Source organism: Bubalus kerabau, chromosome 10 (genome assembly GCF_029407905.1).
Source record: "Bubalus kerabau isolate K-KA32 ecotype Philippines breed swamp buffalo chromosome 10, PCC_UOA_SB_1v2, whole genome shotgun sequence".
Lineage (NCBI taxonomy): Eukaryota > Metazoa > Chordata > Mammalia > Artiodactyla > Bovidae > Bubalus > Bubalus kerabau.
The window spans coordinates 9,399,422-9,543,600 of record NC_073633.1 but is presented as its reverse complement, the minus strand read 5'-3'; the positions used below and the strand labels follow the sequence as shown (position 1 = coordinate 9,543,600).

The following is a 144,179-nucleotide window of genomic DNA, read 5'->3' as shown; positions in this document are numbered from 1 at the left end:
AGCATTCTGAACGAAGTTTTATCTGCCTCCAGAGCCATGATTCTTTCCACTAAGCCATACAGTCTCACAAACAGACATTTTTTTTTAACCAAAATTGTACTTCTTTGGCTCATTTTAAAAATATACAGTTTTCCCCCAAGATAATATTTATTTAGCTTTTGATTTTCAATATTTTGACCATGATTAAGATTAAAGTAGGAAAATACTAATAGTATGCTGTTAAGTAAAAAAAAATCAAAATTGTATCTACTATATGATAAAATACATATATAGAAAGACTATATTAAAATATATTAGAATGTTTAATGATACTGACTTATGGACCTATAGTTTATTATTAATCTTCTCTATCTATTAGGCTTCCCTCATAGCTCAGTTGGTAAAGAATCTGCCTGCAATGCAGGAGACCCTGGGTCAGGAAGATCTGCTGGAGAAGGGATAGGCTACCCACTCTAGTATTCTTGGGCTTCCCTTGTGACTCAGCTGGTAAAGAATCCACCTGCAATACGGGAGACCCTGGGTTGGGAAGATGCCCTGGAGAAGGGAAGGGCTACCCACTCCAGTATTCTGGCCTGGAAAATTCTATGGACTGTATAGTCCATGGGGTCACAAAGAGTTGGACACGACTGAGCGACTTTCACTTCACTTTTATATCTATCAGCATATCAAAATATTCTACAAAGAGCAAATATTACTTCTGTTACCTAAAGTAACACATGAAGACATGCTTACTGAATAAAATTCACATGAGAATAAGATATTATACTTACCTTTCATTCTCCATTCTACTTCATTCTCCTAATGTATTGTTTGATGTATATTTTTCAAGAACTTTTCCTATATACTTAGTTTTAGTATTATTTGGTCTATGTTAGAACACATCATATGCACTGATTTGCTATTTGCTATTTGCTCTTCTCCTTTAGCTGTATGATTTGCAGACCTTACACTTCAATACATATAACTCTTCCTCATTCTTTTGGTGTCCTCACAGGATGTACTATAACTTATTTACCTATTACTATTCTAATGATAACTTAGACTATCTCCTATTTATGCTATTCATCAAGGTTGAAATTGATATTCATTTATTCTACTTCTCTGAGAATCTTATTTTTGTCTCTTAACCTCAGTTATAGGGAAAAAATCATATACAAAATGGTATTATGCTGAACTATTTAGAAAAAGTAATGCATCCATATTTGATATATTCCTGAAGGGTTGTATGTAAATTAAATTACATTTTACATGTAGTAGGTGAAGTAGATAATTAAAAGAAACTTGCACAAATATGGCATGACCTGGTGCTAAAAGCATACACTGAAATAAGCTTTCTACAAGGCGGTTTGTGTAAAGTGAAAGTGTCAGTTGCTCAGCCATGTCTGATTCTTTGTTTGGTCCTCTACAAAATGTGACTACCTCTCAATCTAGGAGTTCAGTGATTTATCCAAAGGATGATAACATAATTAAAAATAACTTCATAAAGGATAATCATCACTATGTTCTTGTATGCAAAGAGGAACAGGTCAGAGAGCAGCAGGAATGCATTCTTATGTCACATGAACACAGGGTTATATAATGAATCTAGATGGCTGGACAGTACTCACCACAATGGTACTCTTAACAGTAGCTAACATTTACCTTTGTATTTTTTTTAATTGAGATAAAATTCACGTATCATAAATTTGAAATATTTTTCTGTGTTCTTTCTTTTTCAATATTGCTTTGGCTATAATGGGTTCCTTGCATTTCCATATAAATTTTAAAATCCACTTGTCAATTTTTGCAAGAAAAAAAAAGAGAGAGAGGTAGTTAGGATTTTGATAGGGATTGCATTGAATCTGTATAGATCAATTTGACGAGCACGGCCATCTTAAAAATATGAAGTCTTACAAATCTATGGATACAAGATGTCTTTCCTTTTATTTGGTATGTTAATTTCTTTTAAAAATGTTTTGTAGCTTCCAGTGTACAAGTCTTACACTTTTTTTATTTTTTATTTTATTTATTCCCAAGTATTTTATTATTTTTGATGCTACTGGTAAATAGAATTGTTTTCATTTTTGGATTGTTCATTGCTTGCATATAGAAATAGAACTGATTTTTGTTTCTTAGTATCCTGCAACCTTTGCTGAATTACTCGATGCCTTAGGATTTCCTATATAAAAGATTGTATCATCTGCAGGTGGTGCTAGTGGTAAAGACCTCTCTTGCCAGTGTAGCAGCGTTAAGAAATGTGGATTTGATCCCTAGGTGGAGAAGATCCCCTGGAGGAGAGCATGGCAACTCACTCCAGTATTCTTGCCTAGAGAAATCTATGGGCAGTGAAGCCTGGTGGACTTCATCCATAGGGTCACAAAGAGCTGGAAGCAACTTAGCACACATGCACACAAATAATTTTATTTTTTCCTTTCCAATCTGGATTTTTTTTTATTACATTCTTGCCTTATTGGTCTGGCTAAAATTTCCAGTGCAGTGTTGAATAGAACAAACATCCTTATCCTGTTCCTGATCTTAGAGGAAAAGCTCTCCATCTTCCACCATACAGTATGATATTACTTATGGGCTAGGAAAATTACCTTCTATTCCTAGTTTATTGTCTTTATTTTAAAAGGGTATTGAATTTTATCAAAAGCTTTAACTGAAGTTATTGATATAATCATGTGGATTTTCTCCCTTATTCTATTACAATGTATTGCAGCCATGAAATTAAAAGACGCTTACTCCTTGGAAGGAAAGTTATGACCAACCTAGATAGCATATTCAAAACCAGAAACATTACTTTGCCAACAAAGGTCCGTCTAGTCTAGGCTATGGTTTTTCCAGTGGTCATGTATGGATGGATGTGAGAGTTGGACTGTGAAGAAAGCTGAGCACTGAAGAATTGATGCCTTTGAACTGTGGTGTTGGAGAAGACTCTTGAGAGTCCCTTGGACTGCAAGGAGATCCAACCAGTCCATTCTAAAGGAGATCAGTCCTGGGTGTTCTTTGGAAGGAATGATGCTAAAGCTGAAACTCCAGTACTTTGGCCACCTCATCTGAAGAGTTGACTCATTGGAAAAGACTCATGCTGGGAGGGATTGGGGGCAGGAGGAGAAGGGGACGACAGAGGATGAGATGGCTGGATGGCATCACCAACTCGATGGACCTGAGTTTGAGTGAACTCTGGGAGTTGGTGATGAACAGGGAGGCCTGGCGTGCTGAGATTTATGGGGTCGCAAAGAGTCGGACACGACTGAGCGACTGAACTGAACTGAACTGAACTGAATACACATTGATTGATTTTCATATGTGGAACAAACCTTGCATTCCTCAGGTAAATCCTATTTAGTCTTGGTGTACAATCTTTCTACATGCTACTGTATTTAGTTTGCTAGTATTTTGCTGAGCATTTTTGTATTCAGAGTCATAATACATATTGGTCTATAGTTTTCTTATGCCGTTTGTCTCTGACTTTGGCAACAGGGTAATACTAGTCTCTTGGAAAGAGCTGGGAGATATCCCTCTGTTTCCATTTTTTTTTGGAGTAATTTATGAAGAATTGATTTTAACTCTTCTTCAAATGTTTGGTAGAAATCTCTAGTGAAGCTATATGGTCCTAGGTATCTCTTTGTGAAAAGGTTTTGATAACTAATTCAGTATCTTTTGTTGTCACAGATCTAGTCAGGTTTTTTATTTCTTCAAGTTAATTTTGGTAATTTGTGTATTTCTAGGAATTTGTCCATTTTATCTACATAATCTAACTTTTTGGCATATAGCTGTTCATAGCATTCCCTTATAATTCTTTTCATTTATAATGTTGGTGGTAATGTCCCTACTCTTATTCCTGATTTTAATAACTCGAATATTCCCTGTTTTACATTTGGTCAGTCTAGCTAATAGCTAGCCAATTTTGCTGAAGATTTTTGGTGTTCCTTGATTTACTCTACTGTTTTTCTACTATTTCATTTACTCCTACTCTGTTCATTAATATTTCCTTCCTTCTGCTTGCTTTGGGTTTAGTGTACTCTTATTCCAGTTATTTAAAATAGAAGATTAAGTTATTAATTTGAGTTCTTTCTTCTTTTCAACATGAAAACCCACAGCCATGAGTTCATCTCTAAACAATAGGTTGTATGTATGTGTGTGCTCAGTTGTGTTTGACTCTTTGCAACCCTATGTGAATTTTTCAGGCAAGAATACTGGAGTGGGTTGTCATTTCGTACTCTAGGGGATCTTCCTGACCCAGGGATCAAACTCACACCTCTTGCATCTCCTGCACTGCAGGCAGATTCTTTACCACTGTGCCACCTGGGAAGCGGAAAACAATGGGTTAGCTGAAACCCAACAGTAGTTCATTCTAAATAAGAGAATGTCAACTTTTTTACTTTCTCTTATTCTTTTGTATAATTTGAAATTGTTTAAGGGTATGATATTTCCAAAAACAATAGAATCACATTTAAAAATAAGTCTGAGGGAATTTCTGTTGTAATATGAATACTCTTCTCCATTTTTCCATTTTCAAGTTCTGCTTTGTTTTTTGGGGGAGCACTATTAAAAGCAAAGCAAAATTATTTTGGTAATTCATGACAAATATATTTAAGTCCCCTGGTGCTCAGATGGTACAAAATCTGCCTGCAACACAGGAGACCCGGGTTTGATCCCTGGGTTGGGAAGATCCCCTGGAGAATGGAGTGGCTACCCACTCCAGTATTCTTGCCTGGAGAATTCCATGGACAAAGAAGCCATGGGTTTGCAAAGAGTTGGACATGACTAAGCGACTAACACATTTTATATATTAAAAAAGAACAAGAAATGCACATTATTACAGCTAGTCTCTAGGTGATGACACCACAGGTTACTCTTCTTTCTTTCACCTACTTTCTGTATTTAAAATTTTTGTTTATAATGAAAAAATTGGGGAACTTCCCTGGTTAAGAGTCCACATCTGCAATGCAGAGGCCCCAGGTTTGGTCCCTGGTCAGGAAACTGGATTCCAGACTCCACAACTAAGAGTTTGCATGCCACAACTAAAGATCCCACATGGGAATGTACATTGATATAGCCACTATGGAAGACAGTATGGAGAGTCCTTAAAAACCTAGGAATAAAACCACCATATGACTCAGCAATACCACTTCTGGGCATATACCCTGAAGAAACCAAAACTGAAAAAGACGCATGTACCCCAGTGTTCACCACAGCACTATTTACAATAGCTAGGACATGGAAGCAACCTAGATGTCCACTGACAGATGAATGGATAAAGAAGTTGCAGCATACATATACAATGGAATACTACTCAGCCATAAAAAGGAACACATCTGAGTCAGTTCTGACGAGGTGGATGAACCTAGAGCCTATTATACAGAGTGAAGTAAGTTGGAAAGAAAAAAAAACAAATATTGTATATTAACACATATATATGGAATCTAGAAGGATGGTACTGATGAATCTGTTTGCAGAGCAGCATTGGAGACACACATATAGAGAACAGACTTATAGACAAGGGTAGGGGAGAAGAGGGAGAGGGCGAAATAAATGGAGAAAGTAGCATGGATGCATATACACTAACATATGTAAATACATAGCCAATGGGAATTTGCTGTATGACTCAGGGGACTCAAACTGGGCTCTCTAATAACTCAGAGGGGTAGGAATAGGGGGTAGGTGGGAGGGAGATTCAAGAGGGAGGGGACATATGTATATATATGGTTAATTCATGTCAATGTATGACAGAAATCAAACCAATATTGTAAAGCAATCATCAATCAACTAAAAATAAATAAATATTAAAAAAAATAAAGATCCCACATGCCACAATAAAGCAAAAAATCCCACATGTCAAAAAAGATTAAAGATCCTGTGTGCTGCAACTAAGACCCAGTGCAAAAAATAAGTAGTTTTTATGGAAAATTTTTAATTTACTAAAATGTAAAATATTTTTACAAAGAATTTTCCTTGTGACTTGCCACTTTCTTTTCAAACCTTTTGCTCCCTTGTTACCTGTCAGTGATTGTCATGACACAAACAAACTTGTCTTAAGGAGGTAAATTCATTTATGCTAATACTGGTGAAGTAGCAATGTGCAGAGATTAAAAACATATGATATTCAAGAAGTTCTGCTGGCTGAAGATGAAAGATATGATTCTCACTATGGAAATGGGGGTTTTAGTTACCTGTCTCTACTTATGCAGTGTCAATAAAATGATCCTCTAATATTGAAGCTAGCATCTGCCTATGATTGCTAAAACTGAGGGTCCTCACAGACCAATGAGGTTATAATATAGGATAGAAAGAGAATTTCCCATGTGTAAAGAATAAGGGAAGGGCACAATTTCACCCAGGATGAAATAAAACTATCCAATAAGGAAAGTAGTAGCAGAATAGCTTACCTGGAAAAAGCAATTGCACCAAACTAACTCATCCATACCCTCAATGCTGACCAAAGCACCTGCACTTCAGGAAACAAAGTACTTCTCCATGGGTCAAACCTGATATGGACACAGTTAGAAGGATGAGCACACAGGCTTGAGCTCTGGGTGGCTGAGAAACAAGATAGTGGTAAGTGGACTGGAATACTAAGAAGATAATAAGAGAACCTGAAGAAAACCAAAGTAAAACAATACAACAAATATCCAAAACTAATTCAAGAAAGCCTTCCTGAAATTAAAAAAACCATTTCAAGACACATACTGAAAGAATACATCATATAACTGTGTGGATCACAATAAACTGTGGAAAATTCTGAAAGAAATGGGAATACCAGACCACCTGACCTGCCTCTTGAGAAATCTGTATGCAGGTCAGGAAACAACAGTTAGAACTGGACATGGAACAACAGACTGGTTCCAAATAGGAAAAGGAGTACATCAAGGCTGTATCTTGTCACCCTGCTTATTTAACTTCTAGGCAGAGTACATCATGAGAAACTCTGGGCTGGATGAAACACAAGCTGGAATCAAGATTGCCGGGAGAAATATCAATAACCTCAGATATGCAGATGACACCACCCTTATGACAGAAAGTGAAGAGGAACTAAAGAGCCTCTTGATGAAAGTGAAAGAGGAGAGTGAAAAAGTTGGCTTAAAGCTTAACATTCAGAAAACTAAGATCATGGCATCTGGTCTCATCACTTCATGGGAAATAGATGGGGAAACAGTGGGAACAGTGGCTGACTTTATTTTTCTGAACTCAAAATCACTGCAGATGGTGATTGCAGCCATGAAATTAAAAGATGCTTACTCCTTGGAAGGAAAGTTATGACCAACCTAGACAGCATATTAAAAAGCAGAGACATCACTTTGTCAACAAAGGTCCGTCTAGTCAAGGCTATGGTTTTTCCAGTGGTCATGTATGGACGAGACAGTTGGACTACAAAAGAAAGCTGAGTGCTGAAGAATTGATGCTTTTGAACTGTAGTGTTGGAGAAGACTCTTGAGAGTCCCTTGGACTGCAAGGAGATCCAAGGAGTCCATCCTAAAGGAGATCAGTCCTGGGTGTTCATTGGTAGGACTGATGTTAAAGCTGAAATTCCAATACTTTGGCCACCTGATGCGAAGAGCTGACTCATTTGGAAAGACCCTGATGCTGGGAAAGATTGAGGGCAAGAGGAGAAGGGGACGACAGAGGATGAGATGGTTGGATGGCATCACCGACTCAATGGACATGGGTTTGGGTAGACTCTGGGAGTTGGTGATGAACAGGGAGGCCTGGTGTGCTGCAGTTCATGGGGTCGCAAAGAGTCAGACACGACTGAGTGACTGAACTGAACTGAACTGAACCTGAAAATCTGAACCCAGAACAACCAATATCAAGGCATATACTATAACAAATTACTGGAAAAAGTCTCTGGGCATCTACACAAAAAGCTGATGTTTCTTGAAGGAAAATAAGTTAAAAATCATCAGTCTTTTTGAAAGCCACACTTTATGCCACATATCTGTACAGATAAAAAAGGGGGAAAACATTTAAGATAAACAAAATAGAAAATTCAAGTGAAGGGTTTTTATATCCAGCAAGACTAAATTTCAAGTGTAAAGGACACAAATCAACTTTATTAGTAATAAGCAAGAAGTCAGGGAATATTATTTGCATGAGCACTTCCTAAGGAATATTATCTGGAGCTTAATTTGTGCTTCAATAAGAATAGTAATTAGAATACAGTGAAACATATCAAATATGTCTAAGGACATAAAGTCACAATAATATTTTTTTTAAAACTAACCACATTTTGAGGTAAAGGATAGAAAATTTCTTGTTTTAAGAACTGGTAAGCAAAGGAAAAAAATCAAACATTTGTCCAACCTTTTGAAAAGAAATGAATCACTAAGTAACCATATAAAGGTAAATATCTCTTTACAAAAACATTTCAACAAATAAATTAAAAAGAAATAATAGAATTAGAATAGCACTATTTTGCAATCACAAATTAATATCCTCAGCAATGAGCACCAACAGCTGCAAGCAACACACACACAGAAAAAAAAGGGACAGTCAGACATTACAAGACTCTGATGAAAGCATACAACATCTACAGTTTGCCAAGGGCATTAAAACTAAATCTGATCAAGCCTCTAGATACAACAGCCAATGTGCAGGAAGAATATAAGATAGAGGAGCATGCCCAGTTGTATCAAAAGTACGGAATCGGCAAATTTCAGACTTGGAGAATCTCTATGAGTCATGGGAATACTATTTTCCATGAGTCATGGGTTTTCAAAGGATAAATTGTAAGAGAAATGAAGTGATAAGAGAACCTGTTAATTAAAAGAAGCCAATTTTAAGGACTTCCTTGGCAGTTGAGTGGTTAAGACTCCACACTTACACAGCATGAAATGTGAGTTCAATCCCAGGTCAGGGAACTAAGATTCCACATGCCACACTGCACAACCAAAAAAAAAAAAAAAAAAATTAAAAGGAGTTGATTTTACTATCCTGGGGAAAAGATCAGAGCGCTCTCCTTCAAAGGTTCATTCTAGAGGATCCTGTTCAGTGGAGGGAACTGTCAGTTAAGGATCACAATTTTGATTCCTTCACATTTACCTACAAATTCCCCTTTAGTCCTTACAACAAAAGGACTAAAACCCTTTTTTTTTTTTTTTTGAGGAAGCAGAGGCATTTATTCCTTCCTGCCTCCCCCATGGGAAGCTGAGGTCCACCAGGAGAGCACTCCTGGGTGCTCAATGTCTGCCAATATCTGCCTGCAAGTCTTGGCAGTAGCTCCGGGGCAGCCTGTAGTGGACTAGGGTCTTCTCCACGGCCCTGGCTGCCAGCAGCACTGCCCACATAGACGCATAGTGGCCCTGGCCAGGGCTGTGTTCCATTGTGACCGTGGCCTGGGGGGAGGCTGCCAGCAGCTGGATCATGACTCCAGCGGGACTCTGGCCCAGAGGCCCAACCTGCAGCTGGAAGGACATGGGTTGCCAGAGGCCCTGGCACAGCTCCAGCATATCTGTGAGCAGCTGTTCCCTATAGCCACTGCCCAGTACTTCCTCGGGCCAGCCTGGTGCCACTGTCACATGGGGGAACACCTCGGCCACAGCTCCCTGCCAGTCACAGAGCCAGGGACCATGAAACTCCCATGGGAGACTGTGGCCCCAAGCCCCACAGGCCTAGACAGGTGGCCAAGGGCGCACAGGGTGGCCAGTGTGGCCAGGGATGGCTGCAGAGTGGTGGGCTCTGTTATGTGCAAATGCAGGCCCCAGCGTCCAGGGCGCATGGCCAGCTGCTGCAGGCAGGACTTAAGCATCAGGGCATGGCCATCTGGGGTGTGGACGATGGGCATGGGATCCCCAGCTGCAGGCTCCTGAAGGCCCACGTCCAGCAGGATCATGCCTTCTCAGTCTGGGAGCTGGACTGTTGCTGTGCTTCCATTGCCCTGGATGTCAGGAACCAGTCACTCCATGCTCAGACCCTGGTCTCCAGGGTTTGGAGAGCAGGAATCAGGCTACCCCTGGTGTAGTACCTTTGCTTCCATGAGGTACGGCAAGCTGCTTGAATTGAGACAGGAGAGACTCAAAGAAGTCATAGCAGACTTGGTGGGTGGTGGTGTTGTCCTGGATATAGAGGAGGTCATCCACTGTCATGGGGTCCGAGGTAGACTGCCTCATTGTCAGGCTGCACCTGTCAGACTGGCCCAGCAGCCAGCTGAAGTGGGGCCAGGCGGCCCTGGCCATGACAATCCACATGGAGAAGGTCACCTTCTGTGGCACTGCTCCCACCAGCTCCTGCATCTTCTCCACCATGGTCTGGGTGTATGTCCCATTTGGGAACAAGGGCAGGTAGACGGTAGTCCAGCCTGGAGACAGGGTTGTCTCAAGATACTTCTCCTGGACCAAGGCCAGGAACTGTGGGGGCATTGACCTCTGTTTGACCATGTTGGGACCCCTCAGGATGTTGGCATTGATCCACACAGGCCTTCGAACTTTCCCCTCCTCTGTCAGCTGCCTCAGGAGGTCCAGGGCGGGGCCCACAGCCTTGATGCTCTTGAAGTCCAGTTTGATGCCCTTCTCGGAAGAGGCCAGCACAGCCTCCAGCCACTGCTCTCAGGTGTTGTCACTGTAGATGGCTGGGGGGTGCACCGTGATGGGGACCCCTGTCTCGTTGACTGTGTCAAGCCCTTCTATTGTGACGTCTGAGTCCAGGACCATGATGCTGTTGCTGAGGGCAGCCTTCATCTGCTCTTTGCTGTTGGCAGCATGGTACCAGGTGACCAGCAGGCCGTCCTTTGGATGATCTGACCCAAACTTAGCAGGCAGCCCAGCATGTCTGTGTCAGAGCAGCAGGTCCCATCCTGTTCATGGCCTGGCAGGATGGTGTGCTTCTGCAGTGAGAAGCCCATGATCATTGCAATGGCAAACACTAGAACTGTACTGATACCGCCAACAATGGCCCACTTCCAGCACCCTTTCTTGTTGGCCATAGTGACCCTATGAGGGGAATACCCTCAAAGGGCAGAGTCTCCTGAGGCTCTGAGAGCTGGGATCCAGAGCAACTAAAATACATTTTAACCCCATTTCATAGATAGCAATATGGAAGATAAGAGAGACTAACCAAAGTGTAAAATCTCTTAAGTAGAAGGGCAAAAATGTGTAATGAGGTTTGACCTGAAAACCACTTATCTTATCTTCTGCATCAACATAGGCTTCCCAGGTGGTTCAAGTGGCAGTTCCTCAAAAAATTAAAAATAGTGTACTACATGACACAGCAATTCCACTTGTGGGTATATATCCAGAAGAACTGAAAGCAGGGTCCCCAGAAGATATTTTTACACCCATGTTCATAGCAGCACAAACTCAGGTGTCCATCAGTGAGTGAACAGATAAGCACAATGTAGTATATAGTAAGTAAGTGAAGTCGCTCAGTCGTGTTCGACTCTTTGCGACCCCATGGACTGTAGCTTACCAGGCTCCTCTGTCCATGGGACTTTCCAGGCAATATAGTACTGGAGTGGATTGTCTTTTCCTTCTCCAGCCGATCTTTCCAACCCAGGGATCGAACCCAGGTCTCCCGAATTGTAGACAGACGCTTTACCGTCTGGGCCACCAGGGAAGTCTTTATATACATGCAATGGAATATGATTTCAAAAAGGAAGGCCCAGGAGCTACTGAGCTATGGTTCTGGCTCAGCCTCCCACAAGACTACAGTCAGGACACCAGGCAGGCTGTGGTCCTCTGCAGAGTGTACAGGACAGGAGGACCCCCTTCCAGGCTGGGAGGACCCCCTTCCTGGCTGGGAGGACCCCCCTCCAGGATGGGAGGACCCCCCTTCCAGGCCAGGAGGACCCCATTCCAGGACGGGACAACCCCCTTGCAGGCTGGGAGGACCCCAATCCAGGACGGGAGGAACCCCTCCCAGCAGGGCCCCTTCACAGCTGGGTTCCACAGAGCAAACAACCCAGGACAGAGCAGTTGAAGCTACACTGTGACCCAGTCTTGGAAGTCAAATACCACCACTTCTGGCACATTCTATTCATCAGCAGCAAGTCAGGTAGTACAACCTACACTTAAGGGTAGGGGAATAAGACTCTGCATTTTGAAGGAGGTAGATTAAAGAATTTGTACCCACATTTTAAAACGGCCACAGAAGTCAGATTTACTGAGTGAGCACCATTTCTGTAGAGTATAGAGGGGTAATGCAGTAAATGGCAAGGCCTTCTGACTTAGAATAGTCAAAAGTTTAAGCAGTATAGAATAAATATGGAGCAGAAAATCTAACTGATTTTAAAAGTGGAGCATTATCCAGAAGTGTTGAGGGTTGATACGATGTTGTTAATGACATTAATCTGCTGGAATGATAAGGAAATCTTTGGAAAATGGAAAGCAAATGGTATCAGGTTGAAAGAGAACATTCAGTTCAGTTCAGTCACTCAGTCGTATCTGACTCTTTGTGACCCCATGGACTATACACCAGGATTCCCTGTCCATCATCAACTCCCGGAGTGTGCACAAACTCATGTCCATCGAGTCAGTGATGCCATCCAACCATCTCATCCTCTATCATCCCCTTTTCCTCCTGCCCTCAATCTTTCCCAGCAACAGGTCTTTTCTAATGAGTTGACTCTTTGCATCAGGTGGCCAAAGTATTGGAGTTTCAGCTTCAGCATCAGTCCTTCCAATGAATATGTAGGACTGATTTCCTTTAGGATGGACTGGTTGGATCTCCTTGCAGTCCAAGGGACTCTCAAGAGTCTTCTCCAACACCACAGTTCAAAAACATCAATTCTTAGGTGCTCAGCTTTCTTTATAGTCCAATTCTCACATCCATACATGACTACTGGGAAGATAACATTATAACCTAAAATATTCAGAGGAAAAAACTGAAGCAAATGTGGACAGCAACTTGAAGGTTCTCCAACCTCAGAGATGGAGAATACAGGGAAATAGGAATGAGATTTTGCTGAGGCAACTACTAAAATAATCTTCCCCAGATTTTGCAAAGCAACTAGCAGTAGAGACCTTGGCTTCCGGTAAGGGGAGTGAGTGTAAGTAACTAAGCCACAGAGGCAGGGCACTGCATTGCCTATGGCAGTAATGTGGTCGTCCCTGGTCCCAGAAGACTGGACACTAATATAGTCCATCCAGGCTGGTTTCCATAGTGTAGAGTTTATCATATCTGCCTCACTAATACGTCCAGCAGCAAATTCAAACTCTCCTGAAATTCCTGGCAAGAAGATGAGATACACAGATCTAGCGCTCACATGTGGACTAACAGGGAACTTCAAAGATCAAAATGAACACCTAACCCAAGAATTACAAAACATTTGAGAAACATTCTAACATCAAAACTGATAAACACTACATCTCACAACAGACAGACATTAACACGTAAAGGAACAGAACTAATAGGCAAACAGAACAGGACATGTCTCTTCTCTCCGATAACTGAAGGTAAAGAGACTGGCTCTGAACGTCCTATAGCTATACCCGAGCCTCAGCCTGGAACTTCAGTAGCCAAGAATTTGCCTTTCTTTTACTCTGAGTCTATTGTGACAATCTCCCTTATGGCAAAGGATGACTAAGGGTTTAGTCATTTAAATGGAAAAACAGTTACATACTGGATAAAAACACACGGCTTTAAATATCAAAATATTTTCCCAGCATACCAAACAAAGACTGTGTTATGTATGTTGCAACGTTAATGTAACAAATGGTAGAATTCAAGATGAAAAGCACTAAAAGGGACAAACAGTAATATTTCATGTCAATACAAGAACAATTAACAAAGAACAAAGTAGCATTGAATTTTTATTTATCTCACATTAGACCTTGTAAAAATATAAAACAAAATCTAATAGAAACATTAGACTTCTCAGTTACGATGATAAATTTTCTCTTTCAGTACCTAATGCAACAAGCAATAAATGGTATACACACACAAACACACATACACACTTACACACACACTCCATCAACACTGGCCAAATAAGATTGATGGCCAAGAAAATAACCAGAATTGTCTGCAGCAAATAGAGAAGTCCAACTTAGCTGAGGTCCTACTTTCAACCTCATGTCTCAGCAGCCTTACTGATGAGTTACTAAGATCCTGAAAATTCTTGCTAATGCCATCAAGCCTGGAATGATCCAACCTGAGTAAGAATCCTTGTCTTTTGCCCCTTCTGACTAAGAAGTAGTACATACAGCTCCTAGAGTTATCAATGGGACTGACTCAAAAACAAAAGGGAAAATTTCAGAACTACCCACTAAACTGGGAAAGTGTCCCAGAGAAGAGGAAATTCAAACGGACGATAAACTTTGCAAAGATTGTTTCTTTAAAACAATCTGACCAAAGACCTTCAGGAACATGTGCTGCACTGTGGTTAGTCGCTCAGTCATGTCCAACTCTTCGACACCCCATGGACTATAGCCCGCCAGGTTCCTCTGTCCATGGGGATTCTCCAGGCAAGAATACTGGAGTGGGCTGCCACCATGCCCTCCGCCAGGGAATCTTCCCAACCCAGGGATCGAACCCAGGTCTCCCACATTGCAGGTGGATTGTTTACCATCATATCCGTAGTTAAAAAAGAAAAGGTTTCTTTACCTTGCTGCCACAAGGGAGAAAGTTCTCCAGAGGAACTATAGGCCTCAACAAGAGGATTGGAAGGGGCTTCTCACAGAACTTGCACTTGTGCTGGGTTATTCCAAGAAAGTTAAAGAAGTGGAGACCAGTTATGGATTGAAGGTTGGCAAGAAACTGGGGCAATTTAGCAGCTGGATAGATTCATAATTTTTATCTAGAAAGTAGCATTAAAGCAAGGCTACAGTGGTCGTTGGTAAAAGAGCAGCTGCCACTCAGGCTAGGCAGCGTGGGGGGATGTTTTATTGTTTCTATGGTTGCAAAGTGGTCTTGTCTCTCTCGTTCCAGATATGTCAGAGTGGCCTTGTGTACAGCTTATTTAGATTCTAGAAAGTATTATGTAAGTTCCTTTGGGAACACCATGGCCTAGATGCTAACTGCCAGTGAGGAAGATTTACACTCTCTCAAGATGGTAAACCTCATTAACAATAAAGGAAATGCAAATTACAGCAACTAACATCTTTTTTTCACACATCAGATTTTCAAAAATAGAAAGCAGTCATGCTCAGTTTTAAGGGAAATGTATGGAAATAAGTTTTCCCACTAGATATAGTATGACTTGTTAATTTTTTGAAAATTATTATTGTGGAGAATTTCAAACATATAAAAAAGAAGATCATGATATAATAAACTCCCATTATACTAGCTTCAACAACTATCAAGTCACGACAACTCTTATTTCATCCATCCTTTCATTCATTTCTCTCCCTCCAGCAATTTTCTGAAGTATTTCATCCATGAATATTTCATTTTGTATCTATACCATTATCAAATCTAAAAAATAACAAAAATTCCTCAATTTAATGAAATATCTAGTCAGTGTTTGAATTTCCAATTGTCTTACAAATGTCATACTTATTTTCATAGTTTGTGTGAATTGAGATCCAAATAAGGTCCACACACAGCTTTTTAAAGTAATGTGCCCTTATATATTAAAAACAAAAATATACATATCCTTTGATCTAATAGTTCCAGTTCTAACCATCTAAGGATGAACCTATGAGAATATCTATTGTGGCATTATTTATAATGACAAAAAACTTGAAAACAACTTTAATTTCCACCAGTGGAAGAAGAGTAAGTTAATGTATCCATGTGGAGTATGGATAACTATGTTGCTATTTTAAAAATCAAGTTGAATCTACAGCTCCTATTCTGGCAGACTACCCTGATAAATTAAGTAAGAAAGGATATAACTAAGAAATATATATGGTTTATGATTTTATTATCTCACTTTTGTAAAACCAAATGATAAACTCACAATCTTCCATATATTTTATGTATTTATTTGTACATATCTATATCTATATTAGATGTTTACATGGTTATGGAGAAAAATGTGTGGGCTCATATACCTGGGCAAATGACATAAGTTACATGATGATTGTCAAGAAAGAGTTCATAGGCAAAAGAAAATAAGAATAAAATCAGATTAAAACATGGAAAACTATAGTACATGTTAAATGAAATGTAGAAATCATAATTCTAGTAATAATAACATTACAAATGAGTATGTAAAACTGAATGTAGTGGTAATGAGGACAAAGGAAAACTTAAATGACGTCATAGATTTTCATCTTGGAGTTTTTGTCAAGTAAGTAACACTGGAAAAAAGAAAAACAGATTGTTTTATATGTATGTATGTGCATATTGAAAAGCAGAGACATTACTTTGCCAACAAAGGTCCGTCTAGTCAAGGCTATGGTTTTTCCAGTGGTCATGTATGGATGTGAGAGTTGGACTGTGAAGAAGGCTGAGCGCCGAAGAATTGATGCTTTTGAACTGTGGTGTTGGAGAAGACTCTTGAGAGTCCCTTGGACTGCAAGGAGATCCAACCAGTCCATTCTGAAAGAGATCAGCCCTGGGATTTCTTTGGAAGGAATGATGCTAAAGCTGAAACACTGGTACTTTGGCCACCTCATGCGAAGAGTTGACTCATTGGAAAAGACCCTGATGCTGGGAGGGATTGGGGGCAGGAGGAGAAGGGGACGACAGAGGATGAGATGGCTGGATGGCATCACTGACTCGATGGACATGAGTCTGAGTGAACTCCAGGAGTTGGTGATGGACAGGGAGGCCTGACGTGCTGTGATTCATGGGGCTGCAAAGAGTCGGACATGACTGAGCGACTGAATTGAACTGAACTGAGTTTCTTCATTCTATATTTTCTACCACACTTATCATTAATTAACATGTTAGGTACAAAGACAGGATTTAAGTAATTCATCCTCCACCAAACAGTCTCCTGCATTCTTCTAATTTAATGGGTTGCTTTGTGCAGTTTCTTTTGAACTCTGCTTCCTCAGGAGTCCACTAGTGCCATAGGTAATGGACTTAACTCTCCCACTACTTCTCTCTATTCAGTTTAAATCCATGAACTACCACAATGTTAAATGTTCCTTCAAACAGTATGTACCAACTCAGACAATTGTAAACAGAAATCTAAGGCCAACATAAAAACTGCATGGACATAAAATGATTCAGAATGTGCTTACAATTTTTGAACACTATTATTCAATTTAAAGTTGCAAAGCTATTATAGCTTTTTTCTTTTTTTCTCCATAGGATTTATAGACTCCCAGGAGGTCTGTAAATAGAGAAACACAAACAGAGAAGGAGATATGGGATTTTTTAGAAGCTTACTAATGAAAGCAATGAGGATGATAACATCATCAATTAGACTAACAGTTCAACTCTCATTTACAGCTAATTAGCCTTACACTTAGGAGAAACTATTTCATTCCTCATCTTTTCTCCTGTGTGCACCTTTCCCCCATCAAACAATGGTGTTTTGATATTTTTGACAAATAGTTTGGCTGTAAATAAGGAATTCCATTTCTAAAAATTTAACTTAAAGGGATATTTGGTACAGATAAGTATGTCAGTATAAGAATACTCGAAACTGCAGTATAATGTTGTAAATGCCCTAAGTGTTCATTATTAGGTAGTTGAATAAATTATAAAATAATGTAATGTTTTGCCTTAGATATTCATACAAATTCTACTGGTAAGTATTATATATATATATATATATATATATTAGCAGCATTTCTTTTTTTATTTATTTTAATTGAAGGCTAATTACTTTACAATATTGTAAAGTACTGTACTTTAAACTGTACTTAAAAGTACTGTAAACTGTACTTTACAATATTGTGGGTTTTGCCATACATTGACATGAATCAGCCATGAGTGTACATGTGCTCCCCATACTGAACTCCCCCTCCCACCTTCCTCCCCATCCCATCCCTCTGGGTCATCCCAGTGCACCAGCCCTGAGCACCCTGTCTCATGCATTGAACCTGGACTGGTGATCTGTTTCACATATGATAATATACAGGTTTCAATGCTATTCTCTCAAATCATCCCACCCTTGCCTTTTCCCACGGAATCCAAAAGTCTTTTCTTTACATCTGTGTCTCTTTTGCTGTCTCACATATAGGGTCATTGTTACCATCTTTATAAACTCCATATATATGCATTAGTATACTGTATTGGTGTTTTTCTTTCTGACTTACTTCACTCTGAATAATAAGCTCCAGTTTCATCCCCCTCATTAGAACTGATTCAAATGTATTCTTTTTAATGGCTGAGTAATACTCCATTGTGTATATGTACCACAGCTTTCTTATCCATTCATCTGCTGATGGACACCTAGGTTGCTTCCATGTCCTGGCTATTATAAACAGTGCTGCGATGAACACTGGGGTACACATGTCTCTTTCAATTCTGGTTTCCTCAGTGTGTATGCCCAGCAGTGGGATTGCTGGGTCATATGGCAGTTCTATTTCTAGTTTTTAAAGGAATCTCTACACTGTTCTCCATAGTGGCTGTACTAGTTTGCATTCCCACCAACAGTGTAAGCGGGTTCCCTTTTCTCCACACCCTCTCCAGCATTTATTGCTTGTAGACTTTTGGATAGCAGCCATTCTCACTGGTGTGAGATGGTACCTCATTGTGATTTTGATTTCCATTTCTCTGATAACGAGTGATGTTGAGCATCTTTTCATGTGTTTGTTAGCCATCTCTATGTATTCCTTGGAGAAATGTCTGTTTAGTTCTTTGGCCCATTTTTTGATTGGGTCATTTATTTTTCTGGAATTGAGCTGCAGGAGTTGCTTATATATTTTTGAGATTAATTCTTTGTCAGTTGCTTCATTTGCTATTATTTTCTCCCATTCTAAAGGCTATCTTTTCACCTTGCTATAGTTTCCTTCGTTGTGCAAAAGCTTTTAAGTTTAAGTAGATCCCATTTGTTTATTTTTGCTTTTATTTCCATTACTCTGGGGGTGGGTCATAGAGGATCCTGCTGTGACTTATGTCAGAGAGTGTTTTGCCTTTGTTTTCCTCTAGGAGTTTTATAGTTTCTGGTCTTATGTTTAGATCTTTAATCCATTCTGAGTTTATTTTTGTGTATGGTGTTAGAAAGTGTTCTATTCATTCTTTTACAGGTGGTTGACCAGTTTTCCCAGCACCACTTCTTAAAGAGATTGTCTTTTCTCCATTGTATATTCTTGCCTCCTTTGTCAAAGATAAGATGTTCAAAGATAAGGTGCGTAGATTTATCTCTGGGCTTTCTATTTTGTTCCATTGATCTATATTTCTTTGTGCCAGTACCATACTGTCTTGATGACTGTAACTTTGTACTATAGCCTGAAGTCAGGCAGGTTGATTCCTCCAGTTCCATTTTTCTTTCTCAAGATTGCTTTAGCTGTTCTAGGTTTTTTGTATTTCCATACAAATTGTGAAATTATTTGTTCTAGTTCTGTGAAAAATACCGTTGGTGGCTTGATAGGGATTGCATTGAATCTATAGATTGCTTTGGGTAATATACTCATTTTCACTATATTGATTCTTCCAATCCATGAACATGATATATTTCTCCATCTGTTTGTGTCCTCTTTGATTTCTTTCATCAGTGTTTTATAGTTTTCTATATATAGGTCTTTTGTTCTTTAGGTAGATATATTCTTAAGTATTTTATTCTTTTCATTGCAATGGTGAATGGAATTGTTTCCTTAATTTCTCTTTCTGTTTTCTCATTGTTAGTATATGGGAATGCAAGGGATTTCTGTGTGTTGATTTTATATCCTGCAATTTTACTATATTCATTGATTAGCTCTAGCAATTTTCTGGTGGAGTCTTTAGGGTTTTTTATGTAGAGGATCATGTCATCTGCAAACAGTGAGAGTTTTATTTCTTCCTTTCCAATCTGGATTCCTTTTATTTCTTTTTCTTCTCTGATTGATGTGGCTAAAACTTTCAAAACTATGTTGAATAGTAGTGGTGAGAGTGGGCACCCTTATCTTGTTCCTGACTTTAGGGGAAATGCTTTCAATTTTTCACCATTGAGGATAATGTTTGCTGTGGGTTTGTCATATATAGCTTTTATTATGTTGAGGTATGTTCCTTCTATTACTGCTTTCTGGAGGGTTTTTTTTTTTTATCATAAATGGATGTCGAATTTTGTCAAAGGCTTTCTCTGCATCTGTTGAGATAATCATATGGTTTTTATCATTCAATTTGTTAATGTGGTGTATTACACTGATTGACTGGCAGATATTGAAGAATCCTTGCATCCCTGGGATAAAGCCCACTTGGTCATGATGTATAATCTTTTTAATATGTTGTTGGATTCTGTTTGCTAGAATTTGTTAAGGATTTTTGCATCTATGTTCATCAGTGATATTGGCCTGTAGTTTTCTTTTTTTGTGGCGTCTTTGTCAGGTTTTGGTATTAGGGTGATGGTGGCCTCATAGAATGAGTTTAGAAGTTTACCTTCCTCTGCAATTTTCTGGAAGAGTTTGAGTAGGATAGGTGTTAGCTCTTCTCTAAATTTTTGGTAGAATTCAGCTGTGAAACCGTCTGGTCCTGGACTTTTGCTTGCTGGAAGATTTCTGATTACAGCTTCGATTTCCGTGCTTGTGATGGGTCTGTTAAGATGTTCTACTTCTTGGTTCAGTTTTCAAAAGTTATACTTTTCTAAGAATTTGCCCATTTCTTCCAAGTTGTCCATTTTATTGGCGTATAGTTGCTGATAGTAGTCTCTTATGATCCTTTGTATTTCTGTGTTGTCTGTTGTGATTTCTCCATTTTCATTTCTAATTTTGTTGATTTGATTTTTCTCCCTTTGTTTCTTATGAGTCTGGCTAATGGTTCGTCAATTTTATTTATCTTCTCAAAGAACCAGCTTTTAGCTTTGCTGCTTTTTGCTATGGTCTCTTTTGTTTCTTTTGCATTTATTTCTGCCCTAATTTTTAAGATTTCTTTCCTTCTACTAACCCTGGGGTTCTTCATTTCTTCCTTTTCTAGTTGCTTTGGTGTAGAGTTAGGTTACTTACTTGACTTCTCTTATTTCTTGAGGTAAGCCTGTATTTGTATGAGCCTTCCCCTTAGCACTGCTTTTACAGTGTCCCACAGGTTTTGAGTTGTTGTGTTTTCGTTTTCATTCATTTCTATGCATATTTTGATTTTTTAAAAATTTCTTCTTTGATTTGTTGGCTATTCAGAAGCGTGTTGTTTAGCCTCCATGTGTTGGAATTTTTAATAGTTTTTTTTTTTTTTCCCCCTGTAATTGACATCTAATCTTACTGCATTGTGGTCAGAAAAGATACTTGGAATTATTTCAATTTTTTTGAATTTACCAAGGCTAGATTTATGGCCCAGGATGTGATCTATCCTGGAGAAGGTTCCATGTGCACTTGAGAAAAAGGTGAAATTCATTATTTTGGGGTGAAATGTCCTATAGATATCAATTAGGTCTAACTGGTCCATTATATCATTTAAAGTTTGTGTTTCCTTGTGGATTTTCTGTTTAGTTGATCTATCCATAGGTGTGAGTGGGGTATTAAAGTCTCCCACTATTATTGTGTTATTGTTAATTTCCCCTTTCATACTTGTTAGCAGTTGCCTTACATATTGCGGTGCTCCTATGTTGGGTGCATATATCATTGTTATATCTTCTTGGATTGATCCTTTGATCATTATGTAGTGTCCTTCTTTGTCTCTTTTCACAGCCTTTGTTTCAAAGTCTATTTTATCTGATATGACTATTGCTACTCCTGCTTTCTTTTGGTCTCCACTTGTGTGAAATATCTTTTTCCAGCCCTTCACTTTCAGTCTGTATGTGTCCCTTGTTTTGAGGTGGGTCTCTTCTAGACAGCATATATAGGGGTCTTATTTTTGTATGCATTCAGCCAGTCTTTGTCTTTTGGTTGGGGCATTCAACCCATTTACATTTAAGGTAATTATTGATAAGTATGATCCCGTTGCCATTTACTTTGTTGTTTGGGGTCAGAGTTTACACCCTTTCTGTGTTTCCTGTCTAGAGAAGATCCTTTAGCATTTTTTGAAGAGCTGGTTTGGTGATGCTAAATTCTCTCAGCTCTTGCTTGTCTGTACAGCTTTTGATTTCTCCTTCATATTTGAATGAGATCCTTGCTGGGTACAGTAATCTGGTTTTAGGTTTTTCTCTTTCATCACTTTAAGTATGTCCTGCCATTCCCTTCTGGCTTGAAGACTTTCAATTGAAAGATCAGCTGTTATCATTATGGGAATCCCATTGTGTGTTGTTGTTTTTCCCTTGCTGCTTTGAATATTTGTTCTTTGTGTTTGATCTTTGTTAATTTGATTAATATGTGTCTTGGGGTATTTTGCCTTGGGTTTATCCTGTTTGGGACTCTCTGGGTTTCTTGGACTTGGGTGACTATTTCCTTCCCCACTTTAGGAAAGTTTTCAACTATTATATCCTCAAGTATTTTCTCATGGCCTTTCTTTTTGTCTTCTTCTGGGACTCTTATGATTCGAATGTTTGGGCATTTAACATTGTCCCAGAGGTCTCTGAGGTTGTCCTCATTTCTTTCAATTCTTTTTTCTTTTTCCCTCTCTGCTTCATTTATTTCTACCATTCTATCTTCTACCTCACTTATCCTATCTTCTGCCTCCATTATCCTACTGTTGATTCCCTCCAGAATGTTTTTTATCTCAGTTATTGCATTATTCATTATTGATTGGCTCTTTTTTATTTCTTCAAGGTCTTTGTTAAACATTTCTTGCATCTTCTCAACCCTTGTCTCCAGGCTATTTATCTGTAACTCCATTTTGTTTTCAAGATTTTGGATCATTTTTACTATCATTATTCTGAATTCTTTTTCAGGCAGACTCCCTATTTCCTCCTCTTTTGTTTGGTTTGGTGGGCATTTACTCAGCTGCCGAGTATTTCTCTGCCTTTTCATCTTGTTTAGATCGCTGTGTTTGGGGTGGCCTTTCTATATTCTGGCAGTTTGTGGTTCCTCTTTATTGTGGAGGTTCCTCTTTATTGTGGAGGTTCCTCCCCATGAATGGGATTGGACAAGTGGCTTGTCAAGGTTTCCTGGTTAGGGAAGCTTGCGTCAGTGTTCTGGTGGGTGCAGCTATATTTCTTCACTCTGGAGTGCAATGAAGTGTCCAGTAGTGAGTTTTGAGATGTCTATGGGTTTGGTGTGACTTTCGGCAGCCTGTATGTTGAAGTTCAGGTCTATGTTCCTGCGCTGCTGGAGAATTTGCATGGCATGTCTTGTTCTGGAACTTGTTGGCCCTTGGGTGGTGCTTGGTTTCAGTATAGGTATGGAGGCTTTTGGATGAGCTCCTGTTGATTAATGTTCCCTGGAGTCAGGAGTTCTCTGGTGTTCTCAGGATTTGGACTTAAGCCTCCTGCTTCTGGTTTTCAGTCTTATTCTTACAGTAGCCTCAAGACTTCTCCATCTATACAGCACCAATGATAAAACATCTAGGTTAATGATGAAAAGTTTCTCCACAGTGAGGGACACCCAGAGAGGTGTCCCTCTATTTAGAAATAGGAGAGTCAAAGGGGGGAGAGAGTAATTAAGCCAGTAATCACACTCTAAAGTAAAGATAGGTATTGAAGATTGAATTATTAAAGGTACAAAATTGATAACAAATACCAAAAAGCAAAGATTAAAAATCTAGAGTAGAGGTTAGACTCTCAAAAATACAATATTAAAAAAAAATCACAAAAATTATAAAAAATATATATGAAGTTTGCTTTAAAAATAGGGTCTTTTTTTTGCAAGGTAATGGTAGGTTATAAAAATGAAAATTAAAGGAGTAATAGAGGGCTTAAAATTAAAAAAAAATTTTTTAATTTAAAAAATGATAATAGTAAAAATCTACCTAGGAATTTCTCTGGAGCTGTTGTGGGCAGTGTGGGGTCAGTTCAGTTTCAGATAGTTCCTTGTTCCAGCTTATACTTCTCAAGATCTATAGGCCCCTTCCAATGTAGTTGGTGCTAACTACAGGGTTTTAATCTGTTGCACCTGTCACTTCCAAAGTGGTTCCCTCTATTTTGGCTTCTGTTTGCAAGTCCCTTCAGTGTCTAATTTCTGCCCTGACACAAGGGGGTGAAGGTGGTCATTTATTTAGGCTCACTTGTTCAGTCGTGCTGTGGGGAGGGAGGAACACTGCAAACAAATATCACTGGCGTGTGTGGGGAGTGCTCCCAGTGTCTGGGCCACACTGGGTTTGCCCCTGTTCACAGCGTGTGTGCTTTCCCAGTCTACACTGCTCAGGCTCCAGGCTGCTCTGCAGGGGAACTGTCTAAAGTGGGCCCTGGGTGCGTGTACTTCCCAGGTCTAAGCTGCTCAGGTTCAGGTTCTGAGGTACTCCACAAAGGCACAGACTTGGCTGGGCCTGCATTTTGTGCCCTTCCCATGTCCGAGCAGCTCAGGTGACCAGGTGCTTGGCAAGCACACTCTCCCCGGGTGGGGCGGTGCATCTTATCACCTCTCCTGTCCCAGCCGCTTGGTTTCCTGGGTGCGTAGCAGGAGCGTCGTCTCAGGTGTGCCATCTGTCTCCTCTGGTGCGCTGATCTCTGGCTGCAACCCTCCCAGCGGATGTCAAGAGTCCAGAATCCCAGGAAGTCTTTGTTAGCAACTGGGAGCCTGCTCACAGTTTGGTAGAGGATGCCGTCTCAGGGGCGAGATTGCCCCTTTCCGGCTCTGGCTGCCTCCCACCTGCCTGCCTACCTGCCTCCCTGCCTCCAGTGGGGGATGAGCCGGTCTGCAGCCGGCTAACTCTCCTCTGGTATTCACTCAGTCCTTTGTTCTGTGAGCCACCGGCAGTGCCTTAGATTAGAGATTTTCATGGAAAAGTTCTGTCTCTCTCTTTCCTCTTTTTTTTTTTTTTTCTCTCTCTCTCTGGCTATCCCACAGTTTGGGTTGCTGTCTCACGTTAGCTCCCTCAGATTGAACCTCAGGGCATTCAGCCCTGGTCCTTACCCTAAGCAACTGCAGCCCGCGCCTCCCTGTTCAGCCCCCACTTGCTGGTGGTGGATGCGAGCGTCTGGGCTACTTTCTCTGCTGGGAGTTGCTGTTAGGCACATAATCTGTGGGTTTTATTTATATATTTATTTTTCCTCCCAGTTATGTGGCCCTCTGAGATTCCAAAACTCCCCACAGACCCGCCGGTGAGAGAGTTTCCTGGTGTTTGGAAACTTCTCTTTTAAGACTCCCCTCCCAGGACGGGTCTCTGTCCCTAATTCTTTTGTCTCTCTTTTCATCTTTTATATTTTGTCCTAACTCCTTTGGAAGACAATGGACTGACATTCTGGGTGCCTGATGTCCTCTGCCAGCGTTCAGAAGTTGTTTTGTGGAATTTGCTCAGCATTCAAATGTTCTTTAGATGAATTTGGGGGGGAGAAAGTGGTCTCCCCATCCTATTCTTCCACCATCTTCTACTGGTAACTATTGAAAAAGATGAACAGCCCAGGAGAAAAACACAATGAATAAACATTTCAAGGAAAAAAACTACAAATGACCAATGAACATTTTTAAAGTATCCCAACTTCATTCATAATATAATAAATGCAAATCAGAACAAGATACTAATTTTAATGTATTTGATTGGCAACAACTAAAACTTTTGATAATCAGTGCTTGTGGAATTTTAGAAAACAAGTCCTCAGACACTTTTATTGGCATAATATGTACAAGCTTTCTGGAAAATAATTTGGTAATTTCATTCAAAATGTAAGACACATATATCCTTTAACCCAGTCCTCACTGCTTAGGATTCTCTCTGTGGATATGCTGGCAAGACTTCTTAACATAAATGTTGACGAGAAGAACCAATTCTGACTTTGTGTTGTAATCATTTCTTTGACTTGCTTTTCATTGTGAATGCAAAAAAGTCACATACTTTGCCTTAGCACCTCATCTCCGATTCATTGGCCTGTTGTGTGGCCAGCAAAACAAGCCTGGACTCGGTAACATAAGTACATAGGTATTCTTGTAATATTATTTGTAACAGTAAAATCAAAACCTACAATAAACAAACAAGGAAAACTCTAGCAACAGTCAAAATTACCATGATAGGAAACTGATTAAATAAATTGTGGCATATTCTAACAAATGACATTTTTAGCAGCCCAGAAATATATTTATTATATATTATATTATAGGCTTCCCAGGTGGCAGCAGTGGTAAAGAACCCACCTGCAAATATAGGAGACATAAGAGATGCAGGTTTGATCCCTGGGTCAGGAAGGTCTGGAGGAAGGCATGGCAACCCACTCCAGTATTCTTGCCTGGAGAATCCCATGGACAGAGGAGCCTGGCAGGCTACAGTTCATACGGTTGCAGAGTTGGACACAACTGAAGTGACATAGCATGCATGCATATTATATTACACTATATGATATTTTATATCTTCCTTTTAGGGAACTAACCCCATAATATATTAAACGTAAAAGCAAAGTAAGTAACTGTATACTATGATCTTTTGTGTTAAAAACAGACAAAAAAGAGACAGAAATAAGTATATGTAAATAATTTTGTATGTTTTGAAGGATTCACAAGAAACTAAGAAAGGCATTTTAGCCTTGGGTAAATGAACTAAGAAAAGGAGGGTGGCTCTCAACATTCACTTTTTATTTTATAACTTTTTGAAAGTGAAAGTTGCTCAGTAGTGTCCGACTCTTTGCAACCCCATGGACTGGATAGTCCATGGAATTCGCCAGGCCAGAATACTGGAGTGGGTAGCCTTTCCCTTCTCCAGGAGATCTTCCCAACCCAGGGATCAAACACAGGTTTCCTGTGTTGCAGGTGGACTCTTTACCAGCTGAACCACAAGGGAAGCCACCCCCCAAAAAAGGGAACTTTTTGTAGCATGAATTTTCTAATTTCATAGATGTGTTTCTTTTAATTTAACAAACTGTTCCATGTAGACATTCAAGGTTGGGAGAATGTTTGCTTCTTTGTGCTTTTCTATAGAATAAGAGCAAGTCCCATTCTATTTTTAAAAATATTGTGGTGAGTCAAAAATGGGTTTGTATATCTATATCCACTGACAGAAAACTATACATATTTCCTTTTTTAATTTAAAAAAACAAATTGCAATACAATGTGCATAGTATGATCCTACTTATGTAAAATTATGTGTTGGCACCTGTGGGTAATTACATTAAGAAATGTCTGGAAAGATTATCAAAGTGCATATACATTCTGCTTTGCAACCATTCTAAATTGCCTTAATTTTCTCAGAATGAGGATGTATCATCTTTGAACACAGAAGATAACAATTTTTTAATATAAATTCTGACATCTACTTGATATTTCTGCAAACTAGAAGCTGTAGTAGAAATGGGAAAAGGAAAAGAAAATGATTTAAATAAAGTTATGCACACTGAGAGACTGCCTACTAAAGCAGCCCTGTGCAAAAGAGAGCAGTGACCCTGAACTGGGAGTCTATACCTGGAATTCAGCAAGGAGAACAAAGTGTTCCCTAGGGCAGGAGTGAAACCTGAGCTGGCCAGCTTTAGCATAAACAAAAGTGGGTCTGCAGGCACTAACCCTGCCACAACAACAAAAAAAAGAAAACTGGGAAAAAAAAAAAACTTTTAAAGATGTACATCCATCAAAAAAAAAAAAAAAAAAAAAGAACCCTCCATTAATAAGCCAGGTAACCTTGCTGCTTAGAACATTTTCACTGCAAACCATGGATTCACATCTCCATACTAAAGCAGGTATGTTTTTTGGATAAAGCTGAAAATACATAGCATTTTGGTAAGTACATATGAATACAGATAAATATTAAAAAAAAAAAAAACTCTAGAAAAGTAAGCACAGAAGCATTGAACAGGGGTGACTAGAATCAGGATGAAGAAAGGGGTCAACGAGGGCTCTTACCTTGTCTATAATGTTTCAATTTTCTAGTAAAAGGAAAGTATTCACATGTTGTGATTAAAATACACATAAAATTCACATTATAGCCATTTTTAAATGCATAATTCAGTAGTATATTCAAGTCACAGTATTACACAAACTTCACCACTCTTCATTTCTAGAACTTTTTCATCATCCGAAATAGAAACTCTGCACCCATTAAATAACTCCCCATTTCCCTCTCCCTACCTCTGATAACCAATATTTTTCTGTCTCTATGAATTTACCTATTAAAGGTAACTCATATTAGTAGAATCATAAAATATTTGTTCCTTTTAACAGGCTTATTATATTTAGCATAGGTTTCTCAACTTTCATCCATGGTATAGCATATGTCATATTTTCCACCCTTTTTAAGGCTGAGTAGAATTCCATTATGTGGATATGCCACATTTTGTTTATCCATTTATCTGTTGATGAACACTTGATTTCTACTTTTGGCTATTATGAATAATACTATGAAGATTGGTGGATAAGTATCTGTTTGAGTTTCTGCTTTCAATGCTTTTGGGAAAATATCTAGGAGTAGAATTGCTGGTTCATATGGTAAGTCTACCTTTTTGAGGAACTGCCAAACTGTTCTCCACAGCAGCTACATCATTTTAAATTCCCATGATTGAGGGTTCCAATTTCTCCACATCCTTGCCAAAACTTGTTTCCCACCCCCACTTCTTTCCTAAAATAATAAGTCACTGTAATGGGTGTGAAATGGTATCTCACTGTGATTTTGATTTGCATTTTTACATATTATTTTTTCATGTACTATAAATTTTTAATTAAAAATTATTTCAGAAAAGAAAGTAAGGGATCAGGATTTCTTTTCTTCATTCATAGACAAGAGATACTTTTTCTTCATTGCTAAACTCTGTGGCAATGCTTGCTCCTTGGAATAAAAGCTATGACAAACCTAGACAATGTATTAAAAAGCAGAGACATTACTTTGCCAACAAAGGTCTGTCTAGTCAAAGCTATGGTTTTTCCAGTAGTCATGTATGGGTGTGAGAGTTGGACCATAAAGAAGGCTGAGCACCAAAGAACTGATGCTTTTGAACTGCAGTGTTGGAGAAGACTCTTGAGAGTCCTTTGGACTGCAAGGAGATCAAACCAGTCAATCCTAAAGGAAATTAGTTCTAAATATTCATTGGAAGGACTGATGCTGAAATTGAAACTCCAGTACTTTGGCTGCTTGATGTGAAGAGTTGAATCATTAGAAAATACCTTGATGTTGGGAAAGACTGAAGGCAGGAGGAAAAGGGGATGACAGAGGATGAGATGGTTGGATGGTATCACCAACGTAACACACATGAGTTTGAGCAAGCTCCAAGAGATGGTGAAGGACAGGGACGCCTGGCGTGCTGCAGTCCATGGGGTTCCAAAGATCTGGATTCAGCTGAGTGACTGAATAACAACAAAACACTGTGGAGATTGAGACCAGGGCTGTCTTGCTCACTGTTGCATTCCTAACCCCTAACAAGGTGCCTGGCACCTAGTGGGAACTCATTTATTAGAGTATACACTTGAGGAATAAATGGCTGCATTATCCTCCCAATTTATGTATGATAGAGGGGAATAAGTCATGAAGAAGTGTCACCTTGAAAAACAGACACACAAATATTATTCAACCATAAAAAAAAAAGAAAATCCTACCATTTGGGACCATATGGATAGATCTTGAGGGCACTATGCTAAGTGAAATAGTTGTACAAAGGAAGATAAATACTCTATGATCTCACTTACACATGAAATCTAAAAACACCAAACTTACAGAAAATAAGAGTAGAATGGGGGCTGCTGATGTCTGGGGTCTGGGAAGATGTTGGTTAAAATTACAACCTTTCAATTATAAGATAAATAAGTTCCAGGGATCTAATGCATAGCATGATGACTACAGATAGCAATACTGTATAATATACTTGAACATTTCTTTACTGTTCTCACCATAAAAACAAAAACAAAATGGTTATTATGTGACGTAAAAGACGTGCTGTGCTATGTGTTAAAAAAAAAAGTCAGTTGTCCCTGACTCTTTGTGACTCATTGGACCATAGACTGCCAGCCTCCTCTCTCCATGGGTTTCTTCAAGCAAGAATACATGGAGTGGGGCATGGAGTAGATTTGCCATGCCCTCCTCCAGGGAATCTTCCTGACCCAGAGGTTGAACCCAAATCTCTTACGTCTCCTGCACTGGCAAGTGGATTCTTTATCACTAGTGCTACCTGGGAAAAGATGTGTTAACTAACCTTATTGTGGCAAACACTTCTCAACATATACATACAACAAAACATCACACATTTAAAACTTACACAATGTTTTATGTCAATTGTATCTCATTAAATCTGGAAAAAAGAAGTCACCCAGAAGAAAAAGAAAAATACACATAACATACTAATTTCTGAAAAAGACATCATCATACATTTGGAAGTCTTGAGTAAACAGCCTACTTCAAGAAAGATCCAGGATGGCCAAGAAAACATAAGTGACACTATTTATGGTTTTAAGAAAGGCAACTTCAGGGCCAGTATTCATCCATTTAGGTTGCCAGCTAAGGACAAGGAACTTTGCATGTGTGCTCACATTACATTCCCAGGGATTCTATATTTCTTGAGTTTCAGGCAGGATGGCTGATGAGAAAGATACATACAATCAGAAAACTGCTGTACCCCGAAAGTCTTATCACTATTTATATGCTTGAAAGTCAGCTACTATTAATCACTTTATCATATTTTCTGCAACAGAGGTAGATATTTGAATTTTTTCCAATTAGTTCATATATCCATGAATGAACATCACTTATTGTAGATAGCAACCATCCATTTGCTTTTCCCTAGCTAAAGAAGATGCAAGCCATTCATCTTGTTCTCAAATCCCTTCGCACAAGTTTAAAATGCAATAAACTACTCTCTCTACTCCCCAAGATAAGCCCTTGTCTCAAAGTCACTGAACTATTGCCTCCACAAGCCCCTGATAACCTTTGTGGTGAAGGAAGGAGGGAGAGAGCTAGTTGATGCTGACAGAAGGGCACCAAGATGGGAGTCGCCTGCATTCCTTTCCTCGAGTTACCCATGTAAATTCTCCATGCACGAGTCAATTGTAGAGCACGGTAGATGGCCGAGACTTCAGTCCCTTGCTATCGCTCCCCAAAAAGCTCCTCTAGACAAGGATCTCCCAACAACAAAAGGCTGTATGTTAGACTACCCCTGGCAGGGACTGATGGGGATGTCCTGGGAGAAAGAGTTGAGACTGACCCCTCCTACATTAGAGAGTGCACAGGGGAGGCTTCAGAAAGCAAGGATGTTCCCAGTCCAAGTAAGAGAGCTGGCATCTGGACTTCTGACACATTGGGAGAACTGTTACTAAAGTAGCAAAAACCAGAAGAAAATGAGCACACAACTCTTCATACACAGTCTTGCAGAGAACATTCTTTCTCCCTTCTCATCCTTACTTAGCAGGAGCAAGAGCTAAGGCGAGAAACCTAAAGATGCAAGTGAGTGCAAGAATTATTTAGGGGGTAAAAGAGACAGGATTTATTGAGAGCATAAAGCTCAGATTTCTGACTTGAGCAATTACTGGCTGGTCACTGAAGGAGGGAACACAGAGAAGAAACAGGCTTTATTTCTGGAGAACAGGGTAGGGGACACGTATTTTTGAGTTCACTTTTGGGCAGACTCAACTTGAGATGCCGGTGGGCTTCAACAGACATTTGGATATATACATCTGGAACTCTGAAGACAGGGCTGGGCTGAAGATAAACCTATGGGAGCCACCACCATAAAAAGTGTCATTAAAGCATGGAAATGGTTGAGATTGTGTAGGGAGAGTATGCGAAGGTCATGAGGAACTCTATGATTTAAGGAGTAAGTTAGAGGACTTACTAAGTAAGTCAGCTAAGGAGAATGAAAAGAAGTCGTAACAGAGGTGCGAGTCACAGAAACCCAGAAAAGAAGTTAAACTAAATGTTTGATGGCATTTGGTGAAGATAAAAAACTTAATGAATCCCTTCACAAGGATGATTTCAAACATACCACCAGAACATCCGAAATCTGTTGGCCACTGACCTGTGGGTTTTCGATGCAGTGGACCCCACAATAGCAGCATTGACATCACCTAGGAGCTCGTTAAAAATGAATTTGGGCGGCCCCACCTCATACCTACTAAATCAGAAAGTCTGGGGTGGGGTCCAGGAGTCTGTTTTAACAGGCCTCTTGGGTGATTCTGATCCTCACTAAGGTTTGAGAATCGCTGCTCTAGAAGGTGCTTAGATAGCACCTGATAGCCATTCCTTTAGGAACCAATCCCCTTTCTGATAAACTCATTTTCCTTTGGATCTGTTAATACCATGTTGCCAAACTGCTAGAGCCTGAGCAGCAAGACTGGGTCAATAGTCCACATTTATTGTAACACAATTCCTATCCTATACCAACTATGGACCACTTCATCACAACTAACTATTCACAATGTCTGCTCCTTCACTGCTTCTCTTTGTGCATTTTTTTACAATCTCTGATCCTGCTATCAACTGAACAAATCTCTAAATCTCAGTTTAAAATCCTGAATGACATGGATTGTTGGTGAAACCCGCAAATTGGTACAGCTTAGTATTCTGCCTCACTTATCGAAACAACAGCAAAAGCGCCTTCGACTCAGTATTTCCACTTCTGGGAAGTGATCCTAGAGAGGGGCCTGCACGTGTGCACAAAGAAAGGGGCCTTTCTCCCCCTACTCAACCAAAGTCACTCCCCCCTACCTAACCACACCCCGCCAGTCCAAGCCTGGGTCCCATCCTCAAAGGGCCTCTCCGGGTGAGTCCGTTGAAGCCCTTTACGGTGGTCAGAAAGGCCTATTCACACCTCACTTCACACTCGAGTCAGTTGGAAGCAGCGGGGAAAGCCCTCACAGCCTCAGCGTCCCGCACGACCGGCCCCAACACCAGCCCAAGCCGGCTGCGACTTGATCTTTTCCCCTTCTCCGTTTTCTCCTCGGGAAGGAGGACCAGGGCCACTGCCAAGTACCGTGACGGCGGCCATCCGCCCGCCGCCCGCCGCCCGCCGCCAGGGGGCGGGCCCCCGGAGGGCAGGGGGCGGGGCCGGAGGGGAGGGAAGGGGCGGGGCTGGTGGGCTGATAGCTCCGGTTGTCGTCGGCCCTTACCTCAGCAGCAGGAACCGAAGTCGCTGCCGCTTGCCTCACTGGTCGCCCGCGCGCTGTCTCGGCCGGTCCCGCAGCCATGGAGGACTTCATTGTGATCTCGGACGACAGCGGCTCCGAGAGCTCCGGGGGGACCCGCCCGGGCCGGGCGCGGAGGCTCCGCCGGGCCCTGTCCCGGACCCCCGGCGCGCTGCCCCGCCGGACTGTGGTGAGTGAGCGAGCCGCCGCTCGCCGAGCCCTGCTGCGGCCGTAGCCGTCCGCCGCTCGTACATCCCTCGGCCCAGCCCGCTGCTTTCCGGGGCTCCGCCGCCCGCCCCCGGGCGCCTTACAGCTGCAGCCGCTTCCCGCCTTCCCGATGTGTCTAGCCCCGAGGAGCGCGGCGGGCCCCGGGTTGAGACGCTGGGCCTCCCGGGCTCCGCGCTCAAGCCCGAGAGCGGCTGAGGCTGGAGAGTGGCCGCCGGGCACATGGACGAGGTCCTGGCGCGCCAGGTGCGGGGGTCGCTGGAGCCCACAGCCGCGGCGGTCCTCAGGCCAGGCCGCGGGCTGCCCTGAGCCTTGGGCGGGGGCCAGGGACACACGGGGTTCTCTGGAGAGACCCGGACCTCGAGGAGGGCGTGCGGGAGCGCGTAATTGTTTGGCCTGTGGTGTGTACAGATGTGTGCAGGGAGGTAACAGGAGCCCGGGCGGGGAGGGAGGGAAGCTGGGGCCTGGGCCCGACGGTGGCCAAGCTCCAGGGCCTGGCAGTCGAGCGAGGGGCCGGATTTTGGAGTTGTGCGGGAGGGCGGTTTATGGCGCTTCGCAAACATTTACCAAGTTAAAGGAATAGGGAGGGAAACATCCACTATTTCTTTACCCCTTGGGCTCGTTAGTCTTTGTCCTTCTGCCTAAAGTGGTGAATAAAACATCTATGGTTCCTGCCTTTCTAGAATCCTCCACAGATATTTATTGAGCCCCTACTATGGGCCAGGTGTACTAAGAGCTGGGGATACGATGAAGAACACAACATTCCTGGCTTGTCATAGAAGGTGATAGAATCAACAAGTAGTTATAGAATACTCAAAGGATGGAAGGTGGGCGGGGCTTTTTCGGTATCAGGAGACTCTCAACATCAGACTTCCAACAATCTTCCTAGCTTCCTAATTAGCCACACCCCAGAAATAACAGAATTGTTATTTGTAATGTTATTTGTAAACGCCTTTCTTCCTATGTGAGTTCTTAATCAAGACAAGTTCAGCTTCTGCTCTTCCAGTCCCCTTCGCAGCGTTTTTAGTCCCTAAGCCTCCACTGTGAGCCACTTCTGTGTCTCAGGTATAGTGTTAAATCTAGGAGGTCACTATAAGAATGAATGGCATGCAAAACCAATTAACTTATACTGCTGTTGCCATGGTTCAAGCAAGAGGAATTCCCTATAACTTTCAGTAAAGAATTTAGAAGAGATGGACAGACAAGAGATTTGCAAGGTAAAAGTGACTGGCTGTCCCTAGTACAGTGTGGGGGACATACTAGATATATTTGTTGGATGAAAGAATGGTTGACGGAATGGGGAAGAGAGCAGTTCAGACAGTCGTTTGATGGTGAGAGTGAATATAACAGAAGCAGACTTGAGGTGGCAGAAAAGCTGCATTCAGTTTGGACCTCAGAGGACTTGAACTCTGGAGAACAGTCAGGGTTGGAGGGATTTGGTAATCATCTAAATAGAAAGAAGCACTGAAGGTCTAATTAAGATTGAGATAATCAAGGGAAAGAATGTAGAAAGAAAAAAGGTGGAAGAAAAAAGTACTGCAGAATAACCCTCAACTGCCTCTCCTAGTTTTTCCTCTTCCCTCCTCCTCCTTCTCTCAGTCCCCCTTTAACTTTGTACTTCCTACCAACTTTGCTTTTTCCTCCCAAGGGGTGTCCACCTCCCGTCATCCTGAGCCAGCTTCCTTCTTCAAGTGTCCAAATGTCATCCTTAGCCAAGTCTGTGGTATGTGCTATAACCCTTCTTGCACATACATAGGGGTGCTCACAAAATTCCCCTCCTCCTCTGTGACCACTCAATCAAGCATTTTGAGTTGGAGCCGTTTAGAACTGAAGAGAAGCGAAAGGCATGTTCCAGAGTAGCACCCAATGTAAATCTCGCTTCTCCACATATTTACTCCAGCTTTCTCAGAACTCCTGGCTGGTTCTCCTTTTATCCTTCTTGCAAGTTATAAGGGTGGTAGGATAACCACACAAAATATCAGAGGCATTAAGAGACTCTCAAGCACCTTTGTCCAGCTTTTCCTCAAGGCCCTGAGGTCAGAGAAACCTCTGTTTGAATCAAGAACTCCCCTAACTCTACTTCCCAATCCACCCAACAGCTCTAGGAGCTTTGGCAAGTTCTGTTGTCTCTTTCAGCTTCTGCATTTGAGAACATTAATACCCACCTGGCAGGACCATTAGAAGGTTTTTAATGAAACAATGCAAGGATAGTGCCCAGCATAAATGATAGGTTTTGCTACACTTTATGCTGTTTTCTCAAGCTTGGCAAGCAATGAAATAAAAGAAACAAGTTTTGTGATTTTTTTTTTTTCCTTTTTTGCAAATATTAACTGAGGGGAAACAACTTGCTTGAATTTAGGAAATCAAAAAGCCACCTCCTATGCTGAAGTTGATGTTTCTGAACTTCTGGCTCTTAACCTGGGCTTTAGACTTCAGTAAGTTGATGAAATGTGTCTGTGTTTTTTATATTTATTGCTTCCCCCTCTCCCCCCACACACGCACTTATAAAAGCAGAACATGTTCAGCTAATTTTGGTTGGCCTAATTACAAAGGTTGAGAAATGTATACAAAAGAAAATTTAAATTGCCGTTAATCTCACCACGCAAAGATAACCAATGCTAACATTTTGAAGTATGCCTGCTTAAACATTTCTTTGTGAGTGCCAGTGTGCGCTCATACATACCCATGTGTCTCCCACTGATACATGGGAGACACGTGTTTTTGCAAAAATGAAATCTTGCTATACTTTTTTTTGTTTGCCTTTTTGTCTTAATATACTTTTCTACATCAACAAATATACATTTTCACCAGTATTTATAATGTATTCCATTGTACAGATTTATAATTACATGTACCTTTTCCTATAAATGGGTATTATGCTGCCATTTCTAAATTTTCTCTATTATAAAACAAGTCAGAAATTTCCTCATAAATAATCTTTGTACCTTTGTTCATTTGTTTGTTTAGAATAAGTTCCTCTTAGAAGTGAGATTGCTGAGTCTAAAGGTATGCCCTCTTCAGGAACTTTTGATATATATTGTCAAATTTCCTATGGAAATTGTACACCAATTATATTCTCACCGTACCCCTTTCTCTACTACTTACTCACCCCTGCTGCTGCTACTGCTGCTAAGTCGCTTCAGTCGTGTCCGACTCTGTGCAACCCCATAGACGGCAGTCCACCAGGCTCCTCCATCCCTGGGATTCTCCAGGCAAGAACAGTGGAGTGGGTTGCCATTTCCTTCTCCAATGCATGAAAGTGACAAGTGAAAGTGAAGTCGCTCAGTCATGTCCAACTCCTAGCGACCCCATGGACTGCAGCCTACCAGGCCCCTCCGTCCATGGGATTTTCCGGGCAAGAGTACTGGAGTGGGGTGCCATTGCCTTAGACACCGTCAATTTACCGAATATGTAAATAATTATGGAACACTTAGTATATGCCAGACACTCTTGTTGGCATACAATTGCTAAGAATACAGCTAAAAATACAAAACCAAGTCCCTGTTTTTGTGGAGATTTCATTTTAGTCAGAGGGAGACAAAGAATAAACAATCACATAGGTGTCCTGTCAGATGATACACAGAGTTTTAGAAAGAAAAGTAACACATTTTTGGTTTTTCAGTATTTGCTGGTTTGATAGCTAGATTCTGTGAACTGTCATGGTTTTAATTTTTTTTCTTTGATTGTAGGTAGTGATTCATTCTCTCATTAAATACTTTTTGAGCACATGCTCTGCCCCTGGGTACCCAAGGTGAACAAGGTGACAGTGAATCTGTGTTCTAGTGGGGAAATAGCAATAAACTAAGAAGTAAGTGAACAAGATAATAGAGAACAACTTGGGTGGGTTTGGGAACGTTAGATTGTGTCTTCAAAGAAGGCCTCTCTGAAGAATTAATATTTGATCTGAGAACAAAATGACAGATTTGTTATGAGAAGATCTTGGGGAATAAAGTAACAGCAAAGGGCAAAGATTAGAAATAAGAAGGAGCATGACTACCTGGAGGAATCAGAAGGCCAGTGGGGCTAGAATGTAAGAGACGGACAAAGTTGGAAGTGATGAGAAGTAGGTGGACTAGACTATATAAAGCCTGTATGTAGATCACGATAAGGAATTTGGATTTTACTCTTATGTAACAAGAAATCTTTGAAGGGTCTTAAGCAGGGGAATAACATGATCTAATTTACATTTTTAAAAAGTGACTTTAGCTACTGTGAGAAGAAAAGACTGTAAGGTAGGGTGACCATATAATTTATCATCCAGATGGGGATCCTTTTGCAAATGAAAGAGGTTGCTAACTGGACAGGGTGTCAAACAACAGGTAAAAGCTGAAACTGTCCCATACAAACCAGTTTCACCTTACTGTAAGGGGACAAAAGTGGAATCAAAAAGATTTGTCTTGGAGGTTGCAGCAGTAGTCCAGACCAGAGATCATCGTAGCTTTGTAGGTGGTGCGACTAGATAACTGGAGGGTTATGGAAGGTACCAATGAAGTAAAATCAACTGGTCATAAAACAGCAGGACCCTGTGGTCATTGCCTTGTACATCCTCTGCCTGCCTTTTGTCTGTGGAAAAACTCTAGCTACATAGTAAGTTTAATCAGAGAAGTGAGAACATGCAGAAACAAAGGAAAGCAGTCAAGGAGACCAAGTAATAATAATTTAGTCCGTAAACAAAGTCAAGGACCTTTCCTTCCTTCACAGGCACTATAGATAATATTCTGAGCCAAATCCTGTGAGCTGTCTTATGGTTACTGAAACCCCAACCAGGTAGAAGTTAACCACATAATGACCAGATTGTAACCATGACATAAGCTGCCACAATTCCAAGAATTGGCTTCAAAGAAGTGAGAACAAACCAACACTGGAACTGAAGACTAACTGTATTTAAAATAATCAAGGTGACACTGATCAGACCACTGATGACCAATTTCAAGAAGATTGTCAGAGCTGACTGTACAGTTTCTGCATGTACCCCTTCCCTCAGCCTATAAAAGCTCTTGTCCACGGATTTTCAGGGGGCGGAGTTGGCCTTTGGACAGGTGTCCACCCTCTACACCCCCCATACCTAGCTGCTGGCATCCAAAATAAAGCAAACTTTCCTTTCCAACAACATTGCCCCTTTATTGACTTTTTGAACGACAAGCAGCCAGACCCTGCTTTTGGTTACAGTCCTGATCCTTGGTTGTGGTTAATGAGGGGAAGGGGGGATTCCTGAATGATGCCTTGGTTTGTCCCTAGCAACTGGATGCAGGTTGGTGTCAGTCACTGACATGAGGATGTCTTGAGGAGGAACAGGGTTAGAGGAAGGATTCATGAATTCTTAAATGTAGTGTGCTGTGAATGTGTGTGTGTGTGTGTATAGTTTATGTGAGTTAATTGCCTGTTCTTGTCCTGGTGGATTTTTTGTGGATTTTTTTGTTTTTGTTTTTACTAATTTGTCAGTTTTACTTGGACTTCTCAGGTGGCATTAGTGGTAAAGAGACAAAAGAGACATGGGTTCAGTCCCTGGGTTGGGAAGATCCCTGGAGAAGAAAATAGCAACCCACTCCCATATTCTTGTCTGGAGAATCCCATGGACAGAGGAGCCTGGCAGGCTGCAATCAGTAGAGTCAGATATGACTGAAGCAACTTAGCATAGTTTTACTTACATAGTAAAGACTTTTTATAGATTGGATTGGGTCCTCCAAAAAGATGTGTTGAAGCCCCCGCTGCCACTACAGAATGTGACTTTATTTGAAAATCAAGTCATTGCAGATGTAATCAGTGAAGATGAGATCATAGAAAGTAGGGTGGGCCCTTAGTCTGATATAAGTAATATCTTTATAAGATGTGAAGACAGAGGAAGAACACTGTGAGACTATGGGAGTTATGCAATTGCAAATCAATGAACACCAGAAGGTAAGAGAAGGGCACAGAACAGTTTCTCTCGACAGCATTTAAGAGAGCGTTTCCTGCAGATACCTTAATTTTGAACTTCTGAGCCTCCAGAACTGTGAAAAACAACAAAAAGACCAGGAACAAGTCAAGGACATCCTCTCTCACCAATGCTTTTCAGCATTGTACTGGAAGTCCTTGCTGATGTTATTAGGCAAGAAAAAGTATACACATTAAGAAAGAAGAAATAAAATTTTTACTCAAAGATGTCATTAGTGCCTATGTAGAAAAAATCCAAAAGAATTAGCAACCAAAAGAAAAATTACTAATAAGTAATAATAGCAACATTGTAGGATGCAAGGTCACTTTACAAAAGTCATCACTTTCCCGTATACCAGCAATGAACAAGGGGAATTTGAAATTAAAAACATACTACCATTTACATCAAAACTGTAAAAATGAAATGCAAATCTCATAAAACATCTACAAGAGAGATCTATATGAGGAGAATTATAAAACTGATAAAATATATCAAAGAAGAAATAAATAAACAGATATATTCCATGTTCTAAAAAAACATCTGCTTTATTGACTATGCCAAAGCCTTTGACTGGATCACAACAAACTGGAAAATTCTGAAAGAGATGGGAATACCAGACCACCTGACCTGCCTCCTGAGAAATCTGTATGCAGGTCAAGAAGCAACAGTTAGAACTGGACATGGAACAACAGACTGGTTCCAGATTGGGAAAGGAGTACGTCAAGGCTGTATATTGTCATCCTGCTTATTTAACTTATATGCAGAGTACATCATGTGAAATGCTGGGCTGGATGAAGCACAAGCTGGAATCAAGATTGCTGGGAGAAATATCAATAACCTCAGATATGCAGATGACACCACCCTTATACAGAAAGCAAAGAGGAACTGAAGAGCCTCTTGATGAAAGTGAAAGAGGAGAGTGATGCTTAAAACTCAACATTCAGAAAACTAAGATCATTGCATCCAGTCCCATCACTTCATAGCAGATAGATGGGGAAACAATGGAAACAGTGACAGACTTTCTTTTCTTGGGCTCCAAAATCACTGCAGATGGTGACTGCAGCCAAGAAATTAAAAGACTCTTGCTCCTTGGAAGAAAAGCTATGACCAACCTAGACAGCATACTAAAAAGCAGAAACATTACTTTGCCGACAAAGATCTATTTTGTCAAATCTATGGTTTTTCCAGTAGTCATATATGGATGTGAGAGTTGGATCGTAAAGAAAGCTGAGTGCTGAAGAATTGATGCTTTTGAACTGTGGTGTTGGAAAAGACTCTTGAAAGTCCCCTGGACTGCAAGGAGATCAAACCAGTCAATCCTAAAAGAAATCAGTCCTGAATATTCATTGGAAGGACTGATGCTGAAGCTAAAACTCCCAATACTTTGGCCACCTGATGAGAAGAACTGACTCACTGGAAAAGACTCTGGTGCTGGGAAAGATTGCAGGCAGGAAGAGAAGGAGACAGCAGAGGATAAGATGGTTGGATGCATCACCAACTTGATGGACGTGAGTTTGAGCTAGCTCTGGGAGTTGGTGATGGACAAGAAAGCCTGGTGTGCTGCAGTTCATGGGGTTGCAAAGAGTCAGACACGACTAAGTGACTGAACGGAACTGATTCCATGTTCATGGAAAGGAAAACAGTATTGTTAAATGTCAGTTCTTATGAACCTTATCTATAGATTCAATGCAATCCTGATCAAAATTCTAGCAAGTTATTTTGTAGGTATCAGTAAACTGATTAATGTTTATATGGAGAGGCCAGAGAAGGCAATGGCACCCCACTCCAGTACTTTTGCCTGGAAAATCCCATGGATGGAGGAGCCTGGTAGGCTGCAGTCCATGGGGTCGCTAAGAGTCGGACAGGACTGAGCAATTTCACTTTCACTTTTCACTTTCATGCATTGGAGAAGGAAATGGCAACCCACTCCAGTGTTCTTGCCTAGAGAATCCCCGGGACGGGAGACCCTGGTGGCTGCCGTCTATGGGGTCACACACAGTCGGACACGACTGAAGTGACTGCTTAGCATAGCATAGCATGGAGAGGCAATTTGTTGTTGTTCAGTCACTTAGTCATGTCTGACTCTTTGAGACTCCATGGCCTGCAGCACGCCAGGCTTCCCTGTCCTTCATTATCTCCTTGAATATGCTCGAACTCATGTCCATTGAGTTGGTAATGCTCTCCAACCATCTCACCCTCTGCTGCCCCCTCCTCCTCCTGCACTCAATCATTCCCAGCATCAGAGTCTTTTCCAGTGAGTTGGCTCTTCGCATCAGATGGACAAAGTGTTGGAGCTTCAGCTTCAGCATCAGTTCTTCCAATGAATATTCAGGGTTGATTTCCTTTAGGATTGACTGATTTGATCTCCTTACTGTCCAAGGGACTCCCAAATCTTCTCCAGCTCCACAATTTGAAAGCATTCCTTCAGCACTCAGCCTTCTTTATGGCCCAACTTTCACATCCATACATGACTACTGGAAAAACCATAGTTTTGAGTATATGGACCTTTGTTAGCAAAGTGATGCCTGTGCTTTTTAGTATGCTGTCTAGGTTTGTCATAGCTTTCCTTCCAGGGAGCAAGCATCTTAATTTCATGGCTACAGTCACAATCCACCATGATTTTGGAGCCCAAGAAAATAAAATCTGCCACTGTTTCCACTTTTTCCCCTTCTATTTGCCATGAAGTGATGGGACCAGATACCACAATCTTAGTTTTTTGAATGTTGAGTTTTAAGCCAGCTTTTTCACTCTGTTCTTTTCAGCCTCATCAAGAGGCTCTTTAATTCTTCTTCACTTTATGCCATTGGAATGGTATCATCTGCACATCTGAGGTTTAGGTAATCTATTTATTTATTTTGAAGGATAATTGCTTTACAGAAATTTTGTTGTTTTCTGTCAAACATCAGCATGAATCAGCCATAGGTATACATATATCCCTTCCCTCTTGAACCTCCCTCTCATCTCCCTCCCCATCCCACCCCTGTAAGTTGATACAGAGCCCCTGTTTGAGTTCCATGAGACATAATGCAAATTCCCATTGGCTATCTATTTTTCATATGGTAATGTAAGTTTCCATGTTACTTTCTCCATTCATCTAATCCTTTCATCCCCTCTGCCTGTGTCCATAAGTCGGTTCTCTATGTCTGTGTCTCCATTGCTGCCTTGCAAATCAATTCATTGGTACCATCTTTCTAGATTCCATAAATATGCTTTAGTATACAGTATTTATCTTTCTCTTTATGACTTACTTCACTCTGTATAATAGGCTCTAGGTTTATCCACCTCATTAGACTGGACTCAAATGCGTTCCTCTTTATGGCTAAGTAAAAACCATTATGTGTATGTACCACAATTTCTTTATCCATTCATCTGTTGATAGACATCTAGGTTGCTTCCATTTTCTAGGTATTGTAAATAGTGCTGTAGTGAACATTGTCCCCCAGTAATCTTGGTTCCAGTTGTGATTCATTCAGCCCAGCATTTCACACGATGTACTCTTCATATAAGTTAAACAAACAGCATGACGATATTACAGCCTTGATGTGGTCCTTTCCCAATTTTGAACCAGTCCATTGTTCCATGTCTGGTTCTAACTGTTGCTTCTTGATGCACAGACAGGTTTCTCAGGAGACAGGTAAGGTGGTCTGGTATTCCCTTTCTCTTTGCTGCTGCTGCTGCTAAGTCGCTTCAGTCGTGTCCGACTCTGTGCGACCCCATAGACGGCAGCCCACCAGGCTCCTCTGTCCCTGGGATTCTCCAGGCAAGAACACTGGAGTGGGTTGCCATTTCCTTCTCCAGTGCATGAAAGTGAAAAGTGAAAGTGAAGTTGCGCAGTCGTGTCTGACTGTTCGCGATCCCATAGACTGCAGCCTACCAGGCCCCTCCGTCCATGGGATTTTCCAGGCAAGAGTACTGGAGTGGGGTGCCATTGCCTTCTCCGCCGTTTCTCTTTAAGAAGATGCAATAACCAACTGAATATTGGAGAAGAGCAAAGTCAGAGGTCTGCCACTTTTGACTTCAAAACTTATTACAAACCACAGTAATCAAAACAATATGGAATTGGTAAAAGAATAGACAAAATAGATCAGTGGAACACCATAGAAAGCCCAGAAATAGACCCAAATTACTCTAGTCAACTAATCTTTGACAGTGGAGCTAAAGTAATAGAATGGAACAAAGATAGTCTTTTAAATACATGGTGCTGGAGCAACTGGAGAGTCACAGGCAAAGAAATGAATCTAGATACAGACCTTACAACTTTCATAAAAATCAACTCAAAACCTGGATCATAGACCTGAACCTAGGATGCAAAACTATGAAATTCCTAGAAGATAGGAGAAAACCTAGATCAATTGGATTTGGCGATGATGTTTTAGATATAGCATTAAGAACATAATCCATGGAAGAAATAATTGCTAAACTGAACTTCACTACTACTAAAAACTTCTCTGTGAAAGACAATAGAATGAGAAGATAAGCCACAGACTGGAAGAAAATATTTATGAAAGACACATCTGATAAAGGACTGTTACTGAAAATATGCAAATAACTCCTAAAATCAACAATAAGGAAACAAGCAACCTGATTAAAAAATGGGCAAAAGACATAAACAGACACATCATAAAGAAGGCATACAGATGGCAAATAAGGGTATGAAGAGATGTTCAACATCATACACCATTAGGGAATTGCTAATTAAAACAACAGTGAGCTATTATTACATTTGGATTTTAGAATAGGCAAAATCCAAAACACAACAACATATGCTGGTGAGGATGTGGAATAATAGAATTCTCATTAATACTGGTGGGAAAGCAAAATGGTACAGCAAATTTGGAAAAAAGTTTGGCAGTTTTTTACAAAACTAATGTCTTCTTATAGTACGGACCAACAATTGTGCTCCCTGGTGTTTGCCGAAATGAATTGAAACTTAAATCCACACAAAAAAAACTGAATATAGATGTTTATATATCAGCTTCATGCATAATTGCCCAAACTTGGAAGGCCACTAAAATGTCCTCCAGTAAGTAAATGGATGAGTAAACTGTTACTTCCAGACACTGAAATATTATTCAGCACTAGAAAGAAATGATCTATCAAACCAAGAAAATACTTGGAGGAAACTTAAATGGCTTTTTTCACTTAGTAATATGCAGTCTGAAAAGACTATACTGTGTGATTCCAACAATATGACATTCTGGAAAAGTAAAAACTAAGGGGACAGTGAAAAGATTACTGGTTTTCAGGGGTTAGTGGAGAGAAAGTACTGAATAAACAGAGCACAGGATTTTTCAGGCAGTGCAACTGTTCTGTATGATACTACAATGGTAGATACATGTTTTTACATATTTGTCAAAACCCATAAAATGTACAAGGGTAAACCCTAATATCAACTATGGGCTTTGGATATTGATAATGTGCCAATGTAGGTTTATCAGTTGTAACTAATACACCACTGTGATGCTGGATACTGATACTTGGGAAGTTGTACATATGTGGGGAATTGGACTATATGACAACATTCCATATTTCTGTTCAATTTTGCCACGAACCAAAAACTGCTCTAAAAAGTAAAGTTTATCAATTAAAAAAATGTACCAGTCCAAAAAATTCAAATACTAGAGAATGGTATGCAGTGAAAATTAGGGTGGTATCGGTCCCCAGCTCATTATTTTCCACAGTTTTTTCTAGGTTTTCTCACATTTCTCTTGTTTTATGTTATTTATTTAAAATGTTTGCTTTGTTGATTTATAATTGACAAAACTAAGATATTTTAAGTATATATCATGGTGATTGAACTAATAAAGTTTAATAAAGTTTTTATGTTTAAATCAAAGTTTCACACATTATAAATTAAATTTAGTGTCATGTCCCACTTTCCAAAAATCATTCACTTTTTTATTGACATATAGCATTATATTAGTTTCAGGTATACATCATAATGCTTCAGTATTTATACACACTGCAAAAATGACATCCATAATAAGTCTGTCTACATCATTTATCATACATCAATATATTGTAAAACATTATTGATAGAAAGTTTATACCTCTTGACCCCTTTAACCGACTTTGCTTACCCTCCCAACCCTCCTGGCAACCACCATTATAATCTTCGTACCTGTGAATTTCATATTGTATGTTTTTGTTTTTAGATTCCACATGTAAGTGAAATCATATGGTATTTGTCTTTTGCTGTCTGACTTATTTTACTTAGCATAATACCCTCAAGTTCCATCCATGTTGTCACAAATGGCAAAATTTCATACTTTTTATGGCTGAGTAGTATTCTGTTGTGTGTGTGTATGTGTTGCTTGGTCATGTCCAACTCTTTGTGACCCCATGGACTGTAGCCCACCAGCCTCCTCTGTTCATGAAATTCTTCTGGTGAGAATACTAGAGTGGGTAGCCATTCCCTTCTCCAGGGGATCTTCCCAACCCAGGGATCGAGCCCAGGTCTCCTGCATTGTGGGCAGATGCTTTACAGTCTGAGACACTAGGGAAGCCCAACGTGTGTGCGCATATATATACATATATGGACTACATGTTTATTCAGTCATCAGCAGACACTTCTGTTGTTTCCATTTCTTGGCTATTTAACTAATGCTTCAGTGAATGTAGGGGTGCATATATCTTTTCAAATTATGTTTTCATTTTCTTCAGATAAATAACCAGAAGTAGAATTGCTAGATGGATCACATGTTGATTCTATTTTTAATTTGAGGGGAAATTTCTATACTGTTTTCCATAGCACTGTGCTAAACATTAACTGCACTAACAGCGCACAAGGGTGTCCTTTTCTCGACATCCTTACCAACCCTTGCTATTGCCTGTCTTTTTAATAAGAGCCGATTTGGGAGAATGGTGTTGAAACATGTATAATATCATGTATGAAACGAGTCGCCAGTCCAGGTTCGATGCACGATACTGGATGCTTGGGGCTGGTGCACCGGGACGACCCAGAGGGATGGTATGGGGAGGGAGGAGGGAGGAGGGTTCAGGATGGGGAACATGTGTATACCTGTGGTGGATTCATGTTGATATATGGCAAAACCAATACAATATTGTAAAGTTAAAAAAAAATAAGAGCCACTGTTACTGGAATGAAGGGATATTTCATTGTGGTTTTGATTTTTATTTCCCTCATGATTAGTGATGTTGAGCATCTTTTCTTGTGTCTGCTGGCCATCTATAAATGTCTATTTAAGTCCTATGTCCATTCCATATTCCGATTTTTGGCTTTTTGTTATTGAGTTGTATGAGTTCTTTATGTATTTGGTATATTAATCTTTTATCAGATACATGATTTGCTAACATTTTCTCTCACTTAGGAGGTTGTCTTTTCATTTTGTTGATGGTGTTCTTTGCTGTACAGAAGCTTTAGTTTGATGTAATCCCATTTGTTTGTTTTTGCTTTTGTTGGCTTTGCTTTTGGAATCAGATACAAAATAATCACCAAAACTAATGTCCTCCAGCTTACTGCCTCTATTTTCTTCTAGGAGTTCGGTGGTTTCAAGTCTCTAAGTCTCTTGAGTTAATTTTTGTGTATGGTATAAGATAGTAGTCTAGTTTCATTCTTTGGCATGTGGCTTTCCAGTTTTCCTCGCACCATTTATTAGAGAGTGTCCATTGTATAATCTTAACCTCCTTTGTCATAAATTAATTGACCATGTATGCATGGGATTTGTTTCTGGGCTATTTTTCTTAAAATTGATCCACATGTCTGCTTTTATGCCAGAATTATATTGCGTTTGAAATCAATGAGTGCAGTGTCTTCAGCTTTGTTCATCTTTCTCAAGACTGTTTTGGCTATTTGGGGTCTTTTGTGGTTCCATATAAATTTTAAGATTGTTCTATTTCTGTGAAATGTGCCATTGGGATTTTGAAGGGGATTACATTGAATCCGTAGATTGTTTTGGCTAATATGGGCATTTTAACAATATTAATTCATCCAAACCATGAGCACAAAACATCTTTCCATTGTGTTTTCAGTTTCTTTCATTAGTGTCTTATAGTTTTCAATATACAGGTCTTTTATCTCCTTGGTTAAATTTGCTCATGGGTATTTTATTCTTTTTGATACTATTGTACATGGGGTTGTTTTCCCAACTTCTTTTTTAACAGTTCATTGTTAGTGTGTAGATATACAGCAGATTTTTGTATGTTTAGTTTGTACTGTGCAACTTTTTTGAATTTATTTATTAGTTCTTATAGTTTTTTTGATGTGGTTATTAGCATTTTATATATTGTCCACAAATAGTGAAAATTTTACTTCTTCCTTTCCAGTTTGGATGCCATTTATTTCTGCATCTTGCCTTATTGATCTGGCTAGGACTTCCAATACCATGTTGAATAAAAGTGACAAGAGTGGACATCCTTGTCTTGTTCCTGATCTTAGAGGAAAAGCTTTCAGCTTTCACCATTGAATATGATGTTAACAGTGGGTTTGTCACATATAGCCTTTATATGTTGAGGTGTGTTTCCTTCTCTACCCACTTTTTTGAGAGTTTTTGTCATAAATGAATGTTGAATTTTGTCGAATGCTTATTCTGCAATTGTTGCTATAATCTTGATTTTTATCCTTCATTTTGTTCATGTATATCTTGTTAATTGATTTGTGGGTGGTGAACCATCCTTGCATTCCTAGAATAAATTGTTGGGTTTGGTTTGTTATTATTTTGTTGAAGATTTCTGTATCTATGTACATCAGTGATATTGGCCTGTACTTTTCTTTTGCTATTCTTGTTTGGTTTGGAAGCATTCCTTCCTCTTCAGTTTTTTGGAAGAGTTTGAGAAGGATAGGTATTAAATCTTATTTAAATATTTTGTAGAATTCACCAGTGAAACCATGGTCCTGGACTTTTATTGGGGGATGGGCAGTTTTTGATTACTGATTCAATCTCATTATTATTAGTAATCTGTCTGTTCACATTTTCTATTTTTTCATGATTCAGGCTTATCCTTCCTTCTACGAACTCTAGGCTTCACTTCTTTTTCTAGTTCCTTTAGTTGTAAAGTTAAATTATTTATTTGCGATTTGTCTTGTTTCTTGAAGTAGGACTGTATCACTGTCAAGTTTCCTCTTAAAACTGATTTTGCTGCATCCTGTAGATTTTGGTAAGTTGATTTCCATTTGCATTTGTCTCAAGGTATTTTTTTTAACTTCTCTTTTTCTTAAATTTATTGGGACTTTTTTTTGTTAAATAGGATCTATCCTGGAGAGTGTTGCATGTGCACATAAGAAGAATGTATAATATCTTGCTTTTGGCTGGAATGTTCTATATATATTAAATTAATCTGCCTAGTGTGTCTTTTAAGACCAGTGTTTCCTTATTAATCTTCTGTCTGAATGATCTGTCCATTAATGTAAATGGGGTATTAAAGTGTATCACATTTTTATTGCTGTCAGTTTCTCCCATTACATCTATTAATATTTGCTTTATATATTTAGGCGGAGAAGGCAATGGCACCCCACTCCAGTACTTTTGCCTAGAAAATCCCATGGACGGAGGAGCCTGGTAGGCTACAGTCCATGGGGTTGCTAGAGTCGGACACGACTGAGTGACTTCACTTTCACTTTTCACTTTCATGCATTGGAGAAGGAAATGGCAGCCCACTCCAGTGTTCTTGCCTGGAGAATCCCAGGGACGGGGAAGCCTGGTGGGCTGCTGTCTATGGGGTCGCACAGAGTCGGACACGACTGAAGTGACTTAGTAGCAGTATATAGTTAGGTGCTATGTTGAGTACGTAAATATTTACAAATATTATATCCTGTGGTTGGATTGACCCCTTTATCATTATGTAATGCCCTTCTTTGTCTTTTACTACAGTCTTTATTTTAATGTTTATTTTGTCTGATATAAGTATAGTTACCCAATCTTTCTTTTGGTTTCCATTTGCATGGAACATCTTTTTCTATCCCTTCACTTTTAGTCAGATTGTGTCCTAACATCTGAAGTAAATCTAACAGGCAGTATATGTTTGTTTTTTCAATGTCTTGTTTTTTTTAATCCACCTAGCCACTCTATGTCTTTTGAATGGAGAATTTAGTCTGCTTACATTTAAAGTAATTATTGATAGGTATGTAATTGCTGATAGATATGTACTTACTGCCATTTTGTTAATTGTTTTCTGGTGGTTTTCTGGTTTGTTTCTGTTCTGCTTTCTTACCTTGTGATTTGATGAGTTTCTGTAGTGTTATGCATACATTCCTTTCACATTATCTTTTATGTTCATATTAGAGAGTTTTGCTTTGTGGTTACCATGAAGTTCACATATAGGTTCTGGTTCAAGACAGCAGAGTAGAAGGATGTACGCTCATGCCCTCCTGTGAGAACACCAAAATTGCAACTAGCTTTTGAACAATCCTTGACAAGAGAACACTGGAACCCACCAAAACAAGATACCCCACATCCAATGACAAGCCACAATGAGACAGCAGGAGGGGTACAATCATGATAAATATGACAAAGGAACTGGGAATCCCTAGGGAATCTGGCCTTCAAGGCCAATGGGCTTTGATTATAGGACTTCCACAGGACTGGGGAAAATAGAAACTCCAGTCTTGGAGGGTACAAACAACATTTTGTGTGCACCAAGGCCCAGAGGAAAGGAGCAGTGACCCCATAGGTTACTGAACCAAAACTACTTGCTAGTGTTGGAGGGTCTCCGGTGGAGGCATGGGTTGGCAGGGGCTCACCACAGGGACAGGCACACTGGCAGCATCAGGCAACAAAGGTCCCTCTTGGTGTAAACCCTCTTGGAGTTCACCATTAACCTTATCATAGCCCATAGATGCCAGGGCAGGGTTGCCTCAGGCCAAACAACTACCAAGGATGGAGTACAACCCCACCCATCAGCAAATCATTGGATTAAAGCTTACTGAGCAAGACCCTGCCCACCAGAGCAAGACCCAGTTTTTCCCATTGCCAGTCACTCCCATCAGGAAGCTTCAGTTCAGTTCAGTCGCTCAGTCCTGTCCGACTCTTTGCGACCCCATGAATCGCAGCACTCCAGGCCTCCCTGTCCATCACTAACTCCCGGAGTTCACTCAAACTCATGTTTGTTGGTGATAGCATCCAGCCATCTCATCCTCTGTTGTCCCCTTCTCCTCCTGCCTCCAATCCCTCCCAGCATCAGGGCCTCTTCCAATGAGTCAACTCTTCGCATGAGGTGGCCAAAGTATTGGATTTCAGCTTTAGCATCATTCCTTCCAATGAACACCCAGGACTGATCTCCTTTAGGATGGACTGGTTTGATCTCCTTGCAGTCCAAGGGACTTTTAAGAGTCTTCTCCAGCACCACAGTTCAAAAGCATTAGTTCTTCTGCACTCAGCTTTCTTTATAGTCCAAGTCTCACATCCATACATGACTACTAGAAAAACAATAACTTTGACTAGACAGATCTTTGTTGGTAAAGTAATGTCTGCTTTTTAACATACTGTCTAGGATGGTCATAGCTTTTCTTCCAAGGAGTAAGCATCTTTTAATTTCATGGCTGCAGTCACCATCTGCAGTGATTTTGGAGCCCCCCAAAACAGTCTGTCATTGTTTCCATTGTTTCCTCATCTATTTGACTTGAAGTGATGGGAGCAGATGCCATGATCTTAGTTTCTTGAATACTGAGTTTTAAGCCTTTTTTTTTTTCACTCTCCTCTTTCACTTTCATCAAGAGTCTCTTTAATTCTTCGCTTTCTTCCATAAGGGTGGTGTTATCTGCATATCTGAGGTTACTGATATTTCTTCCGGCAATCTTGATTTCAGCCTGTGCTTCATCCAGCCTGGCATTTCGCATGATGTACTCTGCATAGAAGTTAAATAAGCAGGGTGACAATATACAGCCTTAACATACTTCTTTCCAAGTTTGGAAGCAGTCTGTTGTTCCATGTCCAGTTCTAACTTTTGCATCTTGACCTGCATACAAATTTCTCAGGAGGCAGATCATGTAGTCTGATATTCCCATCTCTTTAAGCATTTTCCAGTTTGTTGTGATCCATGCAGTCAAAGGCTTTGGCGTAGTCAATAAAGCAAAAGTAGATTTTTTTCTCGAACTCTCTTGCTTTCTTGATGATCCAACAGATCTTGTTTATTTGATCTCTGATTCCTCTGCCTTTTCTAAATCCAGCTTGAACATCTGAAAGTTCATGGTTCACATAGTGTTGAAACCTCACTTGGAGAAGTTTGGCATTACTTTGCTAGCATGTGAGATGAGTGCAATTGTGGGGTAGTTTGAGCATTCTTTGGCATTGCCTTTCTTTGGAATTGGAATAAAACTGACCTTTTCCAGTCCTGTGGCCACTGCTGAGTTTTCCAAATTTGCTGGCATATTGAGTGCAGCACTTTCACAGCATCATCTTTCAGGATTTGAAATAGCTCAACTGGAGTTCCATCACCTCCACTAGCTTTGTTTGTAGTGATGCTTTCTAAGGGCCCACTTGACTTCGCATTCCAGGATGTCTGGCTCTAGGTGAGTGATCACACCATTGTGGTTATCTTGGTCATGAAGATCATTTTTGTATAGTTCTTCTGTATATTCTTGCCACCTGTTCTTAATATCTTCTGCTTCTGTTAGATCAGTACAATTTCTGTCCTTTATTGTGCCCATCTTTTCATGAAATGTTCCCTTGGTATCTCAAATTTTCTTGAAGAGATCTCTAGTCTTTCCCATTCTACTGTTTTCCTTTATTTCTTTTCACTGATCACTGAGCAAGGCTTACAGACTGATAATTACCTAAAATGTAAATGGATCAAATGTACCAACCACAAGACATAGACTGACTAGGCAGATGAAAACATGTGCATGTATACACTTCCACTTACCACATCACTCTTTCTGACCCCCCTAGATTGTATGTAATTATTTTCTATTGTTAAGTGAATCATATTCTTATTATGGCTTGCAGTTATACTTGTTTTTTTCCTGGCTATTCATTTTGAAAACTGATAAACATCTTTCACTATGGTGACTGTGTAACTATTAGTCACTTAGTACCATTGTATCATGATTTGTCAACAGAGAAATAATAGAATTCTATATCACCAAAACCATAATTTAATAGAAAAACCTGTAATCACTTTTTAAAATCCAGATGCATATCAGAGTTATCCTGAAATTTTTTGAAAAATACAAATACTCATGTATTGCTTTTTTTATCTCCAGAGTTCAGATAGGTTTCTAATAAGCAGTCATGTTTAAAAACAACTGGACTATATGATGATCTTTTACTTTTATCTAGTTTGTTTCACTTTTTCTATTTAAAATTCAGTGCTTTCTTTTCATTTAGTTTGTTTTCCAATTTCTCCATCTCTTTTTTTTTCTGGTGTTCTTTCTCAAGCCTTTATCAAGTTTAATAGAAAAGCTTTTGTATGCATATATATAACATGTGTAATATATATTTTTTAGAAAACTTACCAATTTTTGCCTAAAAATTTATGAAACTTTTATTCCACTTGTTTGACTTAGTATGAGTAGAGTGCTAGATTTCTAATTAAAAAAACAGATATGCAACAAGCAACAAAGGTTTACTATATAGCACAGGGAACTATAGTCAATATCTTCTAGTAACCTATAATGGAAAATAATTTCAAAAATAATATTTGTATGTAAGTATGACTGAATCACCTTGCTGTGCACCTGAAACAGTGTAAGTCAATTATACTTCAATAAAATATGTATATTAATAAAAAAGAAGTCAGACATAAAAGGCCACATAATTATGATTCCATTTATATGAAATATTAGGATGGGCAAATTCATAGAGACAGGAAAAGGATATATAGGTCAGATAGATGGAGATTGATGTAATAGCTATGTTACTAGTGCTTAATTAGAATAAGCCTCATGGATCTGTAGCTCCATTTGGCTCCCCAAAACTATAATTAAACTTAATGCTCCTTTGTCCCCTTCCTCGGAGAAGGCAATGGCACCCCACTCCAGTACTCTTGGCTGGAAAATCCTACGGACGGAGGAGCCTGGTGGGCTGTAGTCCATGGGGTCGCTAAGAGTCAGACACAACTGAGCGACTTCACTTTCACTTTTCACTTTCATGCATTGGAGAAGGAAATGGCAACCCACTCCAGTGTTCTTGCCTGGAGAATCCCAGGGACGGGGGAACCTGGTGGGCTGCCGTCTATGGGGTCGCACAGAGCTGGACACGACTGAATCGACTTAGCAGCAGCAGCAGTCCCCTTCATACTTAACAAGTTTCAAGTTAAAAGCCTGCAGGGTAACCTTACTATGGAAAAAGCTGATAGGATCTTTAGGGAAGAAGGCTTAAAACAAAGAAAGGGAACTCTGAGTTCAGCCCTTGGTTCTAGTTTCACCAAATAATGAAGCCATTCCATTTACCTTGTTGGAAAAGAGTGTATCTCTATTATTTTCAGTCTTGTTGAATGGAAGGTCCATATGTGAGGTATGAAAGATGAGCTTTCCCCCTGAAAATTTTTTTTTTAGATTCAGTTGATGTTTCTTGAGCACTTTTGCCATTTTCCAAAAGATGCTGTGCCAGTCATTATGGCATTATACTCAGTCCTAGTGGGAAAGATAAGCAACTGATATTGGAATATTGTAAAAAGACCTGGACCTAGGAACTTCTTCCTTCAGCAATATGACTGACTGACTTTAAAGGGATCTCTGCTAAAACAACAACTAGATTCTGAAAGAAACTTATTTTTCCTGCTTGCTGGGTTGGCAGGAATTAACAGAAATCTCGAAGGAGAAAAGTAAAACCAAAATCTTGAGATAACCTGGAGTGGTGAAGAGCAAATCCCATTATCAGCACCATAATCAGGAAGTAAGTCTTGGACCAGCCCCTTGAAGCTGTAAATAAATGAGACTTCTCATTTAAACAGATCCAGAAACCTAAAAGTAGTTTGCTTTCTGGGTTTTAATTTTTATAGCTAGAAAATATGAATAATATTCACCTCACAGGGTTGTTGTAAGGCATCTGGGTCAGAAAATAGGGTTATTGGGGTAGACAAGGGCTTTATGGGCTTATTGCTGTGTTTCATTCTGCAGATGCAAACTGTTAGAGGGCCTTCTTGTTGTTTAGTTGCTATGTCACGTCCAACTCTTCCGTGACCCCATGGACTATAGCCTGCCAGGCTCCTATGTCCATGGGATTTCCCAGGCAGGAATACTGGAGTGAGTTGACATTTCCTTCTCCAGGGAATCTTTCTAACTCAGGGACTGAACCTGAGTCTCCTGCATTGGCAGGCGGATTTTTTTACCACTAAGCCACCAGGGAAGCCCATTGGAGAGTCTTAGTCATCTGTATTTCCATCTGATGACAAAATTATTAAAACTAGAAAGAAAATTTGTTATCCCTGAAAACTTAGAGTAATATGTGATAAAATGCAAATTACTTAATTAGGAGTTAGGACTATCAGAGGACAATGAGATGAGAGGGTAAACAAACAATTGTCATTAGATTAAATTTATTCATTTATCTAATGAGTTAATAAATACTATGAGTTGAGTCTAAAACACTATGTAAGGGTACAGGATACAAGAATAAGTTACTGTCTAATGAGGGGAAGGATATGGAAGTGTTCTGTGATATGCACTAAAGTGATATTGGTATGTACAGAGTGCTTTGAGTAATCAAAAAGGGAAGCAATAAGCTCTCCAAGGTTGAGCAATGCAGTTGAATTGTGCTTGCAATCTGTGAAACTCTTTGACCTGCCAAAATACTCTCTGCTGCCGCTACTGCTAAGTCACTTTAGTCGTGTCCGACTCTGTGCAACCCCATAGATGGCAGCCCACCAGGCTCCCCCGTCCCTGGGATTCTCCAGGCAAGAACAGTGGAGTGGATTGCCATTTCCTTCTCCAATGCATGAAAGTGAAAAGTGAAAGTGAAGTTGCTCAGTCGTGTCTGACTCCTAGCGACCCCATAGACTGTAGCCTACCAGGCTCCTCCGCCCATGGGATTTTCCAGGCAAGAGTACTGGAGTGGGGTAGTTAAAAATCAGGCAGATTTTTAACTAGTGTCAGGGAGACACTAGTGAGAAATCGACTGAAAGATAGCTGCATAGGGCAATATCTATGAATTTGCTGCTCTTTTAACAGACTGCATTCCCTAATCACTTGCCACTTAAGTGACAAAGCTGAAATGTTTATGGTTTTGAAATGTCAGGAGATAGAGGTAAAGGATAGCAGAGCAGCAAAGAATTAGGGCTGCAATCCCTAATCTCTTGAAGCAAGAAAATCACAGGAAGGGCAAACCCCAAAATTAAAGTAAAATCTCTGCCCAAATGAGAACCACCCTGTCCCTCACCACCAAAAGGTCAGGTTAAAAGGGTAGCAGCTGGAAAGCATAAGAACAAAGATACCAGCACCTACATTGTGTGAAGGAGATGAAGCTTGCAGTTTGACTTCAGGCAGACTAACTACTAGAGCAACAACAACAATGAAGGACAATTTTTGGAAGAAAACGATCAAATCATTACATGTATCTATAAAACTCAATTTTCAACCAAGAATTACTAGACATTCAAAAAAACAGAAGTGTGACTCATTCTCGGGGAGGAAACAAAAGGAGGCAGTCAATGGAATCTGACAGAAATGAGCTTAAGTGTTGGATTTAACAAAAACTTCAAAATAATTACTATAAGTACATTTATTCGGTTAAAGAAAATAATGACATCAGTGAGTGAATAGATAGAAAATCTCAGCAGAGAAATGAAAGCTATAAAAAGCAGAAATTCAGTTTATAAAAACAGAAAATTTGGATATAGAGAGACATCCACAGGGAAGGCAGTGTGAAGACACACAGGGAGAAGATGGCCATGTGATGGGAGTGCTGCATCTGCAAGCCAAGGAGTGTCGCAGACTGCTGATGAGCAGAAGCTAGATGAGCCCAGGAAGTCACCTCCCCTACAGCCGTTAGAGCATGGCCCTGCTGACACCTTGATTTTGGACTTCAGAGCTGTGAGACAATAAAATTCTGTAATTTTTAGAAAAGAAAAGTTCAGGAGTTTAAAAATACAGTAACTAAATTTTTAAAATAACTAGATGGGCTCAATGGCAAATTAGGAAAGAAAGCAGGTGATGGCAGGTGGGGAGGGACAGAGATGTTTGAGATAGAACAGTAGAAACCACCCAAGTTTAAGAATAGAGTACAGTAAAAGATGGAAAAAATTGAACAGAACATCAGAGATCTGCAAGGAAATGCCAAGTAATTAAAAAAATAGAGTCTTTTAAGGAGGGGTGGGTATAACTGTAAAAAAATTTTTTTTTAAATAATGGCTGAAATTTTCTCAAATTTGGTGAGGAAAAAAATGAGTTATACATCCTAGAAGCAGAGCAGACTCAAGATGAACACAAAGAAAACCACTACTTTACTGTCCAGAAAAAAATATGTTATATAGGGACTTCCTTGGTGGTCCACTGATTAGGAATCCACCTGCCAAATGTGGAGGACACAGGTTTGATCCCCTGTCCAGGAAGATCCTGTGGCAACTAAAAACCCATGCACCACAGCTACTGAGCCCGCACTCTAGAACTCGAGAGCCACAGCTAGTGAAGCCTTTGTGCTCCAGCGCCAGTGTTCCACAACACGAGAAGCCACTGCAACGAGAACTCCGTGCATCTCAACTAGAGAGTAGCCCCCACTTGCTGAAACGAGAGAAAAGTCTGCATGGCAATGGAGAACCAACACAGCCAAAAATAAATAAAATTATTAAAAAAAAATAAGGACAAAATAGTGACAGTTTCAGATAGAATGAGAGAATTTACCATTAGCACTCTTGTACTACAAGATATTTTAGCTGAAGGGAAGTTACACCAAATGGCACGTTGGATCTACACAAATGAAGGAACTAGGAATTGTAAATGTGTATAAAGGAAAGTATTTTCTTCTATTAATTTCCTTAAAAATGAATAACTGAAAGTAAATACTTATACTATATATATATAAGTATAATATATATGACAACAAAAATAAAGAATGGGGCACAAAGCAAGAAATATTTTGTAAGATTTCTACTTTTTTATCTTGAGTATTTTAATATTTTTCCTAAGTACACTGGAATAAATTGAATCTGTATACTGTAACCACATGAAAAGTGTAAAAGTGTTAGTCACTCAGTTGTGTCCAACTCTTTGGGACCCCATGGACTATAGCCCTCCAGGCTCCGGTGTTCATGGAATTTTCCAGGGAAGAACACTGGAGTAGGTAGCCATTCCCTTCTGCAGGGAATCTTCCCAAGCCACGATCGAACCCAGGTCTGCTACATTGCAGGCTGATTCTTTACTATCTGAGCCACAGGTAACCACATCAGTCATGTCCAACTCTTTTCGACCCTTTGGACTGTAGCTCACTAGGCTCCTCTGTCCATGAGATTCTCCAGGTGAGAATACTGGAGTGGGTTGCCAAGCCCTCCTCCAGGGGATCTTCCAACCCAGGGATTGAATCCATGTCTTTTACATCTCCTGCATTGGCAAGTGGGTTCTTTACTTCTAGCAGTACCTGGAAAGCCCAAATAAGAGCTGAAGAGAGGAGTTAGACTGTAGCCCACCATGCTCCTCTGTCCATGGAATTCTCCAGGCAAGAATGAACACTGGATTGAGTTGCCATTCCCTTCTCCAGGGGATTTTCCTGACCCAGGGATCAAACCCAGGTCTCCTGCATTGCAGGCAGATTCTATACCATCTGGGCAACTAGAGAAGCCCTTGAGTAACCATTAAAAATATAATTAAAAAATAAATAGCTAGAACCCCAACAGAGGAATTAAAATGGAATTCCAAAATATATATGATTAACTCAAAGGAGAGTGGGATAGGAGGAACAGAGGAAGAGTTAACAGATAGGACAAATAAGAAATAAATATATGGATGTAGATATAAAAGCAAATATATCAACAGTTAAGTGTAAATGAACCAAAAACTAATCAAAAGGCAGAGGTGGTTAGATTGGACCAAAAAAGCAATAACAACTATTAGCTATTTATATGTGGTGCACTTTAAATACAAAGACACAAATACGTATGTGGAGAATACAAAGATAGAAATACACTAGGCAAACAGTATGCCTAAGAAGGGTCTCTATTATTTACCAGAAAAAATAGACATCAGTACAAGGAAGATTGCTGGAGACTTGAGAGGATAAATGTTGTTTAAATAATGATAAATGGATTAATACATTAAGAAGGTAGAATAATTTTAAGTATATTATTACACTTAATAAACAGAATTTCAAAATATGTGAAGCAAAAACTAACCAAACACAAGGGGAAAATGGTCAAACCCACAATCTTAGTTGGACACTTTAATACACTCTAATTAATAGCACAACTGCATTGCTTCAAAGGTGAAGAAAGTCAAAGATCCAAAAGTTGTCAACAGCCATGACCTAATTGACATTTATAGCCAACAATTGCAGAATGCACATTTTTTCCCCCAAATATACAAGGAACATTCAGCAAGTAGGCCATGTGTTAGGGCATAAAACAAGCCTCAGTGTAGTTCAAAAGATTGAAATCTTACAGGGTTTTGTTTTCCGACCATAGTGAAGGTAAGCTTGAACTGCATGATAATAAAATGACTTTGTATTAAAAATTGTGGGATGAAGCTACAGCAGTACTTACGGGAAAATTTTTAGCTTTAACTGCTAATGTTAGAAAAGAAAGATTTCAAAAATCAAGTTATCTAAGTTTCCAGAGATGGGAATACCAGACCACCTGATCTGCCTCTTGAGAAATTTGTATGCAGGTCAGGAAGCAACAGTTAGAACTGGACATGGAACAACAGACTGGTTCCAAATAGGAAAAGGAGTACGTCAAGGCTGTATATTGTCACCCTGCTTATTTAACTTATATGCAGAGTACATCTTGAGAAATGCTGGGCTGGAAGAAGCACAAGCTGGAATCAAGATTGCTGAGAGAAATATCAATAACCTCAGATATGCAGATGACACCACCCTTATGGCAGAAAGTGAAGAGGAACGAAAAGTCCTCTTGATGAAGGTCAAAGAGGAGAGTGAAAAAGTTGGCTTAAAACTCAACACTCAGAAAACGAAGATCATGGCATCTGGTCCCATCACTTCATGGGAAATAGATGGAGAAACAGTGGAAACAGTGTCAGACTTTATTTTTCTGGGCTCCAAAATCACTGCAGATGGTGACTGCAGCCATGAAATTAAAAGACGCTTACTCCTTGGAAGAAAAGTTATGATCAACCTAGATAGCATATTGAAAAGCAGAGACATTACTTTGCCAATAGAGGTTCGTCTAGTCAAGGCTATGGTTTTTCCAGTGGTCATGTATGGATGTGAGAGTTGGACTGTGAAGAAGGCTGAGTGCTGAAGAATTGATACTTTTGAATTGTGGTGTTGGAGAAGACTCTTGAGAGTCCCTTGGACTGCAAGGAGATCCAACCAGTCCATTCTGAAGGAGATCAGCCCTGGGATTTCTTTGGAAGGAATGATGCTAAAGCTGAAACACCAGTACTTTGGCCACCTCATGCGAAGAATTGACTCATTGGAAAAGACTCTGATGCTGGGAGGGATTGGGGGCAGGAGGAGAAGGGGACGACAGAGGATGAGCTGGCTGGATGGCATCACTGACTCGATGGACGTGAGTCTGAGTGAACTCCGGGAGTTGGTGATGGACAGGGAGGCCTGGCGTGCTGTGATTGATGGGGTCGCAAAGAGTCGGACACAACTGAGCGACTGAACTGAACTGAACTGAAGCTTCCACATTAAGAAAGTAGAAGAACTTCCCTGGTGGTACAGTGGATGAGAATCTACCTGCCAATGCAGGGGACACAGATTCCATCTTGTCCAGGAAGATTCCACGTGCTGTGGAGCAGTGAAGCCCAAGCACCACAACTACTGAGCCCACACACCTAGAGTCTGTGCTCCAGGACAGGAGAAGTCACCACAATGAGAACCCATGCACTGCAATGAAGAGTAGCCCCTCAGCACAGCAGTGAAGACCCAGCACAACCAAAGATAAATACAAGATGAATACATTTTTAAAAAAAAATTAGAAAAAGAAGACAAATTCAAACCCACAGTAAATAGAATGAAGGAAATGATAATGATAACAATAGAAATAAAGGAAATAGATGAAAAACCTGGTCCTTTGTAAATATCAGTAAAATTGATAAACTTCTAGCTAGGCTGATCAGGGGGAAAAATGCAAAGGACATAAGTTACCAATATTGAGCATAAAAAAGAAAATTGGGGATAAATCTATATGGAGTTTAGAATTTAAAAGGTATTAAACACATTTTGAATGACTTTATGCTAATAAATTTGACAATGTAGATGAAACAGACCAGTTTCACAAGTCACAAAATTAACACGAGATGTAGAAAATGTTAATAGCCTTATGTCTTCCAAATTTTAACTACAAAGCAAATTCTAGGCCCAGATAGCTTCACTTCTGTAAACACTGAAGAAAGATGTGGTACCAATCCAACACAGCCTGAATAGAGGGGGTGAGAATAGTTCCCGAGTCACTTCAAGAAGCCAATTTTATTTTGATAGCAAAACCAGTAAAGGACTATAAGAATAGAAAACTACAAACTAAGGGGAAGGGGACGACAGAGGATGAGACGGTTGGATGGCATCACCGACTCAGTGGACATGACTTTGAATAAACTCTGGGAGTTGGTGATGAACAAGGAGGCCTGGAATGCTGCAGTCCGTGGGGTCACAAAGAGCTGGACACGACTGAGGGACTGAACTGAACTGAATATACCTCAAGAATATGTAAAGATTCTTAACAAAATATTGATATGTTAAACCAAACTGTTGAAAAAGAGTAATACATTATAACCAAGTGGAGTTTTCCCCAGGACTAATTTAACATTAGAAAATCAATGAATATAATTTTTGATATTAATAGTACAAGGGAAAATCATAAAATAACAGGTACAGAAAAATCATTTGACTAATGACCATTCCCAATTAAAACTCTCAGAAAACAAAATAAGGAAACTTTCTCAACATGATATGGGGCATCTATGAAAACAACACAGCTAACATGGTACTTAATGATTATATGTCTGCTTTCAGCACTTTTATTGAGAATTGTACTGAATGCCTTAGCCACTGCAATGGTGACGAAAGGAAATAAAAGGCATGCAGATCGAAAAGGAAGAAGTAAAACTCTTTTATTTACAGACATGATTTCTTATATGGAAAACCTTAAGGAATGTATATAAAAAAGTTACTTGAACTAGTAAGTGAATTTAGCTAAATCAAAGGACACAGGGATAATACACATGCATAAATCAATAGTATTGCTTTATACTAGCAATGAATAATTGGAAAATGAAAAAAAATTTTCCATTTTCAATATTATTTAAAAGCATCAAGTTCTTTGGGATCAAAAGAAAAGTTTTGGGGACTTCCCTGGTGGTTTAGTGGATAAAACTCCATGCTCCCAATACAGGAGGCCTGGCTTTAATCCCTGATCAGGGAACTAGATCCTACATGCTGCAAATACAACACGGTGCAACCAAATAAATAAATATATTTTTTAAGTGTTTCTTCAAGAGAGAGATATATGTGTAATTATAGCTGATTTGCATTGCTGTATGGTAGAAACCAACACAATATTGCAAAGCAATTTTCCCCCAATAAAAATAAATTTTTAAAAAAGTGTTTACTATTTAAAAAGAAAAAGGTTTGTACAGATGCAGTGGGGATATAAGGAAGGAAACAAATACTTTGAGACCAGAAGTGATCTGGAAGAATTTTCAGACACAGTGATATCTGTGCTGAGTCTTGAAAGACAAGTAACTTTCAAACAATCAAACAGATAATAGTCATTTCAGGCGAAAGAAAGAACCATAAGCAAACATAAAGATAGAAATACTGAGAAAGCATGGCATATTTAAGGATCTGAAGTATTTATATGTGATTTGCTCAAATGAGGAAGAGAAATCAGGAAGACACTAAATTATGAAGGACTCTAGCTCAGCTAAAGGGCTTCCCTGATGGTTCAGAGGTTAAAGAGTCTGCCTGCAATGTGGGAGACCTGGGTTCAATCCCTGGGTTGGGAAGATCCCCTGGAGAAGGAAATGGTAACCCACTCCAGAATTCTTGCCTGGAGAATCTCATGGAGGGAGGAGCCTGGTAGGCTATAGCCCACGGGGTCGAAAAGAGTCGGACACGACTGAGCTACTTCACTTTCACTTTCTAGCTCAGCTGGTAAAGAATCCGCCTGCAATACAGGAGACCCCAGTTCGATTCCTGTTGTCTGGAAGATCCCCTGGAGAAGGGATAGGCTACCCACTCCAGTATTCATGGGCTTCCGTGGTGGCTCAGACAGTAAAGAAACAGCCTGCAATGTGGGAGACCTGGGTTTGAACCCTGGGTTGGGAAGATCCCCTGGAGAAGGGAATGGCTACCCACTCCAGTATTCTTGCCTGGAGAATTCCATGGACAGAGGAGCCTGGCAGGCTATATAGTCCATGGGGTTACAAAGAGTGGGATACGACTGAGGGGCTTCAACTTTTTCATGAGTCTTACTAAGGCCTTTGTCCTTTATCCTGTACCTCATATGGTGGGTTTTAAGTGAAAGAGACATGATAATATTGTGTTTTAGGAGTTGGCCGTGGCAGAGGAATTAAATTCAGACCCTTATAGCTATTTATGTTGAGTTCAGCTAGCAGTAGAGAGGCAGTGATACTCTATGGCTGCTTCTTAGGAATGAGGCATTTGGTTTCATCAAGCAATCCCTATTCCAGGATGAGATGCATGCCAACTTCTCACTTGACTCACTCAGAATCCTGTGTCCAGCTTTGGTACTGTTGACAGTGGTAACCATCACATTTGCTAAAAGAAATAGCGTGGAAACTGTGGTAGCAGCAATAGCATTGGTAGCCCAGCAGTTGCTACCTAATATACCAGTGGCAGTGGTACCCAACCAAGTGAAGACACACCTGGAAGAGAGAGCAATATTATTCCTGGCTCCTGACACAGAGGTTGTTTAAGTACCTCAACTAGCATCATTAGGCTTTATGAACTGCTTTGGTAGTGAAGATAGAAGATATTTTTGTAATTAATGTAGGCTTAAACTTACACTGGTTAGGTTTATAACTCTTATTGTATTATCCTCCATATCTGACTATAAGCTGATTATACATTGAATGAGGTTGTACATTCTTAGGGCCTAACAGGAAAAGAAAGAAACAGGCCTGGGTGTGAGTGTCTTTCTCTGCTTCATAGCTAAATAATTCGTAACCCTCTGAACTCTAGTTTCCCAATCTGTATAATGGAGATGATAATGCCTTCCTGATGATAAAATGCCTTCCTGATAGGGTAACTGTGAAAATTAAAGATGTATAGAAGTACTCACCGTGTTCTTAGCACAAAGTAGATTCTCTTGTACTAGCTTCCCTTCTTTCGCTTCTATTGTAGGTTATCCTATGTATTTGCTTTTCCAAACAAAGGTTGCTTTTCACTTTGACTTAAGGTTGAAATCTTCCCTACTACTCCCCAGTCTACCGTGGATCATAAAACATTTCCCTCTGTGCCCTCTGTTATGTGCTTATGGTCTTTGGATACTTTAAGAAGGTATGGAAGTTGGCAGCTTTGACAATACTGAAATTTTGACCAAAGGAAATAAACTAATACTTACGTTATACAAGATACTTAAATTGTCAATGAAATGAAAAGGTAAAATAGGTTTAGCCTTAAAAGCTAAGCTTTAAGTCCTCTTAGAAAAAGCTAAGACACCCCATCCCCCACTTAACCTCTTATCTTCTCACAATCCTTCAACAGGACTTCATTGACTTAACTAGAGAAACCAGACCAAGGGCAAAGGATCGCAGTGGACTCTGTGTGATTGATCTGACAGGATCTGAGGAAGAAAATAGACCTATTGCCACTCTTGACTTGACTCTAGAACCTGTTGCTCCTTCCCAGAAAGAGCCAGCCAGTCTTCAAGCATGTGCTAGCCTCTGCAGCAAAGAGATAACGGAAGGGTGGGTGGACAGAAGCTCTAGGCCTGCAGCACAGAGAATCATCAACAGTGATCCTGTGGTTTTGGACCTTTTGGAAGAAACAGCATTCGAAGGTCCCCAGCCACCCATGTCTATCAGTGGGGACTTTGTTTACCCAGTAGAGCCGAACTGTAGCTCAGCCGTATTCAAAGGTGACCTCAGCTTCTTGGCAAGCCTACAACCCTCTTCAAATATTCACTCCCTCCCCCAAACCAGCAATAATAGTAGCAGTAGCAATCAAAGGATACCCTTGCCATGCCCACAGCAAGATGTGCCATACCCACCACAAGCCTTGCCATGCCCACTGCAAGCCTCGCCATGCCCACTGCAAGCCTCGCCATGTCCACCTCGAGCCTCCTCATGCCCACCGCGAGCCTTGTCTTGCCCATCACAAACCATGCAGTACCAGCTACAAACTTTGTCTCGCCTGCCTCAAGAAGAGCTGTGTCCTCCTCAAGACACGCCCTGCCCTCAGAATGTGCCAGGCCCCCAGCAGGGTATGCCGAGTCCACCTCATGGTTCATCATGGCATCCTCAGCGCTCACTAAGCCCACCTCAACACTCACTGGGCCCACCTCAAGATGCACCAGCTCCACCTCAGAAGATATCATATCTGGAAGATGTGGCCCATCTACAGGATGTGCCACAGTCCCTGGGAGACATGCCACAGTCGTCAGGAGATATGCCATTGTCACCGGCCAGCATACCACAGTCACCGAGAGACATGCCAGTGTCTCTGGTCAGCATGCCACAGCCACCAGCAGATGTGCCACAGTCACCGGTCAGCGCTCCTCCATCACCAGGACATGCGCCGCCGTCACCAGCAAGTGTACCGCATTCATCTAGAGAAGTCTCATACTTATCAGGAGATGCCCTTCATTCACCTGGGGACATGTCACGCTCATTGGTAGACATGCCACCCACAGTTGGACACTTGGCTCATTTACCAAAAATCAGGCCTGCCTCTCCCCAGAATGACATACAGAACCATGACACCCCTATGGATGTCTCAGCTCCATCCTCTCCAAGCTCCTCTCCCAGCCCACAGTCCCCAGAGTTTGAGACTTCCTTAGAGAAAGTTCCTTGGCTCTCTGTCACAGAAAATCCAGCCAGAAAAGAGAGATCACTGTCAGAGCCTGTCAACCCCGGGTGTGCCCTGATACAGACACAGATACCACAAGGTGGGCTGTACAACAGACCGTGCCTACATAGACTGAAGTACTTCTTACGGCCTCCGGTGCATCACCTCTTCTTCCAGACACTAATACCAGATAAAGACACAAGAGAGGTGAGCTAACATGCCTTCCTTGGGGATCAAGTGTCCTTTGTACAGGCCTTGTATATGCACACATGAGAGAACAGGACCAGTTGAGTTTCACATTTTTAGAAATGTGCACTAAAGAACTGATGCCATCCCATGTAGAATCAGGTCTGGGTTCAAATTCAGCCTCACACTTAGAAACCAGCATTGGAGACATCACTTTGTTGTAGTTCAGTCGCTAAGTCATGTCTGACTCTTTGTGACCCGATTGACTGCAGCGTGCCAGGCTCCTCTGTCCTCCACTATCTCCCAAAGTTTATTCTGATTCATGTTCATTGAGTAGGTGATGCTATCTAACCATCTCATCCTCTGGTGCCCCCTTCACCTTTTGCCTTCAATCTTTCCCAGCATCAGGGTCTTTTCCAATGAGTCGACTCTTTGCATCAGGTGGCCAAAGCATTGGAGTTTCAGCTTCAGCATCAGTTCTTCCAATGAATATTCAGGACTGATTTCCTTTAGAATTGACTGGTTTGATCTCCTTGCAGTCCAAGGGACTTTCAATAATCTTCTCCAACACCACAGTTCAAAAGCATCAGTTCTTTAGTGCTCAGCTTTCTTTGTGATCCAACTCTCACATCCATCCACAACTACTGGAAAAACCATAGCCTTGACTAGAACTAATATCCCACATGCCATGGGGCAACTAAGCCCATGTGCTGCAACTCCTGAGCCCATATGCTGTAGAGCCCACATACCACAACTAGAGAGAAGCCCATGTGTTGCAACTAGAGAAGCTCATGCACTGCAACTAATAGGGGTTTCTATATAGAAGCCCCTAAAAGCCGGTTTCTAAGCTATATAGTAAATTCGCCCAGTAACTTCTTAGCCAGGCTCTATGCTGCCACTTCATTCCTTAATTAAGGACCTTAATTCCTCTGAGTCTTTCTCTTTAGCTCTAGAATGGGTCATAACACCTGTATTATGTCATTGTTTGGCTTAAAGGTAAACACATAGACACATGAAGCAACCTCTCAGGGTTTATAGGAATGTTATATGAATAGTAGTTCCCCTTAAGGATAAGGGCATTAGAACAATTTATAAACTTTATCTAAAATTTGTAGAGCTCCCCATTTGTAGGCAAGATCAGTCCTGGGTGTTCTTTGGAAGGACTGATGCTAAGGCTGAAACTCCAGTACTTTGGCCACCTCATGCAAAGAGTCGACTCATTGGAAAAGACCCTGATGCTGGGAGGGATTGGGGGCAGGAGGAGAAGGGGACGACAGAGGATGAGATGGCTGGATGAATCACCGACTCGATGGATATGAGTTTGAGTGAACTCTGGGAGTTGGTGATGGACAGGGAGGCCTGGCGTGCTGTGATTCGTGGGGTCGCAAAGAGTCGGACACTACTGAGTGACTGAACTGAACTGAATGAATAATACACTTTCAAGATCATAAAGTACATCACACATAAAATAGTCACCAAAGCAAGATTTTTGTTCTTCTCTTGCTTTTAATTCTTGTTACATGCTATTTACAGTGTTGGTTTCTCATTAGTGAGATCAGAGGAGTTACACTCAGGTGGCTTGAGACATAAGAAAGCTAGCTAGACTTCTTTCCTCCAAAATGCTAATTGCCCTCTCCCTAGAAGGGCAATTCTGCTGCTGCTGCTGCTGCTAAGTCATTTCAGTCGTGTCTGACCCTGTGCGACCCCATAGATGGCAGCCCACCAGGCTCCCCCGTCCCTGGGATTCTCCGGGCAAGAACACTGGAGTGGGTTGCCATTTCCTTCTCCAGTGCATGAAAGTGAAAAGTCAAAGTGAAGTCGCTCAGTCGTGTTTGACTTTTCGCGACCCCATGGACTGCAGCCTACCAGGCTTCTCCATCCATGGGATTTTCCAGGCAAGAGTGCTGGAGTGGGGTGCCATCGCCTTCTCCGAGAAGGGCAATTCTAGCCATCACTATTTTACTGTTACACATAAACTGTCAAAATTTTGTCTGGTGTTTCAAAATTAATGCTTATTCTCAGATTTTGAAATGCTTGCTTGCTTAGTATAAAACATTTTAAAGTATATAATATTAAAAAATAATTACCCACATGATGTTATCAATCAGTATTTATTAATATTAATAGTTGGGTATATTTCCTTCCTTTTGGCCTTTTTGTAGGCACTTTAAATTTTTTAATAACTGGGAATGTTAACAAAAATATTATTTATTATTGTTGGTTTTGTTGTTTATAGAGAGTATGAATGTAGAGGGTAGCACTGAAGTAATAGCACCATATGAAACCAACTTCTGTTGCATGACAAGTGCTTTCTCTCTAAATCTGTTTCCTTATGTATGAAATAGGAATAATAATAACATGTATTTCTCAGAGTTGTGAGAATTAAGTGAGAGTAAGTTAGATGTTAAAAAAATTATTATAATTATTGTTATTATACTATTCCCATATCAGACATTTGTTTTTCTTCTGATTATTTGTCTATTACAGAAAAAGTGAAAAATACAAAGGTACATACAGAGGAAAAAGCATCCATCATTTCACCACCTAGATAATGGAAAGTTTTTTCACACACTCTCAGTCTTTATGTACATACTGTTTGAGGGTAGGGCAGGGGGTGAAGCAGCTTAATATTTACTGTTGACTAAAAAAAAAAAAATCAACAAAATTAAATTCTTCTAACAATAAAACATATTTAAAACATCTTTCTTCATCTTTTTGTTTAGTATCGGATATAGTATCATAACTACCCCTAAATATCTTACCACCCTCACTTCAGAAGCAACTTAGGCTAGCTCTTGATTCTTGTACTTTCCTTTCTATGCTATATTTTAATAGATGAAGTCATGTTTACATGTAGAACTTTGAATTCTTATTTAACTTAATATAAGCATTTCCCATATCATTAGAAGTTTTTTAGATAAGGCTTTCCAATCTCAGTTTTTCTAATTATGAATATTTCAATGCTGTCTTCAACTTTTTCTAGGACCTCTTGCATTTTTGTCTATAGAAACCTATCCTAATTTATTTTCTTTTTATCTCTACAGAACAAGGGTCAAAAATTAGAACCTATCCCTCATCGAAGATTAAGGATGGTAACAAACACCATTGAAGAAAATTTCCCCTTGGGGACTGTGCAGTTTTTGATGGACTTTGTGTCACCCCAGCATTACCCACCCCGAGAAATTGTGGCTCACATCATCCAGAAAATCCTGCTCAGTGGCTCTGAGACTTTGGATGTTCTAAAGGAGGCCTACATGCTTCTCATGAAAATTCAACAGTATGAACCTTGGCTTTTGGCAAATCTTTTAGGGAACCTGGACTCAGGGCACAATTTTCTCTTGCCTAAGATTTATTCAACTAAACATTAGAGAGGGTGACAGTATATTAATATTATTTGGATTGCAAGTGATAGCAATCCAAACTGGCTTTAACAAATGATAAAAGAGAACTTAAGGACACATGTTACTAAAAACCTAGAAACCTAGGAGTAAGATGTGACTTAATTCAGCTCCAAAATGGTTACCAGTATCCATTTTTCAGCTGTACTTTGCTTTTGTTTCTAGGCTTCATATGGTGGCTTTCTCAGACACTCTTAATACAAGAGAGCATCCATTTCCTTTATAATCACACGAGAGTTCTGAAATTGAGTCTTACAAATTTTAATTGGCATGATATAAGACATGAGTCTGTCTTTGAGCCAGTCATGTGAACTGTGGGACAGAATATCATGATTAGCTCAACATGTTTCATAAGCTTCATCCCAGGGTCCTAGTGGGTGAAAGCCACTGGGCTAAGAGTAATAAAGAGTTGATTTCTTCGAGGCAAATTTGGAGTGCTAATGCCTCCCAAAAGAGAAGTAGATATTAGGTAGCCAGCAAAAGAAAATGAAGTTCCACTTGCCTCAGAGACATGGGTGGGAAAGAGGGTGGGCAAGAACACTGAGGATAAGAAGAGGCTTCTTGCTTCTGTCGTCTTCTATTGTTTCTATTGTCTTCCAGATCCCATCCTTCCTTCCACTGAAATCTCCAGAATTCTAACTGCTATCACTTGACTTTCAGGCTACATCCAGCTAATGCCAAGACGGTGGAGTGGGACTGGAAGCTTCTCGCTTATGTCATGGAGGAAGAGGTAACAACAGTTTGCATGCAGAAGTCTTTTGCAGAGGAAGTTTTAACTAGAAACAAAAGTGACAGTAAATCTGGTAGTACAGTCTTTGCCATTTAGCAAGACTTCTTTTAGCTTTTACTCCACAGATCCAGACCAAAATATTTTTATTGAGACGGTATGTGCTATCTTCCAATTCAAGATTCAGTATACTCATTTATCCCTCACCTTCTTAAGATTTCACTTAAAATAACAGTAAATAAATAGAAGTTATGAACCTATGGCACTGAAAATAAGGGGAAAGACAACAGATTTGAATGAAGACTGGAAAAGCTAAAGGAAATGTAAAAGTGATGACTGATGAAGCTAGGCAGCAAAAGCTACAGGCTAGAACACAGGCTTGCCAAAGAGGAAGGAAATCTGCCCTTTAGAACAGAGAATTTTTGGACTTCTTATATGGGCTTCACTGGTGGCTCAGAGGGTAAAACGTCTGCCTGCAGTGTGGGAGACCTGGGTTTGATCCCTGGGTCGGGAAGATCCCGTAGAGAAGGAAATGGCAACCCACTCCAGTACTTTTGCCTGGAGAATCCCATGGACGAAGGAGCCTGGTAGGCTGCAGTCCTAGCAGAGCCTGGTAGGCTGGTATCGCAAAGAGTCGGACAAGACTGAGTGACTTCACTTTCACTTTCTTTCAGTGTAGAGTTGGTGCCCCAGAGAAAAGTCTACATCCTGACCTTTAGGGATCCCTGAGCTTAACTGCCAGCTTTCTGTCTACTTACCCAAAAGAACATGGATGGAACAAATTATTGTCAATTTAGAATTCTGTAGTCAACCAAGATACTGATCAAGTGTGAGGCTGGAATAAAGACATTTCCAGACATGTACAAGCTTGAAAAAGTATTTTCAAAAAAATATACCCCATTTCATAGGTTACTTGAAGATATGCATACAAAGAATAGGGGAGAAATCAAAAGAGGAAGAGGCATAGGATCCAAAAGACACTGGATCTAATCCAGAAGTATAAGAAAGAGAAGTCCTGAGATTACCACAAATAGTAGACCTAAAGTCACTCCAAATTGGCGCAAAAAAACACAGGGCTTTAAGAAAAGGATGATCTGGGAAATAACCACCAAGATGGTAGACGAGGACGCTCCAGGCCCTTGTTCCCCAATGGAGACACCAACTTAACAACAATATATGGACCAGAATACCTTTGTGAAAACTCTAGAAACCAGTTGAGAAGTTACAGTACCCAGGCCAAAGTATAACCAAGAAGGGACTCCATTAAAAGGAGTAGGAACGTTTTTGGTATTTTTGTGTGTCCATGCCCTTCCCTGTACCCAGCCTAGCACAACGCTACTTGGAGGAAATCTCCCATACCCTGGCTTCTCCCTTGGGATGGAAACAAAGGAGAGAACATCAAGTCCAGTGTTCCGGCTTGTTATGGGGATAGTTTTTGTCTCACCTGACTCAGAACACTATTGAAAACCCTGGCTTAGTTTTCTGGCTGAAAAAAAAGATGAGCACTGCAGCATTTTAGAGCTTCAGAGAGTATGCATTTCCATAAACAGGTACTGGGGGAGTAAGAGACTGTCGGCTCTTGAGAAGAAACAAGGGCAAGCTGCTTGGGGAGTTAAGACAGATAAAAGCATACACACAAGCTCAGAGAAAACACATCTCCAGAAAAGTTCTGAGAGCACTGAGAACCTGTAGCCAGACTGATTGTTAAGGGCCTTGCCCTGCATGAACTCAGTGCATAAAGACTGGGAAAGTTTGTTGTTTTTTTCAAATGTTTAAATCTCAAAAGAAGATTACAAGGCACACAAAGAAACAGGGAAGTGTGGCCCAATCAAAAAAATGAAATAAAGTTCCAGAAAGTGACCCTACAAATCTCTCAACTTCCTGAGAAAGAATTTTTTAAAACCATCTTAAAGATGCTCAAGGAGCTAAAAGAGAACACAAACAAAATGAAGGAGGAAAATGATGCATGGACAAAATGAGAATATTAAATTTTTAAACTGTAGATAATAAACATATTCTGGAGCTGAAAAGTATAACAGAATTGAAAATTTCTCTAGAGGAGTTCAACAACAGTCTTGATCAGGCAGGAGGAAAACATTATCAGTGAACATGAAGAAAAGTCTTTGAAATCATTGAGACAGAGGATCAAAAAGAAAACTGAAGAAAATTGATGAGCACCTGTGGGACTATGGTGCATCATTAAACGGACCACATTATGGGAGTTCCAGAGAAGGAAAAGGGGGGCAGAGAGCCCAATGACCAAAGAACCTCCCAACTCTGAGGAGAGAAATAAACACACAGACTCAAGAAGGTTAACACCAGTGAGGATAAACCAAGGAGACTCACAGCAAGAAACGTTATAAACTGTCCAAAGTCAGACTTAAAAGCAGCAAGGAAAAAGTGAATTATCACATATAAGTGAGTTTGTATAAGTCTCTCAGCAAATTCTCAGTGAAGCCATGTAGGTCAGAAGGTAATGGGATGATGTATTCAAAGTTCTAAAAGAAAAAAACTGTCAACCAAGAATACCATATCTGGCAAAACTTGCCTTCAAGAAATGAGAATGAGCAGCAGGAGAGAAGTGACACATCGATACAAGATCCTCAATAAGATTTCTCATCAGAAATGAGGCCAGAAGGTAGTGGGGTGATATATTTGAAGTGCTAAAGAATAAAACTCAACCAAGATTCCTGTATCCAACAAAAGTGTCCCTCAAAAATGAGGGAGAGGTAAAGAAACTCCCAGATAAACAAAAGCTGAGGGAATTCATTCCCACTAGTCCTACTCAGCAGGAAACGCTGAAGGAAGTCCTGCAGGGTAAAATGAAACACTAGACAGTAACTTGAAGACATGAAGAAATAGACGTTAGTAAAGATAAAGACATGGGCAATTATAAAAACTATTATGACAGTGATTTGTAACTCCACATTGGTTATCTATAATGTATTAAGTGACTAATACATTTTTAAATTATTAATCTAAAAGTTTCTACATAATTTGAAAGATTGAAAAGAATTACTGAACCTCCCTGGTGGTCCAGTGGTTAAGAATCTTCCAGCCAATGAAGGGGACACAGGTTCCATCCCTGGGCTGGGAAGATTCCACATGCCATGGGGCAACTAAGCACTTGTGTCACAACTACTGAGCCCATGCTCTAGAGCCTGCAAGCCATAACTACTGAAGCCCATGCGTCCTGGAGACCATGCTCTGCAACGAGAAAAGTCGTCACCACAATGAGAAGCCCACACATCAAAACTAGAGAGTAGCCCCCACTTAGAGCAACTGGAGAAAGCCTGAGCACAACAGTGAAGACCCAGAGCAGCCAAAACTAAATAAATAAACCAACATTTTTTAAAGAATTATTAGTTTATTTTTGGTCACACAGTGTAGTTTTGTGACTTCAGTTAAAACAGGTGGGAACAGAGCCATAAAGAGCTGAGCTTTTGTGTGTTATTGAAGTGAACCTAGTATAAATTCAAAGTATGATCATTTTAGAATGTTAAATGTAATCCCCATGGTAACCACAAGGACACTACCTATAGAATGTACAGAAAAGGAAATTAGAAAAGAATGTAAGCATTTCAGTACAAAAAAAAATCAACTAAAAGCAAAAGACAATGTGTAGGAAATGAGGGACCAAAAAACTATAAGGCGTTTAGAAAACAAATAGAACAAGGCCAGAATTAAGTCTCTCTTTATCAGTAAAAGGAAACCAACAAATGCCTGCCTGGCTTTGGTAAGGTTAGGGTGATCACCATGTAAATCATGAGAACACTGAGACAGAGCAGTAAGTTAAATAACGAATGGGGCTGAGTTTCAAACAAACAAATAAATAAGGTCTCTGCATTGCCAAAGCCCATGCTCTTTACCTGCATTAGCTGGGCTTCAGCAATTAGGATCATTTCACCTGTAACAAAAAACCCAGCTCAGAGTTGCTTAAACAACAGACTGTACATCAGCTCATGTTACTAGAAGTTTGGCAGTGGGATGAAGATCATGGTGGTTTGACCTAGCAGCTTAGCAGTCATTTTTCTGTCTCTCTGTTCAGATATACACAGCTTAGGGCCTATCCTGAGACTGGGGTTCATCACTGAGGTTCAGTGAGAGAAAGAGACTGACTTTTCAAGCTCTAGGATTGCCTTGTTTGCCCTCTTTTGTAATGACCTAGCCTGCTTGCTCTCTCCCACAGGCCTCTCTTTTAGATACGGACACACTTTTTGACTCATGCATCTTCCCTTGACTTAGTATTTATGAGAGCCCAGTGCTCAGTGTCAGCCAGGAGACTGAGAGCAAATACTTATTTACTCATTTTTTTCTCCCCAAGGGACAAAACCTGCCCGGGCGAGTCTTCTTTCTGCGTTATGTAGTACAGACCCTGGAAGACGATTTCCAGCAGATCCTGAGGAAGCAGCGACAGCACCTGCAGCAAGCCATTGCAAGCACTGTGCTGTCCTGTGACAAGCAACCCCACAATGTCAGGTAACCAGCCATCTGAAGCCTGGGATGACAAGTCATCAAGTCTGGAGAACACAACAGGTGGATGAGATTGTCTAGTAACTAGATAATGTAACAGGGATAGTTATTATTACTATGAAAGTGAAAGTGTTAGCCGCTCAGTCATGTCTGACTCTTTGCAACCCCATGGACTCTAACCCACCAGGCTCCTCTGTCCATGGGATTCTGCAGGTAAGAATACTAGAGTGGGTTGCCATTCCCTTTTCCAGGGGATCTTCCTGGCCCAGGGATCGAACCCAGGTCTGCTGCATTGCAGGCAGATATATAGACAGTCCTAGAAAAAAAAGCCTCAATACCAACTCTGTGTCAGGTGCCAAAACTTGTGTGGTTTTTCCTCCTGAGACCATCAGACTTCCTTTAATCTATTTCAGTATTGTTCAGACAGCCCCAGGAGATAGAGTGGAAAACATGAACTTGTGTAAAACTTCACAGCTGCTATAAGCCTAAATTTATTTCCACCCCCGTAAGTAACCCAGGATAAACCTCATTTGTCACTACTACTTTCTGAGAACTCTTTTATGATAATAGGTTACATGGAACAAGACACAATAAGGTAGCAAACACATGTTTTTAAAAATAAAATCTGCCACTGTTTCCACTGTTTCCCCATCTATTTCCCATGAAGTGATGGGACCAGATGCCATGATCTTAGTTTTCTGAATGTTGAGCTTTAAGCCAACTTTTTTACTCTCCTCTTTCACTTTCATCAAGAGGCTTTTTAGTTCCTCTTCACTCTGCCATAAGGGTGGTGTCATCTGCATATCTGAGGTTATTGATATTTCTCCCAGCAATCTTGATTCCAGCTTGTGTTTCTTCCAGTCCAGCATTTCTCATGATGTACTCTGCATATAAGTTAAATAAGCAGGGTGACAATATACAGCCTTGATGTACTCCGTTTCCTATTTGGAACCAGTCTGTTGTTCCATGTCCAGTTCTAACTGTTGCTTCCTGACCTGCCGGGAGCCAGCATATTACATATTGAGTGCATATTGCAAATTGCATATTGAGTGCAGCACTTTCCACATCATCATCTTTCAGGATCTTGAATAGCTCAACTGGAAGTCTATCACTGCCGGGAGCCAGCGTGAGGAACTCCGCCCGTGACAAAGGTCATGAGGAAGGAGGCTCGGCATACGCAAAGGCGGGATCGAGCCTCAGGAGTCCCCCTGGAAATTCTCGAGCATCTACCCCCAAACCAGAGTCTGCCTACTTTCTGCTTTGTGCTCTCACCTACACCTCTGACTTTACGGGGGCTGTCCCCCACTACCTCTCTCTGAAAAAAGAGTTAGCTTACAGCTCCAGTTAATAATTCCTGGGTGTGACAGTGTTTAACCTACAAACTCCTTTGGAAATCCTCTAGCCTGCCTGAATAGGTTTTTCCGGCCACATGTGATTGTTCAGAGCCTCCCAACTGTGAGAGGCAGGAGATGTTCTAAACTGTCTAAACACAGATTCCTTTGAGTAGTTAAAAGATTGATTAGAAATTGTATTGGTGAAGGGTTTTTCACTTATTGGGCCAATGTTTGCTGCTAAGTCTCCATACTCCTTACCTACTGTGTCCTTGGCAGTGTATTGATTGATATAATGGGTGTATAGAAATGTAAGTAGTAGCCTCAATGTTTGTAAGCTTGGACCCTTGAGTTAATTCTTTTCTTGATTGAGCCCACCTCACCTTTGCCCTATAGGAATGCAGCTTTGTCCAATGCCTTTTTGGAGGCTGGTGCCTGACTTTAGAATGATCACCTTTAGAGAAAAATAAGTTTCTTAAAATGTTAACAGGCCTCCTGGCCAGAAGATGATGTAAATCACCTGAACTTTTGCATATGATAAGTTTGAAAGCCTGGCTTCGATTAGGACCAGGAACTGCTGTCCTTGCATGACTCCACCCCTTCCCCCATTATCCTCTATGCATAACTTAAGGTATAAAAACTACTTTGGAAAATAAAGTGCGGGCCTTGTTCACTGAAACTTGGTCTCCCCATGTCGCTCTCTCTCTCAAATTCTGGCTGAGTCTCCATCTGGAGCGTGGAACCCGCCATGCTTGCTAATTATGCCTGGGCTTCTAAGATCTGACCGGGGAGGCCTCAGTGTCTCCTCTCCTTCGGGAGAACGGAAGGACGCCTGCGGCCTACGTAAGTGGTGCAAACTTCTTGTCTTGAAGTTTTATTGGTCTCCCGCGTAAACCAAGCTACTCAGCCTCTTTTCTCCACTGAATTTTCCTACTGAGCTATCCTCATTCTATTACTCTTTACATCTCTAATTAATATCTAATTGAAGCTATTGTATCCTGATCCTCGCCGACGCCGTCCCCGCTTCGAACTCCCTGGATCAGCCGGGGCTGGACCCCAGCACTGACCTGCTTACAGATTTCTCAAGAGGCAGGTCAGGTGGTCTGGTATTCCCATCTCTTGAAGAATTTTCCACAGTTCATTGTGATCCACACAGTCAAAGGCTTTGGCATAGTCAATAAAGCAGAAATAGATTTTTTCTGGAACTCTTGCTTTTTCAATGATCCAGAGGATGTTGGCAGTTTGATCTCTGGTTCCTCTGCCTTTGCTAAAACCAGCTTGAACATCTGGAAGTTCACGGTTCACGTATTGCTGAAGCCTGGCTTGGAGAATTTTGAGCATTACTTTACTAGCATGTGAGATGAGTGCAATTGTGTGGTAGTTTGAGCATTCTTTGGCATTGCCTTTCTTTGGGACTGGAATGAAAACTGACCTTTTCCAGTCCTGTGGCCACTGCTGAGTTTTCCAATTTGCTGGCATATTGAGTGCAGCACTTTCACATCATCATCTTTCAGGATTTGAAATAGCTCAACTGGAATTCCATCACCTCCACTAGCTTTGTTCGTAGTGATGCTTTCTAAGTCCCACTTGACTTCACATTCCAGGGTGTCTGGCTCTAGGTGAGTGATCACACCATCGTGATTATCTGGGTTGTGGAGATCTTTTTTGTACAATTCTTCTGTGTATTCTTGCCACCTCTTCTTAATACCTTCTGCTTCTGTTAGATCTATACCATTTCTGTCCTTTATTGAGCCCATCTTTGCATGAAATGTTCCCTTGGTATCTCTGATTTTCTTGAAGAGATCTCTAGTCTTTCCCATTCTGTTGTTTTCCTCTATTTCTTTGCATTGATCACTGAGGAAGGCTTTCTTATCTTTCCTTGCTATTCTTTGGAACTCTGCGTTCAGATGCTTATATCTTTCCTTTTCTCCTTTGCTTTTTGCTTCTTTTCTTTTCACAGCTACTTGTAAGGCCTCTGCAGACAGCCGTTTTGCTTTTTTGCATTTCTTTTCCATGGGGATGGTCTTGATCCCTATCTCTTTTACAATGTCACGAACCTCCATCCATAGTTCATCAGGTACTGTATCTATCAGATCTAGTCCCTTAAATCTATTTCTCACTTCCACTGTATAATCATAAGGAATTTTATTTTGGTCATAGCTGAATGGTCTAGTGGTTTTCCCTGTTTCTTCAGTTTAAGTCTGAATATGGCAATAAGGAGTTCATGATCTGAGCCACAGTCAGCTCCCGGTCTTGTTTTTGCTGACTGTATAGAGCTTCTCCATCTTTGGGTGCAAAGAATATAATCAGTCTGATTTAGGTGTTGACCATCTGGTGATGTCCATGTGTAGAGTCTTCTCTTGTGTTATTGGAAGAGCGTGTTTGCCATGACCAGTGCGTTCTCTTGGCAAAACTCTATTAGCCTTTGCCCTGCTTCATTCTGTATTCCAAGGCCAAATTTGCCTGTTACCCCAGGTGTTTCTTGACTTCCTACTTTTGCATCCCAGTCCCCTATAATGAAAAGGACATCTTTTTTAGGTTTCCAGTGGTCATGTATGGATGTGAGAGTTGGACTGTGAAGAAAGCTGAGTGCTGAAGAATTGATGCTTTTAAACTGTGGTGTTGGAGAAGACTCTTGAGAGTCCCTTGGACTGCAAGGAGATCCAACCAGTCCATTCTAAAGGAGATCAGTCCTGGGTGTTCTTTGGAAGGACTGATGCTAAAGCTGAAACTCCAATACTTTGGCCACCTCATGCGAAGAGTTGATGCATTGGAAAAGACCCTGATCCTGGGAGGGATTGGGGGTAGGAGGAGAAGGGAACGACCGAGGATGAGATGGCTGGATGGCATCACTGACTCGATGGACATGAGTTTGAGTGAACTCCTGGAGTTGGTGATGAATAGGGAGGCCTGGCGTGCTGCGATTCATGGAGTTGCAAAGGGTCGGACACGACTGAGCGACTGAACTGAACTGAACTTTTTGAGAAATCTTTTATGATAATAGGTTACATGGAACAAGATACAATAAGGTAGCAACACATGTTTTTTCTGTAAAATCAGGGCTAAAGCTTCTGGAAGCTTCAGAGTGGGAAACTACCATATCTTTATAAAAGTAGGGGGAAATGTGGTTTCTAGGGTAGGGATCTCAGACTAGAATTTTCATCCTGGAAGTACCCCCTTCTTTTGCTTCTTTTGGAAACCGTTCTCTTCATCATTCCTTCTTTTAAAACATCACTGAGATTTTTGTCAGTCATATGCATTCTCATATGTTCTTGCATATTTGTTAAGAATAGTTTTCACAGGCCAATATGGGATATTGACTTATAATTCCTTTAATTAAAAAAGAAGGACATTTTATTATGTTTTTGAGTATCATTCAGCTGGGAAAATTGAGGGCAGAAGGAAAAGAGGGCGTCAAAGGATGAGATGGCTGGATGGCGTCACCGATTCAGTGGACATGAACTTCGGCAAACTTTGGAAGATGATGAGGGCTAGGGAGGCCTGGCGTGCTGCAGTCCATGGGGTCTCAAAGAGTCGCACAACTGGGCGACTGAGCAATAACAATGACAACGGCTTTTTCTCCCTAGGTTTGCCTGCTTCCATCCATTTCCGTGGATGTAGCATTTTATGTAAAGTTTAAGTGTTAATTATAGGGGTAGAAAATCAGTAAGTAGAGAAACTACAAGAGCACAGGATCGCATAACTGGGTGTAAAATTGAAAAACAACAATTTAAGTAGTGACAGCAGCTCTCCTAACCATTCTGCTTTGTGAGCGCAGGCGATGGATTGGGAGATGGGAGACATGAACCCAACTCAATCCATTAACAAGTTGCTCACTGTCATTTCCACCTTTCAGGGTGTGGGCCTCTCAGTATACCCGACACTAAACTCTTGAGTTTAAAGATGGGAATTTATGACCTCTAAATGCCAATAAAATACACTATTTTGTGCTTTCTTAATGAAAAAAGTCAATTCCAGCTGGAGGGAAAACCAGCTGTATTTGATTCAATAAAAAACTAAAACTAAATTGAAGTCACTGAGTCGTGTCCGATTCTTTGCGACCCCATGGACTGTAGCCTACCAGGCTCCTCGGTCCATGGCATTCCCAGGCAAGAGTACTGGCACGGGTTGCCATTTCCTTCTCCAGGGAATCTTCTCGACCCAGGGATCAAACCCGGGTCTCATGCATTGCAGGCAGATGCTTTACCATATAAGCCACCAGGGAAGCCCTTTGATTCAATAAGAGATGTCTATTAGATTGAGGTTGTGGTACATGGATATGTGCATATATTTATCAAAACTCATGAAATGATATAACTGTGCTTTGACCTTTAGTTGTCAGAGAAGAGGCTATTCCTGGGTTGTAATCCTCAGCTTGGTGCAAATAAAATATCTGTTTTCTGTCTTAAAAAAAAAAAAAAAAAAACCTCATTAAACAAAAAGCAATGTGCAATTTATTTTATACGAGTTATACCTCAAAGATAAGCTTTTCAAAGAGAGTGGTGGTGAAGTCAGTCTCCATGTGGCCCCTTAAGGGATTTTCTTTTCTTTTTAACTGTGCATACAAAGAGTAATCTAGTTCTACACTATTTACGAAATATAGTTGTCGCCAGATGACCCCACCCACATTTTATTTTCCCACAGGGGTAACTGCTTTCAACTCTTTCATTTAAGAGATTCCTTGGATTTAACTTCTTCATGGCTGAGTAACTTGCCTGTGTTGCTGATGTTTTATTGTTCAGTTCACTACAGTCGCTCAGTCGTGTCCGACTCTTTGCAACACCATGGACTGCAGCACGCCAGGCCTCCCTGTCCATCACCAACTCCCGGACTTTACTCAAACTCGTGTCCATTGAGTTGGTGATACCATCCAACCATCTCATTCTCTGTCGTCCCCTTCTCCTCTTGCCCTCAATCATTCCCAGCATCAGGGTCTTTTCAAATGAGTCAGCTCTTCACATCAGGTGGCCAAAGTATTGGAGTTTCAGCTTCAGCATCAGTCCTTCCAATGAACCCTCAGGACTGATCTCCTTTAGATGGACTGGTTGAATCTCCTTGCTGTCCACTGTTAGCTATAATTGACTATTATTGACTATTGACTCCCCACCTGAAATTGAGGAGTTAGCTCTTTTTACTCTCTCCCTCCACACACATACACACACACGCACACACACACACGCACACACACACACTTCCCAGCCCCCACACCATAATATAGCTGTATCAGAATTTTGTTTAGATCAGTATTTGATGTTCTGATCACTATAACTGTGTGCTAGTTAGAGTTGAGCCCAGTACTAAACTTGATTACTTTTCCTTCCACTCATAACTTTTTGTTTTCCTCAGAGTTAATAATTGCCTCATTTTTAGTTTCCTTCTATTCTTTTGCATATCAGAAGTCAACCACAGATTCTCTGCCGTTTGATTTAAATATCCTGTCAAGATGTTTGTTCACACTTACGAGATTCTTCTTTAAGGTCTGTGGTAGAGTACTTTGATCTCCTTTAACCTGGATTGGCTGTCCTCTTTGCCAAGTCTCTATCATAAATGTGAAATTCCCTTCACCTGTTCCCAGTGTTGGATATGTTTCATATCTTTTCTTTCTTGGTTTACTCCCTTGTTTTGATGGATCAGTCTCCAGTAGCTTCTTAGAAAGGTATGTGGGAAGTAAAATTTGAGTTTTTGTATGTCTGAAAATATCTTTATCTTCCACACATTGATTCATGTGAGTATAGATATTTAGGTTACAAATAACTTTTCTACAGAGTATTAAAGGAAATTTTCCAAATTTTCCACTGTCTTCTAGCTTCTGGCTGTGAAGAAGCCATAGGCTACTCTGATTACTGATTCTTTGTATGTGCCTTGATTTTTTTCTCTGGATGTTTGCAGAATCTTTTTTCCCAATATACTTGTTTTAGGTCTATATTCATCTGTTAATGCTGGACATTCAGTGGGCCATTTCATATCCTTCATTTCTGGAAAATAGAGTTTTCATTGCTGTTACCATATTTTTAATTTCCAAGAGCTCTTTTACTTTATCTTTAAATGTTCCTTTTTAAAATTAATAAATAGGTATCTGTTCTTGTCTTTTTCTTTCATGGATCTGTGTCTTTTCATATCTTTGATGTTACTAATGATAGCTTTTGTTTTTGTTACTTTTCTGTATAATGTCTGTTTTCTCCAAGTTGCTGTTTTGAGGAGAGAGACGGGTTGGTTTGGGTTTTTTTGCCTTAATCTCTTCTGTTAGAATATGTCCATAGATGTTTGGAAAAATCTGGTGCTCTATTCTTGTTTAAGGGCAAAGAGCTGATGTGTTCACAGCTGATGGAAGCTCTGAGTACAGGTGAGGACTTGTCACTTCTGAAAGACAGGTGTGGGATGATGGCGAGGATCTCTGCACTGAGCACGCGCAGGTCCACTTAACGCCCCTGTTTCTGCTTTGATGCCTTTGTTTCCCAGCTGTGCCTGATATCCTAGTCCAGAGACCCTGTTTATCTCTCCACAGAGTTAACCTGTAGTCTTCAGGGTTGGAAAAGAAGATCTAGGGCTCTAAAAGTTTCTTAAACAGATTATAAACCATTTATTTTTAAATTTACCCTCTTTTATCCTAACTTCATGGAAACCTTGTACTGCCTTTTAAATAGGATTAAATAGGATTACTCTTCTCTACTGGTGGCTTAGGACTCAGCTTCCTCAGTTCTGCCAAGTCAGTTCAAATGTATCCCTTTGCCAAAGGCATAGAGTTAGATTAAACATCATCTAAATATGACACTTGCCTGATTTACTTAGCTAATTGGTTACTCTGAATTTTGTAATCAGCATCTCTTACCTCACCCCTTCAATCAAAGGCTAGGACCTTGACAGTTACCTACAGTTAACCACACATCCATCCTCTATCACCCACTTTTACACCTTTTTTTTTTGCATCCAAAGTAATTGGCATCCCAACTGTTCACTATTTTTCTTTTTTTTTAATGTAATTTATTGCATCTATATGTGTTCCTATGAAGTATATATTTTTATTCTAGTTCCTTTTAGCTGTTTATAAGAGTATCATGCTGTATGTAATCATTTGGTACTTTTATTTCACTTAATATTATAGTATACTAAAATTTGTCCATAGTGTTACCTATCTACTGTAGCTTATTCATTTCCACTACTATATAATATTCTGTTTTGTGAAATACTCATTTTCCTTCCAGCTTCCAGATTTTTACCATTATTATCTGCCTTCCTTTTTTTCCCTTCTTTGTGGATTTTTAAAACATTATTTACTATTAGTGAGATTTTAGAAGGCAACAAAATTAGACGTGGCCTATATGAGAAGCTTTTATCTCACAAATGCTGAGCGCCTACACCCTGTATAAGGTATGACTGCACTGAACATACTCTAAACTTTGGTTCAGTTCAGTTCAGTCCCTCAGTCGTGTCTGACTCTTTGCGACCCCATGAATCACAGCACGCCAGGCCTCCATGTCCATCACCAACTCCCGGAGTTCACTCAAACTCACGTCCATTGAGTCGGTGATGCCATCCAGCCATCTCATCCTCTGTTGTCCCCTTTTCCTCCTGCCTCCAATCCCTCCCAGCATCAGTCTTTTCCAATGAGTCAACTCTTCGCATGAGGTGGCCAAAATACTGGAGTTTCAGCTTTAGCATCATTCCTTCCAAAGAACACCCAGGACTGATCTCCTTTAGAATGGACTGGTTGGATCTCCTTGTAGTCCAAGGGACTCTCAAGAGGCTTCTCCAACACCACAGTTTAAAAGCATCAATTCTTTAGCACTCAGCTTTCTTCACAGTCCAACTCTCACATCCATACATGACCACTGGAAAAACCATAGCCTTGACTAGCGGACCTTTGTTGGCAAAGTAATGTCTCTGCTTTTGAATATGCTATCTAGGTTGGTCATAACTTTCCTTCCAAGGAGTAAGCATCTTTTAATTTCATGGCTGCAGTCACCATCTGCAGTGATTTTGGAGCCCAAAAAAGTAAAGTCTGACACTTTGTTTATTAGCCTAATAATAGAAAGCCAACAAGATTGTCTAATCCAACTTTCTGCCTTGTCAAGGCATGTTCCTGGTCAGGAAGACACAGATAGTACTCTTTAACCTTGAGGTACCTTTCAATAATTCTAACTTAAAGAAAAATGTTGACATTTTACTTATCTTTTGTAACCTTCCTGCAATTAAATGCAGAGTTTCCATTAGACTTGTAAAATATTGAAAATAGCCTAAGGGCTCCTCTCTGTTGCCTTTAGGGAAATCTAGGTGTCTAGGAGTCCATGTTAAAGTTGCGGTTCTGAGCACCCTAACAGTAAGACAGAAATTTAAACTTTTTCTTTCTTATCTTTTTCTCCATTGCAGGGATGTCATCAAGTGGTTGATCAGAGCAGTAACTGAAGACAGATTAATCCAGCCCCCAAATGAGAATCAAACCTCTCCAGGAAAAGGAATCTTGAAGACCAGCAGTAGCCACCCTTCTTCCCAACCTAACCTGACAAAGAACGCCAATCAGCTGTAAGGAGCGGACAGAAGTTATCTTTCCTAGAGCTCCGGGGTTTACTATGTTGGAGACTAGCCCCACTCTCTACGAGCAGTTTCCCCAAAATTAACAGCTCTTATAACATAGGCTGATTCTTACTAAAAACTACCTTATTTTGACTAAAGGCTAAGTTCCTAATTCCAGAGGTAAAACAAAAGTAGATGCTTTCCCCCTAGATGAATAGGACTTCACTAAGTGAATTCACCAGCTGAAGTGGAGCAAAAGCTGAACAACCGTGCCGTCCCCTTCCTAGATTCCCAGAGACAAGACAGGATCATGGGCAGTGGGCATTGTAGCAGTCTCTAATCCTCAAGGGCCTGGGCCCCTGTCCTCCAGTGCTGGAAGAAGAGCAGCAGTTCAACCTGCGGGCTCCGACAGGTGGCGACAGCAGTGGCTCAGGCCAGACCAGGCCCCACCCCTCAGCCTGCCCCGGAAGGAGGTCCTGGCGCTTCCACAGAATTACAAGTGGTCTTGGCATTTGGGGGAAACGCCAGGACGTTATGGGCTGGAGCTGCCATTGTACAAGTAACCTGCTATATTATGTCAGTTATGTTTAAAAAGCCAGTTAAACTTGATATTTCAAATACAGCATTTGTGCCTAAATTCACAGTGCTATAATTTAGTTGCACTGATCGGATTCTTAAATAAGTACTATGGATTTTAACTAATCTAGGAGACAATCGTGTATCTAAAGGGAGTATGTTTTGGAACGATGAAGCGTTTGCTTGGGCAGAGTGGGGAAGGTCCTAAAGTAGGAAAATAAGATTATGTCAGAACCCCAGGATATAGACCAAGAGAGAGGCAGACACTGTTTCTTAAGAGAAAGCTAATATAATAATAGTAATTATAAGTAGATATTAGAAGAATAAAATTAGAGTCCTTGAAAATCAATTTATCATAATCTTAACAACAATAGGCACTGCTCTTTACCATTAACTAGTGCCTATATGCCAGATCTGTTACTCAGCACAACTTTATGAAATAGGTGGTGTTATTTCCCCTTTTTTGAGATGAGAGAGTTTTGACTCAGAGCAGTTTAGTAATTTGTCAAAAATGGAATAGCTTGTCATTGCAGAGCCAAAATCTGATCTGACTCTGGTCTACCTATTGTGTCCCTGGCTGCAGATTTTCTGCAAACAGAGCCCCTCTTTGCCTCACAAATAACGGCGCACATTAGAAAAGGCCAGCTTCAGGTGAGGCTCACCTTCTGAGGGGCTGCTCAGATTGCTTCCATCAACCTGGGTCTCTCCCACAGTTAGGTCTGATGGGAGAGAGGGTCACGTTTCACCAGTTGAAATTCTGACACTGAACTTAGGTAAAGATTGTTGTAAAGGAACCAGTAACAGGAGAAAACTACATAGTAAATTTGTATTTTCTCCTATCAAAGAAATTCAGATAATTGTTAGTCATTCTGGAGCTGTTTCTTCATCTGTAGAATATAGAATTTTTAGGTTAGATATCCTTAAAGTTCTCTAGATCCTTAAAATTATATGTTCCTAGGGACTTCCTTGGCAGTCTAGTGGTTGGGACACCATGCTTCCAATGCAGGGGCAGATTGAGGAAGGTTCTAGAGGTTTGATCCCTGGTTAGGAAACTAAGATCCCACTTGCCTTGTGGCATGGCCAAATTTTTTTTTTTAAATAATTAGATAAGCAACAAGAACTCTATTTTTAAAAAGATTGTATGTTTCTATTTTCAAATTTAAAAGCAGCTTGCTTTTGCAGCGCAACCCCAGGTTCTGAGAGGTTGATAGTATGATCTGGCAAAAGGGATTCAGGTAGGTGAAATTGCTAATAAAAGCATGCTGATGCTTGAGTAGTTCTCCCTGACCTAGTGTGTGCTTTACAAGAGCCTTTAGTACACTGGCGGGCACCTCATCCCAGCCAGCAGGGACCCTCCCGCTCATTTATGTTCTGTGTTCTGGACTCAGGATTATATGCCAGCTCCAGAGGATGCTGTCTATCGCTGTAGAGGTGGACAGAACCCCCACGTGCAGCTCCAATAAAATTGCTGAAATGATGTTTGGGTTTGTGCTGGACATTCCTGAGAGGAGTCAGAGGTAAGTCTTAGCTTTGTTTTATTTTTTGATCTGGGAACATAATTTCAAAAGAAAATTCCAAACAGTAGTTAAATTAGGAGGAAAAAACGTAGAGAAATAGTTCCTGTCTCTTTAACCTTTGAAAGAAATAGTTTCTCAACCAACTGTTATTATTTGCAACTAAGGCATAATTTCTTAGGAAGAGGCAGGTTACCTTAAATGTAGCCTAAATTTCCCACTTTATCCATTTGTCTAATAACTTTACTCATCCCTCAAGTTTTCAGCTGTTAAGCACTACCATCTTCTCTGACCCTCAGCCAGAGAGCCTGGTATAAATGTTTACTAAAGTCTTGTTGGGTGAAATAGGCCTGTTCATATGAGGGAAAGAAGAGGTGATCCAAGAGTGAATACAGTTGTACCTGTAGAATGAGCCCAGATATTAAGAGTAAGGAATTCACTTTCTCTAAACATTAAATAGTGAAGCATTCCATTAGGAAGAGACAAAGAAATAAGAGTTCTTGGCTAGGACCAATGATTCCTCCTTTGAACCAGTAATTTTAGAATCCAAAGGAAGGAAAATAAGCTACCATGACTGTAATTTCATGAACAGTTGCTGGAACAGGAAATAACTATGGGAGAGCCTCTATAGGGTGGTGACCTTTGAGCGAATCTCTGTCAGCTCCTTGTCTGCTTCCCACCCCATCCCCTAAGCTCCCAGTTGGTAACCAAGACTACTCTTGTACATTTCTGGTTCCTCTGTTAGAAGAAAATGTCATTCCAAATAGAATTGTAATAAAGATTTAGTTAAACTATCCTGCTAAGATTAAGACAAACATTTATTGGATCTGTACAATGTGCCAGTCATTGTTACATTAATTATCTCACGTTTTTATAAAGCTTTATAATGTTGTTCCCATTTAACAAATGAAAAAAAATACTCTAAATAGTTAAATAACTAGCCAAAGTTTACATTGCTAATCAGATTTAGAATCCAGATTTAAACCTAGGACTTCCTAATTGCAAGGTCAGTTCAAAGAAGGCAGTACGTTACAATGGTCAGCCAGAAGGAAGCATTCATAAAATCACGCTTGCTGTATCGCTTCGTTAGTATTTCATTTGGATCCAGCTCCCATACTGTCTATTTATTTATGCCCAGATTCTAGTGAGAGATGGGAAATCTAAGGAGTGGGTAACTGTAAACAAATTTAAACTAAACATAGAAAAATAGTTTAAATGAAACCTGGTCCTAATTTAAAACTTTTCAGGAAGGGAAAATTTGCAACCACCCCAAATTATACTAGAAGATACTTTATATGGCCTTACCTTTTAATCTTTTAAAGTTTATGTATAGTTTACATGCAGTTAAATGATATAAACTAATTTACATAGGTATCATTCCAAAGCTCTGACAAAAGTATAACTTATATGACCTATTATTTTCCAGTGGCTCATTGATAGTGGTAGAAATCGTGCAGCCTTGCTTAATTCAGTTATTCTGGTAGGAATTTTCTGTGATTTCCTTAGAATTTTCTATATACACAATATATATTGTCTGCAAATAAAAAGTTTAATCTCTTCCTTTCCAATCTGTATGCCTTTTCCTTCTTTGTCTTACCCTATTGCAAGGGCTGATACCTCTAATAGAATGTTGGAGAAGTGATAAGAACAGACATCCTTGCCTTATTCCTGATCTTAGAGGAAAAATATTCAGTCTTTGACCATTAAGTATAATATTAGCTGTGGATGTTTCATAGGTAGCCATTGTCAGATTGAGGAGGCCTCCTTCTTTGTCTAAGATATTCAGTGTTTTGTGAAGAATAGGTATTTGAATTTATAAAATGTATTTTGTTCATCTTTTGAAATAATCATAGTTTTTCCTCCCTCATTCCATTGATATGATGAAGTACATTGATTGATTTCTTCGTATTATAACCAACCTTGCATTCCTGGAATAAAAAACCCTACTTGATTGGGATATAATATTCTTTTCTATTGACAGATTCAATTTGCTAATATTTTGTTACGGGCTTTTTCATCTGTGTTTACTAGAGATAGTAATTTTATTTTTGTATAATGTCCAACTTCACTTATATTTAAAGAAATGCATATAAAAAATAAATGTAAATTAAAACTACATTGAGATACTATTTCTAACCTATACAAATAGTAAAAATTTTAAAGTACTATAAAACACTCTGTTAGTGAAGGTTTGAGAAAGCAGGTAGGTGCCCATACATTGCTGGTGCTAATGAAAAGTGGTACAAGCATTACGGCTGGTGGGGGGCGGGGGTGTGTGTGGTGGAATTTTACAGTATCTACCAAAACTAAATGTACATTACCTCTTGACCCAGAAAAATCATGTGTAGGAATTTATCCTAAAGATATATGTTTAACAGTATGAAAATACATATGCAAAAGGATATTCACAACAGCATGTTTGTAATTGCAAAATACTAAAAACAACCCAAATTCCCATACATACAACAGTGGTTGAATGTCTGTGGTACATCTACACAATGAAGATGTAGCTATAAAAAAGTAAATATTAAAAATAGGAGCATAATTTTTATGAACTGTTTTCCAAAATATATTGTTAAGTAAACCAAAGCAAAATACATAGAGTATGCATAATAAATACACATATAAGAAGGAGAACATTTTTAATATACATGATTATAATTGTAAAAAAAAAAAGAAGCAAAGTTAAGATAAATGCAGACCAATCGAATTGTTTACATACAAGGGTAGATGGGCTGGAAAGGAGCTAGGGTGCTGGGCTGGAGTGATAATGACCTTAATAGTGGTATTGATAGTATAATATTTCCTGAATATACTTCTTTGTATAGTTATAACTTTTAGACTTTTAGTACCATGTTAATGTTTTATATACTCAAAAAAGAAAAATAAATCAGTAAGGAAGTTGGAGGAGAGCCTAACAAACAATACAAACAGAAATTAACCTGTATTTTAAATGAATTATTATTCATTTAAATGGGGCTGAGGGGTGAGGGTTGGGGGGAGGACAAGCCCAAGCAACTTTTTTTTCTTTACTTTTTATTTTTAAATAAAGATTCACAGGAAGTTGCAAAAACTAGTAAGAGCGGTCCTCTATACCCTTCACTTTCTATCCCCTAGTGGTTACATCTTGCATAACTGTAACAATATCACACAAAAAAATTGACATTGGTATAATCTACAGAACATATTCAGATTTCACTCAGATTGCACTCATCATATGTAGTTCTAAGCAGTTTTATCACATGTGTAGCTTCATATAATCACCAAGACAATCAACATATGCAGAACCGTTCCATCACCACAAAGATCCCTGTTGCTGCTGCTAAGTCGCTTCAGTCATGTCCGACTCCATGCGACCCCACAGACGGCAGCCCACCAAGCTCCGCCATCCCTGGGATTCTCCAGGCAAGAACACTGGAGTGGGTTGCCATTGCCTTCTCCAATGCATGAAAGTGAAAAGTGAAAGTGAAGTTGCTCAGTCGTGTCCGACTCTTCACGACCCCATGGACTGCAGCCCACCAGGCTCCTCTGTCCATGGGATTTTCCAGGCAAGAGTACTGGAGTGGGTTGCATTGCCTTCTCCACAAAGATCCCTGGTACTACCCTTTTACGATAACTATTCGTCTTCCCCAGCCCATCCAAGTAAGTTAAAACGCAGTATTTGGACTAAATACCCTCAGGCTAAAGACAAAAAATGAAGTGTAAATAAATATTAAATTCTAGTTAGTAAATTTATTTTTCACAGAAAGTATTAACAATTCAAAAACTATCTTATGTGTATTCTAGGACTAAACACTTAAATGTATTGTGGATAATGAGAGCCAAGTTTCTCAGTCAGAGAAGGGAGTTACACCTATGAAAAGGAGGAAGGATAGAAGGAACCCTGTGGTGCTGGATTGGATTTGGAGGCATCAATATGAACTTGTGGTCCCTAATAAATAGATGGATATAGGAATAAATGTAGATGTGCCAGCATTTATGTATATATTATATGGGTGTGCATTCATACATTCCTTTCCTACCTCTACCCACTAAGAGAGCTTAGGAACAACTACACCCTAGTAGCAATGAGCAGACCTAGTACTCAGATCTTTGTTTCTAAATTCTAGTTTACACTAAAAGGAACCAGAGTTTGTTAAGAAATGCCCGATTCCAGACCTGAGATAAAGTATAAAATGAGCCTAGAACATCTTTATAATGAGGAAATGAGGAAATATTCAAAGAATGTTCAGAACATGACAAAAGAAGCTTAAAGAGCTTCCACTGGCTAAATCTGAGATAATTTGAGTATCAAAATAAATATTGACAGTAAAAGACTACAAACTGCTGTGTAGAATAATAACCCATGATTCTAATACTGATAGGAAGGAAGAGAAAGGACTCTCTTCCTTATAGTAGAAAGCCAGCTAATAAATATAAGAAGAAATGATAATCTGGGGGGAAAATACCATTTGGCATGCATCATAATAAGAATGAATTCAAGTATGACAGGGTACTAAAATGATGAAATTTGTGGCATACCAAAATATTTGCATAGTCTGAAAGTATATTCTCACAAGATATTAATTATGAAGTGAAAACTAACTTTACTGTGGAGTCAAGTAATCAGAATTAACACCAGCAGTGGGGCAGACTGACATCATGTGCTCCTTGATAGGATGCACAAAACATTTTTGCAGTCCTCTTGCCGAAAAATGCATAACCTCCATCAAATCATGGATAAATATCAGAGAAATCCCCAATGAGAAATGTTCTATGAAAAAAAACTGAACTGCACTTTTCCAAAATGTCAGTGTCATAAAAGACAAAGCAAGAATGAGGAATTGTTCCAGATCAAAGGACACTGAAAAAAACAGGCAATTGAATGCAGTGTATAACCTGCAATTTTCTTTTGCTATTAATAGCAACATGAGGACAATGAAAAGAATCTGATTAAAGTCTACGGTTAATATAATACTGTTGCATTAAGATTAATTTTCTGGTTTTTTTTTTTCTCATTGTACTTGATTACCTTAGAAAATGTTCTTGTTTTTAGGAATTATACACTGAAGAACTTGTTCACTTAGTGTAGTTCTCTTGGGATTCATTCAGGTTGTGGTATCTTTTTTATTGCTGAATAGTATTCCATAGTGTGGGTATACCTTTGGTATTTTTTTTAAACCATTTTACCCATTGAAGGATATCTGTGTTGCTTCCAATTTGGGACTATTATGAATAAAGCTTTTATAAACATTCATGTACAAAGTTTTGAATAAACATAGATCTTCATTTCTCTGGAATAAATGCCAAGGAGTGCAATTTTTGCTTTATAAGTTGTTTGTTAGTTACTCAAGTCGTGTTTGACTCTTCGCCATCCTGTGTACCATAGCCCACCAGGCTCCTCTGTCCATGGGATTCTCCGGGCAAGAATACTGGAGTGAATTGCCATTTCCTTCTCCATTGCATTATATAGTAGCTACTTATTTAGTTTTTTTTTAAGAAACTGCCAAACTGTTTCTTTGAGTGGCTTTACCATTTTACATTCTCCCCAGCAGTATGAATGATCCAGTTTCTCTGCATTCTAACCAGCATTTGGTGTTGTTAAAACAATTTTTTATTTTTTCAGCTTTTCTGATAAGTGTATGATGGTATCTCATTGTGATTTCATTTTCATTTCTTTAATCAATAATGAATATCTTTCCATGTGCTTAATTGCCATCTGTATAACATCTTTACTAAAATATTTCTTTTCTCATGTTCTTAACAGATTTTTTGCTTTTTCCTGTTTTCAGAGTCTTTATATATTCTAGATATAATCCTTTTTCAGATCTGTAGTTTGCAAATATTTTCTCCCATTCTGTAGTTTGTCTTTTCATCCTCTTTAACAAGATCTTTCACAGAGCAAGTTTTAAATTTTGATGAAATCTGTCTTATCAGATTTTCTTTTATGGAAAATGCTGTCATGCCAAAGATTCCTTGGGATTGTCTGTGTAGACCATCATGTCATCTGCAAGTAGGGAAAGTTTTAGTTCTTTTTTTCCAATCAGTATGCCTTTTATTGCCTTACTACACTGACTAGAACTTCCAATATTATGTTGAATAGCAATGGCGAAAGCAGACATCTTTGCTTTGGTTATGATCCAGGGGAAAGTAGACATCTTTGATTTGTTCATGATTTAGGGGAAAGCATTCAGTTAATTAATTATTGATTAAAATATCAGTTCATGATTAATTATGCTAGCTCTAGGACTTCTTTTGTAGATGTTAATAAGTTGAAGAATTTCCCTTCTATTCCTAGTTTTCTGTTTTTATCGTGAGTGGGTATTAAATTTTATCAAATGCTTTTTCAGAGATGTTTTATTTTTTTAATGGTTGCTCTTAGAATTACAATATGCGTTCTTATTAGAATCTACCTTGAATTAATACTCTATCATAACATGCAATGTTAAAATCTTAATAACCGTCTTTTCATTTATCCACTCCCATCCACTGTTTGTGCTACTGTTGCCATGCATTTTACTCTGGGATGGAATCATGTGTTTGCTTTAAACAGTTGTTTTTAAAAGAAATTCAGGGATGGGGGTGGGGAACAGTCTTTGTTCCACCTATCTGTGATATTGTAACCTATAATAAGAAATATATATAAAGGAAGTAAGTGTTAGTCCTCAGTCTTGTCCGACTCTTTGTGACCACACAGACTGTAGCCTGCCAGGCTCCTCTGTCCGTGGAATTCTCCAGGCAAGAATACTGAAGTGGGTTGCCATTCCCTTCTCCAGGGGATAGGATATTCCTGAGCCAGGGATCAAACCTGGGTCTCCCACATTGCAGGCAGATTCTTTACCATCCAAGCTTGTATGTGTGTGGGTTTGAGAGAGACCTTCATCCTGTTCCCAGCACAGAGCTCTTTTGGAGTTTTTTAAGTGATAAGAATAATTAATAAAGTTATATTTTGTTCTGTTAATGAGGTATCTTTCAGAAGACCACTTGGTGACCTGAAAGTTGGGGGCTGGTTGCCAGGGGAACCATGTGATTAGAGAGTGGAACTCTCCTCTTCATTCCAGCTCTCCACCACCCTCCCTCCTCTAGCTCCATCCCCTCCTCCAGGGAAGGGACAGGGGCTGGAGGTTGAGTTCAGTTACCAGTGGTCACTGATTTAATCAGCTATGCCTGTCTGATGCAGCTTCCTTGAAAACCCCAAAGGACTAGGTCCAGAGAGCCTCCAGGTTGATAAATAGATGGAGATTGCCTGTAGAGTGATGCACCCAGAGAGCATGGGAGTACCTCACCCTTGCCCCGCACCTTATATATCTCTTCCATTGGGCTGTTCTTAAGTTATACCTTTTATAATAAACTGGTAACCTAGTAAGCAAAGGGTTTGTCTGAGTTCTGTAAGCTGCTGTAGCAAATTAATCAAAGCTAAGTAGCAGTCCTGGGAACCTCCCGTCTATAGCTACATGGTTCAGAAGCACACAGGTTGACAACCTGGACTTTCGGTTGGCATCTAAAGAGAGAATGTGAGGGCAGCCTTGTAGGACTGAGCCCTTAACCTGCAGAATCTGATGCTATGGTAAATAGTGTAAAAACTGAGTTAATTGCTTAGTGTTGCTGGAAAAAACACATGTCAGATCCACACAGTTACCATTTTTGGTGTTCTTTCTTTCTTTGTTGACTATCCAAGTTCCATTTGGTATTATTTCTCTTCCATGTAAAGAACTTAACTTCTTTTAATATTTTTTGTACTGCAGGTCTAGTTGTAATGTGTTCTTTCAGCTTTTGTTTATCTGTATATGTTATCTCACCTTCATATATGAATACTATTCTTACTTGATATGAATTCTAGATTGACAGGTGTTTTTCCTTAGTTTAAAGCTGTTCACTTTCTTCTGGCTTGCTACTGGGAAGTCATTAGAATTTCTTACTGTTGCTCCCTTTTATGTCACATGTCTTTTTTCTCTGGCTGCTGCTTTTTTTTTTTTTCCGTCTACTTGATGATGGTAACTAGTTGTAGTTTCCATTATGTTTACCCTGCTTGGGATTTATTGAGATTCTTGAATCTGTGAGTTGATATTTTTGATCAAAGTTTGAAATATCTTGGGCATTTTTTAAAAATCTTTTTGGCCTGAATTCTCATTTCCTGGGAATTCGAGTACATATATGTTAGGCTGTGTCTCACTGTTCCACAGAACATTACGGCTCTGTGTTTTCTACTGTTGTTTTTGTTTGTTTTATTTTGTATTGACTTGTCTTTTTTTCTCTCTCTGTTGCACTTTCTCCTCCTTGATTTTTCGTTTCTTTTGTAGTGCCTAATTTGTTGGTAAGCCTATCCAGTGGATTTTTTTTTTTTTTTTCGTTTCAGATATTATATCTTTCAGAACAAGAGCTTCCATTTGGTTCATCCTTCAGTTCAGTTCAGTTCAGTTCAGTTGCTCAGGCATGTCCAACTCTTTGCAACCCCATGAATTGCAGCACGCCAGGCCTCCCTGTCCATCACCAATTCCCGGAGTTCACCCAGACTCACGTCCATCGAGTCAGTGATGCCATCCAGCCATCTCATCCTCTGTCGTCCCCTTCTCCTCCTGCCCCCAATCCCTCCCAGCATCAGAGTCTTTTCCAGAGAGTCAACTCTTCACATGAGGTGGCCAAAATACTGGAGTTTCAGCTTCAGCATCATTCCTTCCAAAGAAATCCCAGGGCTGATTTCCTTCAGAATGGACTGGATCTCCTTGCAGTCCAAGGGACTCTCAAGAGGCTTCTCCAACACCACACTTCAAAAGCATCAGTTCTTTGGCACTCAGCTTTCTTCACAGTCCAACTCTCACATCCATACATGACCACTGGAAAAACCAGTCTTGACTAGATGGACCTTTGTTGGCAAAATAATGTCTCTGCTTTTCAATATGCTATCTAGGTTGGTCATAACTTTTCTTCCAAGGAGTAAGAGTCTTTTAATTTCATGGCTGCAGTCACCATCTGCAGTGATTTTGGAGCCCAAAAAAATAAAGTCTGACACTGTTTCCACTGTTTCCCCATCTATTTCCCATGAAGTGATGGGACCAGATGCCGTGATCTTCATTTTCTGAGTGTTGAGTTTTAAGCCAACTTTTTCACTCTCCTCTTTGACCTTCATCAAGAGGACTTTTCGTTCCTCTTCACTTTCTGCCATAAGGGTGGTGTCATCTGCATATCTGAGGTTATTGATATTTCTCTCAGCAATTTTGATTCCAGCTTGTGCTTCTTCCAGTCCAGCATTTCTAATGTGTACTCTGCATATAAGTTAAATAAGCAGGGTGACAATATACAGCCTTGACGTACTCCTTTTCCTATTTGGAACCAGTCTGTTGTTCCATGTCCAGTTCTAACTGTTGCTTCCTGACCTGCATACAAATTTCTCAAGAGGCAGGTCAGGTGGTCTGGTATTCCCATCTCTCAGAATTTTCCACAGTTTATTGTGATCCACGCAGTCAAAGGCTTTGGCATAGTCAATAAAGCAGAAATAGATGTTTTTCTGGAACTCTCTTGCTTTTTCAATGATCCAGAGGATGTTGGCAATTTGGTCTCTGGTTCCTCTGCCTTTTCTAAAACCATCTTGAACATCTGGAAGTTCACGGTTCACGTATTCTTGAAGCCTGGCTTGGAGAATTTTGAGCATTACTTTACTAGCGTGTGAGATGAGTGCAATTGTGCGGTAGTTTGAGCATCCTTTGGCATTGCCTTCCTTTGGGATTGGAATGAAAACTGACCTTTTCCAGTCCTGTGGCCACTGCTGAGTTTTCCACGTTTGCTGGCATATTGAGTGCAGCACTTTCACAGCATCATCTTTCAGGATTTGAAATAGCTCAACTGGAATTCCATCACCTCCACTAGCTTTGTTCGTAGTGATGCTCTCTAAGGCCCACTTGACTTCACATTCCAGGATGTCTGGCTCTAGGTCAGTGATCACACCATCGTGATTATCTTAGTCGTGAAGATCTTTTTTGTACAGTTCTTCTGTGTATTCTTTCCACCTCTTCTTAATATCTTCTGCTTCTGTTTGGTCCATACCATTTCTGTCCTTTATTGAGCCCATCTTTGCATGAAATGTTTCCTTGGTATCTCTGATTTTCTTGAAGAGATCTCGAGTCTTTCCCATTCTGTTGTTTTCCTCTATTTCTTTACATTGATCGCTGAGGAAGGCTTTCTTATCTCTTCTTGCTATTCTTTGGAACTCTGCATTCAGATACTTATATCTTTCCTTTTCCCCTTTGCTTTTCGCTTCTCTTCTTTTCACAGCTATTTGTAAGGCCTCCCCAGACAGCCATTTTGCTTTTTTGCATTTCTTTTCCATGGGGATGGTCTTGATCCCTGTCTCCTGTACAGTGTCACAAACCTCCGTCCATAGTTCATCAGACACTCTATCTATCAGATCTAGGCCCTTAAATCTTTTTCTCACTTCCACTGTATAATCATAAGGGATTTGATTTAGGTCATACCTGAATGGTCTAGTGGTTTTCCCTACTTTCTTAGAGTGTCCATTTCTCTTTGCTGAGAGTCCCCATCTATTCATTCGTGTGTGTGTGTATATATATATATATATATCTTGGTTGGTTGGTTAATCTTAAGCATACTTATAACAGCTGTTCTAAAGTCCTTGTCTACTAATTCCAACATTTGTGTCATCTATTGGTCTGTTTCTGTGGGCATTTTGATCCTGGTTATGGATTCATTTTCCTGTTTTTTCCCTTGTCTAATTTTTTTTATTGCATGTCTAACATTATGAATGGTCCATTGTTGAGAATCTGAAATTTGCTGACTTCCTTTAAAGAATATTAACTTTCAATCTGGCAGATAATGATTTCTTAGCAGATTAGCTTTCTCCTTTTGAAGCTTGTTTCTAGGAATTGTAAGGGTATTCTAAAGCAGCCTTTCTTAAGAGACTAATGTCCTGTAGCTTAGTCTTCTGGGGTTGCACCCGAATGCCCAACATGTAATGAGATTTCTCTTCTAGTTCATTGAAACCGCATCTCTCTCAACACTGGGCACTTTCCCGAATCCCCACTCCTCTCACAGCCCTCACTAACTGTTCTTTCCCAGGCTTTGGCTATCTCCCTGTCCATGTGCCAAGGGGGACCATTACAGATATTCCAGCCACCTCAGCTCCCCTGACCTCCAGTCTCTGCTCTGCCCAACAAATCCACTGCTTTCTGTTCAGGACCCATACTTTCCTTGGCCTTAGTTAGAAAGTGCCCCCAACAGGAAATCTGGGGTAAACATGGGGTTCACCACCTTTGTTTCCCTTTCTCTCAAGAACAGTAGTCATTTGTAGTAGCTTATCCAATGCCTAAAAATAGTTATTTCATATATTTTGTTCAGGATTACAATTGTTGATAAAAGGACAGTAAATCCAATAGCAGATATACTTGTTAAGGCTGGATCTGGAAGTTAGCCTTCCTCTATCTTGTTTTTAAAATTTGAATTTGAATTGCTATAGATAATTGTACCTCCATTTCCTACTATGTCCAACACATTAAAATTATTTTCTTGTCCTTTGTATATTTCTGGGTTTGCCATATTGGATTATAAAACCAGGACAAATGCAGGCTCTGGAGTCAAAACTGGAAGAGAAAATACAGTTTGAAATTAAAAGTTATTGAATAGATCAACTGTCTGTAAAAGTCATATACCAAATGCAGAGTAGAAATTAGACTTTAAAAGAATTTGGAGAGTATCTTATGAATGTAATAATTTGGAGTCCTTTGTATTAAAGAAAATTTGTCAGAGAAGGTATAGAATGGTACTAAAAAGTACATTAAAGAGATCAAATGGATTTTCATAAATATTTTAGACTTTTTTTATACTTTAGAATGGTAAGCAAAGGTTTTAAAATTCTGCTTTTTAAAATTTTGCTTTTACACTAATAACACGTGTCTGGTGGAACAGCAAAAGCAAAGGGAAGAAGATAAAAATGAAGAGATACTTTGTTATTTATCATTGTTGCAAGCGGCAGTGGCACCAAGAGCCCCCTGTTTTTCCCAGTGTTGCCCACTGCACAGGCACAGCTGTAGAAGAAAGAACCCTGATATCTGGGGCAGGTTCTGTTGCTGCCCTCTCCTTATCTGCTCACTGCCTGCTCCTCAGAAACTGCTCTGATGCGCAGACCTGGCAAGAACCACTAACCAAACCTTCAGGCAAAAGCCTTTAGGCAGTCCAGAGATGCGCCCTGTGCATCTGAGATTCATCGCATTCTGGGAGGGAAACCGACTCTGCGTTTAGAACAGTGAGTGGGATTCACCTTCCCGAAGCTCAGCCCGCGTTTTACAGCTCTCCCTCTCAGAAGCCTCTGAGTGTGCTCCAGCCCACGCTCGCTGGCCAAGTCCCTCGGGGACTCCTCAGTCCTAGACGCTTGAAGTTGAAGAAGGCTGTGGTGCCCCAGACGTGTGTATCTCTTGGCCTCTCGCTTTTTGCCGTGTGTGTCCCGGCATTGGAGCGCCTCTTACCTTGGGCCTTCCTTACTCCCCTAGCCCCTGCCGCCCGTGCCACCTCCCCTGCCAGAGGCTGCTCCCAGCCCCGACCAAGTGTGCTCTGCCGTCTGCACCACGGGGGCACCACCACACCGTGTACACGCTGGCCCTGCGCGTCAGGTTCCCGTGGCACACTTCTCGCCCCTGTTCAACCATCAGCTTTTCGAGAGCAATACCCTCTTTTATTCCTCTTAATAATATTCCTCCTTTGTGCCAATGATGGCCCTTTATGGCCATTCAGAAACATTTCATCTTATGATTAATTCTCTTGGTTAGAGTATGCTGTAATTCTTCAAGTGTCCTAAACTAGTCTTTCGCTTTCAAACGTCAAGGAGTCCCCCGCCCCGGTCTGGCAGTTGTCAGTTCATGAACGAACCTGTTTCTGCCTTGTCCACAGGCTTTGTGATTTTGTAGGGCTTCACTGTGTTCCTTCTTGGCCTCCTCTGGTTCAGGCAAAGGTTAGAGCATTCAGGGAGAATTGTGGTGTGTGTCCCTTGAAGCAGCAGTTGTGACGGTGCACTGTCTCTCCTCCACGCAGAGAGATGTTCTTTACTACCATGGAAAGCCACCTTCTACGCTGCAAAGTGCTGGAAATCATATTTCTCCACAGCTGTGAGACGCCCACCCGCCTGCCCTTGTCTCTGGCCCAGGCCCTCTATTTTCTGAACAATTCCACATCACTGCTCAAGTGTCAGGTATGTTTTTCCCTACTTCACTTCCAGGCCTAGACCACCTTTTCCTGAATCCGTGAGCTTATTGTAAGTTATTTAAAAACTGTATAAACCTCTTACTGAGGAAAGAATTTATTACCTACTACTTTTACTATCTCTGCAGTCAGATAAAACCCAGTGGCAGAAATGGGATGAGCTGGTTGAGCACCTGCAGTTCCTGTTATCCAGTTACCAGCATGTTTTAAGAGGTAAGGAGCATTTGGGCACAAACCAGGTGGTGTGGGAGTCTGGCAATGGACATTATTATGTATTAAAGTCACATAAGTGACTCTATTAACTTCAGTAAATCATTGTTCCTTAGTGTAACTGCAAGAAACGAGAAAGGACATAGCTGGAATCGCTGCTCTGAAACAGAAGAATTCACATAGTATTTTTGTTATGGCAGATACTGCAGTGGTCCTCACAGTCCTTAGCATTGTGTATGTAAATGAAAGTTACCCTAACGTGAGCAAGATTCAGTAATGACCTGGCTAAGCCCTGACAGCTTTCCCGGGCCCATCACTGCAGAATCTTCGTTGGGTCTAGTGCTCACGGACTTGGATGTTGTAGACATCTGTCAGTGTGATACAAATACACAGAAGATCAGTGGCAAGGTAAACATGTACGTCTTCCAAACAACGTAAGACTGTGAATGTGGCTCTGCCCGAGTCACAGGCAAAGCCAGTGAGGAGCTGAGAGACTTAGATTAGTTAGTTAACTAGCACTCAGGGGCAAATATCGACAAGGAAAATGGTGGAATAGGTGCTTCAAATAGGAGTGATTTGATCAGCCAAGGATTAATGAGGCCCTTAGGAAAACTAACATGATTATACATTACATAAGGAAAGATAGTAAGTTTACAAGGAAGAAAACTGACAGTCCTCTTGATGTGATACCCTGAGAACATCTCATCACTTAGGTAATGTTCTTGCCAAAAATTCATGACCTGAATCTAATCAGAAGGAAGCATCAGACAAACCCAGATTGAAGGACCTTTTACAAACTAACTGGCCTGTACTTTCAAAAGTCCCAATGTCTTAAAAACAAAGGAAGACTGAAGAACTATTCCAGATTAAAATCAAACTAAAACACATGAATATTATATGCAAAACATGATTCTGGAGGGGATCCTGAAAAAAAGCTTCTTTATGGTCCAGCTCTCACATCCATACAAGACTACTGGAAAAACCACAGCTTTGACTATACAGACCTTTTTTGGCAAAGTGATGTCTCTGCTTTTTAATATGCTGTCTAGGTTGCTCATAGCTTTTATTACAAGGAGCATGCTTCCTTTGATTTCATGGCTGCAGTCACCAACCACAGTGATTTTGGAGCCCATGAAAATAAAATCTGCCACTGTTTCTGCTTTTTCACCGTCCATTTGCCATGAAATGATGGGACTGGATGCCATGATTTTAGTTTTTTGAGTGTTGAGTTTTAAGCCGGCTTTTTCATTCACCTCTTTAAACCCTCATCAAGAAACTCTTTAGTTCCTCTTCACTTTCTGCCATTATATTGATATCATCTGCATATCTGAGGTTGATATTTCTGCCGTAAGTCTTGATTCCAGCTTGTGTTTCATCCAGCCTGGCATTTCTCATGATGTACTCTGCATAGAAGTTAAATAAGCAGGGTGAGAATATACAGACTTGACATACTCCTTGCCCAATTTGGAACCAGTCTGTTGTTCCATGTCCAGTTCTAACTGTTGCTTCTTGAGCTGCATACAGGTTTCTCAGGAGACAGGTAAGGTGGTCTGGTATTCCCATCTCTGTAAGAATTTTCCACAGTTTGTTGTGATTCACAGAGTCAAAGGCTTTAGCACAGTCAGTGAATCAGAAGTAGATGTTTTTTCTCTAATCCCCTTGCTTTTTCTATGATCCAACAGATGTCGGCAATTTGATCTCTGGTTCCTCTGCCTTTTCCACATCCAGCTTGTACATCTTGAAGTTCTCAGTTTATATACTGTTGAAGCCTAGCTTGAAGGACTTTGAGTATAACCTTGCTAGCATGTGAAATGAGCTCAATTGTAAGATAGTTTGAACATTCTTCAACATTGCCTTTCTTTGGGATTGGGTAGTATGAAAACTGACTTTTTCCAGTCCTGTGGCCACTGCAGAGTTTTCAAAATTTGTTGACATATTGTGTGCAGCACTTTAACAGCATCATCTTTTGGGATTTGAGATAGCTCAGCTGGAATTCCATCACCTCTACCAGCTTTGTTCATAGTAATGCTTCCTAAGGCCCACTTGAATTCACACTGCAGGACGTCTGGCTCTAAGTGAGTAACCACACCATCATGGTTATCCGGGTCATTAACACCTTTTTTGTACAGTTCTTCTGTGTATTCTTGCCACCTCTTCTTAATCTCTTCTGCTGCTTTTAGGTCCTTGCTATTTCTGCTCTTTATTCTGTCCTTAATATATATATATATATATATATATATATATATATTGCATATATATATGTGTGTGTATATATACACGTATATACACACATACATGATCTAACTGCCATGATCATATTGAGGTTGATTTTAGCTCGGTAATGCTCTTGGGAAGATAAGATGGTCCTTACACCCTCTTTTGCCTGGAATTGAGGAAGGTATTACAGAAACATTAAAAAAAAATTAAAAGCACTGGATTTAATATAGGAGTTCTGGGTTTGAATCACAATTCCATCACCTAATCACCTACTCTGCATTGGGCAGCTATTTTTATATCTCTAGACCTCAGTTTCTTCCTTCTATAGAATAGGGATGATAATACATAACTTGCCAAGACTAATTGCTAATAGGCATGAAATAATGCCACCCCACTCCAGTACTCTTGCCTGGAAAATCCCATGGACAGAGGAGCCTGGAAGGCTGTGGTCCATGGGGTTGCTGAGGGTCAGACACGACTGAGCGACTTCACTTTCACTTTTCACTTTCATGCATTGGAGAAGGAAATGGCAACTCACTCCAGTGTTCTTGCCTGGAGACTCCCAGGGATGGGGGAGCCTGGTGGGCTGCTGCCTATGGGGTTGCACAGAGTTGGACATGACTGAAGTGACTTAGCAGCAGCAGCAGCAGCGTAAAACAGAAAGTGCTCAGTCAATGTTAGCTGACTCTCAGGCTGCCTGTTGCCAGGCCAGGAGTATGCTACAAGGGTCTTCTCTGCTTCAGACCCTTGTAACTAAAACATAACAGAGCATTGTCAAGGCCATGACATGTGGTTGTGTGGTTTGTGCATTTTTTAACATGCTCAAAGAAAGGTACGTGTCCTTTTAAGAACAAAGCCCCAAAGGCAAATTCCATGTGTCCTCAGCCTCACTGAAGTTTATGTAATTGTTTCTTTTGGAGATCTAGCAGAAAGTTTAATATTAAAGCAGCTTGGTTTTGTTTAAAGTTCACCTTTAATATTTGTTCATTTCTCTTTTGTTTCCCAGGGAATATATCTGGGTCATGGGCAATAGTGATTTAAGGTGGACATGGGACTACTTTTATTACAGAATATTCTCTTCTGCCTTGAATAAGGGAGAGGAAGCTCTCAGACCAGTGTATAGTGACCAATAATAAATGGGGTATTCTAATCCTGTTTTATCCTTAGCATCCTTTTCAGCTTCTTTAGAAAAGAGTTAAGAAGGAGAAGAAATATTTAGAACCAGAAGTTTGAAAAGAGTGTCCTGCAGAGAACACAACTGAATGGTTCCCTGAAATAGTCAGTGTCTTTATCAGGAGGCATTTTGCTGTGACAGCTCCTTAGTCATCTCTGCCCGGTTCAAGTGGGTGGAGGACGTCATTGAGTGCGTTTTGAGGTCAGCCAGAGTTGTCCAATGGGCTTCCAGGTGGCGCAGCAGATAAATAATCTCCCTGCAATTCAGGAGGCATAGGTTCGATCCCTGGGTGGAAAAGATCCCCTGGAGGAGGGCATGGCAACCCACTGCAGTATTCTTGCCTGGAGAATCCCACGGACAGAGGAGCCTGGCGGGCTACAGTCTATAGGGTCACAGAGAGTCAGACACAACTGAAGCGACTGAGCACACACAGAGTTGTCCAACTCCAAGGGTCGGGTAGGAAAGAAAGAGGTTGGGGAGTCCAAGTTTGCCCTTTGTTTATGGGAACTTCTAAGGAGGAAAAGAGGAAGGGGGCATAGACAAATTCATATACACTGGCTTATCTAACCCAGTAAGCCTGTGAGATGAGTACCAACCCCCTTTCACATATGGGCAAACAGAAGCTGAGAGGAAAGTAGAGGCAGAGCCAGGGTTCAAACTTAGGTCTGTTGCCAGAGTCTGTGGACGGCGGAAACACACTGGAGGAAATTAACTTTCTGTGAAATCCCAGATGAGATTAGAAGATGAGGTTCTAAGGAATTTCTGATGCCCACTTTCTAAACTCTCTATACATGGTTAAATTACTTACATACTGACCCTTGACCTTGGGGAGCAATGTATCTTGAACCCCCACATTTTGTAAATGTTCCCATAGAGGGCACAGCAGCCCCTGAGAGGTGGATGCTGGGCTGTCACTTGAGCTGAGGGAAGCGAGCCCCCACACCCCAGTTTCATAGCCGTGAAACTCAAGTCCGAGCCTCAGCAAAATAACGAGTTGCCATATGCTGTGAGTTCTCCTGATGCATGTGAGTAATTAGAATATACTTTAAAGCTATGAATCTAGGAATTTAAACATATGTTATTAAATGAACAAAATGCTTTTCCTGAATTTCACTCTGGGCCACTGAGGGTGATGCGGAAGTCAGACACCTGTTCATTCCAAGGAGAGTCTCACACACAGACTTCCTGCAAGGAGCCTCATCCACAGAGTGGAGAAAAGCAGACTCAGGCACAATTCATACATAAGTTCAGTTCATACATTCATCCAGACAACAAATATTTACCCAACGCCTCCTCTGTGTCTGGCTCATTGGGAAAACTTCAGTGTCTAAAACTAACATGGCCCCTGCCCTCCTAGAGCTTAACTGTCGAGTGAAGTGATTGGCTTGAAACAAACCATCACACTAGTAACATAATTGCAATGAAAATAAATGCTGTGAAGGGAAAAAGTAGGACTTAAATTGTTTATGGGGGAACTCGGGAAGGCCTCCCTGAAGGAGTAATACTCAGACTAAGATGAGAAGTACTGGTATTAGCCAGGCAAATGGGGAGGGCAAAGTTTCCCAGAAAGAAGAAACAGCATGTCCAGGGACCTTGAGGCCAGAAGCTACTTCGTGAGTCCAAGGAACACAAAACAGACTAGTAGGACTAGGATTCAGTGAGCAAGGGGAGAGCAGGAAGCAAGACCGCGGGCCTAGACAGGAGCGGGCATGAAGGGCCCTCCGGCTAGGGAGCTCACTCACCTTGATTCCCAAGTGAAGGGAACCCAGCAAGATGGTTGACGTAAGGCCCGATGGGTGGCGGACAGGCTGAGGACGCGAGAGGTCGGGGAGGGTAATGGTGATGAGTGTCGAGGCCAGGGGTGTCGAGGCTGAAGATACACCCACGGTTCGGCCGGTATTGACATGGAGGTACATGGAAGAGCTGCAGAGATGGTAAAGGGCTCCATGTAACCGTTAGATCAGAGGCCCCGGTGACAATGACCTTGACACATGATAATCGCTAGCCCTAGTATTGACCCAGGGACTAGTAACCGCACTCCCAGCCCAAGTATCTCAAGCCAGGCCTTGTGCCACATAAGCCCTTTGCAAAGACTGCCTCACACAACAACCCCAAGAACCTCTGCGGTAAGAACTCTTGTCCCTACTGAAGCATAAAATCCAAGGCCCCGCCAGCTGGGCCAGGATGGTTCAAGTCCAGTGGCCAGGACTTCCTCCCCCTGGGCGGTGGGTAGGTAGGCACTGCTAACCTTTGCTTCTCTAAATTTCCTGTGTTGATAGATTCCAAGTTCCTCTTGCTCCCAAGTCTCCCCTATCCCTCTCTTTGCAGCCAATTCTTTGTTATTTCGAAGTCATTTTCATGTTTTTCAGAGTAGCACATGCTTTAAGAAAATCAAATTCTACTAAAAGGATTTTGTCCCCTGTGACCATTCTTCCCAAGTAGCAGACTGAAGCATTGCACATTTCACTGCTTAAAACATTCCACATACCTCCTTTTGCTTTCAGAAGACAAACTCCACACTGGTCTGTGACCCAGGCTGCCTGCCAGTCTCTTCTAGTCCTGTTTTCCTTCTTACTACCCAGCTCTAACCTCTAGTTTTCCAAACAAGCTTTTCCTGTATCATTTGCACCTTTTCCCGCTACATGGACTGCTTTTCCGCTAGACTTTTGCATGCTTACCTCCTTATCCTTTGGGACTCAACTAAGAGGCCCTCCCCAAGGAGAATGCACCGCTTCCCTTGTATCCTCAATGTTCCTGTTTATCACGGCACCCGGTTTATTTGTTTGGTTGCACTCACCAAAACCATAACTGTCTTTGTTGACTGGTTCAGTCAGGCTTCCTGCGGCTAGAACGTCAGTCCATGAGGGCTGGGCCCAGGTCTCTGATCGCACTGTCTCCCCGGAGCCTAGCCCTGTCCCAGAGGCAGGGTAGGCACTCACTGTAAACGCTGGTTAAATGTTGAAATGCCCCTATGATGACATCTCAGGGCAGCTGTGCCTCCTGTTTCCAGACTTTTTGGATATTCTACAATCTATTACACTTTTTTTTTTTCAGTTGATTCTGTTTTCTCAAATTTCTAGACCCTGTAGTTCAGTCCTTCTAGTAACCGTTAATGAAGGTGCCATTACCCCCTTTTATAAATGAGATGGAGAAATGACGCTGGCATGGTCTCTGGTGCACCCGGACTCAAGGCCTGCAGGGCCCTTCCCTCCGTTTGCCTTATGTGTGACCTTGTGCTCCTGTGCCTCGACTCCACACACTTCCAGAGCCCTGCTGGGACCGACTCATGGTTTTGTAATGGATACCTTTAGAAGTTTTTACTTTCCCCCAGCATTTTATTTTTGGACCTACAGAAAAGTTTAAGGAGTAGTATGACGTACACTCATATAACCTTTACCTTGATTCAGAAGCTGTTGATGTTTTGCCATATTTGGCTTATCTATTGATCTATCCACATACTATTTTTGCTGAACCAGTTAAGAGTAAGTTGCGCTATCATAATCCTTCATGGTTAAATACTTCAGCTTAAGAATATTCTCCTACATACCATTATTCATTATCCCACTGATTTTATCCTCGATACAATGTTTCGTAGTATGTGCCAGTAATACCTTGACTGGTGTTTGGTTTTGCTTTGGGTCAGGACTCAGTCAGACATCACACACTGTACTCGGTGGGCTTGCTCCTCGGCCTCCTGTCATCTAGCACAGCTGCCAGCCTTTGCTTGTCTCTCATAATGGGACATTTTTGAAGAGTCCAGGTCAGTTATTTCATAGAACACCGCACAATTGGGGTTGCCTAGCTATTCTCTCATGAGCAGCAAGAACACAGAAGAGATGACGGTGTCCACCCCTTTCCAGTGCGTTACATCAAGAGGCAGGAACATCAGTTTGGTCTCATTGATGTTAAGTTGGACCATATGGTCAAGGAGTATCTATGAGATTTCTCCTGTATTTTCTTCCCAGAGGGTAAAACTTTGAGACTCAATATCCTGTTTAGCCTTTCATTTGGTAAACTACTGAATTGATTTAGTAGATTGAAAAAATGGTCCCTTTCTAGTTATGTATCCCTTCTACATTTCTTAACTGGCCTTCTGGTAAAAATGACCTTTCCCTTCTCCCTGCACTCATTCTTATTTACTATGGATTTGGGACATTTTAAAATTCAGTGTTAACAGTCCCGTTTTTTTTGTTTTTTGCCATTATTTACCATCATATTGTTCAAAATGTGGCCAACAGGAACTCTCTAACATGTCTCCATTAGTTTCTAAGCATTCCCTTACTTTCTTATGAAAAAAAGTCCCAGGTTCACCTTGTAACTTCCTTGCCATGATCCTAAAATCAGCCTTTTTGCCAAGAGTTCTGGCATCTCTTAGTGGGGAGTGGGAAATAGTATTTTGAAACCAAGATCTAGGTGCTGAGCATGCTGACTGCTACTGGGACAGCCATCAGTTATTATTGCTTCTAGGCCCTTTCTGACAAGAGCTAGTAAATTATGTAATTAAAAAAAAAGTCCATACTGATACCTGTTTCCACTTCCACAGAATTCTTCCTCTTCCTGTTCCTTAACTCAGTCTTTTCTCCCACAGTGAGAACCCTTGCTTTATTCTCAACAACACGAATGTATTTATTCATTTGGTCTATCCTGCCATACATACAAAATGGATTCTTTTAAATAGAATTACAATAAACCAAAATCATGACAAACTTACCACGTAAAACTTAATATTTCTTTGCAATATTTTTCAAAGAATAGTTCTCCAATTATATCCATTTGAAATAGTTTCATTATTTAATATAGGTTTGTTGTCTAAATCAACAAAGGAAAAAGAACTAAAACCAAGGCTTTTTTTTTTTAATACTAAAACCTGAGGTCCAGAGAGAACCAGAACAAAGGACCTTTCAGAAATGGGCCTTTGACTTGTAGCCTAGTCACTCATAAACAAATCTTTGCCTAGACCCTACCTACCAAAATTCCATCTTCCCCAGTCATAGAATAGAAAGTCGTACAGAACAGTGCCGCTGACTTTTTCCCTCTTGCAGAGCACTTGCGGAGCTCAGTGATTGACCGGAAAGACTTAATAATCAAAAGAATCAAGCCCAAGCCCCAGCAGGGAGATGACATCTCTGTGGTGGACGTGGAGAAGCAGATCGAGGCCTTCCGCAGCCGCCTGGTCCGCATGCTGGGGGAGCCGCTCGTCCCGCAGCTGCAGGACAAGGTGCACCTCCTCAGGCTCCTGCTCTTCTTTGCCGCAGACCTGAACCCCGACTCGGAGGCCTCTCCGTAGGCCCAGAGCAGCCCAAGGTCGTCCGAGGCACTGAACACCGAGAATACCTCCTGAAGTCCACCTCCAACTGCTTGGAAGTCCCAGAAGTATAGAAAGTAGTTTAAAATCTAACAGGACCAAACCTACCTTATTTATCTGTAGGCTATGATAACTTTCTAACTCTTTAGTAAACATCTTTTTAACAACCCTGTCCTAGCCTCTTCTCAGATATGAGTTAAATATACACGGTGTATATATTTTTTAATAAATTATTTATGTATACTTTTTTGAAACAGGTAATACTGTATGCACTATATGTCTAACATTTCCATTCAAGATGTGAAAAAAAGAATCCATGTGCTGAACAAATTCGAGACGTCAATGTTACATCATTCAAGGTACTGAGAACCTGTTTCAAAAGAGAAAGATGTTTGTCTCCCTAATGGAAAACAAGCATCCTATACTGGACCTGTGATACTGCCTATTTGTGGCCTGTCTGTTAAGACCTAATGTAATGAAGGGGGATAGAAACAAAAGTGTTGAGTGTGCTGCAAAAGAATTGATGTTAAAAGGATACAATAAAAAGGCAATGGTGTTTCAAAATACCAAGTTTATTGTGCTCAGGCTTCATGACTGAGCAGGCAGAATGGAATAACAATGAAAAAACCTCCATCTACATTTGAGAAAGTAGTAAGGATTTTTATTGTCAAAACAAGTAAAAGATACAAGCATAACAGAAGACACAAATAAATTAATTCTGATCATTTGAGACTCCAGGGTGTCTCTGGGGGAAGGTCAGCTCGACTCCTTGTGTAGACACAGTACCGTCCAAAGCAAAAGACAGCAGGGACGGGAGACAGCATTCAAGACAGTGGCGTGCACAGTGGAGAGAAATGAGAGTGGCCTCCCGGCTCCTCTCCTCAGCAAGGTACGTTTACAAAGGTAGGAGGCTCATTTGAGGGGAAAATGATTGCATACGGAAATTTTTTAGTTCTTGTGCCTCCCAGGAAAAACATTTTCAAGCCCTAGCCTGAACAAGAAAACCAAAATAGAGTGACACTAGTTTCACATGAACCTCCAGACTATATTCGAACTGCAGTTGAACTTTTTAAAAAGTTTAACATCCATTTATCTATAGCAAGCCAGTAGACTGAATTTTCTCCTTTAGGAAGTTTTCAACCAAATGGAAGCTAAATTAATGTCGCTTTAAAGTGCAACAATGGCTGTGTTAAGACTAGTGTTTGTTCTGTGACACGCAGAAGAGAAGCACCCCTCCCACAGCACAGGCCCCAGAGGTAGCACAGCAAGGGCTGGCTGCGGGACACAGGGGCCCACAAGGTCCCCCAGGACGCGAGGAGACGCCGGTGCCAGCACAAACGGGGGGTCCCTGCCGGGGCTGGCTCTTAGCTGTACCCAGATCTCAAGCAGGCTTGGGTTCCCTAACTGACCAGACCGGCGCCAGCACAGCCGTGAGGGCCGAAGTCGCCTGCACTAGTCCGCGGACATCCCCACGCCATGGTCCCCGTGCGCGCCTGGACATGGTGAAGGAATCCTGAAGCCTTGGTTTTGGAACAACGCAGACAGTCACCTAGTAAGCAGTGGTCCAAGTTCTGGGGAGGTCCCCATATACCACTGCTCAAGTTTAGTCTAACGTTAAAGCAATACAAAATGGCTTTTCCACACAAGGACAAGCTTTGCACTAATGTTCCGCAAAAACCAATTATGTCTCCATCTAGCCTCAGTTTGATTTTCACAAAGACAAAACTTTTCCTATGTCAGAGCCAAGGTAAAGGGAGCTGGGCTCAATACCCTTGATGCAGAGTCCCTGGGACAGAAAGCTCTAGAAGCCAGTGGGTGTGAGAACATTCAAGTCCCGGGGTTTGAGGCTGTGGGCCCGCGGCAGCTGTTTCGTCCCTTCCATCACTGGGATATCCATCTTGGGCGGCTTGAACGTTGCTGGCTCCTCCGCCCTTCGGGTGGCTTGTGCGCGCATCACTTCCATTGGAGAAGGTTTCTGGGCTCCTTTGTAGGCTTGGATGGCAAAGCCTCCTGCAGAAGTAAACCAAAGAGCAGATGATTTCAAGATCTGTCGGCAGTTACCAGCATACACGGTCAAATGCCCGCCACGCTGCTTTCTTTAGTGAAGAGGGTGCCTTACCTGACTCAGCCTTCTGGAGGGATCTTGGTCCAAAGAGGCTCCATTTATCAGCAGAGCTTCTGTCTTTATCCCCACTTCCAGAATCCATGGTGCTAAGGCTGGGGCCAGGTAAGGCTGTGGCAGAACCAGAAGTGAACCAGCCTCTGGAAGAGAAAGGATAAAATGCCAGGTAACACATCCTTTTGCTCCAGCTCTAGAAGTGTTCCCTGCTGAGGCCAGGGACCGCCAGCTCCTGCCCCTGACTCAGAAGCCTTGGGCTGAGCCCCTGGCTGCTGGGCCCGCTGAGGCGCTCACCTGCTCTTCTGCTTAGGGGAGGCCTGGGGGCTGCTGCTCGGGGTGGACTGTGTGGACGCCGGCTGCCTCTCCTCTCTTGCTGTCTCTCCACTCTGGAGCTTTAGTTTCTGCTCATATGGGTTAAGAAGAGAGACTTTGTAAAAGTCAGAGCAGATACAAAACAGCTAAGTTAGGGTGTAAACAACCTGCTTCACACTAACTTCAGGAAAAGGAAATGTTAACAGGTGCATTATCTGGATTACAGGCCAGATATTCTTCAGGCTCTGCCATGCTAGGTAAAAGGCCGTCTTTTAAAAACACATTTTCATCAAATACATCTCAAACACCTCTGTACTAACTTCACACCAGAGCTTCTGACGTCCGCACATTTATAGCCAGTAAGTGGAGGAGCCAGAAGCCCCGCAGTGGGCCCTCCTCAGCACCCTCCTGCCTCGGCGCGCCACTCTCTCCAGCTCAACGCTCCCTCTGTGAACCTCGCCCGCCCGTACCCAGCCACCCGGTGCTCTGGGTGCAGTAAACAGATGCCTAACCACAGACCAGCAGTTTCCCTGGGGAGACAAGCCTGCTTGTCTCACTGCTCCTGGGCCAAGGCTTCCACACGTATCCATGCCCCGTGGCTAGGATGCCAATGCCCAGGCTACGCTTAAGTGCCCACGTGTGAATCCTCTCCATCCTCAGCACGGGAAGCTGTGTGAGCTGGCATCTCAGCCATCCTCATGTTCTACTCCTATGGCCAGGATGCAGAAGATGTGCCAGATGCAGTTCCATGGTTACATGGAGTGAACTGGGCAACTGAATTCAGAATGACACCCTGGAAAGTTCTCAGTGTCAAAGGCTGACAGTGCTCCTCTCCAGAAGCATCTGTCTTGCCTGAGAGCTTCAGCTGGACACCAAGCCAGCCCTGACTCCCCCACAGCATAGTTTTATGTGTAGTGTGCAAAAATCATCTGGGACACTCATTACAAAATGCAACCATCGTCTACAGTGTCTTGTATCTCTGCCACAGGCCACTAACTCTTACATTATTCCTCCGTCTATATACTGTATATCATGCCTCCAAGTAAGCCCCTTCAGGAGCCAGATTCTCAGAAGATTTTGAAATATGAGAAAGAATCCACAGGGACTAGGGGATCCAGAGATTTGAATTCAGACACTGTGGATGTTTAAATACATAACCCTAAACCCCTGTTTCTTCATTTACAATACACAGATAATAGTGTCTATGTCAGAGGATTAATAAGATGAAGTGAATATGAGTGCTTGATAAATCTTAAAAACAGCATTAATTATAAAGTGATAGTCCCTGAAAGGAAAATCACTTAAAACTATTTTATTGATACAGTTATTTGGTCATTATTAACCTTACTAAAGGGGCTTCCCAGGTAGCTCAATGACAATCTGCCCGCCAGTGCAGGAGATGTGGGTTCAATCCCTGGCTCGGAAAGATGCTCTGGAGAAACTGAAAATGATAACCCACTCCAGTACTCTTTCCTGGGAAATCCCATGGACAGAGGAGCCTGGTGGGCTACAGTCCATGGGGTTGCAAAGAGTCAGACATGACTTAGTGACTAAACAACAAAAGCCTTACTGAAAATTCTTTATCCGTTCCAATTTTAAAAATGAAAGAGCAAAAACATCCCAATTCTACACTATTTTAATTTTTTAAAAATTAAATTAGAACCTGGCACTCCTTCCCATCCAGCATTACCTCTGTTGAGGTTCCCAACTCTCCTTTCTCACCCTCGGTCACTCACTAGTACACAGAGTGACCCGCGTTGGCTCTGTTGTTCATCACACTCACACGGATCAGCCCAGAATCTCATTTGACCCTCCAACCCAAGCTTTATAGGCAGATAAGCAGAAACAATGAAGTTGAGAGCCCCGGACCTTTCAGCTGAAGTGCTACCACTCTGGAGGGGGACTAAACAAGCTCTAAATTCCTCATGCAAGTCTCTTCCCACCACTCTCCTCAACCCCCAACTAGCTGAGCTGGGAGCTCCTGAACCACAGCCACGCTCAGGCTGTAAATGACGAGGTTTGTGTGTTCAGTTCCTAAGAACAAGCTTACGTGGAGTGCTTCTGCCACTCGAAGATATTTGGTCTCCTCAGTGGTAAGGCCCTTGTGGGGGGTGTAGCCAGCATCTCGCAGCCCTGCCTGTTGCTCAAAACGCTGAATGCTCTCCTGGTTCTGTTCTGGGGACAAAGGAGATGATAGTCATGGCCATCCCCCCTCCCATCGCAACCTGGGGGAGATGAACAGATAGCTACCATTCTCCCCGGGAGCAAGAGCTCACACCGGCCGTCTGAGAGGGCATCCCCCAGACAGGCGGCGTAGCAGCAATTCTGAATCTCCCACAAAGCCCCTCTGAGCAGAAGGAAGCCTCCCTGACACAAGCTAGAGAGACAGCCGGACAGCCTCCAGGGAAACACTCCTTACTGTCCTCATTTGTACCCCAGGACATTGTCTGTAGTAATATTTAGAAATGCAACACAGAGAAGGCAGCTGACATTCAGAAACAGTGCAAGCTCTTCAATACAAAGCTTTCTCAGAGAGACTCACCCCCCTCTCTAAGACCTTTGCCCAAAAAGAAACCAGGCCACGTTTAGGCCAGATGGCACCAGGGTAGCAGTAAGATCCGAACCAGAGAGAATAATGTGCCTTGAACTGGCCAAGGTCTACTGACTCAGTGCTTCCAACGGTGCGCGCAGCTGCCCACACGGGGCCTGGCGCAGCATCTGAATATCTCATCATCAGTGTCAGCGATGCCTTGGACGACAGCGGAACTCCTGCTTAATCTGTACACTCTACATAATACACCCCTCATGGGTGAGAATGTGGCGGCTATGGACCAAAGTGCAGACGCCACAGGCCCTTCATGACTGAGTTCTTCCCCTTCGAAGGGGCTAGTTTATTTCCATCAGAAACAGAAGCAAGGGAAAACACACACACACACTAAATGTATGAAGATGTTTTCCAGTCTTGCCAGGTAGTCACCTTAAAATTTTAAAAGCAGGAAAGGACTTCTTAGTGAATACAATACACTAATTTAAATGCGGCTTTAAAAAAAAAATTTAAGATTATAGCAACATCAAAAGTTCATGGCAGTATTAACTAAAACAATAAAATGGTTTATTATACCTGCAATTATATAAAAATATGCTTACAGGTGAACATAACTAAGCCAAATAAGTATCTGAGTGATAATAATATATACTGGGGTTCTATGTTTTATGCTGTTGGTAACCTGTATTTTCAATAAAGAATTTCTACTGCACAGAAAGAACAATGACTAAGCTTCTTAACACTGCCAGGACACATTCTCAAGGTCGCAAAATACAAGTAGCAGCTGCTGATTCAAACAGTGCATTTCTGTGTGAATAAGAAAAAAGTCCAGGTAAGAGTTTGAACTTTTGGTTCCTAGGTGAGTTCTTCAGGAATTGCCCAAGACTAACTGACGTCCTCCCAGAGCACATAAACAAGGGCTTCTGACTTCCAACATGCCCTGCCCCTGGCAGAGGCTGCTGCTGACAAGCAGGACTCTGTATCTAGTGACTGTTAACTTCCCACAGCAACTAGAGGGACCCTCCAGAACCACTGAGTTCAGATAACTTGTTAGGATTTTTTTAATTCAGGCTATCTTGTTTCTAGTTTTATCAGGACCATAAATCCCATATTCTCAAGACTAAAGACTGGTGCCTCAAGGCCCAGGAAAAGGAACAACTCTGAGCCATTTAATTTAAAAAGTGAGTGCGGGGCAGGTGGGCGATGCCTCCGTGGGCCTCCTCCTCTAGCAGAGCCTGAGACGGCAGCGGCAGCAGCCCCTGGCCCCTGAGCGCTGTGCTATCTAACCCTGCCACCTACTGCCGGCCAGATCCCCCACCTCATGGAGGGGAAACAGCTGCCACAGTTAAGACAACTTGCCCCGGGCCACGCTGATGGGCAGGGGAAAGCAAGGCCGTAGCCCCGAATGGACCACGATGCTGAGCACTGGGTCAACCTCCCGCCTCAATGGAGCTTCAGCACTGGTGCCGCCTGGGCAGCCAGGCTGGCCTCGGCGGGGCTCGCTGAGGACAGGCTGAGGCAGGCGGGCGTGCAGAGCCCTTGGCAGCTGGCTGCGGGGACTCAGCTCTCCCCCGCCCCACCTGACTCTATTCCGAGGGCGCAGACGCTTACTTGTGATCAAAGAGCTCATGATGACATGGGTCGCTTTGGCCTTCACCACAGGGGCCTTCTCTGCACTGTCAGTGGCCGGCGGCGGGGCCGGGGCACGCGAGGAGACGCTGGGCTCTCCCTCCTCCACCTGCTCAAGAGGGGAGGGGGTACGTGAGCGGACACGGGAGTCACAGCCTCAGCCCCACTTCGGGAGCCATCAGATCCATGAGGAAACAGGTGAAGGGGGCTGTCATCCCCACCTGGCTAGATGCACAGCGACAGCGCGTATGACTTGATACAAAGAGCCTGTATTTATATACTTATAGAAGTGGGAGAGCCAGAATCTGAAGCTCTGGGCTTTACTGTCGTCCCAGACTGTGTCCAATACACTGTATTACCACGGCCCTAAGGATGCAGACGCCTATTACTAAGCGTTAACTGTGTCCCGAGCACCGTCCCTGCTTTTGCGTGATTAACCACTGCATCTACTAAGTAGTTCTGGAACTCTGCCGACTGCCAGCATCCACCGGAGGGCTTGTTGAACAGACTGCTGGGCCCCACCCAGAGGGGATTCAGGAGGTGTGAGTCAGGGTTCAAGAACGTTATTTCCAACAAACCCCCAAGTGATGCTGATGCTGCAGGTTCCGAGACCACACTTTCTGGACCATGGCTCTAAAGGTCCAATAATGGTCTTTTAAAACAGACCAGAAGGTCTCCATAGCGCCTCATCTTTCACGCGAGCGAGCTGGAGCATGCTGCCTTCCCTCAGCTCAGCACCTGACACGGTGCTCGGCTCTGACTGGAAGCAGAGAAGTGGGCTTCCTCTTTATTCTCTGCTTCTCCAAAGGAGCTGAGAGGAAAGGTGGTCAGAAAGGAGGGGAGAAGAAGGGAGTACTGAAATGTTGTATCCCTGTTACAAAACAGGATTTAAACTTCTCAGCTACGATCTAACTAACTCGAGCAAAACCTAAATAAACCTCTGCTTCCTCACTTGGGAGGACAGCTGCGGGTGGGGACGCGGATGCCTAGGGCGTAGAGAGTTAGGACCAGCGGAAGCATGCACGCAGAGCCGGGCTGGGCTCCCCGTGGACAGCGGCTGTTCCAAACGTCAGCTGTCCCAGCTGGGGCACAGCCGAAGACTGGACGCACGTTCTTTGCCTCGTGAAGCAAGCGGGAGCCTTCACAGATGCCGAGGGTGTTGGGCCGCCGTCCAAGCCCCAAGCCCCATCAGGAGCCGCCCTTATTTCCTGCTCCAGTCCCGGGAGCCTGCTGCTTCGGCGCCTCAGGCAGGCTGCCAGGGCCCTTCTCTCCTGGTACTGCCAGCACTTTTTACACAGAGCGCTTCCACCTCAACAGCTGACTGGGTCAGATTTTGGTGGATGGCTGATGTGGGGAACGTGCCCTGGAGCTGCAGGGGACTCCTTCATGGCGACAGCGAGAGGCGCTCCATTCTGAGAGCCTGACGGGGCGGGCGCGGGTGAGCGGGGCGCCCCCATCAGAAAGCAGGGCTCAGATACGGCTCCACTGAGAGAGGTGGGCTGGGGGCCGCAGTCACAGCATCGGCTCCACACGGAAGACGGGCCGAGCCTCCCCGCTGTCTCTTCTTTAATCCCCACAGCAGCTCCGTGACAAAAGTATTGTCATCTCTCACCCGAGACGCTGGCTCGGGGGTGAGGCCAGGCTCGCGGCGGGGGCGCAGGCTGTTCGGGGCTCGCCCCCAGGGCTGCTTACACGGGGCTTTACCTGCCCTCAGGGCCCGAGCCGCCGCGCGACCACAGCGCAGCGCGACCGCAGTGCGGGCGAGGAGGCGATGCCTGAACTGACTCAGGCAGTGCGGCCAGTGGTCGTGGGAAGTCAGAGGCGAGAGACAGTGAGGAAGCAGAGGCTCCAGTGACACGCCTGCAGCCAGCATGTAAGAACCGTGAGCCCAGCTGCACAGAGGGCTGCGAGCGCGGAGCGGCGCGTGTGCCTGCGGCAGGAGGGCCGGCGGGGAGGCAGCTCCCCGGGGTCGCCACAGGACCGGCGCCCGACACAGGACCGCACGAGGAGCGGCGCAGCACATCTGCCACGCCCTCCACCAGATGCTGCAGAGGGGTGCAGATCAGACGCGGCCCTGCCCCCAGGATGCTAACGGAGGGTGCCTAACACAGCAGGGGTGCTGACAGGGTCCAGAGGACACCGGAGACCTGAAAAGCAGGGGGACAGTTTACTGGGAGGACAGAGGAAGATCACAGAAGAGACTGAGATCGAGCTAAGACTCAAAAGATGCCATTTGTCAGGCAGATGGAACAGAACAACAGGACGGGGACTGGGACTATTCCAGGCAATCGGAGCAGTGACAAAAAAAGACTCAGAGGCATCAAATACCCTATTAAGTACAAGAAATCCTAGGTAAGTGGCAAGGCTGGATCACGGCATGTGGGGGGCATGGTGTTCAGAGGACCAGGATCATGCAAAGCCAGACTAAGACTAAGGAGCTTGGACTTAATGCTGTGGAAATGGCAAGGGCGGGTAATGGGAGAAGACTTGGCCATTCTAGTTTTGAATGATAAAGGAAAAGAGGCCTACCAACCCCACAGAGAACAGCAACATGTACAGAGGTGAGTGGGTGCCCCATTCGCTGGGTGCCGGGAGCCACCAGCAGCTTTGGGAGCAGAGGAAGGAAAAGGAAGGGGTGGGGCCTGCCAGCAGCACTCGGCAGGGTCAGATACCTTGGCGAGGTCCTGATACTTGCGCTCTGGAATCACTGGCTTCCAGGGGATGCTGCCCATGTCCGATGGAGGAGGAGTCATGGGCGTAGGGTCCTCGAGGGCATCATCATAGCTGAATGCCCGGCGGTACATCCCGATGGGCAGGGACATCTTGCCTAGAGGCCCACTAGGCTCAAGAGCTAAGAACAGAGACACCGGTCAGGATGGGTTCACCAGCTGAACATACTGGTAGCTTTAAATTAATTCATCTGTAGGCAGGAAGGCTCTGAAACACTTCTTCTGGGACAAAGCAATAGCAGCTGGTTCTGGAAGAGCTAACCCAGGCAAGGTAAGGAAACAGAACAAAGCCCTTCCTCTCGGCCTGCTGCTTTGGATTCTCTACTTCACCCACACAGCAGCCCTAATGCATCTTTATGGATTAGCAAACCAAACAATTCAATTTACCTGAGCCAGGTCACATAACTTCAAAGTGCCGTAAGGGATCAAAACCCAAACCCACCTGATTTCAAAGCTTGTATTCTTTAGGCCACAGAAGCCGCCCCCATGGCAATCCCAAGCATCTCAACTCAGGCGAAACTGAGGATATGAAGTCTTAGGAATCCCCTGGCAGTCCAGTGGTTAGGACTCGGCACTTTCACTGCTGAAGCCCCAGGTTCAATCCAGGGTCGGGGAACTAAGATTCCACAACCCTCATGGCCTGCACTCCCCCACAAAAAAACATTTTTTATTATAGATGAGTAAATGAAAGCTCAGAGGTAGTAAATCCTGCCTTTCCTACATCTCCTCAGAAAACAAGAGCAATGACATGCTCGACACGCTGGGTGTCCAGCAGTGTCCAAAACAGTTTCAAATGTTCCCTATGACTCAAAAGAGCAGAGGCAACGTCCATCCAGAAGCTACTGACAATCATTCTCTCAAAGCACTGCCAGCTGACCCTGCCCACTGGAATGCCCCACCCTGACGCAGGCTCCCACTTCAAGGGCGCCTCAGCTCTGCCAGACCAGGGAGCAAAGTTCACTTTGTTTGCAGATCCTTTCAAACCAGGACTAATGCCTGATCCTGCCTTCAGGCTGACATTTTCCTTTTGCTATAATTACACAACCACTCTCTCCAAGACATCAACCAGTGTGGCAGTTAAGTCCCAAACCAGCAAAAACATTCTATGTAAACCGAAGGGGACAAGCAGTTACCCTTTGTAACAATTACCAACAAATCCATAGAAAGAGGATTAGTAGTTGCCTGGAGCTGGGTGGAGGGAGGAGCCGCAGCGGGAATAAGGCCTGACTACTACAGGGACAAGGCTTCCTTTTGGGGGTGAGGAAGATATTCTGGAATTAGTGGTGATGGTTGCACAACTTTGTCTCTACACTAAAAATCGCTACTGACCTGTTCACTTTAAGATGGCTGAATTGTATGGTATGCGGATTATCTCAATCAAAACAAACACATAAGCAAATAACAATTACCAAGTACCCTTCCTTGTCAAGCACACATCCCTCATCTTTTCTAATCCTCATTAAGCAGATATTCTTCCCCTTTTCCAGCTTGGGAAACTGAGGCACAGAACAGTTAAAAACAACAGCCCACTAGCAAGTGTTAGGTGAAATCAGCCAGCAGTCACACCCTCCATGCAACCCACCCCACAAGCAGCAACCTGGTGCATGCAACCCTGGGGCCCAGACGCCCACAGGGGGTTTACGATCAGCACAACCACAACGAAAGACAAACTGAAGCACAAGCTGATGGAAGTCTGAGACTCAGGATGGATCCGTATCGAAAGACACAAGGGAGACTCCTATCCCTCCACTTAATTTGGGAGCAATTTCACAAACATCTTAGAGACATCCCAATAGCCTTCCTAAAAATAATAAAGTCAGGTAGTATTTATGAGGAAATATATTCCCTAGTGGCTCAGCTGGAAAAGAATCTGCCTGCAATGCGGGAGACCTGGGTTGGGACCTGGGAGACCTGGAGAAGGGAATGGCTACCCACTCCAGTATTCTGGCCTGGAGAATTCCATAGTCTGTCGCAAAGAGTCGGACACGACTGAGCGACTTTCACACATATTCCCATAAATAGAAAACAAAAATTTTTCTGGGCAGAACATAACTACTCAATATTAACTTTTGCTTCACAATTTGCATTTATTTTATGTTTGATCTTCACAGTAACCCTGAGAGACAGGCACTATCATCTATACTGAGAATCAAAAATTGATTCAGGGACTTCCCGGGTGGTCCAGTGGTTAAGAACCCACCTTCCAGTGCAGGGGACGCGGGTTCAATCCCTAGCCAGGAACTAAGATCCCACACATTACAGGGCCTTAGCTAGAGAACCCGGGCCGCAACTACCGAGGCAGGCCTGCAGGTGCCGCAACTGGAGAGAGCAGCCCGCACCACAACGAAGGCCCAGAGCAGCCAGGATGATAACCAACAGACTTTTAAATTTGTTTTAAACATTGAGTGATTCAGATTTTTAAAATCACTAACCCCTCCCACTAAAACAGTCCAAGGAAGGATCAATGACTTCACTAACCCAGAAATTACCACCCTGTAAAGAACCCAGGACTCACTAAATGTTGCACTGAATATTCTCATAACTAAGTTCAAGTTGCCTTGAAATCAGGCTGGTGTCTTTTTTGCTTTGACTTTCATTCCTCCCAATCTCCTACCTCCTCCTCACCAAAAAAAGGGGTGAGTTTAAGTCATTTTGGTACAAGAACTTTTCTGAATTTTGATTTGATACATTAAGAAAGTGACAAATTTGTCATACCCTTAAGCGCACCTTAAGGGTACTCTTTCAAGTTAGATGCTGGGTTCACACCCTGGGTGTGTTAATAAGATAATAAGATACAATTTAATGTGATAATAAGATAATACTAATCATTTAATAGGATTATATTAATAAGATAATAGATTGGCATCATTTAAATAGTAAGTCTAAATGGCAGAGAGTAACTATTAACATCTGGTCCAGAAAAAGTGGTTTCTGTCTAGTTTAAAACCTTAAAGGGTAAAACATAACTTTACCAAAAAGAACTAAGTTTACCAGGCACTTCTGGTTGTCTCGAAGCCATTGAAAGACTGGGATCCAGGCGCTTTTCCTACACAGACTTTGAGCTGAGTTCCCCGCCACCTAATAAAAATAACAAAGGGTATTTTCTTACAGCAAACACCAAAGACTAGCTCCAATGCTGTTCTTTCAACAGGCACACAGAGTTTTATGGCTTTAACACGTAAAAGAGCCAATGAGCGACAAACATGCCAAGGGAGAAAAAAAAGGATAAAGTCAAAGGACTCAGCGTACTCGTCACTGATTTTAACACCGTGATATGACAAAGACACTATGCACAGTGAAAAGGTCCCCTTACCAGAGAGAGGATGTGACGATTATGCCGACAGACAGGTATTAATGAGGAACATCGTCCAGCTGCTGCAAATTAGCAAAGCTGCTCAGGAAGAGTCCATCCATTCCAGAGGGTCTGAGAACAACAAACAACCAGCGTTGGCACAGCCCTGCAGAGTCTGCCAAACATCTCCCTGTGTTTCATGTTTTTGCCATAACAACCTAAAAAGAGATACTATACTCATTTCACTTTTCAGTAAATTAGGGCTCAGGGTCAAAATAACCTGACCCACGGCAAGGGGCTAGGGATCAAGTCAATAAATTCATTCCTGGTTGCTAGTACTGACCGACATTCAGACAACGCTCATCTTGTGTTTTAACCCTAGCAGCAATCCATTGTTTATTCACACTTTAGAAGAAACCAAAAAGGAGAAGTGACTTGTCCAAGGTCACAGATAAGTGGCCCATCTTGTAAGGCAGATTTCAACCCCATTTCACCGAGGAGGTCAAACAAAGCTCTGAGGGAGCCGTTATTTGCTTTCAACTTGCTACACTGCCCCCCCACCCCCCTCCCCATCCTGATGAAGCTCAGACTGCAAAGTAAAGAGCATCGCAGAAGCCAAAGTTCCGTCAACCTCGCAGCCCAGGGAGCGTTCCGACAAGGCCACCTCCCCTTTCACTTCCCGGGGCGCGGCCCTCCCCCCGCCCCGCAGAGCGCTGACTTCTTTACCAGATGCAAGACAACGCCACCCGGACGCGAAAGGCCTGGGCTGACTCAACCGCCTCTTCCACCCGGCGAGGCTAAGAAAGGTTACGGAGACTAGGGGCAGGCAGGGGCTGGCTCAAGATGAAGGTTCCCCAGGGCAAGGCAAGTAGGAGACTGGGGAGCTGAAGGCAAGCAGGGGTGGTCCAGGACTAGGCCGGCTTGGTAGAGGCGAGGCCCGGGGCCGGGGCCGCGGGGGCGTCATCGCTGAGGAACCCCGCGGTGGGAGGACCCCCCCCCCCACCGCCCCCGCCGCCAGAAGGCGGAGCGAAAGCCGCACAGTGCGGTCCAGCCAAGCTCCGAGCCTGAGTAAGCCAGCCTGAGTGAGGGCACCACGAGGCCCCAGGCCCGGGCCTGGCGGGGGATGGGGGCCAGGCCCCTCCTAAACAGCGGAGCCCGAGCCCCCAGGAGGGCCAGGCCCGGCTCCTCCAGTTACCTTTCCGTCCGCCGCCTCCGCGGAGCTGCCTGCGGCCTGGGACTAAAGAGGCTCCAAAGACCCACGTCTCTCCAAAGGTTGTTGCGCAGTCCGGATCCAAGCCATGGTGTGAGCGGCGCTGTGCCTGTGGCGACACAGAAGGTCCCAGACGCCAACCTGGGAGGGAGAACAGGATACCAGCCGCCGGCAGCCTCCCTGATAAACTCTCCCGAGGCGGCGTCACTTCACGCGAGACCTGGCAGGATGAGGGCGGGGCTGGAGTATGCTGGGAGTTGTAGTCCACGATCCGGCAAGACCCAGAATCATCGCGGGCACTGAGGGTCTTGGGGCCAGGGCTCTGTGTGCCGAACCCGCCAGTTCCCAGAAGAAAAGCGCCCCTAGACCAGCATTCTATGCCTGGGCCTGTGACAGGCTGAGCACAGATTGAGATAGCACGGTAAAGTGACACTCTCAAACCTTTTTCATTTAGGGAAGTTGACGTTCGGAGAGATGTGAAGGCACTTTGACTAAGACCTGAAGTGAGCAGGGACCCTCTTCCAGGAACTTCTGGGTTCATATTAGTAGCAGGATTCATACTTGTAAGCAGGACCAAAAGGGGAAGCAAGCAGCACCTGCCTCCTCTAGGTGGTGGTGGTATTCTGTGGCTAAGTTGCATCCAGCTCTTTGGGACAACATACACTACAGCCAGAAAAGATCCCGTCTTTTGCTATCTCCCGAAGTTTGCTCAAATTCATGTCCATTGAGTTGGTGATGTTATCTAATCATCTCATCCTCTGCAACCCCCTTCTCCTTTTGCCTTCAATCACTCCCAGCATCAGGGTCAAGTCCAATGAGTTAGGTCTTCCCATCAGGTAGCCAAAGTATTGGAGCTTCAGCATCAATCCTTCCAATGAATATTCAGCATTTCCCCAGCCATCTGGAGATAAAACCGCATGGAGCTATTTTTAAAATGATCAATTCCCTGTCAGATGCCAGCCCTACTGGGGTGACCACTCGAAGATGAAAATCTGCAATAATTAAAAGCTCTCCAGGTGCTCTCCAGGTGAATCTTATCTTAGGCAATTACAGGTGATGTAAAGTGAAGTGAAGTCGCTCATTCATGTCCAACTCTTTGCGACCCCATGGACTATAACCTATCAGGCTCCTCTGTCCAAGGAATCCCCTTCATAGACCACCGGAAAATTTGCTAAATAGCTGACCAGTGCTCACAGTTTCATTGGTCTGGTTCTTGGCACAGAGAAGACAAAGGACAGAAGAACCCCCACCAGCTTGGGTAACAGCTACTGGGGCTCAGCAGACAGCGCCTTTGGGACATGCTGAGGAGTAGCCACTCCACAGAGTCCCTCAATTGTGCCCCCTGCCGCCCTCCTGTTTGCCGGAGGTTCGAGGAAACAAGAAACGAGAGATTGTAAAGTCCCCTCCAGCCATAGGAGCGAGAACCTCTTACCTTAACCAGAGGTCTTCTGGAATCTGAGACTGGGCCGCATGAGCTTTCTGCTGAGTTCGTTTTTCGCTGTCCCGGTGTTCAGCATGATGGGCCTTCCCCTGCGCTGGGTTTCGCCGCCTTCCACTTCTAGTGCGGGAGCTTCGCTGAGTTGGGCTCCTGCTGTGCTTGGCCTCTTCCATGCGGAGGTTGTTTCAGCCAGGTTAAACCCGAGTCACGGCACCATCGGAGAAGGCAATGGCACCCCACTCCAGTACTCTTGCCTGGAAAATCCCATGGATGGAGGAGCCTGGTGGGCTGCAGTCCATGGGGTCGCTAAGAGTCGGACACGGCTGAGCGACTTCACTTCCACTTTCATGCATTGGAGAAGGAAATGGCAACCCACTCCAGTGTTCTTGCCTGGAGAATCCCAGGGACGGGGGAGCCTGGTGGGCTACCGTCTATGGGGTCGCACAGAGTCAGACACGACTGAAGCGACTTAGCAGCAGCAGCAGCAGCAGCACGGCACCATGGATGTCACGTGAGTGTTCCTCGGTTCTTTGTCTCGTCACAACAAAGATTTGGAGTGACAGACATTAAAGCCCTCGGCGCGTCACAGCTCTCAGGTCTTGGACAAACCATGTTACGGCTCTTAAGCAAATCAGTGTTACAGCTCTATTTTATTTAGAAGGTAGCAGGAGAGAGAGGGAGAGTGAGAGATAAAGAGAAAGAGCGCACGCACGCGGGAGAGAGAGCGCCCTTCACTCAGTTTTGCCATCTAATCCTAAAACAACTGCCCGCAATTTCTTCCTACACTAAATTTACCCAGAACATTGTGGTCATGCTGATATTCTTAAATTGGAAACGTCTTTATCTGATTCCTATGAAGACTTCAGTGACTCCCCTCTGCGGATAACATCCCACATCCCTGACATATCAGTGAAGGTCCATCAAAATGGACTCTGGTGACCTATCTAGGCTCACCTCCCCATATTCCTTCCCTTGGGCCAAAGCTACTGAGATACCCACTCCTGTTACCAACTCCCCCCCCCGCCCCACCACCACTTACCTAACTCAGTGAGTGAGTGAAAGTCCCTCAGTTGTGTCCAACTCTTTGCGACCCCATGGAATTCTCCAGGCCAGCATACTGGAGTGGGTAGCCCTTCCCTTCTCCAGGGGATCTTCCCAACCCAGGTACAAACCCAGGTCTCCGGCATGCAGGTGGATTCTTTACCAGCTGAGCCACCAGGGAAGCCTTACCTAACTCAAGTCTTCCCCTTTGAACTCTGGCTTATCTTTTTGCTCCAAGAAGCCTCTGCATCACTCTCATTCTCAAGAGTCCTTTCTCTCTTGGGCTGTTTGAAGCTTCCTCAAAAAAACTGCCTCAGGGGGTCCTAAACCTTTGAGCTTTTTCATATAACAAACTTTCTTCCATATGGGAATAGGCATGACTTTATGATCATCTTTGCAAGCAAGAACATCTTCTGAAAGAGCATCCATTTAACTGCATTGAGAGAAACGAACATTTTATGCAAATCCTTGACCCAAGATGCTTTTGTTTAAGTCCTTTATGAAATGTAGGTCTCCATAAACAAATTAGGGGGGAAATTTACTCCTTCATACTCTGAATAAAGCAAATAGAAATTTTAACTGAATTTTGCCAGGTCCTAAAATTGTAACTGGAGCCCAAAATAAGTGACAATCTTAAGTAATTTTAAATTAACTTCAGCTTACAGAAACTTCTTTCACAGGACACTGCTGCGACTGGTTTTGTTTTTTTTTTTTAATTCTCAAGGTCACTAACATAATTGGGTAAAACTGCACTAAGCAAATTCCAAACCAGTTTTAGAAGATGCGAACGTTATGCTGACTTCATATCATAATTACTGATACTGTATGCTGCTTAAACTATTTCAGATGAAATTCTTACAGGACTTAAATAATCTAACTCTTTTAGAACCAAATCAGTGGTTGTTTGGTAAACAGAAAGTATTCACAGAAAATGACTTTTCTCTAGTTAAAAATGCAAAATTGGAAGACACTTTAATTTTTTATATCTTCAGGATAGATGTAACATTAGGATGCCCACAGCCTCTCTAATTTCTATTTTATATACACTTTCCCATATAATTTATACTCTCATCTGATGATCTGTACATTTTGAACTTCTTTTCCTCTTTATTTTAAAGTTGAACTGATATAGTCTCAACTCTTATGAAAGTTCTGCATTCATCAAACATTCAGTTATAAGCAAAGGGCCAGGCTTTCTATTAAGTATGCAGCTTTATTTTTAGTCAGATTGTTTTACTGTAGAGCTTTATTAACCTTTTTCACTTGGTTAAAACAGCTAGAGCAAGGTCACTAGCACCAAAGTACAAAATTCAGTAAGGTCTTTTAATAGATCTGTGTCCCCCTGCTTATTTAACTTATATGCAGAGTACATCATGAGAAATGCTGGGCTAGAAGAAGCACAAGCTGGAATCAAAATTGCCAGGAGAAACATCAATAACCTCAGATATGCAGATGACACCACCCTTATGGCAGAAAGTGAAGAGGAACTCAAAAGCCTCTTGATGAAAGTGAAAGTGGAGCGTGAAAAAGTTGGCTTAAAGCTCAACATTCAGAAAACGAAGATCATGGCATCTGGTCCCATCACTTCATGGGAAATAGATGGGGAAACAGTGGAAACAGTGTCAGACTTTATTTTGGGGGGCTCCAAAATCACTGTGGATGGTGATTGCAGCCATGAAATTAAAAGATGCTTATTCCTTGGGAAAAAAATTATGACCAACCTAGATAGCATATTAAAAAGCAGAGATATTACTTTGCCAACAAAAGTCTATCTAGTCAAGGCTATGGTTTTTCCAGTGGTCATGTATGGATGTGAGAGTTGGACTGCGAAGAAGGCTCAGTGCTGAAGAATTATGCTTTTGAACTGTGGTGTTGGAGAAGACTCTTGAGAGTCCCTTGGACTGCAAGGAGATCCAACTAGTCCATCCTAAAAGAGATCAGTCCTGAGTGTTCATTGGAAGGACTGATGCTGAGGCTGAACGTCCAATACTTTGGCCACCTCATGAGAAGAGTTGACTCATTGGAAAAGACCTTGATGCTGGGAGGGATTGGGGGCAGGAGGAGAAGGAGACGACAGAGGGTGAGATGGCTGGATGGCATCACCGACTCGATGCACATGAGTTTGGGTGAACTCTGGGAGTTGGTGATGGACAGGGAGGCCTGGCGTGCTGCGATTCATGGGGTCGCAAAGAGTCGGACACGACTGAGTGACTGAATTGAACTGAACTGAACTGAATCTTCCCTTAAACATGTTCTTCCTAAATTTATCCTAAAGATAATAGAGAGACTATTTGTAAAAAAAAAAAAAAAAAAAAAAAAAAGAGAAGAAGAAGAAGAAGAAGCAGGAATTATCTTCTTTATGCCTTCTACTTTCACAACTAGTTTCACTTTTGGCAAAACTTAACAATGGCCTTATAAAGAGCTAGGCATTTCTATTCTCCTGCCCTAAACTGGAAAGACTTCTTTAAAAAATTAAGATATGAATGTGCTGTACTGTAACAGATGCTTTAACATTTCCGACCATACTTAAGGGCTTCTGAGGTGGCGCAGTGGTAAAGAATCCACCTACCAATACAGGAGACACAAAAGATACGGGTTTGATCCCTGAGTTGAGAAGATCCCCTGGAGGAAGAAATGGCAACCCACTCCAATACTGGAGTGGGTTGCCATTTCTTCCAGTATTGTCTGGGGAATCCAATGGACAGAGGAGTCTGGCAGGTTCCAGTCCACAGAGTTGCCAGAGAGTCATTCACGACTGAGCATGCACGCACTGTATTTAATTCCAGACAAACCTTGGAAGGTTGCTATTATTGTCCAAACTTTCAGACTAGAATTTAAGTTTCAACTAGGTAAGTAACCTGCTTGAGATTCTTCAGCTAGTCCCCAAGAGGTAAACAGTGTGATCCCAAAGCCTGTGTTGTTTTTAGTTGTTTTTAGTACATATCAGTGCCATCTTCAAACCCTTCGCCTTATTCTCCACTATCTACCAAATGTAATACAGTTAGTTTTTAGCTGGACGGTAGAAATCACTAGGATCCAGAGAAATGTCTTGTTCCAGGACACACACCTATTTAATAAGTCTAAACCTCCCTACAACAATATTAACATGGGGACAAAACTCAAATCAAAATCTTCAGCCAGACCTTTTAAAATATAAGAAATTAAATATCACAGTCATTCTCAAATTTTTTGGTCCTTAGGAGGATAATTGATTTTCTAATTATTATACTAATGAATGTGATGTTTTAATAACCTAGAATGAAAAATTAATAGGTGATTAATGCTGTGAATATAAATAAAGGCAAACCCTTACTGTACAAAGAAGTATACTAGAGCCTACAAGAATGGAAGCCATGGGAAACAGTCATGTCTGAATCTAAATTCAATTAAAATAACTTGGCTTGCAGCAACGGAACCCAACTCAGTACAATTTGAAGGAAAACAGGGACTCATATTAGAATTCCTCAAATTGGCACCAACTACATGAAGATACTCACATTCCTCCCACTTTAAAAGTTAACACCTAAATCTATACTGTCTTATCCCCTCCTTTCTTTCACTAGGACACACAGAATATTTGTTTACCTACAAGATTTTTATAAGAATATACTTACCTGACAAATACAGAATACCAGTGAGTTTGTGTTTAAGAAACCTTTCTCTCTCCTCACAGGCTCTAATCCCATAAATCAGTAAGAGACTGGTAATAGGCAAGAGACTTTGTTTAATGAATACAGTAGTACTTTTAAATTTTAAGACAAGAGAACCTGAAGATTCTGAAGGTGTAAGTTAGTAAGACACAAAAGGGACAAAGTGTAAATAAGTCATCAGTTAATACAACAGAGTAACATATTTAGTTTATGTGAATTCAAACAGGATTCACTTATATGACTTCAACTGTACACTTTGCAAACAGAGATAGAATACTAACTAAATAATTGTTGCTTAGTCACTCAGTCGTGCCCAACTCTTTTCGACCCCATAGACTGTAGCCCACAAGGCTCCTCAGTCCACGGGATTCTCCAGGCAAGAATACTGGAGTGGGTTGCCATTTCCTACTCCAAACTAAATAATTAGGTCCACCATTCCCTGAACGAGTTAAGTCCTGAAGTCAGTGTGAGTGTGCGATGCAAAATATGTCTTCTGTTTCCTCAGTCAACGTGTACTGAGGTCTCATGTGTACTAGGGTGATTCTAGGGCTAAAGACAAACATGCATTCCAATCTAAATGCTCAACAGAAACAGCAAACAGCTCCAACAAACTCCTGAAGAAAAATAATACAACTGAAACTGACTTATGAAGAAGTGTCATGTTAGGATCCAATGCGCTGCTTTCCTAAGGAACTGCCTCTCCCTCCCTGAAACAGTCTCGTCTCTATGAGATCGGCACCTTCTGCATTGACCTTAGAAACCCTAAAACCCATCTCTCCATAACATTCCTTATATGTAAAAGAAAAAGAAACCATCCATCACTCTTTCTAACATTAATGTGCAGGAAGTTTATGGGAAGAGCTGGCATAAATGAAGATTAGGGACAACTATGGAGAAGGCAATGGCACCCCACTCCAGGACTCTTGCCTGGAAAATCCCATGGACGGAGGAGCCTGGTAGGCTGCAGTCCATGGGGTCGCTGAGGGTTGGACAAGACTGATCGACTTCACTTTCACTTTTCACTTTCATGCATTGGAGAAGGAAATGGCAACCCACTCCAGTGTTCTTGCCTGGAGAATCCCAGGGACGGGGGAGCCTGGTGGGCTGCCGTCTATGGGGTCGCACAGAGTCGGACACGACTGAAGCAACTTAGCAGCAGCAGCAGCATGTAAGTTAATAAAGGCAGTCTTTGAATGTAAAGATTTGGGTCAACCTGAATTATGAATCGCTTAATGTAATTTTCTGTGACTACCATATACCTTCTTGAAATAATGACTTACAGTACCAGAGTTTGTCAATATGAGGAACAGAATAACAGTATTACTAATGTATAATCACTGAGCCACATGTTGCATTAAATTCAATGAATATGTACGATCTAACTTCCAAGTTTGTCAACTGATTCCTTTTAACATACACCAAATGAGGTGCTTTTTAGACAAAATAAAAATAGTGATTGAGCACATAGAAAAACAAACTTCAATGTCCTCAAAATGTATAAGAAAGTGAGATTTTTTTTGAAAAAGAGAGCAAAAAAAAAAGAACATTCTTAAGATCTTCAAAAGCATTTTCATAATAAAGTGGTTTGGAGTGAAGGGGGACAAGGAAACATTTATCTCCCCCCATTCACTGATACATGACACAGCCCCCTTAAAATAAGGTGGAGCTTAAAATACGTGAGCAGAACAACAAATGGAGAACACAGCTCTAAAACAAAGTTCCAAACACATCTTCAACATCTTAACCCAACAACAACCCTGGGCAGATAAATATCAAATATAAGTCACATTATTTGCTTCCAACAGCAGCTTAACTTCTCCCTCTGTACCAAAAGTAACCCACACGTACGTGGGCATTAAAGAGAAAGTTAAAGAGATATATTCACTTTTATCCTCTCAATGGGAGAAAAAATTTAAGGCCCATGTTATAAAATTAGAAACCAAGTGTCCAAGAAACTTAAATTTTAAATGGAAAGTGAATATTAATTTTTCAGTATAGAGAAATGCCAGCAGCACCCTAAACACACTGTAACAACAACAACCAAAATCCTCACACATTTCTATATGCTGGGGTGTGCACCTGTGATTTGTCCTTTACGTTAATATACTAAGACCTAATTATCATAATGGGGAAATATGGTGCTACCCACAAGTCAATCTATCAGATAACTTAAAGTTTTAAAAGCAATCTTTCTGAAATGTATGGTACCCATTCTAGACTTCTGTAAACAAAGTATATTGGCTTACACTAGTTTCTGGTAATGAATTGGGTATTTCTTGTGTCTGATTTTCATAATTCTTCTATAACCCAATAAAGAAATTAACTAAGTTTGGTGACCAAGTAGTGAATTACCAACTATCAATACTTTCAAGATAACCACACCCTTGAAATAAAAGTGGAAAAGAAAGATTATATACTGGTTGAGGGCAAAACCACAGAACTATTATTAAGAGGAAGAATGAAATCGTGATATCAGAATTTTCCCAAAGCAAGTTCCACAAAGCCTTTGCCCCAAAACAGATGAAACAGTTCCATGGTCAAATACGTATGAAAAATTCTGCACACAATATTCACCCTTAAATATTTATTATTAACACTACCATAAAATATACTCTGAAAAGTTCCATAGCTTTTTTTAAAAAAATAAAAAGTAGACGACAGAATGAATGAAGACAGAATTTCCCAAACTTTTGATCATCAAATTTTCTAGAGATCTAGTATTCTTCAGTATTGCTGCAGAACAGCACCTTGCCAAAAGTTCTTCAAGTAGAAACCTAGAGTTGCAGTGGAATCATAAGAACAAATTATAAGCTATAGAAATACAAACATACAAACCTTCAGGTGAAGTTTTTGAAGAATTCAGGTGAGCAATCATGGAAGTCTTCCTATATCTATTTCATTTATCAGGGACACTGCTTTTTCATGCTAAAGAAATTCACAAAACAAAGTTTTAAAATGAGTTTTCCCCAAGTGGTACTGTCATTGATGTAAGTACAGCTGACTGTTAAGTTTTCAACAACTGACTGCTATAAAGGTTAAGTCTGAGTATTAAGAAAGACGGATGACGGCCAGCAAAGAAGACAGGACATTTCCAAAAGATACCCCCAGAAGTACTTCTGTTGAAAATGTCTATTTGGCAAATTTTCTCTTTCTTCTGGGCCAGGAAAGTCTGCACTCAGTGGGGAACTGTATCAATTTAGGAGTGGGTGTTTATGTATCCCCTTAACTCAAAACAGAACTCTGAAAAGAGTGAGAGGAGGGAAGTGGCAGTTACACCAAAAATAGAAAAAAAGAAGAAGAAAAGGCCCTACAGAGCAGATAATGGGATTAAAACCATTATCACATCATTTGGGGTCACTAAGTACACAGTTGTTTTAAAACCCTGCTTAAGGGCACCCAAAGCCGGTGCTCTGGGACAACCCAGAGGGATAGGGTTGGGAGGGAGGAGGGAGGTGTGTTCAGGATGGGAAGGACACACGGATACCTGCGGCGGATTCATTTTGATGTGCAGCAAAAAACCATCACAATAATGTAATTACTCTCCAATTAAAATTAATTAATTAAAAATAAAGAAAACCCTGCTTAAACTGTAATCAGCTTCAAATTATGTGATAAGAACAATTCTATTGCACCACGCTGGATATGGTTCACCAATGTAGTGTGTCACCCAGGACACTGGTGTGAGAAAAGGAATTAGCTCTCAGAGCTCATTCAAATAGGGAAAAACTTCAAAATGACAAGTCTCCTCTTCAAAAAGACCCCTGTTCAGTCTAGACACAAGGAAGTCATTCTCCAGCCTGTTATACTTCCACACTTTTCTGCATCCACAAACCAACTACACTATTACTTATCTTTCAATAAATGGAGTCATTTTTACTTTATTTTAAAACAGAACTTTGTTATCACCACCATCGACAGCCGACCTTACCTACCACGAATAGAAATTAACTACATATATAAATGAACAAAAAGAAATAAAGTGAAAACAAAAGCAATGTTATCAAATTCTGGTCAGATGCTGTTACCAACCCCAAACTCCTGACCTGGGGCCTATTCTATCTTGATTGAAAAGGTGTATTTATTAACACGTGTTAGGTATTAAAGACCATCCAAGGACCAATGGGAGTCTCTCTCATACTCAGTCTGAAGGGACTGAAAATAGAAACGGATCACCTTTTCACGTGATTTCAGTACAACTCCAGGATGGCTTGGGTACCTGTGCTACCAGCCTCGGGGAACAGGGACAGTGACCAGACCCCGTCGCACGGACCTCAGCCTCCAGAGTCATTCATTGTAAGCCCGCGCAAGTGAGAGCCAGCGTGCAGGGGGCGGCGCCCGCGCTCCCGCACTCCACGAGTCCCGCGCTGCGCCTCCGCCTGCCGGCGCCCCACCTCCGCCGGGGGACAGAAGCAGGAGCATCCTCGGGCCGGCCCTGCCAGCGCCGCCGGGGACGGGGGCCCCGCGCGCAGCCGGGCGACCTGGGGCTCTCCCGCAGGATCGGAGCTGCGGACGCCGCCAGCCTCCCGGCTCCCGGGCCGCGTAGCCCGGATCAGCAGCCCGGAGCCCACCCAACGGTGGCGCGGCGGACAGCAAGCCGGAAAGGCCAACCTCGCCGCGGCCGCGCCCTTCCGCTCTGGCGGGCACCGAAGGGCGAGGGGGTGGCCCCGGCTGTCCTGCCCATCTCTCGCCATTCCCAGTCAAGGCTGTACACGAATTAATTTACTTACATGTAATTTTTTACCTATTATGTATGTATACACACACATTTTTATATATTTACCTATTTTATATGTGAACTTCCAGATGTTCCAGCTGGTTTTAGAAAAGGCAGAGGAACCAGAGATCAAATTGCCAACATCCGCTGGATCATCGAAAAAGCAAGAGAGTTCTAGAAAAACATCTCCTTCTGCTTTATTGACTATGCCAAAGACTTTGACTGTGTGGATCACAATAAACTGTGGAAAATTCTGAAAGAGATGAGAATACCAAACCACCTGACCTGCCTCTTGAGAAATCTGTATGCAGGTCAGGAAGCAACAGTTAGAACTGGACATGGAACAACGGACTGGTTCCAAATAGGAAAAGGAGTATGTCAAGGCTGTATATTGTCACCCTGCTTATTTAACTTCTATACAGAGTACATCATGAGAAACGCTGGGCTGGATGAAGCACAAGCTGGATTCAAGATTGCTGGGAGAAATATCAATAACCTCAGATATGCAGATGATACCATCCCTATGGCAGAAAGTGAAAAAGAACTAAAGAGCCTCTTGATGAAAGTGAAAGAGGAGAGTGAAAAAGTTGGCTTAAAACTCAACATTCAGAAAACTAAGATCATGGCATCTGGTCCCATCACTTCATGGGAAATAGATGGGGAAACAGTGGCAGACTTTATTTTGGGGGGTTACAAAATCACTGCAGATGGTGACTGCAGCCATGAAATTAAAAGACACTTACTCCTTGGAAGGAAAGTTATGACCAACCTAGACAGCATATTAAAAAGCAGAGACATTACTTTGCCAACAGGGTCCATCTAGTCAAGGCTATGGTTTTTCCAGTGGTCATGTATGGATGTGAGAGTTGGACCATAAAGAAAGCTGAGCACCAAAGAATTGATGCTTTTGAACTGTGGTGTTGGAGAAGACTCTTGAGAGTCCCTTGGACTACAAGAATATCCAACTAGTCCATCCTAAAGGAAATCAGTCCTGAATATTCATCAGAAGGACTGATGCTGAAACTGAATCTCCAGTACTTTGGCCACCTGGTGCAAAGGGTTTGAAAAGACCCTGATGCTGGGAAAGATTGAAGGCAGGAGGAAAAGGGGACGACAGAGGATGAGATGGTTGGATGGCATCACCGACTTGATGGACATGAGTTTGAGTAAGCTCTGGGAGTTGGTGAAGGACAGGGAAGCCTGGTGTGCTGCAGCCCATGGGGTCACAAAGAGTTGGACACGACTGAGTGACTGAACTGAGCTGAACTGATTTTATATGTATACACTCCATATGTATATATACACATATAGAGTGAGGATATTTTTATGTATTATGTAGATTGTGTATAAACAAATATTTAGGAGTGTGTACATATACACATAAATTTTTTTTTTTGAGGAAGAGTTCTAAGCGCTGCCCGCACAGCTGGGTGGGCCGTGGATCGCTCTCCTCAAGGAGCCCAGGACAGCTCCAGCCTGTGTCCTGCTGCCACTGCCCTTCCTGTGTTTGCATCTCTGGAGCTCTGCAGTGGGTGTGGAGCCTGTGCTCTTGGTACTTTATTCATTCAGTAGTGTTTGCTGAGCACCTACTGTGTGCCAGGCACTATGCTAGACACTCAGGAGATAAAAGACCAAAATTCCTGATCATGGGATTTGTCAGCAATTAGTTCAGTTCAGTCATGCAGTCATGTCTGACTCTTTGCAACCTCATGGACTGAAGCATGCCAGGCCTCCCTGTCCCTCACCAACTCCCGGAGATTACTCAAACTCATGTCCATCGAGTCAGTGATGCCATCCAACCATCTCATCCTCTGTGGCCCCTTCTCCTCCTGCCTTCAATCTCTCCCAGCATCAGGGTCTTTTCCAATGAGTCAGTTCATCGCATCAGGTGGCCAAAGTATTAGAGTTTCAGCTTTAGCATCAGTCCTTCCAATGAGTATTCAGGACTGATTTCCTTTAGGATGGACTGGGTGGACCTCCTTGTAGTAGAAGGGACTCTCAAGAGTCTTCTCCAACACCACAGTTCAAAAGCATCAATTCTCCGGTGCTCAGCTTTCTTTATAGTCCAACTCTCACATCCATACATGACTACTGGAAGAACCATAGTTTTGACTAGATGGACCTTTGTTGGCAAAGTAATTTCTCTGCTTTTTAGTATGCTGTCTAGGTTGGTCATAACTTTTCTTCCAAGGAGTAAGTGTCTTTTAATTTCATGGCTGCAGTCACCACCTGTAGTGAATCTGGAGCCCAGAAAAATAAAGTCCCTCACTGTTTCCACTGTTTCCCCGTCTATTTGCATGATGTGATAGAACTGGATGCCATGATCTTAGTGTTCTGAATGTTGAGCTTTAAGCCAACTTCTTCACTCTCCTCTTTCACTTTCATCAAGAGGATCTTTAGTTCTTCTTCACTTTCTACCATAAGGGTAGTGTCATCCGCATATCTGAGGTTATTGATATTTCTTCAGGCAATCTTGACTACAGCTTGTGCTTCATCCAGCCCAGTGTTTCTCATGATGTACTCTGCATATAAGTTAAATAAGCAGGATGACAATATGCAGCCTTGACGTACTCCTTTCCTGATTTGGAACCTATCTGTTGTTCCATGTCCAGTTCTAACTGTTGCTTCTTGACCTGCATACAGATTTCTCAAGAGGCAGGTCAGATGGTCTGGTATTTCCATCTCTTTCAGAATTTTCCATGGTTTGTTGTGATCCACACAGTCAAAGGTTTTGGCATAGTCAATAAAGCAGAAATAGATGTTTTTCTGGAACTCTTGCTTTTTCGATGATCCAGCAGATGTTGACAATTTGATCTCTGGTTCCTCTGCCTTTTCTAAATCCAGGTTGAGCATCTGGAAGTTCATGGTTCACGTACTATTGAAGCCTGGCTTGGAGAATTTTGAGCATTACTTTACTAACATGTGAGATGAGTGCAACTGTGTGGTAGTTTGAACATTTTTGGCACTGGAATGAAAACTGACCTTTTCCAGTCTTGTGTCCACTGTTGAGGTTTCCAGATTTGCTGGCATATTGAGTGCAGCACTTTCAGAGCATCATCTTTCAGGATTTGAAATAGCTCAATTGGAATCCCATCACCTCCACTAGCTTTGTTTGTAATGATGCTTCCTAAGGCCCACGTGACTTCACGTTCCAGAATGTCTGGCTCTAGATGAGACACCTAGAGCCGTTAGTTAAGTAGGCAAGTATTTGTCACACCTCTTTGGGGTCAGTCACCAAGCTAGGTACTGCATAGTTCGGTTCAGTCCCTCAGTCATGTCCGACTCTTTGCGACCCCATGGACTGCAGCACACCAGACTTCCCTGTCTATCACCAACTCCCAGAGTTTGCTCAAACTCATGACCCCTGAGTTGGTGATGCCATCCAACCATCTCATCCTCTGTCGTCCCCTTCTCCTCCTGCCTTCAATCTTTCCAGCATCAGGGTCTTTTCCAATGAGTCGGCTTTTCACATCAGGTGGCCAAAGTATTGGAGCTTCAGATTCAGCATCAGTCCTTCCAACGAGTATTCAGGGTAGACTTCCTTTGACTAGACAGAGCGTTGTAGCAAAGTAATCTCTGTGCTTTTCAGTAAGCCGTCTAGGTTGGTCATAGCTTTCCTTCCAAGGAGCAAGCCTCTTTTAATTTCGTGGCTGCAGTCACCATCTGCAGTAATTTTGGAGCCCCCCAAAATAAAGCCTGTCGTTGTTTCCCTTGTTTCCTCATCTATTTGCTATTGTACTGCATAGTAGCTGAGAAGAATTCCTGCAGAGACTATAATTAATATAAATGCGTGTATGTGGAATGTAGAAAAATGGTACAGATGAACCTATTTGCAAAGCAGAAATAGAAACACAGAGGTAGAGGACAAATGTATGGACAGCAAGGGAGAAAGTGGGTGAGGGCTGGGATGGACTGGGAGATTGAGATAGATAGATATATATATACACTATTATGTAAGAAAATAGGAAACAAAGGAGAACCTGCAGTGCAGCACAGGGAACACTGCTCAGTGCTCTGTGCTGGCAAAGGGGACACACATATATATGTGTGTGTGTGTGTATCTGATTCACTTGGCTGTATAGCAGAAAGTAATACAACATTGTAAAACAACTAAACTTCAATAAAAATAAATTTTTTTTTTAAATAAAAGGGCAGGAGAGCAGAAAGACAACACGAATTCAGGAATACTTTAGTCTCCCTTAGAGAAAACCATCTAGTGCATTAAGAGGATTCAGAGCTGGGAAGAATGATAAGACATGGAGGTTTGATCAGGTAAACTTCCTAGGGCAGGTGGCATGAAGAAGCCTTGAATGATCAGTTTGGTATATATATTCAATCTGATGAGAAATGGTGAGTCATTAAATGTATTCAAGCAAAGAAAGTTTTGTGTTGAGAGGTGTGTTTGTTTGTTGAAGATTACTGTCAGCAGAATGATTATTGGATAGGAAAGAGGTAAGCAGTAAAGCCAGATAGGGAATACTGCGATAACCCATGGAAAGCAAAAAGTTCTCTGCAGTAAAATGGTGCTGGAGAATGAAAAGATAGTGGATGAATTAGAGTTACATTTCAGCTGCAGAATCTTCAGGAGCTGAGAAAAGATTGGATTTTATTTTTGTACCTAATTATGTTTCACTTAAATTATTTTAATTAGTTGGCATTCCAAGAGCAGCCCTGAAACATCCTAACTGAAAGGAGAAGCCAGATTGCAAATTAAAAGTGAATAATCTAAAACTCCCAGAGGAAAACACAGGCAAAACACTCTCTGACATAAATCACAGCAGGATCCTCTATGACCCACCTCCCAGAGTAATGGAAATGAAAGCAAAAATAAACAAATGGGATCTAATTAAACTTAAAAGCTTTTGCACAATGAAGGAAACTATAAGCAAAGTGAAAAGATAGCCTTCAGAATGGGAGAAAATAATAGCAAATGAAGGAACTGACAAAGAATTAATCTCAAAAATATACAAGCAGCTCATGCAGCTCAATACCAGAAAAATAAATGACCCAATCAAAAAATAGGCCAAAGAACTAAACAGACATTTCTCCCAGAAGACATACAGATGGTTAACAAACACATGAAAAGATGCTCAACATCACTCATTATCAGAGAAATGAAAATCAAAACCACAACGAGGTACCATCTCACGCCGGTCAGAATGGCTGCGATCCAAAAGTCTACAAGCAATAAATGCTGGAGAGGGTGTGGAGAAAAGGGAATCCTCTTACCCTGTTGGTGGGAATGCAAACTAGTATGGCCACTATGGAGAACAGTGTGGAGAGATTCCTTAAAAACTAGAAATAGAACTGCCTTATGACCCAGCAATCCCACTGCTGGGCATACACACTGAGGAAACCAGAAGGGACAGAGACACGTGTACCCCAATGTTCATCGCAGCACTGTTTACAATAGCTTGGACATGGAAGCAACCTAGATATCCATTGGCAGAATAGATAAGAAAGCTGTGGTACATATACACAAGGGAATATTACTCAGCCATTAAAAAGAATACATTTGAATCAGTTCTAATGAGGTGGAGGAAACCGGAGCCTATTATACAGAGTGAAGTAAGTCAGAAAGAAAAACACCAATACAGTATATTAACACATATATATGGAATTTAGAAAGATGGGAACGATGACCCCATATGCTAGACAGCAAAAGAGACACAGATGTAAAGAACAGACTTTTGGACTCTGTGGGAGAAGGCGAGGGTGGGATGATTTGAGAGAGTAGCACTGAAATATGTATATTACCATATGGGAAATAGATCGCCAGTCCAGGTTCAATGCATGAGACAAGGTGCTCAGGGCTGGTGCACTGGGATGACCCTGGGGGATGGGATGGGGAGGGAGGTGGGCGGGGGATTCAGGATGTAGAACACATGTACCCCCATGGCTGATTCGTGTCAATGTATGGCAAAACCACTACAATTTTGTAAGGTAATTAGCCTCCAATTAAAATAAATTAATCAATTTTTTAAAAGTGAATAATCCCCACATGGGTTTCCCTGGTGGCTCAGACAGTAAAGAATCTGTCTGCAATACCGAAGACCTGGGTTCAATCCCTGGGTCGGGAAGATTCCCCTGGAGAAGGGAATGGCAACCCACTCCAGTAGTCTTGCCTGGAGAATCCCCACAGACAGAGGAGCCTGGTGGACTATACAGTCCATGGGGTTGCAAAGAGTTGGACACGACTGAGCGACTAACACCACCAATCCCCACATGGATAATTGAGTCAATGGTACAGTGTGTTGAACACATACAAATACATTTGGTTCCACAACACTCCACACATTTCCAAATTTATGCAGTATCTGAAAAAAAGAAAAAGTGCATGTGAATCTACATAAATTATAGGTCTCTGACACAAACACAGAATACCTTTCCTAACACCATTTTAATAGAGTCCCAATTCCCTCAACTTTTGAATCATTTCCCTTATGTCTTGGTTCATTGCCTGAAGGCAAGCCGCTAACCAGCTAAAACTATGTTGAATCTCTAGGAGGAGGAGAGGTTAATCTCCTCAGTTCCCTTCGAAACCATAGTAGGGATTTTGAGCCAAAGAGCCTCAGGGTGGCTTGAGCCCTGAACCTGTGTGACCTGAAACAGAGCACTTTACCGCACCAAGTTTCCTGTTCCCGATCTGCAAACGGGAAGTGAGAAAAACCTCAGTGCCCCGGGCTGTGGTGAAGGTTAAACAGCCTGATTTGTATGTGTGAGAATCGCTGTAGTTTCCCTTATAAAACGAAGCACAGACTTCCAAGGTTTTAGCAAAAGAGTGTCCAATGGACACGGAAGACTCTCATATTATTTCTCTTCATATTCACCGATGGAGTGATCACTTATTACTTCTTTTTTCTATAAAGGCTTAATGCAGTGAATAATTCCACCCCCAAAATGAGACTGTCAGCCAATATTTCTGTAATCTCTGGAGTACAGGCATACATATCCAAAACTACATGGAAAAGTCCTGGTAGTTATCTTCCTGTTGCCACCTGCTGGAGAACATGAAGTGTACCTCTTGGAGGCATAACTCCATAACCACACTTTACTCCTAACCCCACAACTCGTCAACTCATCTTTATGATGGACCCAGAGTTCAGATCTGCTGCGCCTGATCTATTATGTCTATTAAACCTGCTCAGTGCCCCAAATTTTCTTCCATACTCTTGCTTCTATTGCAAACTTCTGCCAAACTCACCTCTTTTTTATATTCTGTGTTAGCCTGAGTTCTCTAGAAAGCAACCTGAGTTACATGCTGGGGTTTCATTGTGGGCTGTACCTGTAGGGAACCAGGAATGAGGGCAAAAAAAGGAAGGAAGCAAGCAAATGCAAGGTGGCATGTTATCCAGCTTATCACAGTTTCAAACCCTAGCTTCTTTGTTTCTTTCTTTCTTTTTTGATGTCGTGACTTGGATAAAACTTGGCTTATTTCTGAGAGAAACTATCTTAAGGCACTGTATGCTGCAATGGCCAAGAGATTGCAGGGGAGGAAAAATTTTCTCTCTGCAAACTCTTTCCAGTCTGCTGTCTTGAAAGTTAAAAAGTTCAAAGTATTAGTCGCTCAGTCGTGTCCTACTCTTTGCAACCCCATGTAGCCCGCCAGGCTCCTCTGTCCATGGGATTCTCCAGGCAAGAATATTGGACTGGGTTGCCATTTCCTTCTCCAGGGAATCTTCCTGACCCAGGGATTGAACCTGGGTCTCCTGCATTGTAGGCAGGTTCTTCACTGTCTGAACCAAGGTACTGTATATTGCAATAGCCAAGAGAGAGCAGTGGAGGGAAAATTTTTGTCTGCAAACTCTCACCAATCTGCTGTCTTATTTTGGTCCAGATTTATCCAATGGTTCACACCTCCCTTGAACCCTAAGATATGTCACCTGGAGCATCTAGGCAGCCACTGGAAAATCCAGAGCTCCCACCAGTTGGGTAGAGTAGGAAGTGAGTCCTGGAGCTGTACAAAAGAACCTGTGGCCCAAAGCCTGCCCACACTCACCTCAGAGATCTCCTTTCCAATCCCTGCCCCGCCAAGCCTGGCAGCAAGTTGCAGGGGCTTTAAGATCACAGGAATAATTCAGCATTTCCAGGGTCACGTTATTGAGAAAGTCAGCAGCAGGCCGAAGCCTGGGACTCAGTGGGGTAAGCATTCCTTCTCTGGAGGTATACAACTTGAAGACAGTTTTACTCTTAGAGCGGAGTCTCAGCACAAGAGCTGCTTGGCCTTGAGTGCTTCAGCTCTTTTGATTTTTGATTGATGCAACTTTTCTATTTGCATGTGCTTAGTTGTTTTATCAAAATGTATCAGAGCACAGGTTGGAGTGAGATTGGTTACAGCCCTGCCCTGCATCCTGAGAACTCGGTATGACCTTTGTCCCAGTAGCCCCTCCATTTTTTTTTGGCGGGGGGTGGGGGTGGGTGGGAGGTGGCGTGGCCAGGCTGCACAGCACATAAGATCTTAGTTCCCTGATCAGGGATCGAACCTGCGTCCCCTGCATTGGAAGCACAGTCTTAACCACTGGGCCTCCAGGGAAGACCTCGGAGCCCCTCCTTTTTGATGAATTCCTTCTCAAGGTCCCCATGGGAGTGTCCTGCAATGTAGCCTTAGTCTGCAACTGCCTTCTCCCCCTAGGCATGATGTATATCTTCAATGCTCAGTGAAGTAGAGCCAAAGTGGGGGCCTTTTTTTCCCCTAAGAAGTCTCCTCCAACACTTAAGTCAACCTTGGCTACATCAAGGAATCCAGTCCAAATCCATTCCAACCACAGATGTGAACGATTATCTTTGGAGGAAGAATAATACCTACTCAGCCATTAGAACAGTATCTGAGCCTGAGGAGCCCAGTCTAGCTGAAATGACCTTTTAAATAAGCTCTTGATATATATCATCAAATTGAGGGGTACAGGCATTTTGTTACAACCCAGGTCATTCTGGCTATGGGTTAGCTAAGGATTTGGCCCAGGTCCCTAACATTGTGAAAGCCTGTAGTCCTACAACTCATGATCAAAGGTTGTTTAGAGTCACATCCTGGCAGAGGACGAGAACTACCCGCCACCCATGCCCCATCCCCAGACGACGAGCCAACACAAAAGCCACATTTGGCTGCTTGGAACAGTCGCTTGCAGAAGCCATTGGGCCAGTTTTCCTCCTTCCCGCCACCTCCTCATTTCCACACCAGCCTCAGTCACACTGTCTAGACCTGTTTTTAGCTCTGTCGTCAGCATTTGCCTCATAAGTGGAAGTGAGTCGGTTGGGTGTAAGGGAAAAACAACCTTCTAGATGGTAAACATGTAATGTTTCCACGTTTTCTCCCCAGACTCTCAGGGGAATGAAGTTTTAAAGTCACATATTTTAATTTATGAGTTGGTTTTCTGTATGTTCCTATTTAATGTGAGATACCTTAGGAATCAAGAAAGCATAAATGGAAACTATTCCTTGAGGATTTGCATACCAGGATGTGAGGTGAAAAGCAAGCAGGAAGCTTAGGGAAAAAAAGAAAAGAAGGAATAGTTTTGGACTTCCCTGGTAGTACAGTGGAACCGACTGCTTGCCAGTGCCGGGGACTCAGGTTCGATCCCTGGCATGGGAAGATTCCACATGCTGCGAAGCAACGAAGCCTGCGCGCCGCAGCTGCTGAGCTCAGGTCCCACAACCACTGAAGCCCCCGCGCCTGGAGCCTGTGCTCCACAACAAGAGAAGATACCGCAATGAGAAGCCTGCACACTGCGACAGAGCAGCCTCCGCTTGCTGCAACCCAAAGGCCCACACACAGCAGCAAAGACTCAGTGCAGCCAAAAATAAATTCATTAATTAGATTTTTTTAAAAAAGAAGGAATAGTATCAAGGGCGCAGGCCACATTTGTTCACACAAACAGTATTTATGTTCACCCACCTTTAACTGAATGGAGAGTGGGGAAGGGAACGGGAGGGAAATTTTTATTAAAACTTAAAATATATATATACTTTGTGATATATGAACAGATCCCCTTTCTAGTCTATTCTCAAACTTAAAGTTGAAAACCATTTCAAATTATCACCTCTCCATTTGCATTTGCACCTAATTTCCTCCACTCAACCTCTCAAAGACCTGTGCCATTAACAGGACAGATATTTACACACAGGATGTGTGAAACACCGAGTGGTTTCTTCAGTAATTTTCATCAGTGAGCACAATTTGAAAAGAATTGGATGATCCTACACCCACAGAGGCACAACTGCCGACTTCCCTTTACTCAATGATTAGTAAAGGATATTAAAACAGTAAATACCACAAATAGGAGACAGAAAAAAAAAAAAAATCCACCCATCAACAGCAAGCAAGCAGGGAAGCACCATGCCGCGTTTAATAACACACTTGAAATAAGCATCTGACAAGACAAGAACGAGCATCTGTATCGCCTAACATGCATCCTAGAGGTGATCTCCAAACTGCTGAAACGGTGCTACGAAAAGAAGGCATCCACAAGCCAGAATTCTCTTTATAGTCTCCAACTTGGGGAGGAGCAGAGGATGTGGGAACTGTGCCAATTGTCAGCCAGGGGGAATCGTGGGACAGCCTTAGAGGAGATACATCTGTGAAGGCAGATGCAGGACTCCATGGGGGATGGAGGAACCCCCAGGAAGCAGTCTTCTAGTGACCCTCGGGGAGGGGAGAAGTAGACCAATAAAGCAGGGAAAACGGGTATACTGCATACAAGGAACAGATGAAAAGTTCAGTCTAGGATAAAATATATCCTAATAGAAGAAAATGCCAGCTGCCATGTGATTGCTCAAGACAGAACTTAATTACAAAAATAAACTCAATGGAACAAAGATAACCTGATGAAACAACAAAATTAGGAGTAAAAGGCATTGCAAAATCAAAGACAGAAATGGAGGACTGAAAGCACATCGTTTCCCAAAATGTAAATCAGAAACTGGAAGAAACAGACTAGATACAACTGCAAATTGAATTATCGACAGAAAGGAAGGGCTATTCATAGCAAATGCAAAGGACAGACAAACACAAAGGAGATGCTGAGAGCAAAGAAAAGTCAACCTGAGGATAACTGTGTCCCCAAAGCAAGAGCCCAGTAAAGACAGACACAGATACATTCGGTCTCTGTAATAGTCTGACTCCATTTTTTCTGTGACTGGGGACAGTTTTCAAGCCCCCATTCTCCCCCTTCCCGACTGACCCACATCCGGGCAAACTGATGAGGAAGGCCCATCCCTCCCTCAGTTGGCACTGGCAGGGCGTTCAAACTGCACAAGCCCCTGACTGTACAGAACTCTCCTCCTGGTCCCACCTCCCTAAACACCATAAAGCCCCAAGCCAGCCACCTCCCCTGCTATCTCCATTTCTGGACCTGTTGGGAGCGTGTCCTGCTCACCCCAGAAAGCCTCGTGTTGTAAGTAATAAGCCTTTTCCTGTTTTCTTGGAGTGTATGTGTGATACCATCAGTCTCAACAGAAAACCAAATTTGGGTTGGGGAGCCCATCTCCCCTCTATGAGATGATCACAATGAATATATACTCCTATAATGTGGGGAAAACTGAGTCTGTACTTTGATGGAAGAGTAAAATTGTATTTTGGAGGAACCTGATAT

The 144,179-nt window shown here is 41.8% G+C and overlaps 2 protein-coding genes and 1 pseudogene across 10 annotated transcripts; 1 reads left to right on the top strand and 2 right to left on the bottom strand.

The window, feature by feature from the left end:
* Window positions 1-9,161: 9,161 nt before the first annotated feature.
* On the bottom strand, window positions 9,162-10,903 carry LOC129620729 (protein FAM151A-like; annotated as a pseudogene).
* Window positions 10,904-32,899: 21,996 nt separating this feature from the next.
* On the top strand, window positions 32,900-108,476 carry SIMC1 (SUMO interacting motifs containing 1). 3 transcript variants are annotated; one of them, XM_055536559.1, is made up of 10 exons: window positions 32,900-33,123; window positions 63,807-65,315; window positions 68,339-68,571; window positions 69,353-69,422; window positions 73,744-73,898; window positions 83,591-83,743; window positions 85,699-85,827; window positions 98,839-98,995; window positions 99,135-99,219; window positions 107,863-108,476. In XM_055536559.1, exons 1-10 carry the CDS (start codon window positions 32,995-32,997, stop codon window positions 107,892-107,894), a joined length of 2,652 nt encoding a protein of 883 aa, XP_055392534.1. In that variant the 5' UTR covers window positions 32,900-32,994; the 3' UTR covers window positions 107,895-108,476. The 3 variants fall into 3 exon arrangements, with proteins under 3 accessions (XP_055392534.1, XP_055392533.1, XP_055392535.1); XM_055536558.1 differs by having other exon boundaries at window positions 107,650-108,476; XM_055536560.1 differs by lacking the exon at window positions 107,863-108,476 and adding an exon at window positions 99,333-100,371.
* Window positions 108,477-108,551: 75 nt separating this feature from the next.
* On the bottom strand, window positions 108,552-121,946 carry KIAA1191 (KIAA1191 ortholog). Of its 7 annotated transcripts, none has more exons than XM_055536562.1 (9): window positions 121,734-121,946; window positions 120,560-120,756; window positions 120,238-120,324; window positions 117,190-117,368; window positions 114,500-114,629; window positions 112,394-112,518; window positions 110,326-110,432; window positions 110,032-110,174; window positions 108,552-109,922 (listed from the first exon to the last, which is right to left on the bottom strand). In XM_055536562.1, the coding sequence occupies exons 3-9, from the start codon at window positions 120,263-120,265 to the stop codon at window positions 109,714-109,716; spliced, it is 921 nt and encodes a 306-aa protein (XP_055392537.1). In that variant the 5' UTR covers window positions 120,266-120,324; window positions 120,560-120,756; window positions 121,734-121,946; the 3' UTR covers window positions 108,552-109,713. The 7 variants fall into 7 exon arrangements, with proteins under 7 accessions (XP_055392537.1, XP_055392540.1, XP_055392536.1 ...); XM_055536565.1 differs by having other exon boundaries at window positions 120,219-120,324; window positions 120,560-120,670; XM_055536561.1 differs by having other exon boundaries at window positions 120,560-120,670.
* Between the last annotated feature and the right edge of the window lie 22,233 nt (window positions 121,947-144,179).

Coding starts and splice junctions, on each gene's coding strand:
- KIAA1191 (XM_055536562.1), bottom strand. CDS start 120,265: ATGGCTTCGAGACAACCAGAAGTGCCTG. Junction 110,433..112,393: donor GAGTGGCAGAAGCACTCCAC/GTAAGCTTGTTC, acceptor CCATATGAGCAG/AAACTAAAGCTCCAGAGTGG. Junction 110,175..110,325: donor TCCCCTAAGCAGAAGAGCAG/GTGAGCGCCTCA, acceptor TTTCTCTTCCAG/AGGCTGGTTCACTTCTGGTT.
- SIMC1 (XM_055536558.1), top strand. CDS start 32,995: ATGGAGGACTTCATTGTGATCTCGGACGACAGCGGCTCCGAGAGCTCC. Junction 69,423..73,743: donor CTTATGTCATGGAGGAAGAG/GTAACAACAGTT, acceptor TTTCTCCCCAAG/GGACAAAACCTGCCCGGGCG. Junction 85,828..98,838: donor ATTCCTGAGAGGAGTCAGAG/GTAAGTCTTAGC, acceptor TCCTCCACGCAG/AGAGATGTTCTTTACTACCA.